Below are 114,909 nucleotides of genomic sequence, written 5' to 3'. Positions count from 1 at the left end.
CTCAATTTAGAAACCTCTTTATAGCCTGGGCCAGTGTGGTTCAGTTGTTTGGAGCCTTTTCCCATAAACAGAACATTGTAGGTTTGATTCCCTGGTCAGGGGCCTCCAGATCCATGTAGATGTTTCTCTCTCTCTCTCTTTCCCTTCCTCTTGCTCTAAATCAATAAACACATCCTTGGATAAGGATGTAAAAAAAAAAAAGCTTATTTATAAATCCAGTAATTTTTGTTAGTGTATATCATCATTTATTCTTTAATTGATATTCTATTAACTTATACAATAGATATAATCCATTTCTCTAAAGTATGTAAGACAGTCACAGATGTGACAAGCTTGATTAATTCGATTCCCTAGGTGTTTCAAATGCTAATCATAAATGGACAGATCTGATTTTTTCGAGTGCTCTCAACATGCAATATTGCAGCTCTCCTAACCCATCTTACTTAACCTCTGAGCATTTGTATGCTATCTAATCAGACCTTACACTGAAATTCTCTCATACACTCTGAAACTAAAACCCAAGTTTACTGAGGCAAAATTTAAACAATTTCAAATTAAAACCAAATCCCAGACGCTACATCCTCGTAAGAGTTTCACGGGCTTTCAGCAGCACACAACATGAATTTGAGAGACTCCCGCAACTTCTGCGTGAGCCTCCCCAGAGGCAGAGAGAGCAGAGCTCCACCCCTTCCTGATGCCTGTCACCTGCAGGAGGGCAGGCAGTGTCCCTGCTGGCGCCCTGACAGTCCTGAGTGTGAAGAGGGTGTGGGTATGACCAGGGTCAGAGTACAGGGTGGGCCCTGCCAAGCCCCCTGCAGTCAGAGTAGGACTCCAGTTTGCTACCTAGGGGTCCTTGCAGCCTCCGGGCATCCTTTACATTTTGTCCACACTCACATTTTACAGAAACTCTTGCAAAAACTCTTTCACAAGTTAGACGCCCTGGAGTGGAACCCTGAGCCAACTTTCATCAGGTGGCATGCAGGGGTGATGGGGATGACATGCCCCCACAGGACCCCAAGCCAGCTCAGCCACCTGCCTGCAGTCCTGTCTCAGGCTTCGCCCTCAGTGGAGTCAATGCTGAGACACTGCAGTTGGTCTCATCGGTGAGGTGTGTGACATGGTCTGGGGGACCTTGAGTCCAGCTCAGAGCCTAGAGGGGTCTCTTGAAGAAGGTATAAAAGCGGTAAGGCTTCGATAGTTTCAAATAAAATGTCAAAAGTTAAAAACACAATTCTTACACGTAGAGTGTCCTAGGTCCTTGGGCTCCCTAATGAAGGACCTGATGATGATGGTCACCGGTTCAAGGAGGATGTGAGAGATGTTATGTGCTCATCAGAGAAGAGACCCTGGACCCTCAGAGGCCAAGCTGGGGACAGTGGCACAGGGGGAACATGGCCTTGGGGTCATCCTTTTATGGGTCAGACCATGTGAAACATGTGGGTCTTTTTTTTTTTTTTAATTAAATATTTTTTCTTTATTGATTTTAGAGAGAGAGGGAGGGAGAGGAAGAAATAGAAACATTAACAAGAGAGAACATTGATTGGCCGCCTCCTGCATGCCCCTCACTGGGGATCAGGCCCGCAACCTGGGCATGTGCCCCAATTGGGAATCGAACCAGCGACCTCTTGGTGCATGGGTCGACGCTCAACCACTGAGCCACACCATCCGGGCAACATGTGGGTCTTTTAGGAGCTGACCTCACCCAGCCACCTCCCTCCTGTTCCGCTTCACCACTTCCTGTTGCGTCCTCCGCCTCTTCCCAGTAAATGATAATTGCAGCCCTCACACGTCTTCAAGGTCATTTCAATGTTAAACACCCTTCCCCATCAGGCAAATACTCACTAAGGGCCAGGCCTGGGGACACAAGGACAGGATCTAGGAGATAGAGACCTCTACTCAAGTCAGTCATCACAGCCCCTCCCCAAGGCTGCTGTCCCAGAGACAGACACATCAGCTCCTCAAGTCAGTCCCCAGCAGAGCAGGGTCTTCTGCCAGGTGCCTGGGAAGGAGCTCCAGGAAGAAAGAGGAGCCTGGGACTTGGGATGGGGGTCAGAAGGAGGCCAGTTCACGAGGTGACTCCATGCCTATGCTATGGTGCCCAGAATGGCAGGTTTCTGTGGGACTGGGCAGGTCACACTGTGGGTCACATGTCAGGGTCACACCAGGAGGCCACATGCCCAATCCCAAGGGAAGGTCGCTCACAGGGTCTCTGGGACGTTGTATGAGGAACCTACATTTGTCTGTGACTCTGCAGCCACTGTCTAGGCCTGTGCTGATGGGAGGGGGCAATGGTCAGTTTAGGGTGCTACAGGCCAAACACAATGGATGTGAGACAGTAAAACCACAGAGCCACTGAGCTACTCTCGCCAACACAGCACCTAGCCATGGCCCAAGGCTCTCCGGGGTGAACCTAACTTCCTCTGGCAGGACATTTCCTGTCAACTGCTCATTGGCAGGTTGGTAACCTGAAGCCCAAGGCAAAGCTCCAGGACTACTTCTTACCTACGAGCTCCAGCCTGAGCTTGGACTGGAGCTGAGGGGGTCTTTGGGAAGAGGTGTGAGGCATACATTCTGGGAGTCTTACTCTCCTGGGGGGCACAGAGTGATGGGGGCCATGCAGCTCAGGGCCAACTCAGCCTGATGCTGCTCCCTGCTGTCTCCAATATCCTGAACCAGTTCTCAGTGACCCCCCAGGGGTACCACCGCTGCACACCATCCCCCAGAAGGAGAGAATGGAAACAGGCTGAGGTCCTCCTTTCAGAACACGGGCCAGGGCAGAGCAGAAAGGCTGCACCAGTCTGAAGCCAACAGCCACAGATGCAGGTCTGATGGGGTGTCCATGCCAAGAACAACTCACGCATGTGCAGCCATGTACGGCTGTGGTTGGTACCCTGAAGACTTTTGGCATTGAAGGCAGGAGCTCAGCATACGTGTGTGTGTGTGTGTGTGTGTGTGTGTGTGTCCAAGTCCCTATGCGTGTCCCAGAATGAGGGGAAGGTGCCTGGAGGGGCTACATTCTGCACCGGCCTCTGGATACTGACCAGCCATGAAGAGAGGGGCAGTGACTGTCTCCTCCAAGGGGTGGCCAGTCATAAGGTTACTCCTTCTCTGTGTGGTCTCCACACAGGTAGTTTGTTTGTTTGTTTTTTATCCACACCCGAGGACTTTTTTTTTTTTTTGCATTTATCTTCAGATAGAGCAGGAGGGAGAGAGAGAGGAAGAGAGAGAGAGAGAAACATCAATGTGAGAGAGACACATTGAGTGGTTGCTACCCACACGACCCCAACCAGGCCAGGGACAAACTGCAACCGAGGTACGTGCCCTTAGCGGGAAGCGAACCCAGGACTCTTCGGTCCGCAGGCTGACTCTCTAACTGCAGACCCAAACTGGCCAGGGCCACACAGGTAGCTTGAACCTGTCAGGCTGGAGCAGGACACCAGGCCTGGTACGCTGACAGTAGTCACCTCTGCCCTCAGAGCAGGCAATGCAGGGGACCTCGGGCCACTTTGCATGGCACAACAGACCAGAGCTGAGAGGCTGCCCACCAGCTAGGCCTCACCATAACCATGTCCACAGGGGCACTGGATGTTCAACACAAGGCACTGCCCTGGGGCCCACCCACCGTCACAAGGACTTAGCCCCAAACCCCCTAACTCTCCAGCTGCACAGAGACATACTGGCAGAAACACAGGCCTGGCTCCAGGTGGCCCTGGGCTCCCTCAATGTCCCTATAGGGGGGAAAGTGTGCCTGAACCAGGCAGCAGGCATAGGCACAGGAAAAGCGCAGCAGGGCCTCCTGGAACAGGGTGTTGCCGTCGGGGAACTCGAGGAAGGCACGCCTGCAGTCCTCCAACTGCACAAACACGAAGGACAGCTGATTCAGGGTCTCGCAGCCCATCAGCACTGAGTGTGGTGCCAGCAGCAGGTTGGCCTCCCCCACCCTGAGGGCCAGCTCCTGCATCTTCCTCCTAGAAAACCTTCTGAACCAGCACAGGCTGTTAACTGCCAAGACCAGGAAGAGGAGGCATAAAGACACACCGGTGGTGATTAGCAGAAACCGTGGCCCTGGCTTTGTGTCCTGGGTCCAGAAAATCATAAGGACAGGGATTGAGGCACAGAAGAGAAGAATGAGGAAGATGCCAAGTGGGATCCTGCAGCCCAGGTACCGGAGGCAGGATCTGGGAGACTGCACCCCATTCAGGATGCCCACAGCATGCTTGTACACCTCGGGGTCCTGCAACACCTCCTTCAAGGGGTCTGGGACGCTCAGGGTGCTGAAGGTCCCCACCTTCCACGAGGGCAGGTTGTCCCTGTTGATGCAGTTCAGGGTCAGGAGGGTCTTCCCACTGTAGAGAGAAGGGAGTGGGCGTGGGCCAGGCAGGGATCGCGCCATGCGGTGGCTGGGTGTGCACAGGAGCCGCACCACCTTGCTGTAGAAGCGGCTGTCCGTGGCCTCCAGGTAGGTCAGGTGACTGAGGTGCAGCGGGACCTGGCAGGGTCGCAGCAGCACAGGGATGACCGGCTTCCTCTCCAGGCAGTAGCCGAAGAGCGACAGGTCAGCCTCGAGGAGGCACCACCTGCTCTGCACAAAGTCCTGGCTCAGCACCAGCAGCACCTTCTGGCTCTGAAGGATGCACTCGGCCATGTTCTCCAGGACATTCCTGCCCGGGGTGAAGTCCCGCTCGTGCAGGCAGACCCTCAGCCCAGCGTGGTCAGCTTCCAGGCGGCCGATGAGCTCGTGGGTCCACGTGGTGTCCACGCTGCTATAACTGACAAATAGGTGGAACTTCTCGCTGGCCCTCAGTGGGGGGATGGCCAGGGCTTCGCCTTCCTCCTTGAAGCTGGCATCCATGGTTGCTGCCCCTGAGCTGCTTCTGTTCTCCCACAGAGAAAACCACCCTCAGGCTGCAAGAGATCAGGACAGACGGACTGACTATGCACACAGACAAGACCAACCATCGTACAGGGAGAACGAGGCCCACAGCTTGCAGCAACCGGCTGGGAAGTCACAAACAACCCCTGCGATGACCTAACAGCTGGCCCAGCCCCAAGCAACTCTGAGGCGTCAGCCTCTGCTGTCCTCACCTGGGCTTCAATCATGTCCACAAGACATTTGACTTTGAAAGGCTTGGGGCACATAGAGGCCACACTTTGCAGTCCTTTCTATTTCTTCACAAGTGGCTCATGCCATCATGAGTGGGTTGCTATAGACTGAGTGTTTGTGTGTCCCCTCCGCACATTTGTATGTTGAGACCTAACCCTGATATAATGGTGGCAGGAGCTGGGCCTTTGGAAGTTTATTAGATCATGGAGTGGGGCCCTCGTGATGGGATCATTGTTCCTATAGAAGAGGCCTCGCCCCCTCCTTGTGAGGACACAGCCAGGACTAGGAAGCAGGACACTGGCTTCTCCAGAACCCGACCATGCGGGCACCCAGCGCTCAGGCCCACAGCCTCCAGACTGAGAGCAATGGATGTGTGCTGCTTAAGCCGCCCTGTCTCTGGTGGGTAAGGAGGCTGAGCGGATGGAGACGGGTCCCCCTCTGCAGCACTTGCTCTGGGAAGAGCCCGCACGCCTTCCAGAAACACAAGAACTTTCTCTATGTGGCTTAAGACCCTCAAATAGAGATTCTGCAGCTCAGACTTTGTGAGCAGAGGGCTGAGCTTGAACTGCCACAGTTGGGGTCTGTCTGCTTGTCTTCCCAGGACTCGTGACTGGGGGCTTGCTCATGTGCCCACAAGCAGCTGAGTGGACCCAGCAAGAGGTCCGGGATGCAGAGCCAGCTCTGTAGGCACCAAGCAGGCTGTGCCCTCACTCTGCCTGGTGGTCCCCAGCTGAGAGCCTTCCCCACTTCAGTGAGCGGCCAGCGGCAGTGGGGTCATGAGGAATGCTCAGTTAGCCCTGCAAGGTCCCCATGCCCTCCAGCCAGCTGCTTGGAAAATAAAGGAGGAGGAAGCCTATCTGCCACTCCCCAGTTCCACAGGCTCCCTGGTCCCCACCTTTACAGGCTCCCTGGTCCCCACCTTTACAGGGTCTCTGGTCCCCACTCCCACAGGGTCCCTGGTCCCCACCTCCACAGAGTCCCTGGTCCACACCTCCCCAGGGTCCCTGGTCTCCCCCTCCCCAGAGTCCCTGGTACCCCCCTCCGCAGGGTCCCTGGTCCCCACCTCCCCAGGGTCCCCCCCTCCCCAGAGTCCCTGCCCCCCCTCCCCAGAGTCCCTGCCCCCCCTCCACAGGGTCCCTGCCCCCCCCTCCACAGGGTCCCTGGTCCCCACCTCCACAGGGTCCCTGGTCCCCCCCCACACAGGGTCCCTGGTCTCCCCCTCCACAGGGTCCCTGGTCCCCACCTCCACAGGGTCCCTGGTCCCCCCCACACAGGGTCCCTGGTCCCCACCTCCACAGGGTCCCTGGTGCCCCCCCCACAGGGTCCCTGGTCTCCCCCTCCACAGGGTCCCTGGTCTCCCCCTCCACAGGGTCCCTGGTCCCCCCCTCCACAGGGTCCCTGGTCCCCACACACACAGGGTCCCTGGTCCCCACCTCCACAGGGTCCCTGGTCCCCCCTTCCACAGGGTCCCTGGTCCCCCCCCCACAGGGTTCTTGGTCTCCCCCTCCACAGGGTCCCTGGTCCCCCCCCACACAGGGTCCCTGGTCTCCCCCTCCACAGGGTCCCTGGTCCACCCCTCCACAGGGTCCCTGGTCCCCTCCACACAGGGTCCCTGGTCCCCCCCTCCACAGGGTCCCTGGTCCCCACCTCCACAGGGTCCCTGGTCCCCTCCACACAGGGTCCCTGGCCCCCCCTCCACAGGGTCCCTGGTCCCCCCCTCCACAGGGTCCCTGGTCCCCTCCACACAGGGTCCCTGGTCCCCCCCTCCACAGGGTCCCTGGTCCCCACCTCCACAGGGTCCCTGGTCCCCTCCACACAGGGTCCCTGGCCCCCCCCTCCACAGGGTCCCTGGTCCCCACCTCCACAGGATCCCTGGTCCCCACCTCCACAGGGTCCCTGGTCCCCCCTTCCACAGGGTCCCTGGTCCCCCCCCACAGGGTCCCTGGTCCCCACCTCCACAGGGTCCCTGGTCCCCCCTTCCACAGGGTCCCTGGTCCCCCCCCACAGGGTCCCTGGTCCCCACCTCCACAGGGTCCCTGGTCTCCCCCTCCACAGGGTCCCTGGTCTCCCCCTCCACAGGGTCCCTGGTCCCCACCTCCACAGGGTCCCTGGTCCCCACCTCCACAGGGTCCCTGGTCCCCACCTGCTCTACCAGGTAGCTGGGAGGAAGGCTCCTGCAGGCCTGGTGATAAGGAGGGAGCTTGTTCCCTTAGCCCACCCAGCAAAGCCCAGCAGAAGTCTTTGCAAGAGGCCACCAGGCCCACTCTCCCTGCCCAGCGAGCCCGCCTGCCTCAGTGCATCTCCTCCAAGAGGTGGCATGTGAGGGTCAGGGAGCAAGCCGCTGAGGGCCTCAGCTGGAAAGCCCTCCCTTTGCCCATTGTCTCACCCAACAGTCGAGAGGGTAGCGGCGGGTCCTCCCTCAGGTCCCGCCCTCCAGGACAAAGCAACCTGCAGCCCTGCACACAGGAATCCCACTGACAAGAGGTCATCTCACCGGTCAGGGGCAGTCTGGCACCAAGTGTCGAAATGTCACAGGCTCTCAGGTGGCTGCACTGACACCACGGATTCGGTCCTCAGAGGGTCTGCGGGGCAGCCAGCAACTCTACCCCAGATTTGTCTCCAGACAGGAAGTTTGTGAGCCACACTTTCTAGACGTGTCTCTGCTGAAACTAAAAAGAGAAACAAAAGAAGGAAGTGGACTGTGCAAGAGGCCAGCGTGTCACGTGGGACAATCACAGAAAAGATTGCTGGGGCCTCACAGCTGTGGCAGAAATCAGAGGCAAGCTGGCCGGGGAGTTCTCGAAATCGGTCTGCTGATGAAGCTGGGTGCTCTGGGGGCCATGCAGCTGGGGTCCCTCCAGTGGGAGGCAGTGACAGGAAGGGCCACCCGGGACAGGGAAGCTCCAGGTTGCTTGAGCGGAGCAGGTCCAGCCAGATTGGTGTGGGAGTCACACTCAGCGTCCCCAGGGATGGCAGCATCCAATAGGGGAAGATCCTGACTGCTGGGTAACTCTCTCCACACAGCCCCACTCTGGGCTCCGGCCCCCTTGAGCGAAGGGCGGGCAGCAGCCAGGGACCCGCCCCTCCTGGTGGCTCCCCCAAACGCACCCAGAGCTTGTAACTGGCCCCTCACCACTTCTGTTCCATAACCCAAGTGACTGACCATCTGTACCCCTCTCAGCCCTGCCTCAGTTTCCTCATCTGATCAGCAGAGACTGATGGGGTCAGGGAGGAAGGGAGGGACACAGGCAAGGTGGGAGGCTGGCAGGAGGGGATTCAGGGAAAGGCAGTACTGCTCTTTGCTCCTGTTACCTGTGCCCAAGAGTGCGGGGGCTGGGGCATAATGCACAGGCCCCAGGGTGGGTAGTGTCAGTGGTTCAGTGGGGCGGAAGGCTGTGCGTGGGCACATTGTGGGACATCTCCACTGTGAATCTGTCCAGAGGGGCAGGTAGACCCATCTGGTCTCAGGAACTGATTCTGGGGAAGCTCTGGGTCCTTGGCCCTGGTGGCATGGACGTGACGTGTCCTGGGAGCCCCTTACCCAGTGGCTATGTGGAGATGTGGGCCAGGCAGCTAGGTGTATGTGGCCGGGGTGTGGCAGGTGCTGAGGGAACGTGCAGTCAGAGAACCTGTGGTGGGGACCTCGCCCTTCTGTGTATGTGGCCGGAGTGTGGCAGGTGTATGTGGCCAGAGTGTGGCAGGTGCTGAGGGAACATGCAGTCAGAGAACCTGTGGTGGGGACCTCGCCCTTCTGTGCTTGGGTGCCAGGCTTAGCGGGTCCAGTGGTGGGAAGGTCCAGGACCCGGATGGAGCAGCAGCCCAAGGCCACGTTTTGAGATGAACAGGAAGCCCCAGTGGCAAGGCTGTTCCTTCTGACTCTGCTCCCTCATGGGTCCCATGACCTGAAGTCTGGATGCTGGGACAAGGCCCGTCCTGCCGTGGAGTGAGAGGGTGGGCATTGTTGGGTTAGGGCAACGTCTCCATCCAGCCCTAACATACACGAGTCTGTGTGCTTTTGTGCATGTTTCAAACTTTTTGTAATTAAAGCACCTTAACAGAAAACAGGAAGATGAGGAGGAGGAGGCAAACCTGAGGGTAGGGGGAGTGAGAAGGAGGCAATGATGAGCCAGGACGGGAGGGTGGTACCCGGGCCATGTGCTTGGGTGTAGGTGGGCATTGGAAAGTCTGGCTGGTTACTCGGGTGCACAGACATCTTCAACCCGACTGGACGTGAACCCGAAGCTGAAACCTGAATGAGGGTGCCAGGCTGCTTTGCTGTCTCAGCTGCCAAGAGCTACTTGCAGTGGTCCTGGAAGGTCAGGAGATCCCGTGACTGAAGCCATGCTTGGAAGCTGAGTTCCAAAAGGGTGGCACTTCCAGGGGGAGCTGGACTGGAAAGAAAATCCAGGTAGCAAAGGGAAATGGCAGAGTATCCTGTTGATCTCAGCCCTGTCTGGTGGCTGGAGGTCATGTCCAGCTGGAATCTGAGGGCACAGGGGGGCGTACAGGGATGGGTTGTAGTTTACTGTGTGGTTCAGCAAGCAAGTGGGCCTAGGTCGCTAACAGGAGCATCCCAAGTCCCTTCTGGAACAATGTGGCCCTCAAAGCACTGCGCAGGATCCCACAGCAAAACCAACACCACTAATACACAAGCAGGAAACCTCCCTGGTCGGAATTCAGCAGAAAGGGGAAACTCAACGATCTTCAGAAAGTGAAATTAGAGTTATCACAGATGAGATGCATGTGGTTACAATTTTGAGAAATAAAAGAATTGAAAATATGAAACAGGGTCCAATGCTTTAAAGAAAGAAAAAAAATTACAAGTTATGATAAAATCTTTCGAAATGAAAGTGGGCCCAGCCAGAGTGGCTCAGAGGTTGAGTGTTGACCCATGCACCAAGAGGTCGCTGGTTTGATTCCTGGTCAGGGCACATGCCCAGCTTGTGGACCCAATCCCCAGTGCGGGGCATGCAGGAGGCAGCCAACTGATGTTCTCTCTCATCGATGTTTCTTTTTTTTTTTTGGTGGTATGTGCCCCTAGTGGGAACCGAACCCAGGACTCTCTGGTCCACGAGCCAGTGCTCAACCACTGAGCCAAACTGGCCAGGGCCCTCATCGATGTTTCTAGTTCTCTCTCCCTCTAACTTCTTCTCTTTCTCTCTAATATCAATAAAGAAAAAAAATTGAAAAATAAATAAGAATTTCTAAATTAAATCAAAGGACGAGAAACAAAGAAGCAAAGACAAAGTGGAGCAAATGGCAAGCACAGAAAAGATCGTACAACTAAATGCACATATATCAGCAATTATATTAATATAAATGTATTTGATACATCAGTTAAAATATAGAGGTTTTTAGATTGGCTAACAAGTAAAATTCAGCGACATGCTGTTTACAAGAGACCTGCCTTGAACATGGAGACAGAAGAGTTAGAAGTAAAATGGACACTCGTCCGAGTCCAAGGGCCTGAGGGCTGGACGAGGAGCTGGGACCAGGCAAGGTGAAGCTGGAAGGGTGGGGGCATGGGAACCAGGCCACAGAATCTGGGAACCCCCTTCTTGTTGGGCACAGGAAGTGAGATCCCCCTCCACTCCCAGCTCCCTGGTCTCAAGAGGCAGGGTGGGGAGTCAGGGCCTGGCAGGGGGTGGGGCCTGGGAAGCCCCCTGGAGTGTTCGGGAGAAGGAAGAACTGGGACCGAGGGGTGTCCCTCGGCACACACTGTCCTACAGGGTCCTGAATACATTCCTTCCTACGACGCTGCTCACAAAATAAGATGGCATATGACCCACTATGGCCAGAAAGTGGAATCATCCAAAGGCCTAAAGGACACACAAAATGTGGGGCACCCACACAGCACAGCAGCCTTGAGGGCCCGGCAGCCCCTGCCACGCGCAGGAGCCCTGGACGCGCTGTCCTGAGTGAGGGCAGCCAGGCACAAAGCACCGCAGTCCGATTCCACCGACAGGACACGCCCAGAGCGGGCAGATCCCCGAGGACAGGAAGCGGCCTCGGATTCCTGGTTGCCAGAGGCTGGGGGAGGGGATGTGGAGTGACAGCTGCTGGGCATGAGGTTTCTCCTCTGGATGACAAAGATATTCTGCGATTCGGTCACTGCGACGGCTGCACAACTTTGTGGAGACACTAACAGCCACTCAAATGTGTACTTTCAGATGGTAATTGTTACAGTGGAGCCCACCGGGAACCAGAACCCTGAGCGCCACTCCTGGTCACATGCAGGGCCTCGGAGAAGCTGACTCTGCAGATGCTGCTGGAGTCCAGGGAGAGGAAGTGCCACTCTCTGGGGCTGAGCTGCCAGTCCCTTTGGGGCTTCCAGTGTTTTCTTAAAACAGAGCCAAGAGGGCTTCACCTCTGCTTAGCTGGGGCTTTCTGCTGGGTTGCAATTCTCCTCAGCCTCCAGTGACCCTCTGGACCTGGAAAAACACCCCCACGGGCTTGGCCAGCCACTGACCAGCCTGTCTGTCCTGCTCCACCCTGGCCTTGAATTTTGATTGACTCCCTCCTGAGGTTGGTGGTCACCTCTCCCTTCTCATGAAGGCTGGACTGGATGACCTCAGCCCACTGCTCTCTGAGTCCCTTTGAACACTGTCTGGACAGCCAGAGGCACTGCATGGTGGGGGGATAGTGAGACCTCACTGTCCTACAGGACCCAGAACTGACTCCTCCTGGCCTCCCGGAGTCCCATGGCCCTGTCCTTAGCACCCCTCACTTCCAGGGTAGCCGCCACCCCAAATGCTCTGTCCTCAGGTCCACCCACTCTGCCAAGCCTCCATTTCCTCTGCTGGTGCCCTTTCTCTCTTTGCTTCCAGGTCCCGGGTTCAGCCTCTGAGTTATGCCCACAGTATTGCACCCTATCCCCAGCATGGGTGCTGCATCCCAGCTCACTGGCCCTGCCTGGCTGGGCTCCGTGAGGTGGACACTGAGGCTGCGTGTCTGGCCCCAGCATGGCTTGACCCAGCCTGTCCACCCTCCTCACCCCAGCCCAGCCCCACTCAGTTTTTGTCTCTCACTTTTTGGCTCCTGGGGAGCTCTCACTTGGGGAGCCGGACACTCACTTCCTCTCTGTTTTCAAGGCCACAGTGGAATGCTGCCCCAACCCCAGGGCTGGCATTTCCTGGCAGGCAGCAGGAGTCAGCTTTCTGCCAAGCAGGAATGCTGGGCACTGGGCTCTCCCCAATGGCAGGTAGAGAGTGTGCTGTCCACAGCCCAGGCCAGCATGGCCGAGGCTGTCAGTGTCACTCAGGGAGCTAGATGTCCTTGCCAGCCACAGCCATGGGGGCACAGGAGGAGCTCTGGGCAACAGAGAGAAGCCCATGATTAGGGTGTCCCTCTCGGCACTGTCACCTGGTCTTTCCTCTTGGGGAAGCTCCTCCAAGGATTCAAGAACATCTATGGCCCTATCAGGGTGTCACGTGGACATCTGTGGTGCCGTGTCTAAATGTGGAACTGACAGAGGGACAGGCCAGGGCCGGCCCAGAGGTCAGAGGGCAGGTGAGGGGTTCCTTGTTAGTGGGCCCCAGCTCTCTCCTGACACACTCTTAGGCAGGTTGCTATTGACCAAGGAAGGATCTCATGAGTCTGAATGTGACTTTAGCAAAGCTGAAGGTAGAAGGCTGAGGTCCCATGAGCCAGGCTGGGGCGGCTGCTGGAGGGGAAACTGATACTGAAGCCTGGGGGCAGAATCCTGGCTGCAAACACCAAGTGCAGTCCTGCCGAGAACCTGGCCGGTCAGTGCCCTCTGTGAGGCCCAGTGCCCACCAACCTGTGATGTTCCTGCCCCTTTCCCAGTGCCAGTGACTCAAAACATGTCCACCACCATGATGTGGGCCCAGCTGGACACAAGAGTGGGGCTGGCTCTGGGGGCATCCCGTACCCCACCAGGGACAGCCTCTGCCCACTGCCCTGCAGAGTGCCACCATGCCAGGCCACCTGCTTGTTCCCCAGCCCAGAGTTGGTCCTTGATGTGCTCTCAGGAAGTCAAAGGCAGGCGTTTGTGCACCTTACCCCAGTGGCCAAGACCCGTGCCTCCTTGCTGGCCGCATTCACCATTCACTGCAGCGGGCAGCCCCGGGCTCTCAGGTCTCTTCCCTGAGGCAGAAGAGCATAAGTCAGAGTGAAAGCCCAGCTTGGGCTGCACAGGTCCTGACCCCAGGGCATCTCGCCAGCCTTCATGCATGTCTGAACCCAGAGGAAAAGCTCACATCTACTCTACGCTCAATATGTTTCTTTTTTTTTCTTCTTCTTCTTTTTTTTTTTGTTATCCTCACCCAAAAACATTCTTCCATCTTTTGTTCAGATAGAATGGGAGGGAGAGAGAGAGAGAGAGAGAGAGAGAGAGAGAGAGAGAGAGAGAAACATTGATGTGAAAGGGACACATCGAGTGGCTGCCACCCGCACAACCAACCAGGGCCGGGGACAAACTGCAACCGAGGTACGTGCCCTTAGTGGGAACCAAACCGCAGGTCTCTCTGGACCGCAGGCCGACGCTCCAACCGCTGAGCCAAACTGGCCAGGGCTCAATATGTTTCTTTATTTTTATTTTTTAAATCCTCACACAAGGATATTTTCCCATTTATCTTCAGATAGAGTGGGAGTGAGAGAGGAACATCCATGTGAGAGAGACACATTGATTGGTTGCCTCCCAAATGACCCTGACCAGGGCTGGGGACCAACTGCAACCGAGGTACGGGCCTTGGCTGGAATCAAACCCACAACTCTTTGGTCCGAGGGCTGATGCTCTAACTGCTGACCTATCCCCCACCCCCACCCCTACCCAGTGCTGCCTGCACACCTGGTCCTAGGTGCTGCCCACTGCTTGGCCACACAGCCTGGATGTGCTCCCAGGCAAGGACCTGGCCAGCAAGCAGTATCCCCTGTGCCTGACTATAGCTGCCCTGCCCAGAGAAGAGAGAGCAAGGTGGCGGGTCAGGATGGGACCTCACTAGGACAAGGCACAGGTTTGAGGAGCCAACCCTTGATCATCTTAATACAGCTCCTCCGGTAGCAGCACCTGCTCAGTCCTGCCCCACACCTGGGCCTCTTCAGGAGGTGGCCAGACCAGTCCTTCTCTGTGGACCCTACAGGGTTCCCACCCCGCCCACACATTGGGCCATCATCAGGCTCCTGTGACAAGCATGGCCCTTTTCGTAGAGGCCTCAGGACTCCTCCTCTCTGCAGGGAGGCCAAGCTTCCAAGTTTGAATGAAAAATTATCTTTGAAAGCAAACTTCACAGGTGTAGGGTGTGCAGGAATTCACAGAACTCCCTACTACCTTTATAACATCCTGTATATCTAAAACTAAAAATAAACTTTTATAAACAACCTTCAGGTGTACCTACAAACCAATGCTGTGGTTTCCTCTGACTCAGGAGGCTGAGTGGATACATTTCTGACAAGTGGCTACTGGGCTTACAACATCACTCTCTGAGCTGCCCACTCGGGGCCAGGGGGGCTGGTCTTCACTACAAGACCCAGTCCCTGAACAGTGACACCTGAGCTCGAAGAGCCCCTAAAACTGATCCTCCAACCCAGAACCCCAGGGCAGGAACCCCCCCCCCCCAGCTGGGGCTGAAGGCAAAGCCCCAAAGTGTTGCTCTCCTCCAGAGCCATTTCCAGGCTCCTGGAGGGCCAAGGCCAAGGTCTTTGTCCAGGGCTGCGGTCCAAGGCCTGGGCACACCCAGGCAGAGGCCCCACAGGTGTTTGTTGGCTAATGAATGAATGAGTGAACGGAAGACTTGAGTTTACACCATATGCTCACACACTTGGTGCACTTTGCAGGAAGAGCTGATTTGTTCCAGGTGAGCAGACTTCCCAAGAACATGTGTGCAGACAGCAAGTGCCACCCCTCTGACCTCCCCCCACCTCATCTCTGCTGACCAGGCCTTACCCCAGAGGACAGAGCTGGGAGCTGGGGGATAGAAGCTAAATCCCCCTGCAGCCACGGGCTCAAATCCCAGGGGCAGAAACTATGGGATCCTTCGCACCCACTCCCTTCAGGTGGGCCCAGCACAACCTCTGAGGCGTGAGCCCATCCAGGGCGACTGGGGTGGGGGGCATTGGTGGCACCGTCCCCAAACGCTCTCAGAATTTTCTTTCGCCTTCCCCTTCTCATTGTTTCAACAAACACTAAGAACATAACAAGCAAGAGGATCAGAGCACTGAGATCTCACGCTGCTTCTGGACTGTGAGTCCTGGGAGTGTCATCCGGTCTTACTGGGCCCCTGGACCGCGAGCCAACTTGCAGGCTAGGAGGGGCCCGGGTTGGGCGGGGCTTCCCCTGAGAGCTTCAGCCCGGCCCGCCCCTTCAGCGAGCGGCCCAGCTGAGACGAGCTCTGGCCCCGGACAACGGGCTGGTTTTAATAAAGTTGAAAAGGAAAGGATGAAAAGGAGCTGAAACCGAGCGGCCGGACGGCAGCCCAGCGCGCAGGGTGGGAGCGCTCCGGGCGCCGCGACGTCGGCTGGGCTTCAAAGGAGCAATTACCCGCGGCGGTCGGCGGGAGGCCGCGGAGGCCGGAGGGGCGGGGCGGCGGGGGGCGGGGCGCGGAGGAGAGCGGCCGGCCGGGGGGCGGGGGGAGACCCGCAGGAGGACGGGGAGGCCCGGCGCCTTCCCCCGCACTGCCGGCCCTCCCCACGGAAGCAGGCGGGCGGGGCGCGGAGGAGAGAGGCCGGCGGGGGGGGGTGTTGGGGGGAGACCCGCAGGAGGACGGGGAGGCCCGGCGCCTCCCCCGCACTGCCAGCCCTCCCCACGGAAGCACGCGGGCGGGGCGCGGAGGAGAGAGGCGGCCGGGGTGGGGGGAGACCCGCAGGAGGACGGGGAGGCCCGGCGCCTTCCCCCGCACTGCCGGCCCTCCCCACGGAAGCAGGCGGGCGGGGCGCGGAGGAGAGAGGCCGGCGGGGGGGGGTGTTGGGGGGAGACCCGCAGGAGGACGGGGAGGCCCGGCGCCTCCCCCGCACTGCCGGCCCTCCCCACGGAAGCACGCGGGCGGGGCGCCCGGCTCGCCCGTTGAGTGGCGCGGCCATTGTGCCCGCGCTGTGAGCGGCGACACGCTCAGAGCCTGCTCCCCGGTGACGTTTCAAAGAGCCTTTGACGGGGAGCCCCCTGGCAGGAGGGCTCACCTGCAGAGAGGCTCTATAGAGCCTTTGAAAGCCCAGCAGCTGCCAGGGGCTGTCGGCGGGGCACCTAGGGGGACACATGAATGAGAGGCCACTTGGAAACAGCAGGCTTGTGCCAAAGCCGCAGGCTGGGAAAGAAAAGTGCTCTTCAGTGGTGACTCGGTGTTTGAAGGGGACCCTTTCTCAGCCGCGGAGCCCTCATGTACATGATAAAGGGGCCGCGGGCGCGGGCCGCGGGGCGACAGTCCCAGCCGGGCGGCGGTGCGCTCAAGTGTGGCGGGTCCATGGCAAGGTGGAGCCCGGCCGTGACCCGGGACTGTCCGGTGCTTCTCCTAGCCCCCCACTCCAGGGCGCTCCTGCCGGGAAGCTGAGGGTCTCAGCTCCGAACTCCCTCGGAAAGTGGCGAAGAAAGCGGGGCGCTGCCCGGGCCACAGCCGGGCCAGTGCGGCTCCAGAGTCACCACCCCCGTCTTGGCCCCAACCAGAACTGCTTTTTCAGTAACCACAAAGGAGAATATGAAGTGAGGGAGCCCTGGTGACCACAACGCCCTGAAGCAGGGAGCCTGGTTTCCCTTTTGTTCCCTGAGACTGCCCTTGGGAGAGAAGGTCAGGCAGTGGCCTCTCCAGGCCCAAAGGGGTGAGGCTCTAGAACGACCTGATCCTGGGGGAGGGGAGAGCAACCCCTGTCCTCAACACATTTAATAGACCCTGGACCTGCCTCCCACAGTCCAGCACCACTTCCCCCTAACCCTAGCCCTCTGGAGGAGGAGCAGGAGGACTGGCCTGGGGGCTCTGGGGAGAGGCAGGGCAGTGGAAATGCTCCTCACCAGTGTTCTCACTGGGGACACAGGGGAGCCCCCTGGGGAGGGACACCTAAGCTGGTGCTCACCCCCCAGGGATCTGGCACCCAGCCTCAGCTTGCTGCCTGAGCTGGTCTCTGCCTCCCATACCCACCTCATCCTGTACAGGTGGCATGCCGTTTGGAGCCCCGTGAACATGGGTGCGCACAGGGCATGGCTGCCTGCCTCCTGGGGCTCAGCATACCTCCCAGGCAAGAACCTGGGTTCTTCTTTGGGTCAAGTGTGACTCCAGACCACGAAGCCCTGCCCTGGCAGGGGGAGAGGGACATGCTCCTCCTTGGTGACTGAGAGACACATGGCAGCAAGAACATTGGCCCTTGGAGCTTTCAGGCCTGGGACACTCCTCAGCTTAGGCCTCAGCCCCTTTTCGAGGGTCCTGCCACTGCCCCTCACCCCCAGCAAGTCCCCCCTACGCCCATCGGAGCACTGGAGCCCTTGGCCTTGGCTCTACAACCCCAGCATCCTGGGCTCCTTGCTGCCAGCTTCGGGTAGAATGAGCACCTCCAGGATTTCACACTTGCCCCAGAGTTGGTCCAGTGACTTGGTGCCAGGTCAAGGGGCAACAGCTTAACAGGAGCACAAGGAATGGGACCCCTGCTCAGACTTGGCCATCAAGGGAGTAAAGAATGATCCAGAACCTGGGCTCTAGACAGGGCCCAGTCCACGGTTGGTCTAACTTGCAAAGGTGTGGCCGGCTGCTGGGCACCAGCTGCACAGACACCACAGAAGTGGGTTAGGGGCCATGTGATGACAGGTGCCACCCTCTGTGCTAGCTGTGAACTTCCCCCACTAAGTGCCGTCACCCATCTGGGGTCTGGGTTCACCACAGTGTGCCTGTCCCCAGCTCCAGCCCAGACACCTGCCCAGCAGCCTTCTGCTCCCAGGAGTGGGCTGGAAACACAGTGGGTGGGTAGATCCACAGTTTGCTCAGCTGCTCCGTCTCAAGTGGTCTTTTAGACCAGGATTAAATTAGATATTCCATTGTTAATGTCCCTGTATCTTAGATTGTTTTCAAAGTAACAAGCCTTGGGCCATGAACCATCTGCAGACCACTGCCTGTTCGCTTTGATCAAGAGGAATTCTGCAGGCCCTAATTGGCCCCTACTCCCTGCAGAACTCCTAATTGCAGCCCCCTCCTCCCACCCACTGGGGGGGGGGGGGGGCTCTGGGTCAGGTCTCAGCATTCCCAAGGACAGGAGGACACTGTCAACTGCTGGAGTGATCTGTTAGGCAAGAGCAGATAACAGCCCTCTGCTCTGAGCACCAGACTGATGCTGACACCACCACTCCCTCCCAATTTAGAACAAAACTCAAAGTCACAACCATGGTTTTCTGACCCTGTGACCTTGTTTCCCCTCCAGCCTCATATCCTCCCACCGTGTGGTCTCCCTGGCCTTGCCCCTGTCCCCACACCACTCCTGATATTAGAGTCTCTGCTCAGATTTCACTCTTTGGGTTCCCCCACCCTAGTGTTTGCCCAAGTGTGGGGAGTGTGCTGGTGTGACCGTCTGCCCGTCGCTGCCCTGATTTATTCCATCCCTGTAGAGGTGGAGGCACTTACCCAGCAGCCACTGTAGAGGGTGGGCAGGGCCCAAGTGGCCTGAGCTCTCCTTCCTCCTGACCAGGCATGGGCCCAGGCAGTGCGGGGTGGGCTGGGGAGGCTCCCCTCTGGAGCTGGCCTGTTTGGTTCCCACACCAAGTTACTGCCTCCAACTCTGCCATTTTCAGGAACTAAGGCCATCAGCTCAGAGACACACCTCTTCATGTACTTCCCGAAGCAGGATCCGTGTCCAATGTGAACGAAACTCCAGGATAGCCCTAAGGTCCCCAAGGTGGTTGGTGGAGGCCCAGTTCTGGAGTCTGTAGGCCCTGACTCTCACCAAGGCTGAGCATGAGCCACAGAGAGCTGGCCTGCCAGCTTGATGCCTGTGTGCCGGGTCCTGGAGTGGGGGCCCCCGCCCTGGCCTGTGGCCATGGCCAGGCTCCATCATCCCGAGGCTACGTGTGTGGTCTTCCTCCAGCTTGCAGGGATCTGAGGCCCAATAGGATTAGGCAGGATTACAAGATTCCACAGAGGCTCAGCAATTTGAGTGGCCCTCTTGCCTGCCTGTCCTGGCTGGGTGCTATCCCTGCTGCCAGGTGGGTCAGGGAGGGCAGAGGGCACTTTTGCAGGACCCCCACTTCTCAGTGGGCAGACAGCCTGTTGTTGGTCTGCTGAGCCAGAGACTGACCCTCAGTACCCTCTCCACTTGAAACCCAGGGAGTCAGAGCCAGCACCATTGCCACAAGGTCCAAGAACGGGATGGCTACACCCTTCCCTCCTCTGAGCAGTAGGATCAAGTAGCACCTGCTTCTTCTCTGGGAGCCCACCTGCTGCTGTCTGTTTCTGGCTACCCATCCTCCTCAGGGCCTTTGGGCCTGGCTGGCTGGAGGGAGTGGGAGAAAAGTGGGTAGGGGCTTTGCTGACCAGACAAATGGATTGCTTTGTAAGTTTGCTTCTGCTTATGTGGGGGAGACTACACAGGAAACTGAGGGCCCAAGAGATTAAGATGGCAGGTCAGATACGGGGAAGAACTGAGTTGTTTGGCACTGGGGTGATAGCTGGAGAGGCAGCTTTCTCCTGGACAGATGTGCTGATGGATGCCTTTGTCCCTTTGGTGAGCCCTCCCCCCATGAGGCAGGCAGCCGGCCACCAAATCTGGGACTCCAGCAACCTGGCTCACACTGTTTGCCCTGCCCCACCCAAATTCTGCGCCCACCCAAGATGTTTCCAGTGCTTTACCATAGGATTGGCCCATTTTGGCTCCTGCTTCAGATTTTCCTAAATTGTCTCAAACAAGCAGCATCTGGTCACAGGGAGTCCCAAACCTCTCGTTAAGTGGCCCCAGGCCTGACACTAGAAGCAGCCAGCCTTGGTTCACAGCTGGTCTTTGCCTGGGCTCCTCCAAGCCCAGCACAAGTGGCAGCCATCAGAAGATTGCTTTGCAGCTTATGCCTCATGGCCCTGGGTAAAACACAGGCAGTGGCTGACCTTGCCCCAGATCCAGCACACCCAGTGGACAGCTTCAGACCACATTGAAGCACCACCACCCAACCACCTCCACAAGTGACACACTCAAGGAATGGACTCAGTGGGTACTAGAGCCCTGCTGAAGTAAGTCTTGCTCTGTGTGTTGGGCCCCTGCACAGTTGATCACCCAAGGTAGTCAGAGGTCAGTGGTCAGTGGGCACAGCCAGTCCTTGCAGCTGATAAGCCTCAGTAAAACCTTCCCATTGATGTGCCAACAGCAATCAAGACTCAATTACAACAGAAGGATATAAAGTCCACACTAGGGGTGCACCTCGAGGACCCAGCTGGGTGACCAGGGAGGCTATGCCACTGGACACTACAGGACACCTACTACAATAGGCCACCCTAGGAAGCCTAGGAGACATAGCAACTCTTCCTATACATAGAAACAAACACAGGGAGGCAGCCAAAATGAGACAAACATGCCCCAAATGAAAAAAACAGAACAAAACTTCAGGAAAAGAACCAAACAAAATGGAGATAAGAAATCTAACAGATGCAGAGTTCAAAACACTGCTTATAAGGATGCTCAATGAACTTAGTGAGAATTTCAAGGAACTTCGTGAGGACCTCAAGAGCATAATTCAGGACCAGTCAGAAATGAAGGATGCATAACTGAAATAAAGAATAATTTAGAGAATCAATAGTAGAGTAAGTGAAGCCAAGAAGCAAACCATCGATTTGGAATATAAGGAAGCAGAAAACACCCAACCAGAACAGCAATAAGAAAAAAAGAATCAAAAAAAAATGAGGATAGTATAAGGAGCCTGTGGGACAACTTCAAGCATGCCAACATTCACATTATGGGGGTGCCAGAAGGAGAAGAGAGAGAGCAAGAAATTAAAAACCTATTTGAAAAAATAATGACAGAAAACTTCCCTACTTGGCGAAGAAAACAGACATACAAATCCAGGAAGCACAAGGAGTCCCAAACAAGATGAACCCCGAAAGGCCCACACCAAGACACATCATCATCAAAATGCAAAAGGTTAAAGACAAAGAGAGAATCTTAAAAACAGCAAGAGAAAAGCAGTTCATTACCTACAAAGGAGTTCCCATAAGACTATCAGCCGATTTCTCAAAAGAAACTTAGCAGGCCAGGAGAGAGTGGCAAGAAATATTTAAAGTGATGAAAAGCAAGGACCTACAATGAAGATTACTCTATCCTGAAAAGCTGTCATTTAGAATCGATGGCCATATAAAGAGTTTCCCAGACAAGAGAAAGCTAAAGGAGTTCATTACCACCAAACCAGTGTTATATTAAATGTTGACAGGTCTTCTTGAAGAAGAAGACAAAAAAATATGAACAATGAAATGTCAATAAATACATATCTATCAACAATCGAATCTACAAACAAAATGAGCAAGCAGAACAGAAACAAACTCATAGATAGAACTTTTTGTTGGTTGCCAGATGGGAGGGAGGTTGGGTGAAAAACTGAAGGGATTAAGAGGTACAAATTGGTTATTAGAATGAGGAACCTCAAAGGGAAGCGGGGAGGTGGGGTGGGAAAAGAGAAACCGAAGAATTTATTTGCATAACCAATAGACATAGACAATAAATAGTGTGGGGAAGGCAGGAGGGGGGTGGGAGGAGGGAGGAGGGGGTTAAGGGGGAAAAAAAGGAGGGACATCTGTAATACATTCAACAATAAAGATAAGTTTAAAAAGAAAAAAAAAAAAAAAAAAGATGGCAGGTCAGGTGTCACAGCCCCTAAGCAGAGCCAGGACTAGAACCAGGAATGCAACTTGAGCTCTAGGTCTGCATGCACTACCCTGGGCCCCCCTTCTCACTCACTTTGATTCCCAGCTGCGACCACCCCTTGTGCTCAGCTCTGAGTTCCAGGAGGGTGGGAGAGACCAGAGATAGCACATGCTGGGTGATGCAGAGGAGTGGAGCTCCGGGCGGGTGAAGGTCTGAATCCTGGGCCCCCTCTCCAATGCCAATTCATGCCCACAGGCCTCAGCAGCTAGATCCTGCCACCTGTCCCAGTGTGCGGAGCTTGGCTGGCCAGGTGTCCTGCCCTTTGGCCCAGGCAGGTGGGCAGCTCTATGCAGGGGCTCCCAGGCATCTCTCCCGACCTCAGGCTTCTAATAGTCTGATGTTGCACATTACTGGGGAAAAGGAGATCTTCCCTTGAAATGGAGGGAGAAGGAAACAGAAAACCTTTAAAGGAAATGAAAGTGAGCAAAGTCGAGGCTGTACTTGTCAAAATGGTTGTTAGTCAAACCTCAAAGGGAAGGGGGATGGGAGGTAAGAAGAGATAAACCAAAGAACTTACATGTATATATGTATAACCAATGGACACAGACAACAGTGTGGGGAAAGGCAGGAGGGGGGCGGGAGTGGGGAGGAGGGAGTCAATAGGGAAAAAATGAGGAACATCTGTAATACATTCAACAATAAAGATAAATTAAAAAATAAAGTCAGTGTATTTGTAATAAGGAGAATTCAACAAGGGACGTGTCAGTCCTCAGACTGTAGGTTTTCTTCTCTTCCCGTAGCTTCAGATTTCTGAGGGGTGGCATTGTCATCCTGTGTCTTACTCCAGGGTTAACCCTGCTGAGAACAGAGCCCCTCCCAACCCCTCGGTCTTGAGACCTCTCTCCTGGGATTCTCAGGCCTTCCTGACACCACTTCTAGCTTCTCTGGGCTTCTGGAAACCACAGGAGTAAGGTTCTGGAACCTCCAGGCCCAACTAGAAAATGACCAACAGGTCTTCTGGACTCCACCTGCAGATCTAAGTTGACGACCTTTGGTGGCCTCTCTGTGTCACCATCCTGGCCAGGTACAGCAGAGAGAGGTGACATGCCGGTGGACCCCCCAGCACACCCCTCCTCCCCGGGCTCAGCTGGCTAGCCAGTGTCCACAGACCACCAGCAAGCCTGTGGCAAGAATTCTGAGGCCAGCTGCCCTGTCCAAGTCATGAGGATCGACTGTTTTCCAGAACATGTTCATGCACAGAAGCTGGCCCTCAAAAACTTCTTAAATGTCCGAAGTGGAGCGTTGGGTGAGCCTACAGGACAGAAAAAAATCATGACAAAAGTGTCAGGCACTTTCTGCTCAGAAATCTGTGACATGTCCGTGACCTTGCGACCCAGTAAGGATCGTTCCTGTGATCTGTCCAGAACAGCACCCCCCCCCCTCCCCCCCGCAACACACACACACACACACACAAGGGCCTGGGACATTCATCACATGAGTATGGTGGTTTGGGCAATCTAGGGTCAAGGTGGGAAGAGACCACCCTTTTCCTGGGGCCTTAGGTGGGGCTGGCCCAGCTGACCTGGGGAAGGGGCTAGGCCGCAGTATCCACCCCCAAGGGCTGAAACAGGGGCAGAGCCTTTTGGAGCCTGGTCCAGGGTCCCGAGGCTGTCCTCCCCACAGGAGAGGGAGGATATACCCCTTGAGGGGTATGTTACTCCAGGGGGTAGGGAAGGGAGTGTGGAAAATGGAGAGGCAGGAGAAAAGCATCTGCTGTTTTGTTTGTTTTCAGAGCCTTTTTGTTTGGGGGTTCGTGGCCAAGTCAGAGTTCTTCGAAGCCTGGGCTCTTTGGGGTCTTCCTGGAGGAGGCCCAGCCCCTGGCCCCAGTGTCTGCAGAGATGTGCTGGCCCTAGGGACAAAGGAAATGGGTTCTCCCAGCAGCTAAGTGATCCGCTGCCCCAAAGCGATTTTCACAGCCCGCATGCCCAATTGTATTTTCCAGCTCATTAACCCTTCGCACAAAGCACCGTGTCCCCAGGCCCCAGCCCAGGCGCCTCCACTCCACAGCCCGGGCAGACTCGGATTCCACAGGTCCCTCCCGCCTGGAGACGAAGCTGCCCATTGTCCCCAAAGGTACTGCCTGTTTATTCGGGTCCTTTGAACATTCCTCCCACATTGTGGGCAAGCCTGGGAGAACCCTGCCTGCCCCAGATGACACCCCCGGGCATGATTAAAGGGGCCAGGCTCCATGGCAGAAACTTGGATGCAAACTTCTCTAGTGAAGGTGCTTGGGCGCTGCAGGCGGGCTGGGAGAACATGGGGAGTACGTGGCCCAGGAAGACCCCTCTGTCTCTCCCTCAGGTGGGGTTTGGAGTGTCTGCCTCCCCAACCCATGCTACTGAGCTGGCACCCAACCATGGCCCATTCACCCATGGCCCTTGGGGGCTCATGAGAAGTCCCTTCAACAGCGAAACAGCTGGGGGGGGGGTTGCAAAAGGCTGCCTAGGGTGGGCCAGGGCAGCCCCCCCCCCCCCACATGGCTCCTTCCCCTCTCCAGAGAGGCAGCTGCCCATTGCCACCCAGACCAGGACCAGCCCTCACCACGGAGGTTGGCGGCGGGGGCTAAGCAGCGGGTCTGGGCCACTTCTTCCTGCCTAGGAGAGCAGTGGGGCCTCGGACCAGAGGTCTGCCTCTGCCTTCCCTCCTCCCAAAGGCGAAGGCTGCCGCAGGACTCCTGCTAGGACCTCAAGCCCAGGCTGCCACTTTCTCTACCCTTGATGTATGCTGTACCATCCCTCTGCCCAGGTGCCACACACATATGTCTATGGGCGCCCCAGAGTCCTCATAGTAGGCTTGCAGGTGACATGGAGGCGAGATGGACCCCAGGGCACGCCCGTCCCTCCATGTGCTTCCAGAATAACACCCTGACCCCGCAACCCAGGACCTGCCCTCTCGCCCCAGCTCCCATCTTCCCCAGGCCCCACACTCCAACAGAGGACCTCCTACTGCCTGGCAGCCCCACCTTTCCCGGCCATTCCTGCCGTCCCTTCTCTGCCAGAGGGCCCTGCAAACGGCTCTGCCCCAGAGAGACCTTCCATGTGCATTGCATTCTCCAAAAATAGCCAGAACAACACATGCGCTTTTGTCCCCTAGACCCTGGGTGGGCCTTTCTAACTCCCAGGAGAATGGTGACGGAGGGACTGCCAGCTTCTGAGGCTTCCTTCCACCTGGCTCGCCCTGCACACCACGACTTCTCCTCTTTGAGCACTGTGGACCCTCCCCTGTGAATCCTATGGCCCCACCTCTGAGCAGCCTGGCCCTGGCCTCCGCCCTCAACATGTCTCTTTGTTCCATCTTTCCCTTTCCTCCTCCCAAGCCGAGGCCTGTACAAAGACTGCTCTGCACGGCTTGCCCCCAGAATGCACCCTCAGCACTGCCTCGCTGGCCTCCCTGTGGTTTCTGTTCTGAGTAGTGCAAATGCACCAAAAATTGTAACTGCATGGAGAAACAGAAAATACTTTTTTCATATTATTTAAAGCTCTTTAAAAGATAACTGACCATTTAAACAAATGACATCAATCAGTATGGGATTTATAACACACTGAAGTAAAAGGGTCTAACAATAGCACCAGGTTCTGGAGGGAGAAATGGTGATACCAGATACTACTGTCAAGTTCTTGTACTATACACAAAGTGAGATGCTATCACTGGTAGGTATGTTGTGGTAAACTGAAGATGTATACTGTCAACACTAAAGCAGCCACTAGAATAATAAGAAAATAATTAAAGCTAGCCCTGGCTGGTTTGCTCAGTGGTTAGAGCATTGGCTTGTGCACTGAAGAGTTATGAGTTCAATTCCAAATCAAGGGCATGTACCTAGGTTTCAGGCTCAATCTCTGGCCCTGGTCAGGGTGCATGCGGAAGGCAACCAATCAATATGTCTCTCGCAAATCAATGTTTTTCTTTCACCCCCTCCCTCAATGGAAAAAATATCCTTGGGTGAGAATTAAAAAAAAAAAAGTTAAAGCTAAATAAATCAATAAAGGAGATATATTGGAATAATAAAAAATATTTAATTGATCAAAAAGAAAGAAAAAAACTGAACAAAGAACAGATGAGAATTTATAAAATAATTAGTAAGGTCGCAGATTTAAACCTAACCGTATCAATTAGTACACCAAATGTAAATGGTCTAAACACCCGATTAGGAGGCAGAGGCTGTCAGAGTGGATCAAGAAGCCATACCCAACTACATGCAACCTACACAAAGCACTCTTTTTATATTTATTTATTTTTTAAATATGTTTTTATTGATTTCTTTTCTTTCTTTTTTTTTTTTTTTGGTATGTGCCCCTAGCAGGAACCAAATCCGGGACTCGCTGGTCCGCAGGCCGATGCTCCAAACGCTGAGCCAAATGTGCCAGGGCTTTTTTTTTTGTTTGTTACAGATGTTTCTCCCTTTTCTCCCCACAGAGAGATAGAAACATCAATGTGAGAGAGAAACATTGATTGGCTGCCTCCTGCATGGCCCGCACTGGGGATCAAGCTCAAAATCCAGGTATGTGCCCTGACTGGAAATTGAACTGGGACTTCTGAGTCCATGGGACAATCCACTGAGCCACACCAGCCTGGCAGCACTCTTAAAAAAATATATATGTTTTTCTTAATTTGTTTTCTTAATTTTTAGAGAGATAAAAAATAAGAAGGGAGAGAAAGAAAAACATCAAGGTGAGAGAGAAACATCGATTGGTTGCCTCCTGAATGAACCCCACTGAGGGAAGAACCCACCACCTGGGGATGTGCCCTGACCAGGAATAGAACTGGTGACCTTTTGGTGCAAGAGACTCCATTCAATCAACTGAGCCACACCAGCCAGGGCATGAAGCACTCTTTAAAGATAAAGACACAACTATGTTTAAAGTAAAAACATTGAAAAGATATACCATGCTAACATGGTCAAAAGGAAGCTGGAGTCTCTATTCTAATATTAAGTTGACTTTAGAACCAAGAAATTACAGAAATGAAGGCTATTTCATGTTGATAAAGGAGTCAATTTGTCAAGAGGACATAACAATCTTAAACATTTATAAACCTAATAAGGTTTGTTTAAAATATGAAGTAAAAATGAATAGAACCATAAAGAAAAATAGTCAAACTCACAGTTACTACTAAAGATTTCAATACCCCTCTTTCAATAATTGATCAAACAAGTAGGCAGAAAATCAGCAATGATACAGCGACAGGTGCATATCAACCAACTTGACTCAACTAACACTGACCGCCCTACCTAGCAACAGAAGAATCCACATTTTTTTTCAAGGACAATAGAACATTCACCAAGACAGACCATATTTGGGGCCATAACACAATTCTCAATAAATGCAAAAGGACTTATGTAAGACAAAGTGTCTCCTCTGACATGAAAGTAAACTGAAAATCAATGCAGAAACATTCCTGGAAAATCTCAAGTACTTGGAGATTAAACACACTTTGATCCAGGGTCAAAGAGGAAATCAAAAGGAAAATTAGTATTTGGAACTGAGTGAAAATAAAAACATAACAAAACTGGGATACGCACTGGCCGGTTTGGCTCAGCGGATGGAGCATTGGCCTGCGGACCAGAGAGTCCCAGGTTCGGTTCCTGCGAGGGGCATGTACCAAAAAACAAACAAACTGTGGGATGCCACTAAAGCAGTACTTAGGAGAAATTCATAGTACTGAATGCTATATTAGAAAAGAAGAGCCCGGCCAGTGTGGCTCAGTGGTTGAGGGTTGTCTCATGCAACAAGAGTTTGCTGGTTTGATTCCTGATCAGGGCACTTGCCCAGGTTGTGGGCCCAATCCCCAGTGGGGGCATATAAAAGGTGGCCAATTGATGTTCTCTCTCATTGATGTTTCTGTCTCTCTCTCCCTCTCCCTTCCTGTCTCTCTAAAAATCAATTAAAAAAAAATTTTTTTTTTTTGAAAGAAAGAAGGTTAAGAAAACCAATGACTCAGCTTCCACATTAAGAAACCTGAAAAAGAGCCTGGCCGGTGTAGCTAAGTGCTTGAGCATTAACCCATGCCCCAAGAGGTCACCAGTTCAATTCCCGATGACAGCAACATGCCCAGGTTGTGGACCTGATCCCCAGTGAAGGGCATGAGGAGGTGGCTAGTCGATGTTCTCTCTCATTGATGTTTCTATCTCTCTCTCCCTCTCCCTTCCTCTGTCTCTAAACTCAATAAAGAAAAAAAATATTAAGCCCTGGCCGGTTTGGGTCAGCGGTTGGAGCGTCGGCCTGCAGTCCAGAGAGATCCGGGTTCAGTTCCCACTAAAGGTGCGTACCTCGGTTGCAGTTTGTCCCCAGCCCTGGTTGGGTTGTGTGGGTGGCAGCCAGTCAATGTGTCCCTTTCACTTCGATGCTTCTTTTTCTCTCTCTCTCCCTCCCACTCTATCTGAACACAAAAATGGATAAATGTCATCAGGTAAGGATTAAAAAAAAGATTAAAAAAAAAAAGCCCTGGCCAGTTTGGCTCAGCGGTTAGAGCGTCGGCCTGCGGACCAGAGAGAACCCGGGTTTGGTTCCCGCTAAGGGCACGTACCTGGGTTGTAGTTTGTCCCCGCCCCGGTTGGGGTTGTGTGGGTGGCAGCCAGTCAATGTGTCACTCACACATCGATGTTTCTCTCTCTCTCTCCTTCCCTCTCTCCCTCCTGCTCTATCTAAAGATGAATGCAAAAAAAAAAACAAAAAACAAAAAACAAAAAACCCACAGTGGAAATCAGTAAAATAGAAAGCAGGACACAACAGTTGATGAATCTGAGAGCTGGTCTCTTGAGAGCAATAGCATTGATAAGCCTCGGGCTGCCCACAGAGTGGGTGACAGCCAGCTCTTTCGGGTTGTCAGTTTACCGTCACACAACGGTCCTGTCCTGGAGCCCTGGGCCTGATTCTTTTTCCCTCTGGGGCCTTATTGCTGAGAAGCACCAACACTGGAGTGGCATCGTGGCCCTGTTTCCAAAACCATCCTGCACTCTTCGTGTCTTCTTTTTATTTTATTTTTTTATCCTCATCCAAGGAGATATATATATATCTTGGCATATATATATTGGCATTTATCTTCAGATGGAGTGGGAGGGAGAGAAGGAGGAAGAGAGAGAGAAACATTGACATGAGAGAGACACATTGACTGATTGCTTTAGGCTCAGCTCTCTGGGACAGGAGGCTGAGTGGGAGCGATGGAGCTCTAACATCTGAGACCAGCTTACCTGGGCCCCATGCAGGGCTGACCAGTTGCTGCATGGATGAAGAAGTGGCTGAGGAGCAGCACTGTCTCAGTCAGGAGACAGGCCCAAGCCCCGGCGATGTAAAGAGAAGATTAAGAGGACATGAGAGAAATTGGGGTTCTGGCCCAGATCCTGAAACTTTTTCTGAAAGTGAAAGGTGTGTACATACCCTACAAAGACAGCACCAAAAAGAGGCACAGGGAAGATAAATGTCGGGGCTTTGCTTGACCTTCTGTCCCCTCATGACTCAGAGCAAAGAGCAGGTCATTGTGGGAAATAATGCCACTCACACTGGGGCAGTATCTGCTAATGTGTGGGGTGAGCAGGGTAGTCTTCAGGGTTCTGCCATCATTTCAGGGGCACACCTGGGGTGGGGATGGGGAGTACTGGCTTCAGCATCTAACAATCTCAAGAAAAAACAGCTGCCCTGGCTGGTGTGGGTCAGTGGTGAGAGCGTTGGCCTATGCAATGAAGGGTTGTGGGTTTGATTCCCAGTCAAAGACATGTACCTGGGTTGCAGGTTGGATCCCTGGCCATGCGGGAGGCAACCAATTGATGTGTCTCTCTCACATCTCACCCTCTCTCTCTCTCCCCCTCCCTCCCTCCCTTCCACTCTCTCTATAAATCAATAGGAAAAATATCCTGCGGTGAGGATTAACAAAACAAAAAAGAAGGACCAGCTGTGCCCAGCCTCCTGTCCACCAACACACCTGGCTGGCCTGCTCTTGAGCCCCAAGGCCAAGTGCCTACAGGTATCTTCATCCCACCTGGTGGCCAGGGACAGTGTCTAGGCTCCCTTTACACACGGGACACAGATTTCTGAGCCCAAAGTCACCACATCACCATGTGACAGAAGTGAGACTGTGCTGAGCATTGGTCTGAGTTCTCATGGTCAACATCTCGTCCGCCGGGCTCACCTGCATCCTTCCTCTCTCCTCTGTCCCCCTGCTGGTGCCATGGTCAGCACTGGCCCAAGTTTACTCTCTGCAGGAGGGTCAGACACTAATTCAGACACCAAAAGGAAGGGCAAGAAAGGTTGGCACCCATGCCTTGCCCTGACACTCCATTCTTCCCCCTTGCCAGCCAGGCCACAGCTCAGGCTCCCAGACACCACCTTCCCAGGGTCCTGAGCGGATGTGGGGCAGGCTGGGGCAGCTGGCTGTCATCCTTATTAAAATTCTTCTTCAAACACTCCCGTGAGTGGCCTGCTGAAGATAAACTACCAGGAGAGAGACCTTCAAAGAAAATGCTTTAATGATGCAATTATCTTCAATCAACTCAGAACATCTTTATTACATTAGTAAGGGGCAATCCATCTTGGAATATAGAAAGAGCTGATCCCACAGCAGACACCAGGCCTGGCCCTGGAGCCAGTCGGAGGGCCCCTTTCAGCCTTGCTTCTAAATTTGAATAGAGAAAAAACTTTCTAATTAAATTTTTCTGGCTGAGCTGGACGGTTAAACTGTCCCCAAAAGCTGGATCTCATTAAAGCAACTTTAGTTGTTCAAAAATAAATATAAATCGATTTAGGTTTCTGTTTCTGTGTTCTGGGATATTAACAAGACCTTAAGTCGTTACCCGCAAACCAATCTCATGATTTATTCTAAAACTCAAGGAGAGCCTTCCGCGCGGCGCCTGGTCTGCTGCACCCAGGAAGGTTTTAAACCAAAGATTGGTCCAGTTTTGGAAAAAAGAATCCAAGTAAGCACAGGTCTCGGCTCTTTGGAGCCTGGGGTGGGGATCCCGCCTGAGTCCGCGGGTGCCTCCGGAACAAGCCCGCGCCACCCGAGGCCCCTGACGGCGGGGTTTTCCCAAGTCCCGGGTCCCACGACGGTTTTCCGCAACAAGTGCAGAGCGGTGAACCCTAACACCAGCGACAAACTCCGCATTTCTGGCCAGGAGCCACCTGAGTCGCCTCTCCTGTGTCCCAAGCCCTGCGTCTGAGGCGGCAAGGTGGCCGGAACCCGTTGCCTTCCCCGAAGCCCGGACTGGTTGCTCCTAGAACCCGGCCACGAGACACCCAGGCAGTGGGAGCGGCGGCCCCTGCCCCAGAGGACGCTCTGCAGCTACAGGTGCATGAAAAGCCACTCAGGGCCCAGGGCACCACGGCCCTACTTCAAGTTGTTGGAAGCCCAGTTTCCAGTGCGGGGTCCGTCAAATGGGCCCCCAGGGTTCAGAGAGAGCGCCTGGACCAAAGCAGGCATGTGCCGACGGTTCCGGCACGGGGTTGGGGCGCAGCAGGAAGAACAGCCGGCGAGCGACCAAGGGACAACAGGGCGGGAGGCTCCCGGCGTCGAGCTCCTCGCTGCGCAGATCCGCGCGCGCACGATCAGGGGCCGGTGCTCTGACCACGATGTCTCCAGGCCGCGCCCTACGTTGGCTCCTCGGTGTGGGGAGGCTGGGTCCAGCTCCGCCTGCTCCCGGGGTGTCCCAGCAGCCTCCCGGACAGGAGGAGCGTGGGCCAGGCCCGCAGCGCTCGGGGAGAGGGCGGCAAATGCTGGGCGCGCCAGGAGGGCTCCCGCACCGGATGGCTGCAGGGGTGCCCGGCGGCGGCCCCGCCCCTCCCCATCCATTCCGCCCCCGGGTCAGCAAAACCAATGGACGCCTGGGCCCCTGTAAGAGCGGTCGAGGCGATTGGACAGCGGCTCATGAAAGAGACACCGCCTTTTTATAGGGCACGGAGGGTGGGGTCGCGTCCAAGTCCCGGGCAGTCGCAAGACATTCTGTCCCTACATCGCGCCTGCCGGGCCCCGCAAGCCCCGCGCCCGCCGGCTCGCGCATGGCCCCGGCGTCTCTCGTCATGAACTCCTCTGGGCTCAGGACATGTGGCGGGGACCGCGTGGGGCCCGGCCCACTGCCCTTCAGTGTTGAATCGCTGTTGGAGGCGCAGCACCGGTTGGGCCCGGAGCCCGCGGAGCCCCGGGAGGAGTGGCCGCGGGGCGCCGCGGAGACCCGAGCCTGGTTCTCGCCGGCCGCCCGCTCGTCCTCCCCACGTAAGTGCCCCGTCGCATGGCCCCGGGCTGAGAGAGAGCCCGCCTGGTGCAAGCTCGGAGGACCAGGGCGGGAGGGGAACTGTCGCTCGTAACTTTGGAAAGTAACCAGCCACTAACCGCCCTGCCTTAATACGAAGAAAGAAGCCAGCCCACCCGAGCCCTAGGGCGCGCGCAAGCTTCGCAACCGCCCCGGTGTCCCACTCAACCAGGCTTCCGCTCTACCTGGGAGCCGAGTCGGCACCCCAAGGCCCCGCGGCTTCTTGGCGCGCCCCTGTCCCGGGGAACCTCCGCTTTGCCAAGTCCTCACCTCTGCACTTAGTGCTCAGTTCTTGCGGCGGCCTCCAGCCCAAGCTTCTCGATCCTCCAAGTGGGCAGAGTTCCCCTCCACCCTGGGGTGCGGGGCCGCGGATTTGGGAAGCAGAGCCGAGTCCCCAGCGGCCCGCCCCTACCCGCACCATCTCCCCGGTGCCTTGCTTCTCTTACCCCTTGTGGCATTTGGGGTTTCGTCTCCTCTGAGGGCGAGCACGGAGCCGGGAAGGGAATCCGGGAGTGTCGGAAAGGGGAGCGCACGGCTGGCGTCTGAATGCCCAACGTGTGCTTCTCTTTCCTCCCAGGCGCCCCCAGTCCTCCGCCCTGCACCCTCCGGAAACACAAGAACAACCGCAAGCCGAGGACGCCCTTCACCACCGCGCAGCTGCTGGCGCTGGAGCGCAAGTTCGGCCAGAAGCAGTACCTGTCCATCGCTGAGCGCGCCGAGTTCTCCAGCAGCCTGAGCCTCACCGAGACGCAGGTGAAGATCTGGTTTCAGAACCGCCGAGCCAAGGCCAAGCGGCTGCAGGAGGCCGAGCTGGAGAAGCTGAAGCTGGCGGCCAAGCCAATGCTGCCCGCGTTCGCCCTGCCCTTCCCCCTGGGCACCCACCTGCAAGGCTCCCCGAGCGCTTATGGCGGTGCCACGGGCACCCTGCCGCCGGTGCCGGGACTCCTCGCCGCGCCCATCACCGCCTACGGCGTGTATTACCTCTCCTAGAAGACTTGGACTCACGCTTTGCCAGGTGGTGGCCTGAGGGTCCGCCAGGGAGGGTGCCCGCAGGGCAGGGAGATGGGTCCTGCGGGCGAGCTTCGCCCGGGCCGCGCACCGATCCTCGCGCGGAAACTGATGCTCCGGTCAACTCCCTGAGTCCCGTCGGTCTTTTTTTTTTTTTTTTTTTCAGGATGTTTATTTTGGTTTTTGTTGTTGATACAATGTTATCATTGATGCGTCAAGCCTATTTGTGGGTATCTTACAGATATTTAAAAACTTTTTAAAAAATCATGGTCCTACTAGACAAACGTCTCTGAATAGTTTAATACAGTGTCCTCGAAATGGGCCGGGATAGAGCTTCCTATTTTGTACAAGGCAGCCAATAAAGTATTCTGAAGCTTACCTGTGGGACGTCCCTCTGACGCCCTTGCTTCGGTAACCGTCTTCAGTCAAAAGGATTTGCCAGACTGTCTGGGGCGGCAAGAAACTGATTCACGAACAAAGAAGTGAAAAGAGTTTGGTGCCAGGACTGCTGAAATGAAACACACCTGTTACTAACTAGGTGTTTACCGTCTGGCAGAATGGAAACTAACGCTTATTTTAGGGATTTCCCCCGCATTATTATTTTACTAGAGAATACCGGGGAGCCCGGGGCGAGATGCTGCCAGTGGGGGGGGGTGTCTGTGTGTGAGGATGTGGGATGTGTGTGGGGGGGTATCCACGCGGGGAGGCCGGATGGCCGCGGAGCCGCGGCTGGGCGTGGGGAGCAGGGTGGGCGGTGCCCATCGCGGGCCGCGCCAGCCCAGCTCCCGCGGGAACCCAGCTCGGTGCGGGGCTGGGGAACAGGAGGAGGAGTTGCTGGCGCGCCAGCAGGAGGCCAGAGCTCAGGCTCCGACCAAATGGAATTGTCTAACTTGGCCAGGATGGCCAGGAACCTGCTGGTCATCCTGCTCTGCTGCTTTGCAACACGCTGTCAATTCAGGAATCCAGTCTCCAGGCCCGGAGTGAGGAAGGCGACGGCCGCACCCTTCCCGAAGCTTCTCCCACTGGGCTCAGACTGCGACCGTCAAGGTGTCTGGGGCAGATGGAAGCCCCATTCAGCCTGATCCCGGCTGTGGGCAGCCCCCTCCCGGCCTTCACTCTGCCTCTGAGCTGCAACCAGGACCCGAAGGTGATCATAGCAAGGGGACTCCAAGACCCTCTTTCTCCACAGGCCGCAGGTCGGTGGCGCTGGCTGGGTCCGTCGCCCAGATTTTACTCGGGGCCGCTGAGGTGCTACCCCACAGGAAACAGCTATGGAGAATTCCCTGAAGTGATGATATTGCATTCAATTTCCTATTACTAGCCATCATTCTCCCTGTGTTTCCTGGAAAATGAAAATTCACGACGGATTTTAAATGGAAACTAATTCAATTCTTGAAGTAGAAGCTGTTGGAAATGAAAGGTGGTAATGAGAGGCATCCTCACATCTCAAGCTGCCCATCCCTCCCAGGTGTGTACCCACGGGGCCTGAACTATGCTGTTTAAATTCGGAGCCCAACTGCAGTCAGGGTCTTCAAGGGGACAGACCAGAGAAGGCAATGGGTCTGTGACACAAAGGGATCTCGAGAGAGGCTGAGCCATGACCCACAACCAAACCTGAACAGAGCGCAGCTGTTGCTTTTTAAGGCCACTCAGTACTTTGATCCTCTTCTTACATCTGAGGTTCTTGAAAGATGCCCATTGGAAAGTCAGGTCCAAGTTCTAGGCCAAGACAGTACTCACTTTGCGAATAGTTTGGGAATTGTCATGATCTATGAGACAATCCCAAGCAAAGGTGACACCAGCACAAGAGGAAAAGGAGCGCCCTGTGCAGCACCCCCTGGCTCCCCCTGCTCTGTACTGAGGCAATGGAGCAGGGGTCTGCACCCCTCAGGCCTCTTGTGTCCCTGCAGTGTTGCCTGGTCCCTACAGCACAGAGCAGCTAAGGCTGGTGGAGGAATTTGCTGAATCAACCGTTTCTGACCAACAGTGGGAAGCTCCATGTCCAGGTACCCTCAAGGAGCCAGTCTACCACCTAAGGGTGAGTGAGACCTGTGGCCCAGACATGTACGAGCCCCCAGCTGAGCACCCTTGTTGCTGGGCTGGGCTGAAGCAAACTTGTCAAGACCTGGACTCTCTTGCTGTTCCAAAGGGCTGCCTTTCTCCTGGACTTATACTGTCTGTCTCTCAGAGGACCTGGGTCCCTAAATGTCCTGGGCCAGACCCCGGGGCTGTGAAGCCTGCCAGACACCTCCTTTAGCGAGTGTGGAAGGTCTCTGAGGCCCTGAGGCTGCCGTGAGCCCTAAAGCCATTCACCTGTCACAACCCTGCAGAGCAGCCCAGGGCCTGTCACCCCTCATCAGAGGACTGACACCCTGAACCTGAGTCCTGGCCCCCCTTCCCTGTAAATGTCCTATCATCTGCTGCTGGTGGATTTGGAGACACCTGGACAAGGGGGACTGGAGAGAAGTTCAGGGCAGACCACACCTATGGGGGTACTGGCACCACTTGCTCTGGGGACTAGGAGTGGGCTGAGTTGTGCAATGGTGTGCAGTGTGGGTGACCCTGGGTAGAGTCAAAGTGGGGAGGGTGGGACCACGGAGGACCCCAGACTGACCCACTTGCAAAGATTGGGTATCTTAATCAGTCTCATTAAATGACAAATAGGCCTCACTGGTCTGGGTGACCAGAATTCCACTCAAGCCCTGGGAGACCTCCCTGAGGCTCCTACATCAGTGTCACCTCAGTGAAGGAAGTAGGGCTCATTCACTCTGGTTCCCTGGGGGAGGATCAGGTTGGGACCCTGGGTTCCTTCCTGGCACAGTCAGCTCTCAGAGCCCCTGCCAGCCACCTGCACCAGCCTTGCCTCCTGTGTCTGGGTGCTGTTTTTGGTCCATCCCAGGGTGGATCCCAGGCCATAGGTCCTTTGCCTGTGGACCACTCAGAGGATGGGGCCAGGTCAGTCCTGTTTCAGTATTTCTGGAGGGTCAGACTTCCAAAATCTGACTGTAGATCTTATTTTTGTTAATCTTCACCCAAGGATATTTTTTTCCATTCATTTTTAGATAGAGGGGAAGGGAGAAAGGGAGAAAGAGAAACATCCATGTGAGAGAGATACATTGATTGGTTGCCTCCTGCGCAACCCCAACCAGGGCCAGGGATCGAACCTGCAATCCAGGTATGTGCCCTTGACTGGGAATTGAACTGAGACCCTCTAGTCCACGGGCCAATGCGCTAACAGCTGACCCAAAGTGGCTAGGGCCTGACTGTAGATCTTGAATGATCACAAAGCAGCAGTTTCCTGGAAGGTAGAGAATTCCCAATGCAACTCCTAAAAATGCAACACTGGGGACTTCTTACACTGGGTGGTGGGACTGTGATACTCTCCCTACCAGGACATGTGATTCTGCAAATGTTTTTGTATGTGTGAAATACTTTATAACGAGAAAACTCTACAGGGCAGCACTTTGTCCCGATAGACTGAGTGGATGAACCCCATTCCCATGTCCCCGGTTCTCTCCTGGCCCCCATGTCCCCACACCACCAAGTCCCAAATCTGTGTGTGCTCTCAGAAAGTGTTTCTGGATTACTGGGCAACACTGTGCTTTCTTGGCATGATGATACATAACACTATCGAGATGCTTAAAGTTCTGGTACTTTCATTTTAACTTTTAGTATTGTCTAATTTACCAAAATACAGTTTTTGTTATTTCTGATATTCTGCACTGTATGCTGTATTTCCATCAATTAGACCATTAAGAAAAATAATCATGTGGTAAATTAAGCTGACATGGCCAGTCGTGTTAAGATGCTAAATTTCAGAGGTGATAAAATGTGGAAGGAAACAGAATCAGCATGTATGATGTGTGTGTGTGTGTGTGTGTGTGTATATTTAATTTTATCTATTGATTTTAGAGAGAGAGAGAGAGAGGAAGGGGGAGAGAGAAACACCAATTTGTTGTTCCACTTACTTATACATTCATTGGTTGTTTTCTTGTATGTGCCCTGACTGAAGATTGAACCTGCAACCTTAGCGTATCGGGACTACACTCTAACAAACCCAACAACCTGGCCAGACACAAAGCATGTGTTTTTAAAAACCACACCAAACAATACATTATTCCTTTAAACATTCAAGGAGTGTTTTTTTTCCAGGTTGTACTTTGAAATTTCTCATGCCTGACCCCAGTGAGCCCATTTTTACATCTTGGTTGGTGAGTGCCACACCCAGAGGTAGGGCCCTGGCTGCAGAAGGCTGCAGAGGCCTCATTAAGCCTTGTCTAGGTTTTCTGTTAAATAAAGCTGAAACTAAGCACAGTGGCACACACTTCTTATCTCTGGTTCTTGTCTTACTGGCCTGGCTAGAGCCTCCAGTGACACATTTGATCCAGCTGATAAGAAAATTAATGAACTGAAAAGAAGATCTGAAGAAATTATCTAAAATGTAGCAAAGACAGAGAAGGAATGGAAAATACAAAAGAGCTGCTAAGAAACATGGAGGATAGAGTAACAATGTCTAACACACATTTAGTTGGAGATTTAGAAGGAGGAACAGAATAGGGTAGAGGCAATATTTTAAGAGATAAAAACCCTAGGTTCAAAAAACTCAATGAAGAGCAACCAGATAGATATGTATCTTCATCAACATACTTGAGTGGAACACCAAAGACAAAGACTGTCTTCTAAATAGGGAATATAGTTAATAATATTCTAATAACTATGTATCGTGTCAGATGGTACTAGATTTATCAAAATGAACTTCAGTCAGTTATATAATGTCTAATCACTGGGGTATACATCTGAAACTAATATAATATTGTACGTGAACTGTAACTGAAAGCTAAAAAATGATTTTAAAAAATAGAATTCATGTGGGGAAAAAAAAATCCCAGAATGACAACTGAGTTCTCAGTGACAATTTGAAAGCCAGAGCAGTGGAATATGTTCAACATGCTTAGGGGGAAAAGCCAAGTACTGTATTCCCAGCAAAAACATCTTTCAAGAACAAGAGCCTGGCTGGTGTGGCTCAGTGGTTGAGCATCGACCCATGCACCAAGAGGTCACCGGTTCGATTCCTGCTGAGGGCACATGTCCAGGGTGTGGGCCCATTCCCAGTGGGGGGCATGTAGGAGGTGGCCAAACAATGCTCTCTCTCATCGATGTTTCTCTCTCTCCCTCTCCCTTCCTTCCTCTCTAAAATCAATAAAGAATAAATAAATAAATAAATAATCTCTCTGGAAATCATAGATGAAAAAAAAAAAAGCCCTGGCCGGTTTAGCTCAGCGGTTAGAGCGTCGGCCTGCGGTCCAGAGAGACCTGGGTTTGGTTCCCACTAAGGGCGCGTACCTCGGCTGCAGTTTGTCCCCGGCCCTGGTTGGTTGTGTGGGTGGCAGCCACTCGATGTGTCCCTTTCATGTCCATTTTTCTCTCTCTCTTTCTCTCCCCCTCGATCTCCCTCCCACTCTATCTGAACAAAAAATGGAAAAAAATGTCCTTGGGTGAGGATAAAAAATAAATTAAAAAAAGAACAAGAACATATGGCCCGCCCTGGCCAGTTTGGCTCAGCGTTTGGAGAGTTGGCCTGTGGTCCAGAGAGATGGGGGTTCGGTTCCCGCTAAGGGCACGTACCTCGGTTGCAGTTGGTCCCCGGCCCCGGTTGGGGTCCTGTGGGTGGCAACCAGTCAGTGGTCTCTCACATCGATGTTTCTGCACCCCACTCCCCCGGCTCTATCTGAGGATAAATGCAAAAACAAGAACCATAGCACGGATGTCCTGTGGGAGCACACAGGCCTAGAGGACAGTAGACGACTCTAATATAGTACATGGCACAGGAGGGTGAAGTTTGAGTGTCCACAATCCTTGTTCTGTTGGGGAAAGGGAAAAGATAGTGATTAATCTTAGACTGAGCAAATTAAGTATTTAAAAAAATTTTTTTATTGACTTTAGAGAAAAGAAAGGAGAGAGACAGAAACATCAATGAGAGAGAACATCGACTGGCCGCCTCCTGTATGCCCCAAACTGGGGATTTGGCCCACAACCTGGGCATTTGCCCTCAACAGGGAATCAAACTGCAACCTCTTGGTGCATGGGTCGACACTCAACCATTTAACCACACTAGCTGGGCACAAATTAAGTGTTTTAAAAAATATATATATATTTTTTAATCCTCACCCGAGGACATTTTCCCATTTTTTTGTTCAGGTAGAGTGGGAGAGAGAGAGAGAAACATCGATGTGAAAGGAACACATCGAGTGGCTGCCACCGCACAACCGACCAGGGCCGGGGACAAACTGCAACCGAGGTACGTGCCCTTAGCGGGAACCGAACCCAGGTCTCTCAGGACCGCAGGCCGACGCTCTAACTGCTGAGCCAAACCGGCCAGGGCTAAAAATATTTTTATTCATTTTTAGAGAAAGAAGGGAGAGGGAGAGACAGAAATATCAACGAGAGACATCAATCAGCTGCCTCCTGCATGCCCCCACTGAGGAGGATCCAGCCCGTAATCCGGGCAATGTGCTCTGAGTGGGAATCGAACCAGTGACCTTTCGGTACACAGGACGACATCCAAACAGCTAAGCCACACTGGCTAGGGCCAAATTAAGTATTTATATTAAAAAGTTTGCGGATAACTACTGAAGTATTATTATACTAGAGAATGTCTAACTTCCCAAGTAACAGAACAAGAAAAGCTCACTCCATCTGAAATAAGGCACAAAAAGGGAGAAACAAAGAGGCAAGACGAGGGGCACCGAGTTTGGAGGATGAGCAGGAACCAGCCTGGCGAGGTCTGAGTGTGACTGAGGGACGCAGACCTGCTGCTGGAATTGAGCACCTCACTGTGTGACAGAGAAGACTGACGCTGTGCTGTGCCCTGCTCCTGATGTGACTTCACACGCCAGTTAGAAAAAACTGGCCACCCCAACAGGTTCTGGTCACCTACATAATAAAATGCTGGATGTTTCATGTAAACCTAAGTGCCATCATTGCGTTTTCCACCCTAAGCAGACTGACGCAGACTCAGTGACCTGAGTGCTGTTGGCATTTGGCAGCCAGTCTTGAGCTCTGGCCCCTGTGCATCTGCAGATGAGCTCCTCTTCTTCTTGCAAATGCTGCCATTGCTTGTCTCCCCTTGACAGTGACCCAGAAACCACGCTCTGACTTTGCAGCAGAAATATAAGGGTCTCATCCTAGCTGGGTGGCTCAACTGGTTTAGGGTTGACCCCTTCAACAAAGGTTCCAGGTTTGATTCCCGGTCAGGGCATGTACCTCGGTTGCAGTTTATCCCCAGCCCGGGTTGAGGTTGTGTGGGTGGCAACCAGTTGATGTATCTCACTCACATCAATGTCTCTCTCTCTCTCTTCCTCTCTATCTCCCTCCAGCTCTATCTGAAGATTAATGTAAAAGTGTCCTCGGGTGAGGATTAAAAAAAAAATCAAAAATCAATAAAAACATCCTCGAATGAGAATGAAGAAAAAAAATACAGTCATGCCTCACCACTTCGCACTTCAACTTTCACTTCCCTCTATTGCGTTTTCAAATATATTCATTAAAAAGTTGATTGAGCCCTGGCCAGTTTGGCTCAGCGGTTAGAGCGTCGGCCTGCGGTCCGGAGAGACCCGGGTTAGGTTCCCGCTAAGGGCATGTACCTTGGTTGCAGTTTGTCCCAGGCCCTGGTTGGTCGTGCGGGTGGCAGCCACTCGATGTGTCCCTTCACGTCGATGTTTCTCTCTCTCTCTCCCATCCTCTCCCTCCCTCCCACTCTATCTGTACAAAAAATGGAAAAATATCCTCGGGTGAGGATAAAAAAAAAAAAAGTTGATTGAGACAGTGAAAATAATACAGTGTGTGCTCTGTTGTCTGAGTTATACACCCCTGTATTACAATTACAATTAAAATTACTGAACGTATGGACTGTAGGCCTATGTATTCGAGCACCCCAGGAATCCTTCAACACCAGGAGCAACCGCTAGAGTCTGGAACAGATTAACTGCAATAAACAAGGAATGATTGTATAAGCATTTCCTCAGAATTATGCTAATAGTCTTTTTTATTCCTCACACTGAAGTTTTATATTCCATTTTTCAGAAGGATAAAAATACAAAACAAAACAGGCAGCTTTTAGGTAGGGTGAAGCTAGGATTGGAACCTAGAACTGACAGCCCTATGTGGTGGCTACAGTGCGGACGAGAGAATTTTAGGAGAATGTGCTCTTGTAAGAAGGCCAGTGTGCTCAGGCAGGGAGCTTGTGTTGCACAGAATGCACAAGAGTTACAAGAGGAAAGGTCTCTGAGAGACAGACGAACAGGGTTTCTGCATGTTAGCCTCTTTATGACAGGACCCTGGACCCCCTCAGCAAAGACTGGCCGTTGTCTATCCAGAAAAGTGTTCATTAGGTCTCTCTTCAGCCTACTAGGACCTGTACTTCAGGTTTTAACTTTTTTGAGTACCTGGTGATTCACCAAGAGTGTCTAGTGCACGAAGCTTCTGTGTGATGTGAAACCATCAGAGACTCCCTCCAGGTCTCCAAGGGCTTTGGGTGTGGCTGTCAGAACTGGGCAGCAGCCTTTGCGCCAGGAGTCACAGGTAACAGCAGCCGCCTCCAGCCAAATCCTGAACCCAGGACAAGAGTGGTTGGAAGTGACCTGGGAGGGGGAATCCTCCTCCTGCTGGGGCAACGGGGCCCAGGCTGGCATAGCCAGCATGAAAGCTCCCCAGGCGCCCGCCTGCTAGAGACAAGGCCTCTGGAGGGAGGCCCTACAGATGGTCGGTCCCCACTCTCCCAGGCCTGGCCCAAAAGCCCTTATTTGATCCAAACAGAGCTGATCCATTGTTTTTGTCCACATTCTGCCTCCAGCATAGGTCTTGTGTCCACACACCTGCCCAAACCTGCTTCTCCCTGCCATGGCTCTGCATGCTTCTGCAGTGTGCTCGCTCCGTTAGCTACCTGGTGGCCATCGATGCGGACGGCAGACTCTGCTGTTTCTGCCAGAAGACACCAGCCAGGCACTCGAGCTCTGGTGCCAGCCCCTTACCTCGGCCTGTTGCTGTCCTTTTTTGGAGAGGCCGCCCCAGTTGGCACCCCTCGCCCCAGCACTGACTGCTCTGACCCAGGTGCTACCTGTGAGTCCTCTGTCACCACCCCCCAAGTGAAGTTTGCTCAGAGTTCAGGGGGAAATAACCCAGAATCTTTCAAACAGGCACGAGCTCTCACTGATAGCATCCTGCCCACTCACCCCACCACAGGTGCCAAGACTTCACATCTCTTCTTGAAATCACGGTGGCCAGGTGGCTCGGTTGGTTGGAACATCGTCCCCATACACCAAAAGGCTACAGGTTTAATCCCCAGTTGATGTTTCTTTCTCTTTCTCACTCTCTCTCTCCCTTCCTTTCTCTAATATCAATAAAAAGACACCCTCAGATGAGGATAAAAAAATAATAAAATAAGTAAGTCTTTCTGAAAACTGAACAATAAAAGCAAAATGCTCAAATGTAATTACCGCTCATTTCCCTGTTTAGTTCAACAATATGGAAATGACTAGAGACCATTAATGAAAACTATTTGCTTTATAAAGGACATTAGTAGGATGGCCCCTACAGAGGGAGGTGGGCTGGAGCACGTGTCAGGAACACTCCCTAAATCCGTGGTCCGAGACATGGAGGGTGGCAAAGGCCGGGTCCTGGGGTGTCCAAACGAGAAGGTGAGACAAAGCTCAACAGTGACACCATGTCCTCAGAAGGCACCTATGCCACCTTGGGGGCTGCTCACAGGCCCGAGTGTCTCTCTGGCTCAGTCGTTACTGGTGCTTACTTCTTTTCTTGGTGCTTTTAAATCCTCGAGATACACCTTGGCCAAAACAGATGGTGGAAGGTATTCTGAAATGGAAAAAAATCTTCATATTAAAGAATCATACCTTGTACCAACAAACAGTCCAATTCCTAAAAGCAGTCTTGGGCTGATTTTCTTCTTGTTCCAGAATGCTCCTTCACTCGTGGAACATTCCTGATGGCGGCTCTTCCTTCCTGCAGACTCTGCCCCGGGGCCCTGGGACAGCTCCCTTCTGCCCCTGGCCAGTGCCTCTGACCTGCTTCCTGTGGGGACTGGCTCCTGCCAAGCTCCCCAGAGCTGACTTCCTGTCACCCTCTCTGCACTGAAACCCTAACTGCCCACTGGCATCTAGACTCACTTGCTGGCCAAAGTCCAGACAGCTGCGCGAAGGCAGCTGAGGGACATGAGTCCTCTTTGCTGTCAGCTTGGATTCATTGGAAATTTTTTTCATTTGTCCAACATTTTTCCCAAAATTAGATTTGAACTCAAATTTAACTTAATAAAAATGCAGTTAATACTAGAAAGACATACTCAGATTGTAACTTAAGCAATTTCAACTGAGATTCTCTCTACCCAGAAAAAAGGAGGCAGTGCTCTGCATTTCAGAGCTGCAGGGCTTACAACAGCAGAGTGGGCGAGACACTAAATCATCCTTGTGAACTGCAACAACAGATTCCCATCTCTCGCTTAAGCCCACACGGAGCCAGCCAGCATCAGTTTTTCCCAGGGTCAAACCCAGAATTCTCCCCCTAAAGCACATGTTCTGAACCTCAGAGATGCCAACTACTGACCTGTGGCTGTAGGTCGGCCTCTCAGCCATGGGCTCTGTGCGGGGCGCCACGTGTTCAGAGCAGACTTCCATGGCGTCTCCTTCGGACTGCTCCCTGTCATCCCCCAGGGCATCTGCCGGCACTTGCAGGGTGGCTATAGGAGTGGCTGGGCTGTGGAAAGCAGAGGGGTGAGCAGGGTTCCACACAGTGATGGCTGCAGCCCCCTCTACTCCAGAAATGAACTCATCAGGAACAGACTTTTTTCCCTGCAAAAATATTTTATAACTATTTTGGCATTGTGTAATTTTTAGGCTGCCAGAATAAGAATGATTATGGCAAGGTCATAAGTGAATGTTATGATAAATGCCATGTTTTATAAATTTAGGTATAACAGTTACACTTTGCCTTTAGAAAATGTATTTTTATGGTGCCATGCAGTAAAAGCCAACAAAAAGTGTCAAACGTCTTTTCACAACAATCAAAGAAATATGTATTAAAATTAACTGTATAGTATCAAGAATCTCCTTCCAAATACCAGTGTCTTAACCCAGTATTGTAGAGTTTTTCTCTTACAATGACCCCATAGGAAGGAGGGAGTTCCTTCATACTCAAAGCCTTATAAAAATTTCCCACACTGCCCTGGCCGCTTTAGCTCAGCAGTTAGAGCGTCAGCCTGCAGTCCAGAGAGACCAGGGTTTGGTTCCCGCTAAGGGCATGTACTTCGGTTGCAGTTTGTTCCCAGCCCTGGTAGGGTCGTGTGGGTGGTGTGGGTGGCAGCCACTTGATGTGTCCCTTTCATGTCGATCTTTCTCTCTTTCTTCCTCCCTCCCCCTCCTGCTCTATCTGAATAAAAAATGGAAAAATGGCCTTGGCCAAACGGTTGAGCGTCAGCCTGTGGACCAGAGTCCCGGGTTTGGTTCCTGCTAGGGGCACATACCACAAAAAAGAAAAAAAAAAAAAGTCCTCGAGTGAGGATAAAAAATAATAATAATAAAAATAAAAAAAAATTTCCCACACTCCAGGGGATTCTCTCAATTATTTTAAACAGCAAAGTCCTGCCAAGGGAAAACAAATTTGTCTGAAAATACAACTTTCAACGCAAGTTTTAGATGGTTATGAAGAATCATCTGAAAGAATCATTAAAAAAAAAAAAAAAAAAAAAAAACAGGCAAAAAAATATAACACAAATTTAAGAATTTTTCCCAGAGATATCTTCCCACAGTGCATTCTAAACAATCATGTGTAATAAATGGCTGTTGTCAAATTTGTCAACATACCAAGAACTGAAAAGCCAGAGGACCCCACATGAGGGGAAGATCATGGGCTGGGACAAATTCCCAGAGGCCCACATAGCAGGTGATGTGTGAGTGGAGCTAAGATCAGGTACAACCTCGTTGAGATGTGAATACAGACAAATATGGTGATGTCTTAAACACCCCAGGAAAGACACTGTGATGGCACCCCAGTGATTCTCTGCAAAGGCTGTCCCTTCCTGTCCTCCCTCCAACAGGGTGGCTGCATGCAACAGGCCCTTATTTATTTAACCACTATGGTAAAAAGTCTGACTTGCCAGGGTTTCCTGCAGCTAAACATGACAGTTAAGTGACACGGGTGCTGACCTACAGTGTCTATATACTCAAAGGGCTTTTCTGAATTCCAGGGGTGGCCACACGTACCCTCTGCTTTTCTTTGGTTTATCAAACCGGAAGTCCGCAGGGTACAGGTGACATCTCACCAAGTGATCCTTCCTGTCTTTGCTGGTCTTGAACTTCTCTGTGCAGCCTTCCACCAAGCACTGATACTGAAATGGAAATGATGTCCCCTCCGTCCACAGGGCTGGGGGCCAGGGGAGGGAAGGTGCCCCTGGCCCTGCCCCACCTGAAGGCTGGGAGCTCTCTCTTAGGCAGACAACTCCAGTCCAAGCCCCGAAATGACTGTGTCACCCACCATGTCCTGCCTCTCAGACAGGATCTGGAACAAGGAATCGTGCCACTCCAGGATGTGGATGTCCAGCAGGTGTCCCGAGGGGAAGGCCCGCTTGCAAAACGAGCACATGTTTCTGTGTAGAGTGTGGTAGTGGTGCTCATAGTCCTCCAAGGTGTCGAATACCTGGCAGCAGCCTGCCACCTGACAGGTGAACTCGGGCACCCTGGCAAACGAAACCACTGCTGACAAAGAATGTTAGGCTGTCGACAACTTCCCTTTAAGTGGCCTGATAAATCTCTGGATGTTTCTTTTGCAATTCCAAATTTTACTGTTTTGTTTTTTTTTCCCCCCAAATTTTGATTGATTGATTTAGAGGAAGAGACAGAAACACTGATTTATTGTTGCGCTTAATCATGCATTCGTTGGATGATTCTTGTATGTGCCCTAACCAGGTTCCTCACAACCATGGCACATAGAGACAACACTCTAAACAAGTGAGCCAACCTGCCAGGGCCCAACCCTTACTTTTTATTTATTTTTTAACATGTTGGGGGATCAGGCCCACAACCTGGACATGTGTCCTTACTGGGAATCGAACCGGTAACCTCTTGGTGCATGGGTCGAAGCTCAACCACTGAACCACACTGGCTGGGCCCAGGTGGGGCCAACAAGCGGGTCTTGGACGGTTGTCCAAGGAGAGGGCGCTGCAACAGGTCACCAGGGAGGAACAGACCTGGAGGCCCGAGAATGGGGCGAGGTGGAGGACGAGAAGAGGCGGTGCTGGGCGCAAAGCAGCTCACCTGGGCTTCTCGGGCTCCACGGCCACCCGCGTAAACAGGTCCTGCAGGTACAGGTGCCGCTGCACGTCCCCGTCCTGCAAAACACGCACGCAGTGGGCACACTACAGGTCCCGCCTACCCGGGCTACGGCCCGCCCAGCGTTAGCCACGCCCCCGACTGCTGTAGGCCCCGCCCCAGACTCTGCCCTCCTCCCGCCGAGACGTAGGCCCCGCCCATAGCCGTAGACCCCCGAACAGGCTCCGGTCCCACGGCTGTGGGCCCCGCCCCTAGGCAACTCCCCTTTCCCTCGACTCACGCACCTCGAAGAACTCGTGCTCCCGCGGGAAGTGCACCAGGCGCGCCGCAAAGCGGAAGGGCGCGGCCCCGGCTGCGGGGTTTCGCTCTACGGGCAGCGGCTCAGCCGCCCCGGGCCCGGCCGCCAGGCGGGCGTGCAGCGCGGGCGGCAGCTGCATCGTCCTGCGAGCCGGGGTCGCTACAGCCTGTCGGCCACCGTCCAATAGCTGCAGGGCGGGACCGGACATGACGCAGAGCCGGATTTCCGCTTCCGGCGCGGGCTGTTCGGCGGGTTTCGGCGCGTTGGGCTGGCTCGGGCCGTGGCGCGGCGCTGGCGGTGAGTTCGCGCGGGCGCGGAGGGGCCAGGCGTGGCGGGCCTGCACTCGGCCTGACCTCGGCGGTGCTTTGGGGAGGCGCATTCCCGGAGCGGGCGTCGAGGTCCTTCCCAGACCCTAGTGGTGCACTGTCCCTCCGGCAGAGGCTCACAGCCTCCCTGCCGGCCGCCACCGGTACCCTCGCCCGCACGGCCTTTGTCTCCGGCTGCAGCGGCCTCTGGGTCATCTTCGTATCCTAGCCAGTCACCAAAGCGGTCCTCGGAAAGCTGGGGTTTTATTGGAAGCCTTTGCCTAAAGCCCTTCTGTGGCTTCCCCTTCACCTTGTCCCGTGTCCCGCTCCGCCTGCCTTTCCGTCTCCGTGCCCGGTGCTCACGGCGCAGAAATCGGAGGAGGCCACGCAGGCTCGAGACCGTGGAGGGTGGACAAGATGCTCTCGGACTCGGACTCTCAGAATGTTTTAGCATCGAGCACGATGTGTGCATGCATACGTGCATGGGCAAGGGGGGTGCTTTTCTTTAAGCAACTAAAAACATGTAATAAAAATTGTTTGGTCATTCTGGAAGTGAAGGTTGTGGCCACACTTCCAGGCAGTCGTTGACCTGTCTAAGAGGACAGACTCAAGACTCTTATCACTTAACCCTTTACCTTTCTGTCTGAAAAAGCATTAGGGCTCTTGATGTGTTTGGGTTTTGTTTTGTTTTTTTAACAAGTTTTCAGGTGTTTTTCAAACCAGTTTGAGTAATTAGCTTGAGCGCTCAACAGGGACTCTCACTTCCCTTTGTGTTTAGTTGCATGTGTGTGAAGTAAGGTCTTTGCCCATCAACATGATCACGGTTGTGAGGAGAATGTGGGTTTTGCTCTGGCATAGAAGTCTGTTTGTCCCCTTGTTGTGACTGATGGACAAAAGAACTCTGGAGTGTCACAGTTCAAGTGAGGTGCTGCAATTAAATGTTCCTCAAGAGTTGCATTTAGTGCCAATGCTGCGGATATTTAGCATCCTGGCCTCTTGCCCCTTTCAGTCACCATGACAACCAGAGGTGCCTCAGGGGTGCTGCCTGCATGTGAGAAGCTCCCATTCTTGCAGGAATTGTTTCCAAGTCCAAAGAGAGCAGTGGGCACTCACATGTCTGTGAGTTTCATGAAGATAGTTTTAAAATAAAGGTTCACTTAAATAATCATGATCTTCAGATCGCTCTCCACCTGCTTATGTCTGGGGGAGGTGTGTTTGCTTCAGTGGTAAAGGCAAAGTCCTTGCCCTACAGGACAGTCCGAATTTCTGTGTGGGATGTGGGGAAACTGGCCGCCAGGGGGAAGTTCTGTGTTGTCTTCTCTATTCCCTCTGGTTTGCAGCACCCTGTTCAGGGCCTTCTGGGAATAATAAGATGGCAGTGACTTAGTGCGTCAGTGAGTCAGATCCAATTGTCCTCCTGTAAAACCAGCCATTCTCAGGTAAAATGAACATTTCCAGTCGCTTGGCCTTTTGTGGTAACAGCAGCAACGTTTGACCTGCTTTTGTAATAACTTACTGTGTAGACTTTACAGGAGCTGTGGTATTTCATCTCCGCAGCAGCTCAGGGAGGGTTACTACTCACCCCTCCTTGGAGGGAGCTGGAAGAGGACACGCCCAGCTGGGCCCTGCAGGCTGCGCCCTGCACCCCCCATGCCTTGGTGTCGTTACTGTCAGCGCCTCTTGTAGCAGCTCCTGTGCTGGCAACCTAGGCACCAGCTCCTGCTTACTCATCTGGCCAGTTTTTGATGTTTATACATTGTGAACTGTAATTACATCCAGAGAACTTGTTTTCCATCCCCCAAAGATCACAGTTACAATGAATATTCATTAGTAATTAGTTGTGGAGTGTGTGCTGGGTCATCTCTGCTTGGTGTTTTCTTTGACTTGTGGTGTTTTTTTTGTTTTTTGTTTTTGGTGCGGGAACTGAACCCAGGACTCTCTGGTCCACAGGCCAACGCTCCAACCACTGAGCCAAACCGGCCAGGGCGGCTTGTGGTGTCTTCACTGCAACTGTCAGCACAGTGGCTCCTAACCTTTTTTAAGAATCTGTGGAAAAACCCTCTCAGGAAATTCACAGACAGAAATGACTGTCTTTGGTTTCAACAGTTCTTTTGTTGTTCATGGATCTGAAATTAAGAACTTTGTGTGGGTAGACTGAAATGTTTATGTGAAGCATGTCAGTTTGCTCATCTTTTTGTTTATTTGTTAATCCTCACCAGAGGATGTTTTTCCTTTTTTTTTTTTGTTTTTTAAGATAGAGTAGAATGGAGGGAAGAAGGCAGAGAGAGACAGACAGACAGACAGACATCGGTGTGAGAGAGACACATGAATTGGCTGCCTCCTGCATGACCCTGACAGGCTAGGGATTGAACCTGCAACCCAGGTTCCTGCCCTTGACTGGGAATTGAACCCACGACTTCTCGGTTCTCAGGCCAACACTCCAACCTTTGAGCCAAACCAACCAGGGCAAGTTTGCTCATCTTTATTTTTTGAATCTATATCTAACTGCCCTGTGTGTCTCTTCAATCCCTTTTATCAGTACTGTTGGTGATGGCTAACTGGACCAGTCATCAGTGGGAGAACAAGTCCCTGTGCAGGCCGCTAATATCCCCTTGGGGACATCTCAGTTGTGGCTTTGATGCCAGAGGGTTCTGTATCTAATGGTGCGACCCTGGGGCATCTAATTGATAGGGCAGACTGAGCTGAAGTGGAATCCCACCCAACTCATATGCACAGGAAATGTGTAGTAGTTTTACTAGAAGCATCTGCATATATAGCCAAGCTTGGGCAAGAGACAGAAATGTCCTAGGTACCAGAGTGCAGAGGGAACGCAGACCAGAACAGTGCAGGATTTGAGAACCAGGTGTGGTCCTCGTGGGCTGGAGCTGGGGTTTGAATACTGTGGCAGGGCAGTAGCTTAAGGCTGTATAGAGCTCCATGCATGGATACAGGACCCCCCATCAGGACCAATGTCTGCCCAGCTAAGATGAGAAAACTCTGCCAGCCACTGGCCCAGGGCCCTGAGTGGTTGAAGTCACCCAGGTTGAAGGAGGGCTCAGGCCTGCAAGTCTATGCTGTCTGTATCTGCAGGCTCCCAAGCTGAGCTGAGGCGTATGCCTAGAAACTGGCTGGAACTGTGAATTCCTAAGGGAGTGTGTCCACTGGAGAAATGACAAACCCTTCCAAGGAGCGCCACCTGCAGGGAGAGGAGGACTCACCCCAGGAATAGGCCCTACAGGGGGTGGATAGTTGGCAAGAGGTGATTATGGTGGTGTCCATGAGGGGCCCACATGGTGATTTGATTTTTCAAAGACCTGACATTGGCCAAAATTAATTACTTGAAAAGTTTTTTTATTAATAGGATTTTGTTTTTATAAATAGCTTTCCTCTTACCTTTAGGAGAACGTATTGTGATGTTGTCTCAGAACCAAAACTATGAGTGAATTTCGGATTCACCACGATGTCAATGAGCTGCTCAGCTTGCTGCGTGTGCATGGAGGGGATGGGGCCGAGGTGTACATTGATCTACTGCAGAAGAATAGGAACCCATATGTCACAACCACCGTGTCTGCACACAGTGCCAAGGTGAGTGCCTATCCCAGAGCTGTGCTGTCACTGGGCAAGACAGGCCCGTCCCTGTGCTATGTACAGAGTTCACCTTCCTGACTGGGTGGTCCTAGCAGTGCCAGTGACAACATCAGACAACCTTGGCAAGTACTTTCCATGGACCAAGTATCTGCTCAGCTCAGCTTCTCTTGACCCTGTGGTGGTTCTGGCCCCTCAGCCCAGACAGATGAATAGACAGAAGCTCAGGGAGCCCAGGCTGTCAGCCTAACCTCAGCCCCGGCTCTTTACCAGACCCTCCACATCCATGATGAGGGACATGCAGTGGTTTCTTTGATTTATAGTCACATCATGACACAGATACTCCCCTGGAAGCTCCTGGTAGTAGGTACACTGAAATCCCTTTAAGGTAGATTATTTTCCTTTATTCAAAAACTATATGTTTCATAATTATAGCTCTTTAGTAAAAGATACCTTTGAAATCTTTTTGAAAACACATTAGAAGCTTCAGTTAGCCTTGGCCTGTTTGGCTCAGTTGTTAGAGCATCAGCCTGTGGATCAGAGGGTCTTGGTTTTGATTCCTGGTCAAGGGCACATATCTAGGTTGCAGGTTCGATCCCTGGCCCTGGTCAAGGTCGTGTAGGAGGCAATCAATAGATGTATCTCTCTCATATCAATGTTTCTCTCTCTAGAAATTAGTGGAAAAATATCCTTGGGTGAGGATTTAAAAAAGAAGAGCCCAGCTGGTGTGGCTCAGTGGTTGAGCGTTGACCCATGCACCAAGAGGTCGCCAGTTCCATTCCCGGTTGGGGCACATGCCCAGGTTGTGGGCCCAATCCCTAGTGGGGGGCATGCAGGAGGCAACCCATCGATATTCTGTCTCATCGGTGTTTCTATTTCTCTCACTTCCTCTCTTTCTAAAATCAATACAGGAAAAAAAACTTTTTTAAAAAAGAAACTTTAGTTGTATAAGCAGCTTAGTAATGGTACAAGGATAATTAGAAAAATTCACTGAGCACAATAATTTGGGAACACACATTACATTTAATCTATTACAAGGGAAGCATTAAAAAGCAGTGAGAATCCCGGCCCCTGTGGCTCAGTGGATTGAGCGTCGTCCCATGGACAGAGGGGTCTCGGTTCAACTCCTGGTCAGGGCACATGCCCAGGTTGTGGGCTCGATCCCCAGTAGGAGGCGTTCAGGAGGAAGCTGATAGGTGTTTCTCACATCAATGTTTCTATACTCTCTAAAAAAAAAAAATCAATAAAAACCTATTTTTGAAATATATCAGTGAGGAAACTTAACCCCAGAGCCTATACATGGTAGTAAATTCAAGAGGAAACAGCGTGAAATGACATAAACTACCAGGAGGAAAACCATGTGGTTATTGTGTAAAGTGAGAGAAATCTTGGAGGAAAATATGATTTCACAAAATATTTAATGAGTCTTCTTAGTTTTATTTTAGTAACAAATGATTATTTAGCCTACCCAATTTTATTCTATTTGGGTTTTTTGTTTAATCTTCTGGAAGGTGTTTTTAAAGTTCTTAGTTATTGTCACTAAATCACTTGTGTTGTGTTTTTGAGGTTAAAATAGCAGAATTTTCTCGTACTCCGGAAGACTTTCTAAAGAAATATGATGAACTGAAATCTAAAAACACAAGGAACCTTGACCCACTGGTGTACCTGTTGTCAAAGCTCACGGAGGACAAAGAGGTAACTGCTGTCATGCCCAGGGTTGGGCATGTCAGGGGAGGCGAGTGTGATGTGCGTCCCTGGAGACCTTGCCTTGGGGGACAGTTCTAGTTGTAAGCGTGTGGGTTTGCACAGTAGCAGTAACATCTCGAGAGTCTGCTGTCACTGGTGCTACTTCTGTTGCTCTGCCCACTTCTCATCAGAATGAAAATACTCGTGATAAATATAAACACAGTAGTTTCCTTGGGGGAGATTTATTTCTTGTTGTCTTGTGCCATGCTTTTTGTTAGCTTTAAGTTGTGTACATGATATGCGTGATGCTAAGAAAAGCACGTGTCAAGCTGGAGGACCAGTGGCACCTGGGAGCGTCCAGGAATACATTAGGTCCTTCCTCCTGCTTCCCAAGTCCCAGGATCTATTCAGGGGTGGAGGTGCAACCAGACACATGTTGACAGTCACGTGTAGAGAAAAGGCAATGCTCGTGGGCACAGAGTTTGGGACTGGGCTGTTAAAACAGCTGTAGGGTTTTCCTCCTTGTGAGTAGAGGGCGTGGCACCTCGTGGCAGAAAGCATTGGAGACCAGACTCCAGCTTGAGGACTGGCAGGAGCTCCTACTCTCACCCTCCACATGGTCATTGGGAAAGAAAGAGGTGGGGTGGCCATGCCAGGCAGAGCACACACGTGTGCAGCCCTGTGTCATACAGCATTCTGTGTGTGCAGACTCTGCAGTATTTACAGCAGAATGCGAGAGAAAGAGCCGAGCTGGCAGCCATGGCTACAGCCAGCAGCACCACCAGCTTCAGCGCCCCTGCCGCAGCCTCTAGGATCTCCATGCAGGAGCTTGAGGAGCTGAGGAAGCAGCTTGGCAGTGTGACCACAGGCTCCACGTTGCAGCAGGTACTGTGACCCGCTGCCCACAGCCTACACTCACTGCAGCAGTGGGGCTGGGAGTACCAGCAGCGGGGTGCACATCTCACTGTCATCTGTTCAAGATGAATCTGAACGTGGAGACACTGATCAGGAACAGTGTGTGTGGATAAGGATCCTGGACGTGGGTGGACAAACGGGCAGGAAGGTTCTGTCCCACCCAGGGCAGTCAGCTTATCTGCTGCAAGGCATTTGTGTGGTTTAGCCAGTGCAAACTGCGATTCCCCATTTTTCTCCGTTAATTTTTGACACATTTTTTAAAAATTATACTTTATAGACCATTTCCTCTAGATCATTTTCTTTATCCTGTACTTGTTGCTTTTCCTTGCTTTTGAATTTATGTACTGCCCTGTTCTTTTGATGTATGTCTGTCTGTTCACAGCATTGCCTCTGGCCTTCAAGTCCCACAGAGCCATGTCCCTGTGAGGGCCTGAGCTTAGTATGTGCCGTTGAGCACAGCAGCTGTGACAGAGACAATGGCCAGCACTGTGTACATATCCCGAGTCCAGCACCTCATAGAGCCCTCACACCAGTACCCCATGTGACAGATGAGGAAACTGAGTTTGCACCTGCCTTTTTTACCACTGCTGGGCCGGTGCTTCTGAAAGCCGCTCCGCAGCCCGTCAGTCTATGGCAGCCCGTCCCTCCAGAGGACACTGCTCTGTGCATGTGCCTGTAGCCAGCCTTTCCCAGTGTGGCCCGCTCCATCCGTCCCTTGTCCCCAAGGGGCTTGGGTGGGGGCACCCCTTCTCTAGCCATCTGTCACTGGGACCGTGTCTTCACCAGCATGTCATATCTAGACTTTGAACCACCAGGAGAAAGCGTAGGTGTCCCCAAGAGTTGGCCTGCCCTGGTGAGGTGCCCTCTCTGCCAGTGCTTCTGCTTAATCTGTGGGCCCTGCCCAGACTGACACCTGTCGGGCCTGGGTCCCCATCTCTCTTGCCTCCAGCCACTTGCACTCACACTCTCACCGTGACGGGCTTGGAGTGATTTCATTTGTGTACGTATTTACTGAACCCTCGTGTGTTCAGTGAGCGGCTTCTTCAATGCGACTGGTTAGTTTTAACTGTACTAAAAGTATATCTTTGTTTTTTAAAAAAAATTTTTTCTCTAGTCTCTAGAACTTACAAGAAAGATGCTTCGAGATAAGCAGAACAAAAAAAATTCGGGCCAGCGCCTCCCCATCTTCCCTGCGTGGGTGTACGACAGGCCTACGCTCGTCGGGGATTTTCTGACAGGCTCAGGCTTAAGCACGGACACAGCTGTGCCTATAGGTATATGAAGTGTTTATTTCTAAGTGCCTCTGTGGTCACCCATGGACAGTGGCCGCTGTGCCCATCCTGCACCCACAAGGAGATGAGTGGGTGTGGTGTGTGTGCTGCTAGCAGTGTTTGTAACCTGCAGTGTGGTGCTATGCCATCCACTGCCAGGCCTGTCTCGGGTACCCCAGGGCAGCCTGTGCGTGGGCAGCAGGGGTGATTCTCAGAGACACCTTTCTCCTGGTGCTGCCTCTGGCTCCCCATCTGTCCCAGCAGGTGTTGGGGAGGACAGCGGGGGTTGTTCTAGGACTGAGAGCTGCTCGGACCATGAGGCATTTGGTACCAGCCCTACTCCAGTCCGTTGGGTGGTTATCTCACACTGAGTTTATGATAGAGGTTGTTAGCATTTTAAAGTCTTTTTTTAAAAAGCCCTGTAAGTGTCAAGCAGGTACCTGAGTGCAGAGGTTTCTACCTGCTTAGTGCTTTCAGGCTCCAACTGGTCCAGGCTCCCCAGCCTGCCAGGCAGTCAGCGCTGTTCCTCCTGGTGGTTTTGGAATCTCAGCCTTTGGTTCCCCGATGGGATCAGTCAATGCCAAATGAAAATTAGTTCTTATAACCGTAATTATTTGAGGAAATTACTCAGAAGACAATGAGTGAGAGTGACTTTTAGTGGCTAGATTATGTCAGGAGAGACGCCAGTGGGAACAGGGGAAATCTGAGTCAAGGCGAGTGGCCCCAGCTGGTGTCTGCGGCCCACAGGCTCACTGCCCCTGGCCTCCCAGGAGTCAGCCGTCGTGGAGGACCTGCTCTACGTGCTGGTGGGTGTGGACGGTAGATACATCACCGCCCAGCCCCTCACCGGGAGACAGAGCCGGACCTTCCTTGTGGACCCCAACCTAGACTTGTCTATCAGGGAGCTGGTGAACAGGATCCTCCCAGTAGCTGCCAGTTACTCCACCGTGACCAGGTAGGTGCTGGACACTAACCTCAGATACACTTAGTCCTGGAGCACGTGTCAACCCAGCTTCACTCCTGGCATGATGTGAAGGGCCTGAGGACAGGTGCAGGGAGCCCAGTCTGCACATGAGAGCACGTGTGGGGCATTTGTTCAGATGCAAAATGTCTAATCTCACCTGAAAACGTAGTCTGTAGCTTCTCAGGGGTGCTTGATAGTTCCTTGCCTTTTAGGTTCATTGAGGAGAAGTCTTCCTTCGAATATGGGCAGGTGAACCACGCATTGGCGGCTGCCATGAGGACCCTGGTGAAGGAGTACCTAATCCTGGTAACACAGCTAGAGCAGCTGCAGAGGCAAGGCCTCTTGTCACTGCAGAAGCTCTGGTTCTACGTGCAGCCGGCCATGCGCACTGTGGACATCCTGGCCTCCCTTGGTACGTCTCTGCTGGGCCAAGAGAGCCTGTAGGGGACAGGGCAGCACCCAGATTGTGATGGAGCAGTTTATGGTGTGAAGATTAGTTGGGTAGTGTCGTGGGAGGGACCACCTAGGCCAGCATGCTAGTCATTCATCTTTTGCTTTTGTTGCCATGGTTGTGAGACCAAAGCTGTGGTGCCTCGTGTTTTACTAATTTGCGGGAGGAAACTAGAATCTCTGGTGGCTAAACTTTATGAGCAACTACAATTTTGAGAGTATCCCCTAAAGAGACACCTGTCCCGTGAGGAGGCTGGAGGTGAGGCTCTGCGTGGCCTCTCCTTTCTTGGCACCAAGGGCCTCTTCCCCTCGCAGCCACCTCAGTGGATAAAGGTGAGTGTGTTGGGGGGTCCACGCTGAGCCTCCTCCACGACCGGAGCTTCAACTACACGGGTGACAGCCAGGCGCAGGAGCTGTGCCTGTACCTCACCAAGGCCGCCAGTGTGCCCTACTTCGAGATTCTGGAGAAGTGGATCTACAGAGGGATCATCAATGACCCGTACAGGTGGGGCTGGGGACGTGGAGGGTAGGCAGGTGGTTCTTCAGCTTATTCTATTGGTGGCAGTCGTGAAGGTCACCCAGATCGGCCACTTAGCCTCTTCTGTGTGGGCTCCTCAATGATGGATTTAAATGCATAAGACAAAATATGTCAGCTCACAAAGAATTCTGTTATGTTGAGATTATTTGTGAAAATATTTTACACTTGATTTTAGCTAAGAGACACAGAAGTGATATTTGTCTAAATATTTAAAAAATAGATCTGTGGTCTAGGAATAGTGTTTCTATACTAATGACCCAAATAACAAAAGCTGGCGTGACGGGATGTGTAAGGAATGCAGTGTCAAAGTCCTGGCGCATAGGGCTTTGATATTTGAAATAGGGTGCGAGGTGTATGGGCTCTGGTGGATGAGAATATGTCCCCCGTGTATCCTGTTACCCACACGTCTGGTGGAAGGAAGTGCTGGTTCCAGTGAGAGACAGCAGTAAAGATGAACCAGCCTCCTATCTTGCTCTCTGGCCCCAGGTCACCTCGATGCCCCAAGTGAAGTTGGCAGGTTTGATTAACTCACAGTAGAGAATTAATGGTAGTGAGATGGTGCTTGGACTCCACAGTCGGCCTCCATGGTTGTGACCCAAGATGCCTTTGTGCTTTCAGTGAGTTCATGGTCGAGGAGCACGAGCTGCGGAAAGAGAAGATCCAGGAAGACTACAACGACAGGTACTGGGACCAGCGGTACACCGTGGTGCAGCGGCAGATTCCGTCCTTCCTGCAGAAGATGGCGGGCAAGGTGCTCAGCACAGGTGATGCCCGGGGGTGGGGTAGGGGGAACAGCAGGCCGCAGGAGGGCCCCATCCTTCTGGACATGCATGGGTGTATCCTCTGTGATTGTTCCTGTGATAGGGAGTGGAGGGGCTGAGCTGTGCGGGCACTGGGTTGGGTTCCTGTGCTCTGGTTGATTGCATTTTGTTCCCTGAGACCTAGGAGGTTGTCTCAACAGATGCTTCTCATTCCTCTTGACTGTTAAATTTCTAGAACTCTTGCTACTTAAAGGAAAACTTTCTGTACTCACAACACTGACACCAGATTTCCACACCAACACCCAGGTCCCTAGTTCTCTGAGGACACCACTGGGTGTCCTGCAATCCAACTCAGTCCTGACACTACCCGGACGCAGCACACAGCCCCCACAGTGTAAGGGCTCAGTCCCTCAAGACTGTCCCACCTCAAATGCCAGCCATGAGTATCAGGTCTGTAGGCCACCAAGTTGACTACAAATCGGGGATGCCCATGACCCCTTCTCAGATTCGATAATTTGCTAGAGCGGCTCACAGAACTCAGGGAAACACTTTACAACTAGATTACTGGCTTATTACAAAGAATATGATAAAGGATTTAGGTAAAGGATATGATAAAAGATGAACAGCCCGGTGAAGAGGTCTGGCAGGGTCCCCAGCACAGGAGCTTCTGTCCCCGTGGAGCTGGGGTGCACCGCCCTCCTGGCAGGCAGATGTGATCACCAGCCTGGACGCTCTTCAAACCTCTTTGTTTAGGGTCTTTATGTAAGTTCCATCCTGTAGGCACAATTGGGTAAGTCAGTGGCTGCTGGTAATTAGCCCCTGGCTCCTCCCCAGACATTGGGGTTGGGCTGATGGTTCCAGAGTTCTCATCACCTGGTTGGTTCCTCTGGCCACCAGCCTCATCCTAAAGCTGACTGGGGGCTGCCAAGAGTCACCTCAGCATAAACTCAGGTGTGGGTGGAGGGGCTTTGGAATAACAGGATTCCAAGGATTTTAAGAGCTCAGTGCTGGAAACTGGGATGAAAACCAAATATATATTTGCTGTTATATTATAGTATAACACACAATACAGGAAAAACCATCACGGACACAGGCCCACTGGGCCGCAGTGTTCTTAGTCACCCTGCTGGGCCAGGAACCTGATTTAGAGATGCACATGGGGAGTTACTTGAAGATGGGCTGGCAGCAGGGTCTCAGCACTTTGGTGACAGTGGGGCTGTTTGGGATGGAGTCGGGAGATGATTTAGAACCTGGTTCTCGTAAGGCTTCTTGAGATTGTTTCTGTGATCTTAATTAGGGAAATCAGATATAAACAGTCATGCAAACCACAGCAGTTACCGCGGTTGGTGGCAGTGATGTCTCCACCATGGCTAGAGCAGGTTTCCAGAGCTGTTCTCACAGTCTGTTCTCTGTCCAATCCTCTAGCTTGTGTGTGGACCATGACTTACTGTATTTGCAACAGAATTTTAAATTTGCCCTCTATCTCTTTTCAGGAAAGTATCTAAATGTGGTCAGAGAATGTCGTCACGATGTCACCTGCCCAGTGGCCAAAGAGATCATCTACACGTTGAAGGAGCGGGCATACGTGGAGCAGATTGAGAAGGCATTTAACTACGCCAGCAAAGTCCTGCTGGACTTCCTAATGGAGGAGCAGGACTTTGTGGCGCACCTGAGGTGTGCGCTTCTGCAATGTTAGTGCGGGCAAGTAAAGTGCAGAGGGTTTGGCCGAGACCTGGAGCTCCCAGTAGTTCCATCTGTCATTTTACAAATGGGCACACGGTCAGGTCATCTCCTGCCTGACACCTGTGGACACGTCCTCCCCAGCCCTGTTCGGGGCCCTCAGGCCCCTCTGCAGGTCCTGGCATGGTGGTCCTGCCCAAGAGAGCTGTTCATTGCAGCTCATTGTAAGCTGACCATAGTCATGTTACCTGTTGTGGCTGGAGCCCTCTGCGTGCATGTGGCCTTTTCTTGTTTCTCCAGAATTTGGGCTGGTGTGCATGTAAGGTGGCCTCGCTGACATCTGCTTATCACTTCTCCAAGGTCCATCAAGCGCTACTTCCTGATGGACCAGGGGGACTTCTTTGTGCACTTCATGGACCTCACAGAGGAAGAGCTGAAGAAGCCAGTGGATGACATCACACCCACACGCCTGGAGGCACTGCTGGAGCTGGCCCTGCGCATGAGCACCGCCAACACGGACCCCTTCAAGGACGACCTCAAGGTGGGCTGCAAGCTGAGAAAGATGGTGAAGTAAAGCCCAGGAGAGACCAGTGCCTGACAAGGTTTCTTTCTGTCTCAGTTGATAGGATCCTGTGGGCTTATTTTCCCCTTCATTGTTTATTAAGTTGATTTTTACGTGTTGAGTCATTGTTGCATTTCAGGAATAAGTCCCACTTGGTCATGGTGTGCAATCCTTTTACTGTGCAGCTGAATTCCATTTGCTAGTGTTTGATGAGGATTTTTTTTTTAATCCTCACCTGAGGACATTTTTCGATATTTTGTTCAGATAGAGTGGGAGGGAGAGAGAGAGAAACATTGACATGAAAGGGACACATCAAGTGGTTGCCACCCACACAACCCAACCAGGGCCGGGGACAAACTGCAACCGAGGTACATGCCCTTAGCTGGAACCGAACTCGGGTCTCTCTGGCCCGCAGGCCGACGCTCTAACCGCTGATCCAAGCCGGCCAGGGCTGATGAGGGTTTTGTGTTCCTGTTCTCCAGGGACATTGGCATGTAGTGTTCCTGTGGTGTCTGTGGCTCACTTGGTTCCCAGGTTAACAGTGGCCTTGTGATTGAGCTGGGAAGTGTTCCCCCGTCTGTGCTGGGAGGTTTCAGTAGGACTGGTGTCAGTTCTTTAAACCCTCGGGAGACTCAGCAGTGACATCGTCTCGGTCCCCTTGCTGGCTGCAGGTCTGTGCAGAGTGTCTGTTGCTTCTTGGAGTCGGTTTGGCTGTTGTGTTCCTGAAATTGATGCTGGAATTGACTCTCATGATCCTTTTCTGTTTCTGTCAGGTTGACAGTAATGTCTCTGCTTTCGTTTCTGTTTCTCACTTGAGTCTTCCCGTTTTTTAGTTAATGTAGCTAAAAGTGTGTCGGTTTTGTTGATCTTTCAAAGAACCAACATTTGGGTTCATTTTCTCTCTCCCTTTTTTCTCCTTTTTTCTTTCCTCTCAGATGCTCTGTCTTCACGTCTGTAAAGCAGGGGTGAACAGCAGTCATTCAATAATTAAATATGAATTGAGCACAAACACTGGAGAAGGAGCAGTCAGTAACAACAAATAATGCCTCCGGCTCTTAGGACCTTATAGCGTGGCCAATGATACCATCAGATTACATTTCTTCAGGAAGTTTTTACAACTCTCCAATGACGCAGCAGGCAGAAAACTCTTAGCAGCGCACACAATACATAATAGTTTCTGGAAAGCATTCTGTTTTAATGTTGTGTTCTGATGTGAGTGTCATCAATATCATTATTTCCTTCACACTGCTATAAGTTAGCTACTTGCGTAACATTGTTGGTGGCAAAACGCTACCAGGTGTTAGATGGAGTCAGACCTGACCTTGGTTCAGCAACCTCAGTACTTGAGTTCTGGCTAATAATGAATTCAGAGATGAGATTCAAAGTATAAGAGAAAGTGTCTTTAGAAAGTCACAGAGATAGAAGGGAGCCATAGAAGAAATAGGCTCAGGCCCGGCCGATGTGGCTCAGTGGTTGAGCATCAACCCATGCACCAAGAGGTCACCAGTTCGATTTCCCGTCAGGGCACATGCCCAGGTTGTGGGCCAAATCCCCAGTGGTGGGCATGCAGGAGGCAGCTGGTTGGTGTTCTCTCTCATCAATGTTCTCTCTTGTTGATGTTTCTGTCTCTCTCTCCCTCACCCTTCCTCTCTCTTTAAAATCAATAAAGAAAAAAAAATTTAAAAACAAAAAGAGAAATGGGCTCAGGAAACAAGTTACAACAAAAGACCAGGGCCCTTGGAGCTTAGGGGAAAGAGAGAGGCAAGGAAAATGCACCTGGGGGAGGGGTGGGGAAAGGTGCAGGGGTGCTCCAGAGAGAGCGCTTGCTCTGTCTTTACCTCTGTCCTATTATTTTCTTTTTTCTGTTGCTTTGGGTTTAGTTTGTTATTGTTTTTTTAGTTTCTTATGGTGTAAAGTGAGGTTATCGACTTGAAATCTCTAAAAGGTCAACCCGCGGGAGATCACATCCACAACACAAGGCCAGTGTAGACCAAAATGGCTTTATTGCATGCGCTTGGGTGCAGGCGGGCTGAGCCGGAAAGGGGTCAGCCTCGAATAACAGTTGGTGTGTAGGTTATGTACTCTACTTGTAGCTTCCGGCAGTTCCTGCTGACGTACTCTGCCTGGCCCACTGTCCACTTCGCAGTTGGACAGGTCTGGTATCTCATCCTGCATCTGCTGGGTTAGTCATTGTTTTGTGGATAATCTGATAATCCATAGTCAACAAAAAGGGTGAGCAAAGGCCTTGCAAGCAATGCATTTTTCAGTTTCTGCCTTTTGCAAGCTTTTTCCTTTTCCCTTTAAAATGTTACTAAGCTTTCCGCCATCTTTCCGTGCCGCCACAATGGTGCGCATGAATGTCCTGGCCGCTGCTCTGAGGAGTGTCGACAGTGCCGAAAAGAGGCAAACGCCAGGTTCTTCGTAGGCCGAGCTCCAAAGTCATCGTCCGGTTTCTAACTGTGATGATGAAGCGTGGTTACATTGGCGACTTTGAAATTATTGATGACCACAGAGCTGGGAAAATTGTTGTGAACCTCACAGGCTGATTGAACAAGTGTGAAGTAATCAGCCCCAGATTTGATGTGCAACTTAAAGATCTAGAAAAATGGCAGAACAACCTGTTTTCATCCCATCAGTTTGGTTTCATTGTACTGACAACCTCAGCGGGCATCATGGACCATGAAGAACAAAACAAAAATACACAGGAGGGAAAATCCTGGGATTCTTTTTTTTAGGGATGTAATACACATGTGCAAATAAAATGCCTCAATGGAAAAAAAATAAAATAAAATGTTGCCCTTTTAGTCGACTTCTGAAACGGAGGTGGTTACGCTGTGAACTGCCCTCTTCGCACACCTGTCACCGCATTCCATGCATTTGGTTCCTTGTGTTTTCTAATCTCCATTGTGATCTCTTTGACCTGTTTTTAAGCGTGCTTAATTTTCACATGTTCGTGATTTTTTTCAGTTTTCTTTCTGTTGTTGATGTCTAGCTTTGTTTCATTATGGTCAGAGAATGCTTCATATGACTTGCATTTTGTAAAGTTTGAGGCTTGTTTGATGGTCTCACATGTGGTCCAGCCTGCAGTGTTGTGCGTGAACCTCAGAAGAACGTCCATCTGTTATTGAAAGTGGGGAGTGAGGTCTCTGTGATTGTGGAGCTGTTTCTCCTTTTAAATTTTTTTTCTTTATTGATTTTTTTTTTTTATCCTCACCCGAGAACATTTTTTTTGCATTTTTCTTCAGATAGAGTGGGAGGGAGAAAGGGAGGGAGAGAGAAAGAGAGAGAAACATTGACATGAGAGAGACACATCGAGTGGCTGCCACCCACATGACCCCAACCGGGGCCAGGGACAAACTACAACCGAGATAGGTGCCCTTAGCGGCAACTGAACCCGGGACTCTCCAGTCTGCGGGCTGATGCTTTAACCGCTGAGCCAAACTGGCCAGGGCTGATTTTTTTTTAGAGAGAGAGAAGAAGGGAGAGAGAACATCGATTGGCCACCTCCTGCATGCCCCTGAATGGGGATCAGGCCCACAACCTGGGCATGTGCCCTGACCAGGAATCGAACTGGCAACCTCTTGGTGCATGGGTCGACGCTCAACCAGAGCCACATCGCCCAGGCAAGCTATTTTTCCTTTTAATTCTTCAGTTCTTGCTTCGTGTATTTTGGGGTCTGTGCTTAGGTGCGAAAGTATTTTTGTAGGACAGATTCCTAGAAGTGAAATTACTGGATTGAAATGTATTCCCTTGTGCCCTGGCTGGTTTGGCTCAGTGGTTAGAGTGTCGACCTGTGGACCAATGAATCACGGGTTCAATTCCAGTCAAGGGCACGTACCTCAGTTGCAATTCGTCCCCAGCCCTGATTGGAGTTGTGTAGGGGGCAACCACTCAATGTGTCCCTCTCACATCGATGCTTCTCTCTCTCTCTCCCCCTCCCCCCACTCAATCTGAACAAAACTGGACAAACATCCTCAGGTGAGGATTGAAAAGAAGAAATGTGTGCCCTTGTTCACTAGGCTGAGCTTAGGCTCTAGCCTCTGCGCCTGGGTGCACAGCGGGGGGGCCTCGTCTGTGCACATGGCATCCCACCTACTTCTGCGCCTGGGTGCACAGCGGGGGGCCTTGTCTGTGCACATGACATCCCACCTACCTCTGCGCCTGGGTGCACAGCGGGGGGCCTCGTCTGTGCACATGGCATCCCACCTACCTCTGCTCCTGGATGCACAGCGGGGGGCCTCGTCTGTGCACATGGCATCCCACCTACCTCTGCGCCTGGGTGCACAGTGGGGGGCCTCGTCTGTGCACATGACATCCCACCTACCTCTGCGCTGGGTGCACAGCGGGAGGCCTCGTCTGTGCACATGACATCCCACCTACCTCTGCACCTGGGTGCACAGCGGGGGGCCTCGTCTGTGCACAGGACATCCCACCTACCTCTGCGCTGGGTGCACAGCAGGAGGCCTCATCTGTGCACGTGACATCCCACCTACCTCTGTCGGCCAGGTGACGCTGCTGCGTGGTCCAGCTCTTCTCTCACTGTCACTCTGTCAGCCTGTAGGAGCTCTCACACTGCCCCTGGCAGGTGGTTGACACTTAATAAATATTTGAATAAATTGACACTGGGAACAGTACTGTCTGTAGTAACTTCTATTTGGTCAGATGTGTCCCCTCTGACCTGGGCCTGTTGTGTATGGTGAAAGGTTGTCTTGTGAGGGGTTCAGATTTACTCAGTGCACCCTGTGGACCCTTTGTCTGTAGTTTTCTTTTTCTACTTTAGTGGAAAGTGGTTTCTTTCTTTCTTTCCTTCTTTCTTTCTTTCTTTCTTTTTTAATTGCTTTGAGGGGGACATGAATTCATTGTTCCACTTGTTCGTGCACTCGTTTGTTAATTCCTGGTATGTGTCCCAACCAAGGATTGAACCCACATCCTTGGTGTATCAGGGGGTGCGCTAACCAACTGCGCATCCTGGACAGGGTGAAAGCGGTTTCATTTTTGAAGCAGTATTTATCGAATTTTTTTTTAAGCCAGCATCCAAGATTTAGTCTGTAGTTAGAGGAACGTACCTCAGTCGTGGGTTTGCTTTTCTAGCTGGTATGCACAGGTTGGGGGGGACGGGGTCATGACTTGATGCTTTTTTTATGATAAATTATTTTAAATTAAAAAAGATTAAAACATCTTTTTTAGTTATAGTTATCACGTGATATTACACTACTTTTGGGTGAGAGTACAGTGATTGACACCTGTACACTTTACGAAGGGTTGTATTGATGTTCCTTTATTTCTCTACCCCAAGATTGACCTGATGCCTCATGACCTCATCACTCAGCTTCTGCGGGTTCTGGCCATTGAGACCAAGCAGGAGAAGGCGATGGTGCAGACCGACCCCACTGAGCTCTCGCTGAGCGGCCTGGAGGCCTTCTCTTTTGACTATGTGGTCAAGTGGCCCCTGTCACTGATCATTAACAGGTAAGTGCGGGTTCCCCAGGCACCAGCTTCAGTGAGGTTTTCAGGTTTGCAGGGAGAAGGATCAGACGTGCCTGCCCACTGCATCGTTCTGTAGCTGGTTGTGCCGGTCAGGGATTACTTGGCGGCCTGGTGGCCCAGACACAGAATGTGTGTCAGTGGCATCACCGCCTGGCTGTGGTCTCAGCCAGAGCCGTGTTTATAATGTCAGATGTCAGTGGGACTCCATGCCCTCTCCTCTGCAGGAAGGCCCTGACACGTTACCAGATGCTTTTCCGGCACATGTTCTACTGCAAGCATGTGGAGCGGCAGCTCTGCAGCGTCTGGATCAGCAACAAGGCTGCCAAGCAGCATGCGCTACACTCCGCCAAGTGGTGCGTTCTCTGTCCACACGGGGGGGTGGCCCTGGGATGCACACCCGGGTGTGCCGCACACAGCGCCAGGCTGTTGCCGACTACCAGGCACACCGGCTCTGTCCCCTGCTGCCTGCACAGACCTTTGGGGCAGACACCCGCTGTCTGGGTGGGAGCCCTTTGAGGACCGCAAGCCTCCTCCCGGGGTGGACCCTCGTGGTGTCAGCACTCCATCCCATGTAAGCTTGAGGCGGTCTGCTTGCTGGTCTGTGGCCCCAAGTGTTGTCTGTGTTCTTTGAGCCTTAGGAGCCATGTCATGGGTTGTGCTGAGAGCAGGTGCACCTGCTGACCACCTGCACACGCTGGGGCTGGGGCAGGGTGGGGGAGCAGAAGGTATGTAGGTGCCAGCTCCACAGCATCTCCTGGGTGTCTCTGCTCGCTCAGGTTCGCTGGCGCCTTCACGCTTCGACAGCGGATGCTGAACTTTGTTCAGAACATTCAGTACTACATGATGTTTGAGGTCATGGAGCCGACCTGGCACGTCCTCGAGAAAAACCTGAAGTCTGTGAGTTCTAACTTAATGTACTGTAACGTTTAAAAGACTGCGGCCACCAGGATGTCTCACAGTGTAGGTTCACAAATAGGAAGGTGCTGGTTGGGTATCAGGGCGAGGCCGTCAGCGAGGCCGTGCTCAGAGCCTCATCAGGAGAAGCCACACCTTCTGCACACGTTGTCATTTGTGTGATGCGGGGTATTGGCTCCCTCACGCTGCGTAGCCTCAGGACCAAGCTGTTTGCATAGCGTGGGTGTCTTGCCCTCTGTGGGAGCTCTGAGAGCCTCAGACCTGGGGGCAGCCCTGCGCTCCCACCAGCGTGTTCTGGGCCCTCTGGGGGTTCTCAGCCAGAAGAAACCAACTGTCACCAACTGTCAGGAGAAAGTGGCGAGTGGTAGTGTTTCCTTCCTGCTTCTTATCTTTAGGAATGAAAACCTTGGACTTTTAGGACATGTTCTGGGGGGACTAGGGGAGGGGGTTTGGTACATACGTGTGTGTGTGTGTGTGTGTGTGTGTGTGTGTGTGGTTTGTTTGGTTTTGGTATGTGCCCCTAGTGGGAACTCTCTGGCCCACAGGCCAATGCTCCAACCACTGAGCCAAACCAGCCAGGGCCAGTATTATTTATTTTTAGTGATAATTTGAGGTTGTCTCCCAAAAGACCACAGGATCATTTTAGAAATGGAAATAAAACAAGTGTGCAAAGCCAGAAAGGAAGCCCGGGGCGCAGTGTGGTCAGTCTGGGTGTGTTCCGTGCAGGCCTCCAACATCGATGACGTGCTGGGGCACCACACAAGCTTCTTGGACAACTGCCTGAAGGACTGCATGCTGACCAACCCTGAGCTCCTCAAGGTCTTCTCCAAGCTCATGTCTGTGTGCGTGATGTTCACTAACTGCATGCAGGTACGCTGCCGCAGCCCTGCCCACGCTGCCTCCCTCTCTGTCAGCCAGCAGGTGCCACCGAGTGTCCTTCCTGAGCCCCGCCTGGCCCGTGGGCAGGGGTACCGGCCGCAGGATCTCTGTCCTCGCCTGTTTCTGAACACCTTGAATCCTTTTGCCAGAATTTGACTTATTTGATGCAGTTTTTATTGGGCACCTGTCACAAGCAGTGGCTCAACAGCTATGGTACTGAACATCCATGTCAGGAAGCAGAAGGGGTGACGTGGGGGTTCCCCAGGGTCTCAAGGGCGCTGAGGTATCAGCCATCTGGGCCCGTGGGAGAGCGTGAAGGTGAGAGAGTCTGGGTCGTGGTGGCTAATGACGAAGCTGGAGCACATGAATGCGATCCCTGAGACATTTAGGAGCCATATTGGATTGTGAACCGGAAAACACCATGGAAAGCAAGTGTTTTCAGGAAAATTAGTCCATAAGCCCTGTGACAGGCAGACTAGAAATGGTGTTGGCCCATCTGCAGCCTTCTTGAGGGCCCACCCACTGTCCTTGAGTCTGCAGATGTCCAAGGAGCACAGGTGGGGTGTTTCACTGGAAGCAAATTGGTTATAATGAAAGCGTCTCTTTCTGGCCCCCAAGAGATTTACGCAGAGCATGAAATTGGACGATGAGCTGGGCCGCCTGACTCTGGAGCACGGCACGATGCTGGGGCCACCCACCGAGGCCGAGCGGGTGGAGGAGCGTACCCGGAAGGAGCTTGCCAGGAAGGTGCGTGGCCTCTTGGACTAGTCCAGCGGGCCCTCTGTTTTCCTAAGAGATTTGACAGTGTTAAGATTCTGACACTGAAGAACTACACTGTCTACCGCCCTTTCATTTCTGTCTGTCTGGTTTTTTTTTTACTCCTCACCTGAAGATATTCTTCCATTTATCTTCAGATAGAGTAGGAGAGAAAAAGAGAAACATCAATCGACCAGTTGCCTCCTGCACAACCCTGACCAAGGCTGGGGTCGAACTGCAACCGAGGTGCATGCCCTTGACCGGAATCGAACCCGAGACTCATTGGTCCGCAGGCCAACGCTCTTAACTTCTGAGCTAAACTGGCCAAGGCTCTTTCTTTTGCTTAAAAGATAACCATCTTGATTTTGTTATTTTAAAATGTTTTTATTGATTTTTTAGAGAGTGAGGAAGGGAGAGAGAGACAGAATCATCTATCTGTTGCCTCCTGGACACCCTATACTGGGGATCGAGCCTGCAACCCAGGCATGTGCCCTGACAGGGAATCGAATTGAGACCTCTCAGTCCATGGGACATCGCTCAGTCCACTGAGCCACACCAGCCGGGCAGAAAACAACTATCTTAAAATTAGGTTCCAAATGCAAGCCACAGAAACCTAACCCCGCCCAGCTATGTCCAGGGCAAGACCAGCGCATCCACAGAACAGGTGGGGCGGCCCACACAGCTGGGCGCTCAGCAGGCACAGCCTAGCGTCTGTCCTAAACTGAAGATCAAGCCGCTCTGACGTGCCAGCATGTGGGTCCTTGGGTGGGGGGCAGGCACCAAACGGGCCCAGGCACCAGCTCCCGTGGGCCGGTTTGTCCCCCTCACTGACCGGCAGCCAGGAGAGAAGTGGACCGTGCGGCAGTCTGAGCCGCACAGAGGAAACTCCGGTTCCCTGTGGCCAGGAAGAGAGGGCTCAGCTGCCCAGCGTGGCTCTGTCCTGTGCTTTCAGGAACTTCTGTGATGCCCCAACTATACCTTTTGTCACTTGAAAACCTTCTGAAATCCACTCTTCTATTGAAAGAATGAAAGGAAAGGGAAGGTCAGCTGGGCCCCTGTCTTTCAGCACCTGGCCGAGCACGTGGACACGCCTCAGCTGGCCTCCAGCTTCGAGGCCACCATCAGTAAGTTCGACAAGAACTTTTCAGCCCATCTACTTGACCTCCTGGCCCGACTGAGCATCTACAGTACCAGTGACTGTGAGCACGGCATGGCCAGCGTCATCTCCAGGTGGGTGTGGGAAGCTTTTCTGTCTCGAGCACTGTCCCTGTCTCCACGTGATGGCGAGGCCCAGGCCTCCCTGCTGGCTTCCTGCTGCCTTCCCTCACCTTCACCCGCCCTCGGGTCGCCACGGAGAACGGGAGGCCAGTGTGTGAGGGCATCTGTTCTTGACCTGTGCTTCTGCTGGTCCCGCATCACTCCCCGAGGTGACACCATGCGTCTGTTTCCTGGGTGTGCGTTCCCCAGTAGTGGCAGGCTGCCCGCAGTGCCCCCACCGTCAGTCTGTCTGCCTAGGTCAGCCTTGTTTACCACTGCTCCCTGGGCCAGGACCCAGGACATTGGAAGGACCCCTTTCATCTCCTGGGTGCCCAGCAGCAGTGTCACCCCAGGGTCAGATGAGCAATGAGGAGGTAGCTGGGGGAGGATAGGACCAGAGGGATGTCCCTGCCACCGAATGCAGCTCTGACAATGTCAGCCGGCCAGGAAATCACTGGAAGCAAAGTGTGGGTCAAGGCAGCACTCGGTATACTTGCCGTGTGTGGGCACTTGGGAGTGTGCCTCGTGATTCTGAGCGGCTAGTGTGCAGGTCCTGTGGGCTAGCAAGAGTTGACAGAACCGGGGAGGGCCCAGTGGGCAGGACAGACCTACATGGAGGCCACCGGGCAGGTGGGCCGGTAGGGGTTTGTGGTTCTGGGCTAGTGGTTCCTGCTACCCCACAGAGCCTGCCAGCACCCTGGTGCCCGACTCCCTGCAGCTTCCCACAAGGAGGGGGCTGTCCTTGTCCTGGGAAGGTGCCTGTTGTTTGATGACCTCAGGTTCGTCTGAATGTTAGGACCACCCAGTACCCTGTGCCACCCACAGGCATCCTGGCCATGGGGTGTGGAGGTGTTCTCAGCCTGTGGCACCCTTGGGCCCCTGCTTTTGGGCAAGACCAGGTGACTGGAGAGCCTAGTGTCCAGGAGCTGAGAGGGGACCGGCGCTCTGCTCGAGACGGTTCTGCTTAAACGTCTACTTAGAGATCTCAGTTGTCTTGCTTTTGGTTTTCACGTTTTTATTCCAATCTCAGTGTTACTTGAACTGGTGAAGGCTGTGTGGAACCTGGGGCCTGTGTTTGTGTATACATGTCTGTGTGTATGCACGTGTGTGTGTGCATGCTGGTGGCCACTGCAGGGTGGGTACCCCACACCCAGGCATCTGTAGAAGCAGCCCCAGCCCCATCCTCACCCCATAGGCTCGACTTCAACGGCTTCTACACAGAGCGCCTGGAGCGCCTGTCTGCAGAGAGGAGCCAGAAGGCAGCCCCCCAAGTGCCCATTCCACGGGGGCCCCCGGCACCAGCACCCAGGGTTGCTGTCACCGCACAGTGAGGCCCTCGGAGCCTGTACCCACCACAACTGAAGGAGGGGCGTATCGGGTTGGTGGGTGCTGTTGCAGATAAATGAGTTCAGGGTTTCTAATAAAATATTCCTGAAATACATGTGTCTTGTGTGCTGTTACCATAAGTATAAAGTCTGAATGTTGTCTGTGCTCAGCTTGTCTTATTTCTCAGGGCTCAGAGCAGCCTCCCAGACCAGAGCAACGTCTCCACAACGTGCTTACCTGTGAGCTCGCTAAAGTAGAGCAGGGCACTGTGGGAGTGTTGTTTCTTGGCCTCAAAGAAAGACAAAGTGCATTTGAGCAACATCAAGGTAATTGCCAAGATGCTTTGTAGGGGGTGAGGCTGGGGCTGGGCTCCCTGGAGTTGGCCAGAAACCTTCAAACCTGAGGGCTTGGGTTTGCTCCTGGCACTAGGGGGCAGCAGCTCCCTTGGCCTGTAGGGAGTTAGTCAGACCTATTGCCGCTGTGTCTGAGGCTTCTGTCCCCTTAGGACTGCCCATGCAGGACCACCAGAGGTGGGGGTGTGCCTGTCCCATCCCACTCCACAGACCTGTGGCCTCCCTGTCTGGCAGTCACCTGCCCTCCCTGTTCCTGTCTCCCCAGTTTGGCAGTGGGTGGCACGCCAGCCCTGGGTATAATGCTGCCGTGAACACCTCCAGGCCACTCAGCTGGATCGCATGCGTGTCATTTTTGAACCACCTCCTCCAGGTGAACCCCCTGGCAGATGAGGAATGAGACACAGAAGCAGTCTGGGTCCACAGACAAGGCCCCCTTGGGGTGTGGGTGTGAGGGGCTCAGCCTGGGCTGCTGCCCTACAGGGGTGGGCAAGCCACAGACTCCTGCAGGTGGTACAGCTGTGGTCTGTGAGCAAACAAGATTACTTGCCAACCCACAGTGCCAGTCACGGCTTTATGCAATGTGACTGAGCAGAGGAACCCCGGTTCTCTGTGTGGGGCCTACTGCCTAGCCCCGAGGTCCAGATACCCTGTCCCTGTCCTGGGCTGCACCTCCAGGCTACGGGGGTGACGCCTAGCAGCACCTGCCAGTGGTTGATGCGGACCAGGTAGGTGCATCCTGTGGGCTGGGTGGGGTTTGTGTCATAGGAGAGCTCTGGGCCCTTGTGGTCCTGGCTGCTAGTATGGAATCCCTGTCCGTGAGCTGCAAGCAGGTGTCTGGTAAGCTCCCTGTAGAGCCTCCTGGTCATGGCAGCTTTTGTCTGTACAGGACACGCTGCGTTTAGATGTTTGCTGTCAAACATGTGACTAAGGAACAAGTAAAACTGCTGGAGAACTTGGGGTTCACATGGCTTTTTAAATTTTATTTTTTCTTCATTGATTTTTAGAGAGAGGATGGGAGAGAGAGACATTGGCTGGCTGTCTCCTGCATCCCCCTCACTGGGGATCGGGCCCACAACCTGGGCATGTGCCCTGATCAGGAGCAAACTGGCGACCTCTCGGTGCATGGGTCGACGCTCAACCATTGAGTCACACTGAGCCACGCACATGCGGGCCACATGGCATTTATAACAGTCATGTGTAAGCTCAGGGACAGGAGCCCCACCCCAGGTGCAGGGCCCACGCCTTCCCTGTCATCTTCCAAGATGCCCCAAAGTCTATGCCAGCCTTCCTGCCCTTTCTGTGCATTCCCTTTGGGGGCAGTAATGGTCCAGTGAACTTTGGTCTGGAAGCTGTGGACACAACCTCTCACTTGTGTCCCTGGTGTGTTCTCAGGGAGTATGTCCAGAATGTGGGGCAAACCCACGAGGTTCAGCTGCAGGAGTCCTGGAGTTCTGGGTGACACCTGCCTGGAGAAGCCTGTGTCAGGCGGGAGTGGGGCAGCCCCATCTGGCAGGATAGGGAGGGCAGGAAGCAGGGGGAGGGACCGGCAGGCGGACTGCCTCCCAGAGCAGGCCTGGGTTGACCTCCATGGACAAGGCCACTGGGAGGCAGCCTCTGCACAGAGCAGGGTCTGTGCCCTTCACCCCAGTGAGACCTCTAACGCCAGTTCAAGCAGGACCAGGGCAAGGGTGGATTTCATGCTGCTGCAGAAACTCTGTTCAGGAAGTCAGGGTGTCCCCACCTTCCTCGCCCCCTCCCCCAGATGGTCTTTCACAAGTCACTTTCCCCACCAAGGCCCAGCCTTGCAGGGAGGGGATCAGATTAGTCTGTTCACCTCCCTCTCCCTTAATTAGGTCCACATTTATGAATCTTTTCCCATGTGCTGGACCGCAGGGACATGGTCCAGGAACCCCCAGGGGACCAGAAGTAGTCACAGGAACACCAAACAGAATCAGGTAGGAAGGACGCAAGGGAGGGGCAGGGTGCCCTTACCAAGGTGTCTCCGGCCCCGCCCCTCCTGTCTTCCAGAGGAGGGCGGGTCGCAGTGAGTGAGGCTGGTGCCAGGGCGGGGCCCCAGGGAAAGTCTTAGCCTCCACTGGGACCGGATGTGTCTGAGCGCAGAGCCACTCCTGCACCCACCGCTCCTTCCGACCCTGGATCCTGTTACAACCGGCGGCCCCTGGCTCCCCATCCGTGCGCTTGGACCCCAGACCCCTGGCTCCCTGTCTGCTTCCCAGATCTCTATCCGTGCTCCCCCATCCCCAGAACCCAGACCCCAGACCCCTGAATCTTCACTTCTGACCCTAGCCTCTGAACCACAGACCTCCATCCGTGTTCCCAGACCCCAGGGTTCTGGTCCGTGCCCCTGGTCATGCGCCACCTCGGGCTCTGGCTGCTCAGCGCGTTGTGGCTGCAGGGTGAGTGCTTGGGGGGTGGGGGGGCTCTGGCCAGGTGTGAGGGAGCTGCTGCCCCGCCAGAGGCCGGTCACCTGGCCTGTACCCCAACTGTGCTGGTCTTGGGCTCACTCAGCAGGAGGCAAACAGACTGAACTTCAAAAGGGAACTGTGGAAAATGGTGCCTGGGGTGTTCTCTGGGCTCCTAGTCGGAGGTGGGGCTGGGGTAGAGCAGGACCTCCTCTGGCCTTAGAGTGAGTGCCCATCTCCACGGGACCCCTAAGCCAGCAGGGAAGGGAGGACTGAGGAGCAGTGGCCTGGAGCTGGGGGGGGGGGGGCCCACCTCCCGCCTGGGGAGGACCCAGTGTGCTGCCAGTTCTGGCCCCTACCCCAGCTCCGGAACCTCCTGGACTAGGGTTCTGATGTGTCCCAGCCCCACCCGGGAGGCAGCCAAGAGAGCAGCCGGGGCCTCTCACACCTGGAGGTTTGCAAGGTGATGGCCACACAGACCCCATTAACACCTTAGGAGAGGGAGGATGGGTCTCCGGTGGCTGGTTGTCAGCACCCAACTCTGGGCCTGCCCTGATGTCTGTTGTCGGATTCGTGGGAGCTTCTAGATGCCAAGGAGGTTGGGCAGCTCCCTGGTGAGATGCGGTTTATGTGGTTAGTTATGCGGGAAAGTGCAGGGCAGGTGGCTGGCATCCTAGCACCCTCCAGAGGCCTCTGTGCACCCTTAGTCCTGGGACGGAGAGGGGCCGTCTGGGAGCAACTGGTAGGCTCCTGGCCCCACCCAGGAAGGGGGTCCTGTTTTTTGTTGTTGTTGTGTTGTCAATCCTCACCCGAGGATATTTTTTCATTGATTTTTAGAGAGAATGGAAGAGAGGGAGAGGGAGAGGGAGGGAGAGAGAGAGAGAAACATCCACGTGAGGGAGACACATTGATCGGTTGCCTACCTACAACCCAGGTACGTGCCTTTGACCTAGAACCAGAGACTCTTTAGTGCACAGGCCTATGCGCTATGCACTGAGCCACACTGGCCAGGGCATTCTATTGTGTTTTTAATGCCAGATCTGAGTCTGGTCCCCATACTGTCTCGCCAAGGAAGGGGACGCCCAGGGCAGGAGGGTGGGTGCCCTACACACCTGCTAACACCTCTCTCCCCCACAGTGCTCACCCCCAGCACCCCCCTGCCCCAGGTGGAGCAGTATGAGGTGGTGTGGCCCCAGCGTCTGCCAGGACTGCGTGCCCGCCGAGCCCTGCCCGCTGGCCTGGTGAGTCTTGGGGAGATCCCTCCCTCACCCCACAGAGCCCAGTTGTTAGAGGATCGCAGCTCCTGTGTGCCCCAGCTGGTTGTGAGGGGCCAACCTTGGTGCTGAAGGCCAGGTGGGCATCTGGGCTTTGGGGCAGACCCCTGAGGGGTCTCACTGCCCACCTGGGCTCCTCACACTGAACCCTTTCCCTGGCTCAGGGCCTGTACCCAGAAAGCGTGAGTTGTGTCCTCGGTGCCTGCCTGGCGTTCCTCCTTAGGCCTCACCTTCCTGCTTCCTGCCTCTCCCCGTGGGCGGGTCCACTGGTGGGCCCAGGCCACTCCCCACCACCCAGGGCCCTTCTCCAGTTAAGCTGAGGAGTGATAAGTCAAATTCCTCTTAGACTAGAGGAGGTGGGCCGCTCCCCGGGGGCCTGTTGCCACCCTTCTTAGGGTTCTGGGGCCAGGCTGAGGTCCCCAGGGCTGCCTGGGGTTAGTCCTGGAACGACGCGGTTGTGCGCTTTGAGAGTGGGGTGTTTGTTTGTGAATGGATATGCTTGCTCATGCACGGGGGGACAGCCCTGTCCTGTCTTTGGTGTCTGGGAAGAGCCCTGAGCCCCTGGACCCTCACCCTACCCTGAGGGCAAGGTACATACTGTTCCTGACAAGGGGTGGGGAGGGGCTGGGTCTCTTAGGGGGAGGGCACCTGAGGCTGGAGGGAACCCCCCACACTGCCTTTGCCACCTATAGGGCTCTATTCCACCACCCCCCCCAGCTTCCTGGGAAAGGGCATCGTCGTCATTGACCTTGTGTGGACGATGGGGAGACCACGGCCTGAGGCTTGGCCTGGGTCCCTGGAGTCCAGCCCAGCCTTGTCCAGCATCCTCTCTAGCCTAGTGCTGACCGACCCCCAGGGTCCTCTGAAGGGCTTCAGGCTGGGGGGCCCTGGCTTTGGGCGCTGTCCCCGTTAGCTGAGCTCCACCCCAGGTTTGAGGTGGGCGTGGCCTGAGGCGAGGCCTTCACCTGGACCCCTCCTATTTTCCTGGCTCAGGAACTGTACCCAGAGAGTGTGAGTTATGTCCTTGGTGCCCAAGAGCACACCTTCACCCTGCATCTTCGGAAGAACAGGTGAGCGGGCATCTGGTCCTGCCCCCAGCACACCTGTGTCCTGGGCATCCAGCTCCCTGGCAGTGTCTCCTCCACGGGGGAGGCAGGTGGGACCCCGGGAGCTACAGTGGTTCTTTTCTTAGGGACCTGGTGGGCTCGGGCTACACGGAGACCTACACGGCTGCCAATGGCTCCCAGGTGACTGAGCAGCTGCAGGGGCAGGTACGGCCCGGGTGCCCTCCACAGGGCGGGTGGGGGCTCTGGGAGTGAGGCCTGCAGAGCCCTCATGCCCACCTCCCGCAGGATCACTGCTTCTACCAGGGCCACGTGGAGGGGCACCCTCTCTCTGCCGCCAGCCTCAGCACCTGCGATGGCCTCAGGTGAGTGCTCTGACCTGGGCAAGGTCGGTCAGAATGTCAGGGTCCCAGCACACCCCTCACCTTCTAGAGAAGTGAACTGAAGCCGAGAAGAAAGGGGCCAGACTCGGGGACACCTTTTGGTACCCGGGTGTCTGGGCTTCTTACAAGTTACAGGTTCCCGACCCGAAGGCTTCTGTCCCTCCTGGGCAGCAGGCAGGGGAGGGCACTGATTCGGAGCCCCCTGCTCCCCTCCACAGGGGCTTCTTCCGGGCGGGCTCGGCTGTCCACCTGATCGAGCCCCTGGGCGGAGGCGGTGAAGAGGGGCAGCACGCACTCTACAAAGCACAGCACCTGTTGCAAAAGGCGGGGACCTGCGGGGTCAGCAACACCAGCCTGGAGAGCATCCTGGGCCCGCGCACCTCCGCCGCCTTCAGGCCCCGGGTGAGGAGGCCCCGCGCGGCTTCGTCCCTCTCCCCTTGGGCCTGTGTGTCCCCCAGGCTCCCCGTGTGCTCAGCCGTCCCCATGGCCAGTGAGCCTGACTGCTCAGCAGCTGTGGAGATGGCTCCTTAATCTGTGCTGGCACCGCCTGGACAGTCCCCCGACACTGAGCAGGAGCCCCGGGAAACGGTCCGTGTGCAGGCTGGGCCAAGGTCAGGAGGCTACGGCTGGGGCCACTGACCAGCTGCTCATTGCCGTTTCACAGAACTGGCCACCATCCCAAGAAACCCGCTATGTGGAGCTGTATGTGGTCACCGACAGCACAGAGGTGCATGGGCGGGGTGGGCAGGAGGGGGCGGGCCATCCATAGGCTGCTGGCTGACTGAGGGTCTGCTGTCATCCAGTTCCGGAAGTGGGGGAGCAGAGAGGCCGTGCGCAGGCGGGTGCTGGAGGTCGTGAACCACGTAGACAAGGTGGGAGCCGTTTCTACCCTGGGGGGTCTCCCAGGGGCTCCTCCCCCAGCAAGGGTTTCCAGGACCCCCAGCAACACAGGTCCATTCTAGACCAGGTGTCACCCGGCAGGACAGAAACCCTGGTTGTCAAGGTGGAGGGGGCACCAGGGAGGGAAGGGGGTAGCAGAGCCATCAGCAGGTGAGGAGGAAGCTCGGCCCTGTCCCACTCACAGTGCAGATGCCTCTGCAGCCCAGGCCCTGCCCCTCTGCGGTGGCGCCCGCCCTCACTGTCCTGGAGCCTGACCCTCGGGATCCTCTCTTCCCGTAGCTTTATCAGGAACTCAAGTTCCGTGTGGTCCTGGTGGGCCTGGACATCTGGAACTATATGGACAAGATTCAGATCAGCTCCCAGGCCAGCGCCACGCTGGACAACTTCCTCGAGTGGCGGGCACAGAACCTGGTGGGGCGGCACCCTCATGACAACGCACAACTCATCACGTGAGTGGGCAGCGGGTGCTGGGTGATGAGAACAGCCACGGCCAGGAAGGGCGGGGGATGGAGGGGGCCCTCAGGAGCATGGCCCTTCCTGGGGTGTCCACCTGCAGACACTGCTCTTGTTTCCAGCGGGGCCGACTTCGATGGGACCACTGTGGGACTGGCCAAGGTGTCTGCCATGTGCTCCCGGGACTCGGGGGCTGTGAACCAGGTGAGGAAGAGTGTGGCCCAGGTGGGGAGCCAGGCTTGGAGCTTGAGCTGAAAAGCATGCAGGGGAGACCTTAGGACCTAGGTCCACCTGCAGGTCCCCAGGCTGTCACCATAAACACCTGACAAGCTGCCTCTTCAGGAGGATGAATTGATGCTTTATGGTTTTTTGTTGTTGTTTTTTTTTATCCTCACCTGAGGATATTTTTCCATTTTTTGTACAGATAGAGTAGGAGGGAGAGAGAGGAAGGGGGAGAGAGAGAGAAACATCGACGTGAAGGGACACATTGAGTGGCTGCCACCTACACGACCAACCAGGGCCGGGGACAAACTGCAATCGAAGTACGTGCCCTTAGCGGGAACCGAACCCGGGTCTCTCCGGACCGCAGGCCGACGCTCTAACCACTGAGCCAAACTGGCCAGGGCACTTTATCCTCACCCGAGGATATTTTTCCATTAATTTTTAGATAGAGTGGAAGCGGGGCGGGGAGAGAAACATCAATGTGAGAGAGACACATCGACTGGTTGCCTCCCGCACGACCCCAGCTAGGGCCGGGGATTGAACCTGCAACTGAGGTACATGCCCTTGACCAGGAATTGAACCCACGACTCCTTGGTCCATGGGTGGATGCTCTAACTGCTGAACCAAATCAGCCAGGGCTTTATGGTTGTTTTTTTTTGGTTTTGTTTTTAATTCTCACCCGAGGATATTTTCTATTTATCTTCAGAATGAGTGGGAGGGAGAAAGAGGGAGAGAAAGGGAGGGAAAGAGAAACATCGATGTGAGAGGGACACATTGACTGGTTGCCTCCCGCACGACTCCAACCAGGGCCGGGGACAAACTGCAACTGAGGTACATACCCTTGGCCTTAATCGAACCTGTGTCTCATTGGTCCACGGGCCGATGCTCTACTGCTGGGCCAAACCGGCCAGGGCTGTTTTATATATTTTTTAATCCTCACCCAAGGTTATGTTTATCATTGATTTTTAGAGAGAGGGGGAAGGGGAGGTAGGGAAAGAGGAGGAGAGTGAGAAACATTGGTTGCCTCCCACATGCATCCCAACTGGGGATGGAACCCACAACCTGGGTGTGTGTCCTGATCAGGAATTGAACCCATGACCCTTCGGTATATGGGACAATGCTCCAACCAAATGAGCCACACCAGTCAGGGCTGTGCTTTCTGTTTAAAACGCATTAGCAGGCCTGGCTGGTGTGGCTCAGTGGTTGAGTGTTGACCCAGGCACCAAAAGGTTACTGGTTTGATTCCTGGTCAGGGCACATGCCCAGGTGTGGGCCTGATCCCCAGTGGGGGCCAGGCAGGAGGTAGCCAATCGATGTTCTCTCTCATCGATGTTTCTACCTCTCTCTCCCTCTCCCTTCCTCTCTCTCTAAAATCAATAAAAAGAAAAAATTTTTTAAAGAGGAGACAAATCTCTCAAAAATAAAAACAATTTTTTTAAAAGGTATTAGCAGGAAGTGCCGCCAGACTTGCTTAGGGCAGCAGGGCTGACAGGAAGGTGTCAGGGCCAAGTGGGTGGCACCGGCCAACACAGCCTCTCCCGTAGGACCACAGCGAGAACCCCATTGGCGTAGCGAGCACCATGGCCCACGAGATGGGCCACAACCTGGGCATGGACCACGACAACAACATCCAGGGCTGCTACTGCCCCGCCCCACGCAACAGCGGCGGCTGCATCATGGCACCCAGCCTCAGGTGAGGCCCGTCCCGATCCAGCATGACTGAGGGCACCAGCACAGTGGGGTGTCCTGAGATGCAGGTGGCCTGTCCACCACCGGCCCTCCTGAGAGACGCCCCTGCCCTCAGCTTCCCATTCCCCAGAACGTTCAGCCACTGCAGCCGGACCGACCTGGAGACGTTCGTGGAGAAGCCCCGTACCACCTGCCTGGCGAATTCTCCAGACGTTGACCGCCTGGTGGGCGGCCCTGTGTGCGGGAACGGGTTTGTGGAGCACGGGGAGCAGTGTGACTGCGGCAGCCCACAGGTACAGAGCCTGGCACTGCCACCCCCTGCCCTGCACCAGCGCCAGATTGGGACATCCATCCCTGACCCACCAGGTGCCCTGCATGCCCGCAGCCCCGATCAATACACTCCTGCCTTCTGACACCCACAGCAACCCATCGCGGGTCCATGGGAAGGCCCCAGCCCACCTGGGGGGGTCGTGGAGGGAGGTGGGGCTCTGGGGTTACTCCGGAGCCCAGAGCTCAGACCCTCAGCATTGCCCTGACCCGCAGGACTGTCAGAACCACTGCTGCAATGCCACCACCTGCCAGCTGGCCGAGGGGGCCGAGTGTGCCCAAGGTGCCTGCTGCCATGAGTGCAGGGTGAGCACAGGGCCCCGGCTGCCCCTCCTGCCCCTAACCAGCTGTACCCCAAGGTCGCTGAGTGGGAAGGGGCTCTGGGGATGGTGGGGATGGAGGGGCTGGAGCAGCGGGTGTGGGCCTGTCTGCTTGGGTCCCGCTGTTCCCATGGTGAACGTCACTGCTGGGCCAGGTGAAGCCAGTCGGCAAGCTGTGCCGCCCCCGCAAGGACACCTGTGACCTAGAGGAATATTGTGATGGCCAGCGGCCAGCCTGCCCAGAGGACGCCTTCCAGGAGAACGGCACGCCGTGCCCGGAGGGCTACTGCTACGACGGGACCTGCCCCACGCTGGCCCAGAGGTGCCAGGACTTGTGGGGGCCAGGTGAGGCAGGTGGCAGGTGACCCCCAGGCCGGAGGGTAGCTTTGGGTCCCGAGCTGGGGGACTGACCGTCTCCTGGCCTGCAGGCTCACGTGCCGCCGCGGAGGCGTGCTACACCTTCGGTGTCTCACCAGACTGCAGGAGCAGCGGCGGCCGTGGCTCCAGCAGGTGAGTGTCCAGCCAGCCCGACTGCCCCGGCTGCGGGGTGTCCTCATAGGTGGGGTCTCCTGAGAAAGTCCTCTGCAGGGCCATCAGGCCTGACCACACTACTCCCGTGGGAGGGGGGGTGGGTCACTCTGGCTGGGGATGTAGATGCCCCATCAGTGGAGCCCACAGCCCATCCAAGGTCCTGGAAGCTCCCTAGGTCCCCACTGAGCACATCAGAAAGCACGGAGCAGACCAGCAGAGCTGGCACCAGGCGAATCCCTCTGTCCACAGGGTCCAGTGTGGCATCTTGTTCTGTGAGGGTGGGCAGAAGCCTTCAGAGCGGGGCTCCTGCACCATCTCCCCCTACCGCTCAGTCGATTGCCAGGCTCTTCAGCTGGACGGTGGTTCTGGGTACGAGCGGGTGCTCGAAGGCACCAAGTGCGGCGATGAGAGGGTGAGTGACCAGACACGAGCCTGGACGTTGCCCCTGAGGCAGTCAGGCCAGTGGACCCCATGTCCTGGACGTACGTCTCACACACAAGCTAGCGTGGTCCAGAGCGAGGCGGTGGCAGCTGGAGGGCTGTGCAGATGGATGGACTCCTCTGTTCTCAGTAGAAGCTTGGTGCAGGGGGAGGCGCCAGGAAAGCCGTTCTCTGCAAGTCCCCCCAGGGAGCGGTGGGGCTGGTTCTCTGTGACCTTGGTGGCAGCTGTGGGCTGGCCGACTGGCCAGCAGGTGGGCTGCAGACAAGGCCTTCCGGGCTGTGGTGGCTGAGGCCTGCCCGCCTTGAAGCTCACCTGCAGGTTTCGGGTCAGCTTCGGCTGCTGGGGGAGAGTGGGGGCCAACGGTTGAGACTGGCTGCCTGACACCCCACCCCCGCCTTCCAGGTGTGCTGGAAAGGACTGTGCCAGGACCTCCAGGTTTACCGATCCAGAAACTGCTCCGCCCAGTGCAGTGGCCGTGGGGTGCGTGGGCCTTCGGGGTGAAGGAGACTGAAGCCGTGCTCAGGGCGAGCCCAGGTGGACAGAGGGCAGAGGCCTGGAGCTAGTGAGGGTCTGCGGGCCCTGTGTGCATCCTGAGCCTCGGCTGTCGTGGTGCCTGTGGACATGTGGGCTGGGCTGCTCTGTTCTGAGATGGGAGAGGGCTCAGCTATTAGTGACGTAAGGGACGTCAGGCTCTGTGATGTAAGGGACATCAGACTTCCGGGAGCTTGGAACGGGCTGGAGCATCCCTTCTGAGCCGCCTGGAGAGGGCAGGGAGCCACACCTTTGCCTTGCTTAGAAAGCCCTGTGGTGTTTGGTCCCCCAGGTGAGGCGAGGGGCTGCTGCTCTCCTGGACACTTGGGTGTAGGAGCCAGGCCTATGGATGAGCCCAGCCTGTCCCCGTCAGTAGGGGTCATGGCAGAGTCCCTCGCAGGCCTAGGCCGGGCCTGGTGATGCCTGTGTGGGCACCGGGTGATGCAGCACAGGCAGGGCCCAGGGGCCCATTTCTGATGCCTGGCTGTCCCCCAGGTGTGCAACCACAAGGGGAAGTGCCACTGCGACCCAGGCTGGGCCCCACCACACTGCACAGAGCTGCTGGCCGACGCACACACAGGTAGGACCTAGCTGTCCCCAGAGCCTGCGTACCCATACAGCCTGATGGGGTCTCGGGGAACCACTTGGGTAGTGAGAAGGAAGCCGCATGCCTCCAAACCATTGGTGCATCGTTAGAGATTCAGACTCAGCCCCGGGCATCCTGACCTCAGGTCTAGGGTAGGGTCCATGAGCCTGTGACTCCACCTCGACTCCACAGGTGATGGGTCCTCAGATGGGCACTTGGCTGCAGGGGAGGGGCCCCAGAAAGGCCCCTGGCTGCCCTTCCAGCCCCCATTGCCCTGTTGACACCTGGCTTCACGTGCCCCACAGCGTCCGGGAGCCTCCCGATGGGCGTGCTGGTGCCTGTGTTGCTCCTGGTGGCTGTGGCACTCACCTTGGTAGGCGTGGTCGTCTACCGCAAGGCTGGGAGTGGCATCCGCCGGAGGTGAGGGTTCCCCCGGGGCTGCAAAACATCCCTGTGCAATAAGCATGTCCCCTCCCGCACGATTGCAAAATGGCCCTGCTGCTGCTGGAGGAAGAAGAGCCTCTCACTGGGGTGGGAACATGAGATAAGCTTTGGTGACAGGTTGGAGATGTGGTGAGCCCAGAGAGATGGCCCATCCCCCACGCACCCCTGACCCTGGGAGGTGTCAGCACTCATGGAGTGCTGTGGGCTCAGAGAAGCTGCCCGCCCTGAAGGGAACTTGACCCTGTGCTGGGTGCATAACACACAGGAGGCCACCTCTCCTTTTCAAACCATGTGGGGGTTGGCAGGCACCGCAGCTGTGAGGTACCCTGGCCTGGCCATTGATAAAGTCTTACTTTCTCAGCAGGAACGTGGCGCCCAAGACCGCCGTGGGGCTCTCCAACCCTCTGTTCCACGAGGGGGGCATTGGGCCAGCGAAGGGCAGGGCTCCGGCCCCCACCGTGGGCTCCCCAGAGCCGGTCGCTGCCATGCATACCGTCCACCCTGGCCAGCTCCCCAAGCCCACTGCTGCTACAGTGACCCCTAAACGGCCGCCCCCTGCTGTAAGCACCAGCGAGCTCCCTGGGCCACCTGATCTAGTCCACCAGGGCCTTGGAGCAGCAGCCATGATCACCTGTTCAGAGGCAGGAGGAGACTTTAGGATGGGTGGTCTGAGGACCCACATGACAGAACTGTCAATTGAACTTGAATCTGAGTTCAAGGCCTCTGCAGGGTCTGAGGAGTTTTGAGGCCCAGAGTCCCTCTGCTGACCCAGCACCTCAGAGGATCCACATGGTTAAGAGAAGGAAACATGCAGGTCACATTCGGACTCTGGGCCCTGCTGGTGGTGGGACACAGCCCCATGCACACACCAGAGCTTCATCCCCTTCTGGGGGGCAGAGCCCCATGCACACACCAGAGCTTCATCCCTCTCTGGGGGGGACACAGCCCCATGCACACACCAGAGCTTCATCCCCCTCTGGGGGGACACAGCCCCATGCACACACCAGAGCTTCATCCCCCTCTGGGGGGGACACAGGCCCATGCACACACCGGAGCTTCATCCCCCTCTGGGGGGGGGGACACAGCTCCATGCACACACCAGAGCTTCATCCCTCTCTGGGGGGGACACAGCCCCATGCACACACCAGAGCTTCATCCCCCTCTGGGGGGGACACAGCCCCATGCACACACCAGAGCTTCATCCCCCTCTGGGGGGCAGAGCCCCTTGCACACACCAGAGCTTCATCCCCCTCTGGGGGGGACACAGCCCCATGCACACACCGGAGCTTCATCCCCCTCTGGGGGGCAGAGCCCCATGCACACACCGGAGCTTCATCCCCCTCTGGGGGACACAGCCCCATGCACACACCGGAGCTTCATACCCCTCTGGGGGGGACACAGCCCCATGCACACACTGGAGCTTCATCCCTCTCTGGGGGGACACAGCCCCATGCACACACCGGAGCTTCATACCCCTCTGGGGGGGACACAGCCCCATGCACACACTGGAGCTTCATCCCTCTCTGGGGGGACACAGCCCCATGCACACACCGGAGCTTCATCCCCCTCTGGGGGGCAGAGCCCCATGCACACACCGGAGCTTCATCCCCCTCTGGGAGGGGCAGAAACAGATCTTGAAGGGGGGGGGCAGCTCCTGGAGGCTGTGAGATCCAGGCTCATGGCCCTTTCCCTGCAGCCTCCGGCCGCCATGTCCAGCTCACCCTTCCCAGTTCCCATGTACACCCAGCAGGCCCCAGCCCAGGTGAGTGTGGTGGGAGCCTGAAGCCAGGCAATGTAGGTGTCGAAAATCAGGTCCCAGGAGGTGGAGGGTCCAAGGGCTGGATTTGATAGGCTAGGGGCCCCAGGGTGCAGCCACCACACTTTCAGAAGGCTGATCACTGGGCCCAGTGAGGATGTTGACCCAGGGGCCTGGGCTTCTGACTTTCCTCCCTCCTCCAGCTCAGACCTGCTCCTCCCACCAAGCCCCTCCCGGAGCTGAAGTCCAAACAGGTAGGAAGACCTGGCCGCTTGGCCATGCAGTAGGCTCCCTTGGCTATGCCTGTTCCCTCTTCTCTGGCCAGACCCAGAGCCTCCCCTGCAACCCAAACCCCAGAGGAGGGGGTGGGGTGCTCCCCTGCTGTCCTGACCACCTTTCGGCTTACCCCAGAGTCTCTTCTGTAGATCACAGAGGTCTGGCCCTGGCAGGCTCCTTATTGCTGGGGCCTGCTCACTGCCCACCTTGGACCAATACCAGCCTCCAGCAGGTGGCTGCCTCTGCTTCTGGCAAAGTCAGTGTGGAAGGAATGGTCAGACTTTCTCAACCAGTTGCCACCCCTCCTGGGGCAGGCTTCACCCACCAGGCATCCTGTGGGGCTCCTGGTGACCACCTGTATGTCTGTCACCAGTGATGTTGACTCATGCAAGTTTCTCCCTGTGGCCTTGGTGTCTTAGAGATACTTTGAGAGATTTGTCTCCTCTTATTTTAAAAAATAATTTTCTTTTTATTAATTTTAGAGAGAAAGGAAGGGAGGAGAGAGAGATAGAAACATCGATGACAGAGAACATCGATTGGCCGCCTCCTGCATGCCCCCCACTGGGGATTGGGGCCCACAACCTGGGCATGTGCCCTGACTGGAAATCGAACCAGCGACCTTTTGGTGCATAGGTCGAGGCTCATCCACTGAGCCACACCGGCTGGGCTCCTCTTACTTTTTAAACTGACCCACATGGATCTCCCTGCAACAACCTTTACTGTGGTGCTTGCCTAATAGACATTCTCTGTTGCTTTCCTTTCAAACTTTTTGTTTAGAACTAATTTTAGACTTACAGAAAGTTACAAAAGTGGTCTAAAGAGGGATTTTGAAAGGCCAGATGGGCAGGGTAGGGAGAGAGATTTCTGGACCAGGAGGTGGTGATAGCCAGGCAGAGGCTGTGAGAAACCGGATGTTCAGTAGGGTCCTGGGTTATCGAAAACTACAAATACTGGCCCCACCCAGGCGTCCTGGATGCTGGGGTGTGTGGCCAGGGCTGAGCATGGCTGGGCTAGGTCTGGTCAGCCTTTCACATCCATCCCAAGTCCTCTCTCCCTTCACCCTGGGAAAGCTGAAATGAACATTAATGCCAATTTTAGTCATTAATTCTTGGTTTTAAACTTCCCAAGACCCACATTCTGTAAGTTTAAAAGTTTTTTGTTTGTAAAGTTGGGGTGGTGTGGGGGTCTTGGGGAGAAGGCAACCATGTCTGGCTGGCTAGAGTTTCATTCTGCAGGTAGCCATGGGTAGAGGGAGGGTGTTGGGTGGGACTTTTTCTGTAGAGAACTCAGCAGAGAAGCCTGCAGGCTGGTCTGAGCAGAGCAGAGCACCTGGGAAGACAGTGCCCTGCCCTGGCCAGGATCATTAAGTGGTTTCCAGTGTCACTGTGTCTGCTTCCTCCCAGGTGGTCAAGCCAACCTTTGCGCCCCCGGTGCCACCAGCCAAGCCCAGAGCTGAAAGGACCAACCCTGGACCTGCTGAGGTGAGCCCCTCACCCAGGGCAGGAGCAGTGGAGCGAGCCTCCTTCCCCCAGCAGGCTGGCTGGGCACGGCCCGAGGGTTACGTTGTCGGCTGAAAGGAGAGATGTTAGCTGCAGGTGTATTCTAACCTGTGCTTTGCACTCTGCCAGAGGACTTTGCAGGGATTGCTGCTTCTACTGGCTGTGAATTTGTCTTCACCTACTAGTCTGAGTACAAAAGTCTGTCCTTCATAAAGTGTTAGCTATGAGCACTGTGGCTGTCACTGTTGTAGTGTGCACAGGGCCATCATATTGTTGGCTGAACTAAGAATCTAAATTTTTGTTTTTAAATCCTCATCTGAGGATATTTTTCCATTCATCTTCAGATAGAGTGGGAGGGAGAGAGAGAGGGGGGAAACATTGATGTGAGAGAGACCCATCAACTGGTTGCTTCCCGTATGACCCCAAGCAGGGCCAGGGACCGAACTGCAACCGAGGTACATGCCCTTGCCTGGAATCGAACCCGCGACTCTTTGGTCCAACGCTCTAACCGCTGAGCAAAACTGGCCAGGGCAAGAATCTAAATTTTTTTTTTTTTCATCCTCACCTGAGGACATTTTTCCTTTTTTTTTTTTGTACAGATAGAGTGGGAGGGAGAGAGAGGAAGAGAGAGAGAGAGAAACATCGATGTGAAAGGGACACATCGAGTGGCTGCCACCCGCACGACCAACCAGGGCCAGGGACAAACTGCAACCGAGGTACGTGCCCTTAGCGGGAACCGAACCCGGGTCTCTCCGGACCGCAGGCAGATGCTCTAACCGCTGAGCCAAACCAGCCAGGGCACAAGAATCTAAATTTTAATACATGTAAAAGGAAATAAGATTTAGTTGTACTCTTTGTAGCAGGAGTTTTTATTGTTTCTTTTTTTCCTCCTTCAAGGGAGTCGTTGGCCCAAAGGTTGCTCTGAAGCCCCCTGTCCAAAGGAGGTGATGGACTCGAGCTCACAGCACCCTTGGGGCTTCGGCACACCTGCCTGCAAGCTGTTGTTCATGTTGAAAGAGCCCTGTGCCAGCCGATGCAGCGCCTCTGCCCAGGCCCTGGGTGTCCCTCTGGGTTGGGTCCACTGTGAGAAGTCCCAGCAGAAGAGACACCTCCTCATGGCCAAGGTCTTGCTTCAGCCTCCCAGGGTCACAGCCAAGGGCCTCTCTGTCAGGACTCCGCTGGTGTTCCTGACCTCTCTCCCACCTTGGCCACATTTAGCTATGCCAGGCTACTGTGTGTGGCCTGTGTGTGCATGTCTCCAGATGGCTGCTGCCTTCCCCAGGGTGCTGAGGAGGCTCCCTCAGGCCGACTGCACTTGCTGTCAGGCCTGCTGCGCCCTCCTTGCTCCAGGCCCTCAAGGTGGAAGGCTGTGCGTGCTGTGCGTGCTGTGCGTCCCAGGAAGACCCCTCCTGCCAGTGTGCTGAACAGCAGGTTAGCACACCCAGACTGCAAGCCCCTCAATCTTCGGAGCCTGATATTTAAGGAAAAAAAGCCTATTTTTACCATTAAATTATTGCTTGACTTTTAAATGACTTGAGATTTTTATTAGATGGATGAAATACGGGGCAAACCAGAAACGATGTGCAATTCAATCTGTAATATTAAGGGTCCAGTGCTTGTTAAGATAAAACATCCAGCCTGGCAGGTGTGGCTCAGTGGCTGAACTTGTACCCATGCACCAAGAGGTTGCTGGTTCAATTCCGGGTCAGGGCACATGCCCGGGTTGCAGGCTTGATCCCCAGTGGGGGTCGTGCCGAGGGCAGCCCTTGGATGTTTCTCTCTCATCTACGTTTCTATTTCCCCTTCTCCCTTCCTCTCTTTCTAAAAATAAATAAATAAATAAAATGCACACTGTACAAGGGCAGCGACTTTTCACCTTCTTTGCTCTCTGACTTTCTCATAAGCTACCCCCCCCTCAAACTGAGCAGTCTGGCCCCCCCCCCCAGTAGAATTCAACCTGCACCTACAAAACCCCTGCCCTTCCGGCCCCGCCCCCTGTCTCCGCCCGACAACCCGCCCCTTCCGGCGCTGTCTCCTGGCAACGGCTCCAACAATCCGTCCCGCCGCCATGCTGGGGGTCGCCCCGCCGAGCGCCCCGGGCCAGTCGCCGCTGTCACCCTGCACGCTCCGCAGCCTCTACACCTGGCTGGACGGGCTCCCGCTCAGCCGCCCCAAGCGCCACCTGGCTCGGGACTTCAGCGACGGCGGTGAGGCCAGGCCCGGCCCCGAGCAGAGAGGGACGTGGCCGGCCAGGGCCAGTGCCTCGCGAGCTGACCCAGGTCCCCAGGCTCCCTGCAGAGTGCTGAAGACCCCAGAGAGGGCGTGAGGGGCGCCCCGGAAGGGATGCGCAGGACGCCAGAAAGGAGGGGAGGCGGGATGGGGCCTGACGCCCCGGGAGGAGGAGGACGGTGGCCCAGAGAGGGGCCGTTGCGCATACAGTTCCCTCCCCTGGCATTCCTGGGGGCGGGTGGCGCAAACTCAGGCTTCCCTCCAGCACCTCTGACCCAGCCCGGCTCTCACACCCCTGCCCCTGGGGCACCCACACCTTGGTCCCAGCTGTGGCTCGCCCAGGACGCCCGCTGTCTGTGCTCATCCACCTCGGGGCCATGGAGACTGATGATGGAAGGGAATAAGAGGTTCCTAAAATCGGGGGGCCAGGCTCACCTTGCACCCTCCACTCCACCCCTAGTGATGCTGGCGGAAATTGTGAAGCATTTCCACCCCCGCCTCGTGGACCTGCACAACTATGTGCCCACCTGCAACACGGACCAGAAGCTCAGCAACTGGAGCATTCTCAACAGGCAGGCTCTCCGCCTCCCTGCCTTTTGCCTTTTTTTTGTGGGAGCCCCCAGTCCTGCTCCCGGAGGGCCCCCCCCCCTAAGGCTGGTCTGGGTGGGCAGCCTCTCTCCCGCCCCACCTGGTCTCCAGGACAAGTTCTCAGGCTGATTCCTTGCTATGGGTTTCCCAGACACCCTGTCAGTGTTGTTCCTGTCATCAGAATCTCACAATGAACCTGGGGCTCCTGGGGGTTCCCAACAAGAAGACAGCACTAGTCAGCTTGAGACCTGCTCAGCTTACTAGGGTATCAGTCCTTCCCTCTGATTGTGTGTCCAGTCTTTGCTGACCACACCTCTCATTCTCTCACTCAACAATAATTCTGGGTGCGGGGCTCTGCTCCAAGCACAGCAGACACGGCAGTGAACAGCCTCTGCCTTCCTGGGGCTGAGTCTAGAGGAAAGACAGATAAAGGAGATGTGTCAGGTGTGATGAGTGCAATGGGGGATGAGGCAGGGCCCCTGAGCAAGTGACAGAACAGTGAAGTAGGTGATCTGTGGGTGCAACGGGGGCTGTAGTGGAGAGTAGGGTGCAGAGTCCCTTTGGTGAACCGAGGGGTTGGAGCTGGGTAAGGAGTGTTCTCAGAGCCGCTAAAGGTCCCTGGAGACCTTGCTGAGGACCCTGCTCCTAGCCTGGGGCTGAGGGGCACTGCAGGGTTGAGGCCTTATTGCAGGGGAGGGGAGGGGAGGTTGATACCGGGGGAGGCGGTGGTGAGAAGTCAGGTTCTGGGCATTGCAGGTGAGCCAGCAGGACTGACTCAGAGCGAAGGGTAACAGGCAGGAAGGTGACTTCTACCGTGCAGTGTCCCTGGGCCACTTACTAGGGAGATGGTAGCCCAGGCTGGAAACACCAGGCCTGAGCAGTATTCTGTGACCTTGACGAGATAGCTGGAAACAAGATAGCCACCAGGTCTCCGCAGCTGTGGAGCAAGAAGTAGCCCTGATCCCAAAGCCCCTCCAAGGAGAGCCAGGGTGCACTGCTCTGAGGGCTGCACCCCCTGCTTCCTTCGCAGAAAAGTCTTTCACAAGCTGCATTTCTGTGTCTCAGAGGTGGATATCCGAAAGGTGGTGGCCAACACGCCCGGGGCCATTGAGCCCATCTTGTGTGTGCTGAGGGAGAAGGTGGTGGATGCTGCTGTCCATGAAGACCCACCCAGGGCAGCTGTACTTGGTACAATTGTACGTACCGACTTTGAACCCGCTGTCTGTCATGTTTAAATGTGGTCTCATATCTGTCAATGACATGGTGAAACCAGGAAATAAGTGGTGATGAAAACTCACTTTTCGACGTTTGTTCCCAGGCCTGCACAGGCCACACCCCTTTCACCCACCCCCACCCCCTCTGTGACTGGGAAATGCTGGGAGGCAAGTTGGCTATGAGGTCTGGTGTGAGCCCTGCCGGACTGCATCTCACTGTCTAACCTCTGAAATCTTTGCAGAACCCAGGAGTCTCCCAGGCCGATGCTGATGGACTGTGGGTGGGGCTTGCAAGCACCCCCGACACTGGTAGTATCCAAACCGCTGATGTGGGAAACAGCCTCCTGTAAGGGGCAGCACCACAGAGACAGGCGTGTGGTGCCCTCGAGTTCACACACCTGCGAGGGAGGGCAGGTGTACTCAGGTGACACAGCCCAGTGGGGCTGGCAGCCTCCAGAAGGGCAGCTCCTCGCCCTGAGGGGCCTGAGAGGGGAGTCCTGATGCCATCGCCTTCGGGGCTGCAGCCTCCTGAGTGGGAGCCCATAGCTTCTGTCCAGGGGCCATGCAGGGCGGCGGTTGTTCAATGGACACATCTCCGAATGGAAGCCTTTTGGAGGCATCCAGGCTGCCCCTCAGGGTGGCATTAGGCCGGGCCATGCCCACATGGCATTGTCTGTGTGGGCTGTGCCCCCACCCTGTGTGCTGCTGCTGACTGGGCTCCTCTCTGAGCCGTGTCTACTTGTCTTGCAGGCCTGCTGAGCCCCCCAGTGCCCTCTGGAGTGAAGACCCTTCAGAGTGAGGGGGTTGCAGAGAAGATGGGACACTGTGGGTGCAGAGGGTAGGCCCCTGTTTCTCAAACCCTCTGCCATTGTACCCCAGCCACCCTTTCCTGCCAGCTGCCAGGTTAAAGGCCAGGTGTTTGCCTTTCAGCCAGCAGCCAGCTGGTGGGCTCTGGGAGCACTCGGACCCTGCAGTGCAGCAGCTGCTGGAGGAAAAGGAGCAGGCGCTGGCTGTGCTGCAGGAGACAGTCAAGGTATAGTGACCAGGGCCCTCCGTGCCCGCCTCCCTCAGGAAGCCCAGATTGCTTGTGGCATTATGGGGAGGCTCTGCCTTTCCTTCTGTGAAGCTCGGACCCAGTGTGGGGGGTATGGCGGTAGGTGAGGCAGGCAGGGTCTCTGACCAAGGACAATCCACATTTAATTTGATTATTTTATTTATTTATTTTTCTTTATTGATTTTAGAGAGGAAGGGAGAGGGAGAGAGAGAAACATTGACGAGAGAGAACATCGACTGGCCACCTCCTGCACGTGCCCACTGGGGATCAGGCCCACAGCCTGGGCATGTGCCCCGACCAGGAATAGAACCGGCGACCTCTTGGTGCCTGGGTCAACATTCAACCATTGAGCCATACCAACTGGGCTATTTTGATTATTTTTTATTAAAAAATTTTGTAATTGATTTTAGAGAGAGGAAGGGAGAGAAACATTTATGTGAAAGAGAAACTTTGATCGGTTGCCTCCCCACACACCTGGACTGAGGACTGAACCCAAAACCTGGATGTGCCCTGACTGGGATCGAACCCATCACCTTTTGGCGTAAGGGATGAGGCGTCAACCAACAGCAAAGGCTTGATTATTTATTATTATTATTATTAATATTATTATTATTTTATGTTATTTTTTGGGTATGTGCCCCTAGTGGGAACCGAACCTGGGATTCTGTGGTCCGCAGGCCGATGCTCCAACCGCTGAGCCAAACCGGCTAGGGCGGCTTGATTATTTTTAACTATGGAATATTCCCAATGTACTCAGAAGCATATAGAACAATATAGTGCACCCACCAAGAACTCACCATCTAGCCTCCCCAGTTATCAAACCCCAGGGCCCACATTCCAGGGGCTGCTGACAGTCACAGATGTCACCACCCAGATGTGCTGGACCATAGGCCCAAGGCTGTGGAGGCCAAGTCAGGGAGCAGAAGACAGTTCCCAAGGTGCAGGCCTAGTTCTGAGGGTACACACCTAGTTTTGAGGGCACAGATCGGATTCTGAAGTCACATACCTGGCTCTGAAGTCACACCTGGTTCTTTTGTGCACACCTGGTTCTGAGGACACACACCTGGTTCTCACGGATACCTGGTTCTAAGGGCGTGTGCCTGACCCTCGGCTCCTTCGCCAGGAGTCTGCAGTGGTCCTGAGTTAGAAAGTGCTCGGGTTCCTCACTGCCAGAGAACGGCCGCCCCTGGGAGCACAGGCTGCAGCTTCCGACCCGACAGTGGGGGTGGGGTGGGGGTGCTGGTCACACCAGTCTGCTCAGAGCCAAAGCGGCGCAGGAGCTGTGATGACGGTGGTTCCCGGGTGGGTATCGTGATCCTGGTGAGCCGTTTTCTTGAGAAAGCAGGAAAGTGATGTCATCGTGTGGTTTGCCTTTGCCGAGGGACAGCGGAGAGGAAGTGATGAGTAGACATGAAGCTGCTGCCTCAGCGAGGTCTCTCGTAGCACGGGGCTCTGGTCCATGGGCTAACAAGGTGGATTATAATGATTCCTTTTACAAAACCCAGAGGGGAAGGCAGCTCTACCTGCCATTCAGCGATTGTTGCTGGGGTGGATATCTCAGGTGGGGTGACAGATGCCCAGGGGCCATGGGGGCAGCAGCTGAGGGCCTGGGTGGGCATGTGGTGGGCGCCTCTGTGTTGGCAAGAGGAAGTTTGCAGAGTAGGCAGCCTTGGGCTGCCCCTGCTCTTCGAAGCTTGTTTCTGGGAAGTAGGCACTGGGGGGGTGTGTGGCCAGGATACGGGTAGTGTGGTTGGCCACTCGCTGGCCCATGCAGCCCAGGGTTCGCGGGGGGCCTCTGATTCACTGCCCTGGGCAGCTGGAGCTGTCTGTCCTCGGCTGGAGTGTGCGCTGTCACGCCGTTGACTTCACTTTGGACACGGTGTTGGGGGCAGATGACGTTTTCAAATCCCCCTCTTCCACTTTTCTTGCCTGGTGGTGTTGGCGGGTCTGCTTCCAGTAAGGGGAGGCTTGTGACATGGCTGTCCCTGATGGGGGAGGCTGGGCGGATCCTCATTCTTCATGGGAACGGTTTTTGTCTTTATTTTCTGATAAAACTAGATTCACTGGCAGATTTTTTTATTTTATTTATTTATTTATTTTAATCCTCACTCGAGGATATTTTTTCCATTTATCTTTAGGTAGAGTGGAAGGGAAGGAGTGGGCGGGGGGAGAGAGAGACGTCAATGTGAGAGAGACACATCAACTGGTTGCCTCCCGCATGACCCCGACCAGGGCTGGGGACGAACTGCAACCGAGGTACATGCCCTTGACTGGAATCGAACCTGCGACTCTTTGGTCTGCGGGCCGACGCCCTAACCGCTGAGCCAAATCGGCCAGGGCACGGGCAGATTTTTAAAATTGATTTTATTGGGGGCATGTTGGTCAATAAAATGATATAGGGTTCAAGTGTACAATTCTGTACATCATCTTCACACTAGTATTTTCTTGACTGTTAACGCTCAGAAGTACCCCTGGCACATCTGCAGTGACTGCGGAGCGCTCACTCGCGTCTGCTGGCTCGGCCTGCAGCGGCGCGGGCGGCAAGGCGGGAGGAAAGCCAGCCTCTCCCGTGACTTCCCTGTGGCACTCCCTCTGGGTTGTCCCACTCAACGGCCTTGGGTCTGTCAGCCTTGCGGCCTTGCAGAATGGCCGGCTGAACACGCGGCTCGGGAGCTGGAACTGCCCGGCTCTGGCAGGTGGGCGGGGCGTCAGGTCCTGCTGCAATGCTCAGATGTGTGTGTTTTCTCGAAGGTTCTGCAGATGAAGGTGCTCAGGCTGGAGCAGCTGGTGGAGCTGAAGGACTGGCGGATCAGGGAGCTGACCAGACACAGGGATGAGCCCCACTGAGTGCGAGACCGCAGAGAAAGGCTCCCAAGTCAACTAGACCCTGAACTCCAACCCACGTGGACCTCCCCAGACCAGGGACCTTCCAGATGTGCCCCAACACTGTCCAGCAGGCTGAGGGACATCTTGTACAAAGGGCGGGAGGTGGGCCTCAGTGCGCAGAGTTCTCGAGCGTGGAGGCCAGGCCTCAGGGCTGTACGTTTCCACCTGGCCTGTGTTGCCCGAGGTTTGCCTTGAGCCTTGAGGGGTCTTGTCATCACTGTGTCTGTGAACACTGAATGTTCCCCCACCCATGTGTCTACTGACTGGAGTCCTGTGGGGAAACCTATTCATGGGAAGTTGTGTCCCCGGTGGGCCCACTGTGCCTGAGGGGCCAGGAAGACGGGAGAGCCATCAGCCGGCCGTGCTGGCTGGTCCTAGGTACTGTGCTGCAATCCCTTGAGATGGACCAGGTCACCCTGCTTTACTCTGGGGCTTGGGGGTGTCAAGGTAAAGCTGGGCCTGCAGGATGGGCCCCACCCAGTTCTCAGGAGGTCCCTGGCCCTGCCCAGAGGGTGAGCAGGAAGGTCCAGGCAAGCAGCCCCTGGCCCTGAGATGGGGGCTTCAGGGTAGTGTGTTGGTGTGGCCAGGATGCTCCCAGATACTGAGGGTGGCTGGGGGATGGGCAAAGACTTCTCTGTCCTGACATCCAGGCTTCCCTTCTGCTCTGTACCCAGAGTGGGGGGCTGGGGGCTTGGTTCTGCTTCTGACTTCCACTCTCTCATTGCCGGGCGGAGAGCGCCCCGCCCCGCCCCGCCCGGCTGAGTGGAGCAGCGGCAGACTCAGAACCTAAAGCCTCCGTCAGGGTTTCAGCCTGAGTCAGACAGTCCACACGCTCTGAGTCAGATAGCATGTCAGCGGCACCGCAGCAGCCCCTGCCCCGACGGCACGGGTCAGAGCTGCAGGCTCCCGGGACGGTCCCAGCCCTTAAGAGGACTGGAGACGGAGGATCTGCTTGTCCATCCTCGAGATTCAAGGGTCAGGAAGGCTCCAATGGGCCTCAGTGAAGGGACCAGGTGCAAGACCCCTCAGGTTGTGGGAATCTGGGCTACAAGCCGTACCTGCTGGTCCTTGTGTCAGGAGTGGGAAGATCCACCCAGAGATGGGGGAGGGGGCTCCCACAGCTCACAGCTGCTAGGCAGGCTGGGGGGGGGGGGCAGGAAATAGCTTGGGAGGGCCTGGCCCAGAGTCTGAGTTGGGGCAGGCCCAGGCAGCTTCAGACCCCAGACCAGCCTACCTGCCTGGGAGGAGCCCAGGGGCCAGGACGTGGTGGGGGCAGCTTGTACCTTCCCTGCAGCTTCTGTGGTACCTCAAGGGGCTGCACTCTGCTCCCAGGCCCAGACATGCATGGACACACATGCACGTGTGTGGAAGCAGGAGGGCTCACATCTGTGTGCTCTCCGGGGGCGTGGTCTCCAGGTGTAGGTTGAGGCTGGGCAGGGAGGGCCCAAGGCTGCAGGGAGGAGGGGGAAGGGTGCCCTGAGCAGGGCAGCTCCAGGAGGACTCACATGCCCCTCCCCCATCCAGGACCTGCCTGTCATTCCCCAAGGGCTGGGCTTTGGGGTGGAGACAGGTTGGAATTTGGGGAAAGTCCCTGTAGCAATGGAAAGTCCCTGGCAGGGATCAGGCATCAGGTGCTGAGCATGAGGTGTCTTGAGGCCAGGGACTAAGCACTGCACCCCAAACCCACCCCAAACACAGGCCTGTCCTGCTCCACGTCAGCTTCAAGGGGGCTCAGCCTGGGGCTGGAGGCGGCTCAGACAGGCCTGGTTCTCCAACCACCAGGAGGCGGAGTTGAGGCTGCTGCCTAGCCCTCCGGTGCTCAGGAGACCTCAGGAGATGTCCCGTGTCAGCAGCGGTCCAAGAAGCCTGACTCCTGAGCGAGAAAGCAGCGGGGAAACAGGCACCATGTTTATCACCAAAGAACCTGGCCTCGAGGGCAGACTTAGGACAAAGGCAGAAGGCAGGCCAGTGCCGTCCTGTGGGGAGGAGGCACTGCCTGCTGGGCCCCAGACTTTGGTTCGGTGTCTACTTCATGTTGAGGCAAAGAAGTGCCCAGGCCTCAGAGGGAGCGGTGGTGAGGGCTGACCCCTTGGTGGGTCCTGCTTGGTGACAGAGGTACCATGGAAAATACTGGAACCCAGTGAGTGTCCACAAAAGTGATCCATAATGACAATGACCTTCGTCCCTGTTCCAAAGATGAAGGCAGTGAAAAGTGGGCAAATGTGCCTCAGAGTGCAGGAGCCGTATCTTCTCCCTCCTGGCCTGGGTCCCTTCCTCCTGCAGCACCGGGCTCCTGGGGAAGGAGTCAGGTCAGCAGGCCCCGGAGCAACGGGAGCCTCAGTGGTCCTCCCGCCTCCTGTCAGCCCCGCAGCTGCTGTGTGGGCCTTAGATTCAGGTCACTCCTGCTCACTTCCCCTTGCTGTAACCCACAGAGAGGAACCGAGTTTTAAGATAAAAATACCAGCCCTGGCCGGTTTGGCTCAGCGGTTAGAGCGTCGGCCTGCGGTCTGGAGAGACCCGGGTTCGGTTCCCGCTAAGGGCACGCACTTCGGTTGCAGTTTGTCCTCGGCCCTGGTTGGTCGTGCGGGTGGCAGCCACTCGATGTGTCCCTTTCACATCGATGTTTCTCTCTCTCTCCCTTCCTCTCTCTCCCTCCCACTCTATCTGTACAAAAAATGGAAAAATACCCTCGGGTGAAGATAAAAATACCAGCTCCCCACCCCGTCCCCCAGTCCAGATGGCGTGAGAGTAGGTATTTCTTCAGCTGGGAGGAGGGTCTTTTTGTATGTGTTAAATACTTCACAACCGAACAACCTTGGAAGGGGACATTAGGATGCACACAGGTGTGAATGTGAATGTGATCAGAGACCCACTTCCGCCTCGAGCTCCCACCCAGGGTCTCGGGTGAGCCTCGGCACCTGGAACCCACTTTTTTATTTGAGAAATGGGCAACAAAAGTACCCTAGGCGGCTGGTAATGCCTGGCAGCATCCACTGCCCTGGGAGCCCCATGGGCTGGCCCGAGGGTGACTCCACAGGGTGGGTGTATAGATCACCCCTTCTTGATCCTTTCACAGTTGACCCACCTGGAATTTTAATGACCAGCAGGCCTGATTTCACCTCTTTTCAGGACAGGACTGGAGATTCCCACTTCAGCCCAAATCCCATGAGGCCTGTGCCACCTGAGTGAGGCCCAGTGTGGGCACAAACATGGGACCCCTCGTGGTCTCTGCTCTCTGGGGTCCCCACCCGATGCCCCAGCTCCTGCGTTTGCAGGTCTTCATGATTCGTCTTGGTGTCTGTGCATCCATCTTTTCACCGCCAGATATGCTTCTGAGAGCAGAGGCCGGAGAGCCTGGGCCAGACAGTGCTGCTGGGGACACACCTGGAGGGCTCCAGGCGGGGCTGGGCCTGGGACTGCCTAATGGCTTCAGTGATGGCAGAAACGTCATTTCAAACGGGCCTTGTGGGGCCAGTGATGTGGAAACAGGACCCTCTCTCTGCCGCTTGATGGGCTTGGCATTCAGGAAGCCTAATGATAGTGTCCCGCTTGCGGCACGCGCCCTCCAGTGGCAGAGGGCGCAAAGGGCACGATAGGGAAGTGGAAAGGGTGCCCTGGTGGGGAGTGGGGTGGTGGAGGAGAGAAAATAGAGCCTGACACTTGAGTGGGTGACCAAGGTGCCCACCAAGATTGACTTAATGAGCGTATTGGAGGTTCAGACAGAGGAGCAACAGGTGCAAAGGGCCTGAGGCAGAGAGCCAGAAGTCAGGGGGCTCTCGGGGTGGTGTGTGGGCTGTGGTCGTGATGGGGGACTTTGCCCTGAAGAGGGTGAGAGCCTTGGATGGGGCTGGGCAGGTGAGAGGTCATGGCCACTGGGTGGAGGTGGCCTGGACACAGAGATGCGCAGACACCGAGTAGATGAGGACCAGGAAGGAGCATCTCTGTGGAACTCACACCCTGTACGTGGGCTCCCAGAAGTCACTGTCACAGGAGAGGGTGGCAAGCACATGCTGCGTAGACAGTCGGTACAATGATGCAGGAAAGGCTGACGGAAAACTAAAATGGGTAACAGGGTTCCCTCGGGCGGCAAAAATTCGTTTCTTCTCTGTGTTGTTTGCAATTTCCATAATAGCAACATGTTCTGTAACGGGACCATGGGAGTCGTGCTCCTTCAAGCCTGTGGGAGAGCCTGCTGCCTCCCCCAATCTCGAAACCGGCTCAGCTGTGCTCGTCTCTCAGGTGCTCTGAGGACACTCATGTCAAAAAGAGAAAAACTCCTCAGATTCCATCGAGCCAAGTGGCCACATGTGAACCTCCACCTCCGGAATCTTCGTCTCCCAAGGGAAACAGAACCGCTGGTCCCAGCAGCCCTGACTGGGCCTCACCCCAGGGGAGACTGGGGACCCCAGGCCCAGACCCCTCTGCCCCCACCCCCATGTTCTCAGGTGTCTCCTCTCCCTACCCCAGTGTCACCGACCACGTGGTGGGATGAAGTGATACCTGCTCTTTGGGACCCCACTGCACCCCTCGAGCTGGCCGAGTGGCCACCCAGGCAGAGGGCAGGGCTGGAGGCCAAGGACGATGGGCGGGGGCCTGCAGGTCAGAGTCGGGGCTGCGAGGCTGGGGTGGGGGTGAGTGTGAGGACTGCAGTGTGGACAGGGGCTGTGGCACCCATGGACACCCCACAGTGGCAGTCACCTGGATATGCCAACCTCATCCCCAGAGCCCCGGCCCTGGGTGGCATTGTGCCAGCCTGCACACCCTGCCCGTTTTGCAGCCGTGCAAGGCAGATGGCCAGTAGGTGCTGACCCCTCTCTGGCCTCCCTGAGGAAAGCCTAGCCTCTCAGGGAAGGTCTTACCCTCCCCAGACCCTGCCCCTGTGTCCCCAGCCGCACCCAGGCCAGGCCCTCTGTCTGCTCCTGAGCCCCCGTCCTGACTTGACAACCATCAGTGCCACTCAGCATGACCCCATCTCCGGGGGGGAGGAAGGAAGGGAGAGGCTCTGCCCACCCACGGTCCAGGCCCAGCGGCCTCAGCTTCAGTCCTCACGGTCCCTGCACGCCCTCTCCCTCCCCACTCCACTCAGGGCCCAGCTCAAGTCCGCCTTCCAAACCCAAGGGTCTTCACACACACAGGCTCACGCTCCCTCCCCCTGCCCATGGTCCCCGCTGCTCTGACCCTCCAGGCTGGACATGCAGGGGGCCTGCCCGTCCTCAGCCCTGGCAGCTGGGATGGACAGCCCACGCTCAGTCCCTGCCCCAGATCCTGGGTCCACTGAGCCTTCCCAGCCCCCACCCAACTCAGGGCAGCGAGCCCATGTGGTCCACCTGGCTGGGGCTTCCTGGGGTGATGGCACCCCACGGTCTCCACCAGCCTAACTGGGCCAGGTGGCTTCTCCGTCCACTAGAACAGTGGGAAAGGGTCGCCTCACAGGCACCTTGAGCCTGGAGGATGTTACCTCTGACCCTGGCTGGCTCTTGTCCTTGGGAATCAAGCTCACCCTGCCAGCCTGAGTCCCGGCTTCCTCATTAGCAAAGTTGGAGAGTTGAGACCAGGGCCCCCCAGGCCCGGCCAGCACTGATATGGGCAGGGGTTGGCCGGTCTCAGGCTGAGCCCCACGCCAGCATTCCCAACCGCTGATTGACTCCCCAGGTCATGGCCAGGGGGCCTGTGGCAGCTGTGGAAACTCCGGGGGACCTGAAGAAGACCATCGCCCTGTGGGTCAGCCAGCGGAGGACCTGGGCTAAGCCTGGGGCCCAGGGGAGTGGGTAGGAAAGAGGCAGGCTGAGCAAGCGCAAGCACGTGCGAGTGTGTGTGCACACGTGTGAGTGTGTGCACACGTGCGAGTGTGCGTGCACACCTGTGAGACCAGCCAGCGGCCCAGTGTGCACCCTGAGGGCCAGGGCCAGGCAGACAAAGTGGCTACAGTTCTTCCCCGGGGTTAGGGCTCCTGGAAAGGCCAAGGGTGCCCCGGGAAGGGCCGTCCGCACAACGGCCTTGGGGGGTAGAGGAAAGTTCCCAGGGCCGGGTGAGTGTTCCTGATATGGCCAGGGAGAGAGAAAGAAAATATCAAGAAGCCAATATTATCTCCCCCAGAGGGAGTCACACAGACCAGCCTTGAAGCCCTGACGCAGAGGCAGGGGCCTCCCAGGGCTCCGGCTTAACTCCTTGTCTTCCTGTCCCACCCCTTGCACGGGCCACCGTGTTCTACCGCAGAGCCCCTGGGCACGGGTTCCCACCCGACCAGTACCCCAAACAGCCCCACCTGGAGCTCAGGGTTCAGGGTCCTTGCACCCATAGGGGCTTCCCGTGGGTACCCAGGGCCACAGGCGCCTCTGACCCCCATCATGCTGGTTGTGTGCCCTCCTGAGACGGACTCAGCCCAGGCCCCTGGTCCCCCAGCTCAGGCCCCTGGTCCCCCAGCTCAGGCCCCTGGTCTCCTAGCTCAGGCCCCTGCACACCCCCAACTCAGGTCCTTACTCCCCCAGCTCAGGCCCCTGGTCTCCCAGATCAGGCCCCTGCGCACCCCCATCTCAGGTCCTTGCTCCCCCAGCTCAGGCCCCTGCACACCCCCAGCTCAGGCCCCTGCTCCCCCAGCTCAGGCCCCTGCACACCCCCAGCTCAGGCCCCTGGTCTCCCAGCTCAGGCCCCTGCACACCCCCAGCTCAGGTCCCTGCACACCCCCGACTCAGGCCCCTGGTCTCCCAGCTCAGGCCCCTGCACACCCCCAGTTCAGGCCCTTGCTCCCCAAGCTCAGGCCCCTGCATACCCCCAGCTCAGGTCCCTGCTCCCCCAGTTCAGGCCCTTGCTCCCCAAGCTCAGGCCCCTGGTCTCCCAGCTCAGGCCCCTGCTCCCCCAGCTCAGGCCCCTGCTCCCCCAGCTCAGGCCCCTGCATACCCCCAGCTCAGGCACCTGCACACCCCCAGCTCAGGCACCTGCACACCCCCAGCTCAGGTCCCTGCTCCCCAAGCTCAGGCCCCTGGTCTCCCAGCTCAGGCCCCTGCTCCCCCAGCTCAGGCCCCTGCACACCCCCAGCTCAGGCCCCTGCACACCCCCAGCTTAGGCCCCTGCACACCCCCAGCTCAGGCCCCTGCACACCCCCAGCTGAAGTCCCGGCTCCCCCAGGTCAGGCCCCTGCTCCCCCAGTTCAGACCCCTGCTCAGGAAGCCCAGGGCCCAGGTGGCCCAGGAGCCACAGGGGTCTCTGTCACCTCTCCTTTCTCCCAGCCCACAGGTCCCCTTCCACATGCTGAGGCCTGAGGCCCAGACCTGGTCTCCTGTCACTTCACCTCTTCAAGTCCATATCCCCTCCAGACTTAACAAATAAGCATTCAGGATACCCAGTTACATTCCAGCTTCAGATAAACAATACTTTATTACGAACATGTCTTCGTCGCTGAGCTGTGCTCCACCGCGGGGACGGCATCCACGCCTCTGACTGCGGGCCCTGGGGAGCTGTCTGGTCTGAGGACGTTCTTGTCCAGTCCGTTTGGGGCCAATGCTTCTGTTTCTCTTGGGAAGACACCTGGGAGTGGAATTACCAAGTCACAGAGCAGGCACACGCTTAAGCTAATGGCTCCAAAGGGGTTGGCCATTTTCAGCACCTGCTTTGCCTGACAGGTGGAGAAACTGAGGGCAGGAGAGGTCTGCACAGCACAGCTCTGGTGAGCTCCAATCCAGGCCTCAGCCGCTGCTCTGTGGAGGGCCAGTGACCCTGCCTGGACGGCCCCTCAGTGGAGAGAACAGTGGACAGTAACCTGGGATGCAGTGAACTCCAGGGGGTGCAGGGCAGGCGGGGTGCCGAGCAGATTGGGAGCCAGGGCAGAGACAGAGATCTCCATGTCCCACAGATCTGCAGACCACCCACTGGGAATGGGCCTGGAGAACCCACCAAGGGTTAACAGCAGGATACCTTGGGGCGGGGCAGGGGTGGGCTGGCAGCTGCTGCGGCCTGACCTAAGCAGACAGCTGTGGGAGCCCGCCACCCCCCAGGAATGGAGCAGGGAGGGAGTGCTGAGTCCTGAAGGTCACCCCTTATCGCCCGTCCACTGCAGCTCCGTGCCAAGCACGTCCTCCCAGTGCCCACAAGGATACTCTGTCTCATGGGCGAAGGGAGGGCCCTGCCTGGCATGTTTGATGTTGCAGGGGCCACTCTTGGGGTCCACAGTGCCCAGGGTTTGGCTAGACCCAGCGGGGAGCCTTGCCCCAGGTGATGGGGACAGGACATAGAGGCCTGGGGGTGGGGGTCTGTCTGGAGGACCCAGGAGTGATGGGCAGGACCCCGTGTGAGCTGCATCTGGTCTTCTGGAATCTGGCCTCAGTGTCCGTCCAGCAGAACCATCCTCATTACTTGGGGAGGTGGCTCTGCCCAGTGTTCCTGCTCCACGCTGCTCCTGGAAAAGTTTGGCTGGGTCCCTGGACAGGTGCGGCCAAGCTGTGTGGCCCAGTGTTGGTCTCACTCAGAGCACTGAGCTTGGAGTAGGGTGGGTGTGCAGGGGCACCTGTGGGGTGGTGAGTGGCCCGTGTCCACCCACTGGGGGCCTCCTGACCTCAGCTCTCCAGGGCTGAAGCTGTCCCTGCGTCCATCCTTCACCTTCCAGACATGCAGAACAGGCATGTGAGGGGCTCAGACCCTGAGGGTGAGGGCTCTCGGGGGCCACAGCCAGGCGGCGGTTGGGATTGGAGCCCCACACAGTGCCTGGCTCTGCAGCCCCTTCCTCCCTCTGACCAGTCCCACAGCGCAGCCAGGGGGAGGCTCCTGAACCCAGAATTTACCGTGTTATCTCCTGGCCTTGGGGAAACCCAGACAGCGGTCTGGTCCCCTCCTCTCAGGCCGGTGGGGAATCCCGTTACTGCACCCCGGGACAAGCCCTGGGCTTCTTAGTTTCAAAGGGAAAGGAGGTCAGGGGACAATGATTGAGGCAGCAACACCCTAGAGGGCAGGTTAACGGCCTGTCCTTGTCTTCACACCTCTGGATTTTAAAACCGCTTTATAACCAGCTGCATTGAGTTATAATCAGGAAAAGAAGTTTAAGAAAACAAAGTGAAGAACTCGGTCTTAGTGCAATAGAGGGCCTTCTCCCACTGTCTCCCTGTCCATCTGTCTCTGGTCTCCTGGCCTCCTTCCTTCCTGCAGAGGCTCAGCCAGGCCCCAGGAATCCAAGGTCAAGAACTACAGTGCTTTCCCAGAAGCCCTAGAGGCAGCTGTGAGCAGAGAGGGCTGATGGGAGTCAGAGGGGAACAGGTCTGCTGCACCCCAACCCCTGTGGGGGCTTCTCTATCAGCCTAAGACTCAGTAGGTGGTTCCCCTCTAGGGCCTCAATGAGTGTGAGGAGTGTCTGTGAATGTCAGTAGGTGAGTGTGCAAGCATGTGAGTGTGAGTACATGAATGTGAGAGTATAGAGAGTGTGTGAATGTGTTTGCGTGAGCGAGTGTGAGCTTGTCTGGGCTCTTGGAGAGCTTCCCCCTCCACCAAGGCCCCGCCCTGCCCCATCACCCTCCTGGCAGTGTGACACCCCTCTCTGTCTCCCACCCCCAGCCTCAGGGGGCATCCAGCTCAGAGGTCCCGCCTGGCCCAGGAGGTCCTGACCCACTGACCCTTTACTCTCTCTACTCCTCTGACTCCATCACCCACAGTGCAGTGGCCTGAAATCCCAGGCCAACCCCTCCCGGAGAACTTGGTCTGCACCTGTTGTCCTGCTCAGCCCAGGGTCTGCAGCTTCTCAGTCATATCCCTGGGCCCAACTGGGGTCCAGGCCATCGTGGGGTCATGTCAAGAGGGCCTGGGTGTGTCCGTCTCTCAGCTGACTTCCCTCCCCTGTGCCACCTGTACCTCCACCCAGGAGCCCCCAGCTCCATCAGATATATGGATGCAACAGCCCGACAAGCCCCCAACCCCACAGGTGTTGCTGTATGCACACCCAGACACAGGGACACATACTTCCACACACAACAGGAGCTGAGGTGCCTTGCCTGGGGGCATGTGTCTGGGAGAGGGGTGGTGTGTGTGTGTGTGTGTGGTATGGCCTCTCTTTCTGCAGCCTTGGGTCTTTGATCAGCTCTCCCCTAGGTGCGTCTCCCCAGCCTGTTCCTGTATTCTCGCCCCCAGAACTGCAGAGCTCCTGCCCTTCTCCACACAGCCCCAGGGATTCTGGGAGCAGAGCTGGGCACACATTCAGGTGCATGTACCCCTGAAAAACTACCCCTAATCCTCTGGGCACACTGGTGGGGAGTGGAGGTCTCGGGGCTCAGTGCTCTGAGCAGGGAGCAGGGAGGGAACGGGAAAGACGCCGTGTGCACTTTCCAGCCCTGACGCAGTTGCACGTTGGGAGATAAGTGCTGGAGGAGGGGGGCCGGGGCCTGGCCCCATCCCAGGTCCCAGCTAGCAGCCCCCAGGATCCGTGGGCTTCACCGCCCGCCCTCCTGCTCTGCGCAACTCAGCACTTTGCTCAGAGCGGGTCTTTGTGCCCTGGATCTCACAGGTGCGGGGGTGGCCAGGTCCTTGGCCGTGCAGCCTGCAACCACATGTGACAGCCACTGCCCTGTGCGCCCAGCCGCCAAGGTCTCCACCTCACATAAATGGGGCGCGCGGCCGGCAGCTGCAGAGCTCCGGTCAGACAGCTCTCCTCCATGCTCCAGGCCGTTTGCCTCGCTGGCCGCCCAGGACCTGAGATCGGAGCCTGGAGCAGGTAAGCTGGAAGCTCTCGGCCTCCCTGCCTCCCTGCCCGGCACAGCTCACACCCACCGGACTCAAGTTCCTGCAGCTCCTCCAGCTGGTCCCGCAGGAGCCTCACCAGGATGGCCGCCCCGGTGCCCAGCAGCCGCCCGACGTCTCTCGTGGTTCCTTTTTCCTATGCATATACTTCTTTGAGGGTCTGGCCTAAAGAGGTGTAAGGCATGGGAAAATGGGGTGACGAGGTTCTCCTTCCGCTGCACCGGCATCCTGACCTGCCTCCACTTCCCTCGGCGAATCATGGGAACCAGGGGGCTTCCTTGCCCTCCTCCTCTGGCGGGGGTGGGTCGAATATCCCTGATGAGAATTCGGGAAATGTTTTTGTGTCCTGGAGGTGTGGGGAGGATGGTCTAGGCCCCAAGGAGCTGGGTGAGCTGGCCCGAGAGCCCTTCTGTGACTAATCTCACTGGGTTCTAGGGCCACACAGGGTGACTGACTAGGGTGTGGCATGAATACCAGCAGGGGTTGTTATAATGAGCAGTTGATGTTCTGACCAGAAATGTCAATAAAGCTAATTCCAAGGGAAGTTCAGTGTGGTGTTGTTTTGACAATGAGTATAAAACAAAGCTGTGATGGCCTGTGGTCCAGAGAGACCCGGGTTCGGTTCCTGCTAAGGGCACACACCTCGGCTGCAGTTTGTCCCCGGCCCTGGTTGATGTGTCCCTTTCACGTTGATGTTTCTCTCTCTCTCTCCCCCTCTATCTGAACAAAATACGAAAAATGTCCTCGAGTGAGAATAAAAATGAATAAAAAAACAAAGCTGTGGCTGCTGTGTGCTGGCTTTCTCATCTGTCGGGGTGGGGGTCACATCGGTCAGGGTGGTCCTGTGGAGAGAAGGAATCAAGGCCACGCACATGGCTGGGGTGGTTCCTGGTGACCTGATGACCAGTCACTGGAAGTGGGCACTTCCAAGGTGTCTGAGCACAGAAGGCGGTGATGTCAGGAATGCTGGGGCCAGACTATGAGGGGACAGCACCTTCCCGCTCTGAGGCCTGGGCTCCCGTCTTAACCTCCTGGTGAGGAAAAGGCCAGAGGAGCCCTGTGAATTGAGAGCTTAAACAACTGTCAGCCTCTGTCCAGCAAATGGAATGATTAGCTCTTCTATCAGCCAGTGTCCTGCCCAGGCGGCCTCTCCCCTAATCTCACTGATTGGAGTTGGCTCCTCCCTCAGAGGACCAGTCTCTGGGTGGGAGGGGTCAGCGCAGCAGGGACGACAGGCAGAACAACTCCCTCCCATCCCACCCTTCCTCCCCAGGGTGCTGGCGGTTGGCTCTGCTGCTGAGCCCTGAGACTCCAGTGGGACCCCAATGCATAAACTGCACTGATCCAGACACCTGTGTTCCCTGTGTGGGGACAACTGTGGGACGTAGGCATGGCTGAACCTAGGATGCCAAAAGACTCTGCTTTGCCCTCCACTATTGTTTTTTAAGCCTCACCTGGAGATATTTTTCTATTATCAGATAGAGTGTGGGGGGGGGAACATCGATGTGAGAGACACATCGACTGGCTGCCTCTCGCACGACCTGACCAGAGCTGGGGATAACACGCAACCAAGGTATATGCCCTTGACCGGAATCAAACCCGCAACTCATTAATCTGCGGGCCAATGCTCTAACCGCTGAGCAAACCAGCCAGGGCTGCTCTCCACTTTTATCCTGACAGTGGCTGCAGCTTAGCTCCTGGGCCCAGGAAAAGACAGAGCTCCCCTGCGCCCCTGTGGGTCACATGCTGCACCCCAGCTGCGGGGAGTGGTGTCCCCCCCTCCCCCGTCAACAGCTTCCTGGGCAGGGACAAAGGCACCAGAGTCCCAACCAGGAGGTTGGGCAGAGCAGTCCAGTGTCCTGGAGAGCCCAATTTAAAAAATAGTGTAGCAGGGGGTATGCAGGGTCACTGCAAATGCCCTAAGGACAAGTCCACCATATCCACTTTCTTCGTGAGGTTTATGGGGTCCTAAAGGGACTCATACTCCCTGAGCAATTTCCCCTGCCCACCCCCGAGATCACAGCCTGGGTGCCAAAAACTGGGGGGCTCAGGATAGGGCCATGTGCCTGGCCCTGGAAAAGAAAAGCGTCCACCTTTATTTTTTCCAACGGAAAAGCCATTTTTCCAAGACCTTAGATTGAACAGATTACCCTTTATCAGATGCTAACAGCCTATCACAGAACAAGTCCACTCTGGCTTTCGATTCTGTTCACGGAGCCGTCACAAACCCTTCAACAGCTTTCAGTGAAGGGGCAGCTTTACAATGTCTCCAACTGCAAACCCTCCAGAATCTTAAGGTGGGCCAGGGTTCCAGGTCCCCTCTGTACAGGAGCACAAGGTCCAGGCCAGGGCGTTAGTGTGACATAAACAGACATGCAGACTATCTCTCCAGCTAGATGCCAGGCATGCTCTGCACACACCCGGTGTGTGGGAGGGATGGCTTAGCTTCTGACATGCCCCAGCTGCAGGCTACTGGACTGCTATGCTTCTTCAAAAGGCATCCCCGGTCTCTGGCAGAATACACGGGCCCCAGGTTCCCCTGGACAAGGCTGGGCCCAGTGTGTGCGCCTGGTTCCCAGGATCTGGGAGGCAGCACATCAGAGGCGGTCTGCTGCTTGGGGCCCACACCGAGGCCAGGGAGGCTTGTTCCACTTGGCAGGGGCCCCAGAAGGAGCCAGGGGGCTGTGCCAGAGCCGAGGGCCCAGGCAGGGATGCCCAAGGGTGCAGCAACTGCAGGCAGCTGCCCAGGGCAGAGGGTGGTGGGCAGAAAGCCAAGGGTGTGTAGACTGCTCCAGAGAAGGGGACGTTCAGTTGTGAGTCCTGCAGTTGGCGTTTGTGTTTCATTCGGCGATTCTGAAACCAGGTTTTTATCTGCGGGGAAAACAAGATCAGAGGGGCGAACAGGCCACCCCCCTAGCCCTGCGTGGCCAGCTGAGCCCAGGGACCTCACCTGCACCTCTGAAAGCCGCATCTTCTGGGCCAGCCTCCTGCGCTCCAGGGGGCCCAGGTAGCGGTGGTGCTGGAATGAGCTCTCCAAGGTGCTGACCTGCTCCTCCGTAAAGGCTGTGCGGACTCGGGGAGGCCTGGTGCTGTCTGCCTCCTTGCTCAACCCTGGGGGAGGATGGAAGGGCACGGAGTCCATTTGGCTACAAGAAACATTGGCCCATAAAAGACACACTCCTCTTTCTCAGCAGGTGCCACAAACTCTGTGGCTGAAGACAGACACAGTGATAAATATGACAGGGGCCTGAAGGAGGGCAGACTGCCCTCCCTAGCCTCACTTTTTATGACACCCCTCCAGTGTTCTGCTGTCCCATTCGGCCCCCTGCCCAGCCAAGTGTGCAACAGGATCCAGAGGCTGTGCTCAGGACAGCATAGAAACGTAGACACTGAAGAAATATTACTATGGATGGAGCAGTAGTTCTGACTAAGACCCTCACCCACCACCCCAGGGCACACGGTTCCTTCCAGAAGAATGACTCCCACCCACCCCACCTCCTTCCAGAAAGCAGTTTCTTTTGCCTGCAGACAAGGAACTCCTGTTCACCAGGTGAGAGGGGCAGGTGGGGGTAGGGCGGGTAGAAACCATAGTATGCAAGGCCTATGAGGGACTGGGAAGGTAGCCTTCATCACCAACCACGTGTCTGGAAGTCTGTCTTCTAATTTCTAAATTAGGAGGTGGGAGATGGCACCCAGAACCCCCCACAAGGTAGTCAGCCACTGTGATGGAGATCCTTTACACGGTCTTTATTGAACACAAGTCTGACCAGCATACCAATCGGTTATTTTGGGAGAAGCAGATTTTACAAGATTTTAACACTTTCCTGCAGTGTCCACCAGAGGAGCACACAGCCATTCTGGAGGGGCTGTGGGGGTGGCGGGGATGACTAGCCAGCAGCAAGGATTCTGATGCAGGGCAATTGGCTGGGTTTTTTTTCTGGTTGCAGAGAATACATTTAAAATTTCACCTTATCAAAGTATAAAATTACTCCATAAGGATTACTTATACTAAAACTTACAGATAATATCAACCCCTACTTTCAACCATGTAGGACTTTAAACTTAAAAGCAATGACTAAGTCACAAACTGAGAAAGTGATGTCAGCAAATGACAAATGGTGAGATAAGGCTCAGGAGTCACGGAGCCTTCCCAGAGCTGAATGGGTTGAAGGCAGCGAATTCACACGTATAATTTACACGTACGGAAAAGCAGAGGTTTCCCTAAACCAAACCTGCAGGATTCCAGGGGCACTGTGGCCGTCTAGATGCCAAACTGGGCTCCTGGCTTTGGGTGCGTGAGGGGACCACAAGCACCCTCTGACCTGGGCCAGGGTGGCAAGCTTCAAGATGTACTTATGGCCGACATGTGACTCTTGTAAAAATGGGTCCGGGACTATTATGACTAGAAAACCACATGCACAAATGGCTAATGTCAGCGTGATGGCTCACAGTGAGGACCTGGGCAAGGGTAGTGACTCCTGGACGGTCTGGGCAGCCAGGCCTGGGTGAGAGCAAGGGCCAGCCCTCCAGAAGAAGGTGAAGAAGAGGAGCACCAAGGGGCCTGAGGAGAGAAAATCCCCCCATGTGGCTTTTGCTTCAAAGGGGAAGTGTTCACTTGCCAGAGGGATGAGGCAGAACTGCAGACCCTAGCCCTTGTAAAAATGCCCCTCCTCCCACCGAGCACACAGGAGGCGGCAGGGTATGTTTGGCCCTTTCCCCCTGAGCCCTCCCCAGCTCCCAGCCTGGGAAGGAAGGAGGCCGCTCCCCACCCCCAGACCTACCATTCGTGGATGTCCCTGGTGCAGACACTGCTGAAGCCTTCACCTCTTCCAGGCCCACAGTCTGAGGGGGTTCCCCACTGCTGGACACCCAGGTTGGGGCAGAGGGGTTCCCCCAGGAGACTTCAGCGGGTGTGGCGGTGTGCGACGGCCCCGCATGGCTGCTTTGGGAGAGCCAGTCCACAGAGCCAAAGCTGGAGGTCGGCTTTTGGTCACCAGGCAGGTTCGAGGAGGGAGGCATGCCAGGACAGTGGGGGCAGCCCAGGATTCGCCTCGGAATAGAAGGTGGGGGCCGGGCTTGGGGTCCTCTGCAGGACAGACGATGGGGGTTGGCGCCGTTTGGGTGGGGCGGGGCCAGGCTGGGCGGGGAGCACAGGGTCGGCCTCAGGTTTAGCAGGGCTGGGCTGCATTTATAGCTCAGGAGGAGGGGGTGGGAAGTGGATTTGCATGGATGGCTCAAATCCCCCCCAGATAAGTAGCATCTAATTGCCTTCAATTCAGAGGCACAAAGGAGGCCATTCACACCTCTCCCGGCTCCAAGATGTCTGGGGGAGGGGTGGGGCTGTGTGGCTGGGGACTTGTCACATCCTTTTATCTCCCCACCCCCACCCTGCTGGCCTAGGCTGTAGGGAGGTGAGGATGGCCCCCTCCAATGTCAGCACCCATACTGGGGGCTTGTCCTGTGGGGTTCCAGGGCCACCTTCTCTCCCCTGGTTTGTTCTCCAACCTGCTGCGTAGGTCTGCAGTGCCAGAGGTGACAGGTGAGCAACAGAGAGGCTGCTTGGAGTTAGGAGTCAAAATCCTGCTTCCAGGACAGGGTGGGCGCGGCCAGTGAGAACGAGGTTGCATCCAGGCTGTCTGGCTGGGTAGGAATGTAAGGCAGGCCAGACAGAGCAGGGAGGGGCTGCCCAGAGAGGGAGGGCACTGCTCCCCTGGCCCGTTTGTCTTGCCATTCCCAGCCCCCACCAGCCCCTTGGCTGGGGTTCTTTAAGGTGCCCTAAGAGTTGCCTCCAGGTTGCAGTGACACAAAGGAGGAGGGGGTCTGCCGGCTCAGGACGTGGGCACCTCCCTCCTCTGCTCCAGGGAGGAACTGGGCTGGACGGGCTGAAGAGCCACCCTCTGCTGAGGGTCATGATTCCGCGGCTGCCCCTTTTGTGGCTGGTGGGGGGGGGAGGGGAGTGCAACGAAAACTTCAAGAGTGTGCCCTAAGGATGGTCACTCTGTCCCCAATGCTGCTTCACTCCTGAACTGGCCAGGTCCGCTTCCAGGGCGCCGTGGTCTGGGGGAGATGGCGGGCGCAGTCAGGTGGGCCCAGCGCAGTGGATTCCCACCGACCACGCGCCCCACCCCGAGACGGCACTGCACCTGGACCTCTCCTACCTTGGCCGGACCGCCTGTTTCCTGGACGCCACGCGGCAGACGCATGCGTGCTGGGTCCAGGGCCGAAACCCACCGCCCCGCCCCGCGCGCCCCTGGAGCTCCGGCTCGGGTCGTGTGCAGGTACTGGTCCGGCCTCTGAGCCACAGGCAGGGCTTCCATGCTGACCATGAGGTCAGCGGCCTGGGCTCCTGGGGCGCCGGCGCCAGTCTGGGCCGGGCACCGACGGCCGCCCCGCGTCCCCAACCCCCGCCGGAGGAATCAAAGGCCCGCGGGCCAGGACCCGGGATTAACACCCCAGCCCCGCCTCCACAGCCTCTCGGGCCGCACGGGGCCCGGGAGCCCGACCCCCACGGGCACAGCGGGAACCGACCGTCCTGACCCAGGTCTTCCTCCCAACCCTGCACGGGCCGTGTCTGGTCACCAGACCCCGTGGGGTGAGGCTGGGAATCTGAACACTCGCCTGTGTCCCGAGGAGTGTGGGGCTGGAGGCCGAGCCGGCGGGGGTCTGCGCAGAGATTCTCCAGGGCAGACTGGGTGGGGTGCCTCACAAACCCCGCCAAGGGAAGCCCCCAGACGCCCCCATGACTGCTCCGCGGGCACAGACAGGCCTCCGGACACAGAGCGACGCTTGCAGGGAATCACCGCACTGGGCCCAAAGCTCGGATCCATGAAACGTCAGCTGTCCAAAGCCGCTCTTAGCACCCCCTCGCTTCTCAACTTTCAGGGCCGGCCCCTGGGCCTCCTAACACCGCACCCGCACCTTCTCCGGTCCTCCACCTCTGCTGGGCGATTTCCTCCCAGCCGGGACCCTCCGGGACCCTGCCCCCATCCCATCGCCCGCCTTCCCTTTCCCGGCTGGCTGCTCCCTGGCCTGGCTCTCGCCCTGCCCAGCGGCCCCTCCATCATTTCCTCCAGCACAGCCTTGGGCGCCGGCGCGCTGTCCCCACACCTGCCTGGCTCTGGTCCATTGGGGTCTCCCCTCCCCTGCTGCAATCCGGGCCCCTCCCACTAACCCCAGCTTCTTCAGCCGGTGACAGCCGTGTCACCCGTGCCTGGCAGCAGCTTCCTCACTTTGCTTTGGCGGAGAGCTTGGGGATGCCCGTCCCCCACCCCCCGTTCCGTACCCCAACCCTGGGGTGGCTGCCCTTCCTCCAAGACCCAGTGATTGCGGGTGTGGCCTCGGCTCTCCACCGCTGGCCCTGCTCCCACGCCTGCACTCAGCGGAGTGGCCTCCTGCCTGTCCTGCGAGGGTGACTACCCTGAAGGTGAGTGTGGACGTGCGCCTCACGCTCAGGTTCCCTGTCTGTCGCTCCGAGGCCTAGCAGTTCCGCCCCCACGAGCATTCCCACGCCCCAGCCCTGCGCTCCGCCCGTCCGGGGGCCTGCTGCCTCGGACCTGCCGGGTTCTCGCCCACGCACGCAGTGGCCCGCCAGCTCCTCCCGCACCGTCACTCACAGGGTCGTTCCTCCCCCTCTGCCGCAGCCATGCCCCCCTCTGAGCCTCCCAGCCTACCCTCCCTGCTGCCTTGCCCTTCACACTCCCCTTGGGCCCCTCCACCTGGTGGCCCTCTGCTTGTTTGTGGAAAGAACCAAGGAATAAGTGGGGGCGAGGTGGGCATGACCCTACCCCAGCTGAGTGAGAGTCTCTGGAGAGAGCACCTCGTGGGTGGATGGGGTGGAGGTGGCCGATTCCCAGGTTGTGGGTGTGATGAGATGATCTCCCCTCTCTGGAAGGAGCTGCTGGTGGGGGACGGGCTCATTTTTGTGTTTGTCTGGGTCTCTCTGTCCTTGGCTGGGCCCCTCTCCCACAGCCCCCCTTTCCTAGGAGGCTCCGGCAGAGTTCCCCCTGCAGCTGACAGGAAACATGGTGAGTGGGCCCTGCCTCCATCCTGCCCTCAGGAGTGTGGGTGACTGGAAGGAACCAGTGTGAACTCAAAAGTCCCAGGACCCAGTGCTGCCACACGCAACCCAGGGCTCTGGGGGCCAAACCCGACTCCCACCCCCCATCCACATGTGGGTTCTGTGAAGCTGTGAGAAGTCCGGGGTCCAGGACCCATGTAGGCCCCTTATGCCAGCACAGTGCATGTGAGCTCTGTGCTCAGGCCAGCGCTGGCCCCACACCCGCAGTGGGCACCAAAGACATGGCCCTCTGTAAAGGTGAGGAGCATGGAGAACATGGTAGTGGTCTGCATGAGGTGGGTTAAAGATACAGTAATGGAATGTGGGATTTTAAAAAATGGTGATGAGCCCTGGTCAGTTTGGCTCAGCGGTTAGAGCACTGGCCCACGGACCAAAGAGTCTCGGGTTCAATTCCTGACAAAGGCACATACCTCAGTTGTGGTTTGTTCCAGCCCTGGTCGGGGTTGTGTGGGAGGCAACCAGTTGATATGTCTCTCTCTCTCTCGTTCTCTCTCTCTCCTCCCACTCTATCTAAAGATGAATGGAAAAATATCCTCAGGTGAGGATTATTAAAAAAAAAAAAAAAAAGGGGGGTGATGAGCCCAGCTGGTGTGGCTCAGTGGTTGAGCATCAACCCATGCATGGACCAAGAAGTTACCAGTTTGATTCCTGGTCAGGACACATGCCCAGGTTTCGGGGTGGATCCCCAGTAAGGGGCATACAGGAGGCGGCCAATTGATATATATATATATTTTTTTTATCCTCACCAGAGGACATTTTTCCATCTTTTGTTCAGATAGAATGGGAGAGAGAGACATCGATGTGAAAGGGACACATCGAGTGGTTGCCACCCGCATGACCCAACCAGGGCCGGGGGCAAACTGCAACAGAGGTACATGCCCTTAGCGGGAACCGAACCCGGGTCTCTCTGGACCGCAGGCCAACACCCTAACTGCTGAGCCAAACTGGCCAGGGCCCAATTGATGCTTTTATCACTCCTCCCTCTCTCTAAAAATTAATCATACGATTAAAGGGAGAAAGAGTGATAAAAGCATCAATATATGAAGGGTGATGAGATAGAGGGATGAAGACTCAAGCATCCTGCACAATGGTGGCTGACAGTGGTCCATGAAGAGAATCTCCACCGAAGTGCTCCGTCAAAGCATGGATGGTCTCAGGCTCCAGGCCTTTGACTTTAGTGAAAGAAAGGGGATTTGGTGTTTGAATTAAATGTAAATGTAAAGGCAGTGCTCTGAAGATATGACCTTAAACAAAGGACAGATAACACTACACTAGAATTTGATGTAAGGACTGAATGTGGAATCTGAGGCATATGTGGGGATTTAAATTAATTTAGATGAAACCGTTTAGTGTTTCGGTCTCACGAGCCACGTTTTGAGGGCTCAGAGACCACACGTGGCTGGTGCTTGTTGTAATGGGCAGTGCAGTTCTAAAACGTTCCCACCCGTCATGCTGCAGTGTTGTTCCAGGGACACAGGAAACAGCCGTGCACCAGACAGCAGAAGGAGCAGGGCTGCCTCTGGATAACCTAGGCGGGGCCTTCAGGAAGGGATGTCCTTCTGGGAGATTCCTGTGACAAAGATGACAGTTCAGATGGCAGCAGCCAGGGGAAGAGATCTGTGGTGACAGGGAAACGGGACAGGCTCACGCAGAGTTATGTGTGAGTACTAGACTGAATCACAGCACAGGCAGGAATGACGTGGACAGAGAGGACGGATCCACACAGTGCTGACAGCCTTGGTGGGCCTGCCCCTAGGAAGGCAGAGCTGCCCGCACAGGAGGCTGTGGGGAGAAACAAAGCTGGTGGCTTGGGCATGAAACGGGACCTTCGGCTATTTGCAAAGGCCAGAGCTGGTTCCAGCCCACTGGCTGCCCATCCAGGTGGCCCCTGAAAGTATGCCATTGCCATGGCCCTGCATGATGGACAGACGGTGACAAAGATCCACGTTAAGTCCTGGCATGGGCCCGACTCAGTCCTGAACACACAGTGGGGTGGCACTAAGAAGGCATGGGATATAGGGAAAAAGCAAAGCCAGCCCCATGTTCCTGAAGCTGTACCCTCTCATGGTCACTGCTGGTCATGAGCTGAGGGATACAGGTGACGTGCACACTTTAGGGGCCTCAGCACACCACAGAAGAGAAAGAGAATGCAGGTAATTTCACTAGGAATTGACACCATCTGGTAGAAACACTAGCCAGAGGGGCCACCAAACAACTGGAGGGAGGGTGTCAAGTCATCAAGTGTGGCACTGCTGTAATTGGCATGTTCTGTAAAGGTCACTGAAGGTGCCAATCACACCCACTGGAACAACCGTTGTCAAAAACCAGAAAAATACCCTGGTGGGTGTGGCTTGGTCAAACATTGTACCATGCATGCAGAGGTCAAAGGCTGGATTCCCTGTCAGGGCATATGCCCAGGTTTGGGGCTCAGTTCCTGGTTGGAGGCATGTTGGTGGCAGCTGATGTATGTGTCTCATCAATATTTTCTCCCTCTCCCTTTTTCTCTAAAATCAATAAAAACGTATTAAGTAACCCAG

At 55.2% G+C, this 114,909-nt stretch overlaps 7 protein-coding genes and 1 pseudogene across 14 annotated transcripts; 5 read left to right on the top strand and 3 right to left on the bottom strand.

The window, feature by feature from the left end:
• Positions 1 to 3,373: 3,373 nt before the first annotated feature.
• On the bottom strand, positions 3,374 to 7,755 carry LOC118632461. Of its 2 annotated transcripts, none has more exons than XM_036265592.1 (2): positions 7,491 to 7,755; positions 3,374 to 4,905 (listed from the first exon to the last, which is right to left on the bottom strand). In XM_036265592.1, exon 2 carries the CDS (start codon positions 4,850 to 4,852, stop codon positions 3,650 to 3,652), a length of 1,203 nt encoding a protein of 400 aa, XP_036121485.1. In that variant the 5' UTR covers positions 4,853 to 4,905; positions 7,491 to 7,755; the 3' UTR covers positions 3,374 to 3,649. The 2 variants fall into 2 exon arrangements, with proteins under 2 accessions (XP_036121485.1, XP_036121484.1); XM_036265591.1 differs by having other exon boundaries at positions 7,599 to 7,755.
• Positions 7,756 to 31,890: 24,135 nt separating this feature from the next.
• On the top strand, positions 31,891 to 33,152 carry LOC118631986 (homeobox protein MSX-3-like). The gene is made up of 2 exons (XM_036264508.1): positions 31,891 to 32,125; positions 32,740 to 33,152. Exons 1-2 carry the CDS (start codon positions 31,912 to 31,914, stop codon positions 33,150 to 33,152), a joined length of 627 nt encoding a protein of 208 aa, XP_036120401.1. The 5' UTR covers positions 31,891 to 31,911.
• Positions 33,153 to 42,701: 9,549 nt separating this feature from the next.
• Positions 42,702 to 46,941, bottom strand: ZNF511 (zinc finger protein 511). Its single transcript, XM_036265480.1, has 6 exons — positions 46,789 to 46,941; positions 46,490 to 46,563; positions 45,711 to 45,912; positions 45,440 to 45,564; positions 43,785 to 43,934; positions 42,702 to 43,040 (listed from the first exon to the last, which is right to left on the bottom strand). Exons 1-6 carry the CDS (start codon positions 46,939 to 46,941, stop codon positions 42,962 to 42,964), a joined length of 783 nt encoding a protein of 260 aa, XP_036121373.1. The 3' UTR covers positions 42,702 to 42,961.
• Positions 46,942 to 50,195: 3,254 nt separating this feature from the next.
• Positions 50,196 to 70,240, top strand: TUBGCP2 (tubulin gamma complex associated protein 2). Of its 2 annotated transcripts, XM_036265113.1 has the most exons (18): positions 50,196 to 50,366; positions 50,507 to 50,692; positions 52,259 to 52,387; positions 53,087 to 53,263; positions 54,408 to 54,567; positions 55,312 to 55,519; positions 55,741 to 55,940; positions 56,294 to 56,483; positions 57,135 to 57,280; positions 58,771 to 58,951; positions 59,318 to 59,498; positions 64,816 to 64,988; positions 65,231 to 65,359; positions 65,783 to 65,903; positions 66,648 to 66,791; positions 67,419 to 67,547; positions 68,623 to 68,786; positions 70,009 to 70,240. In XM_036265113.1, the coding sequence occupies exons 2-18, from the start codon at positions 50,543 to 50,545 to the stop codon at positions 70,142 to 70,144; spliced, it is 2,718 nt and encodes a 905-aa protein (XP_036121006.1). In that variant the 5' UTR covers positions 50,196 to 50,366; positions 50,507 to 50,542; the 3' UTR covers positions 70,145 to 70,240. The 2 variants fall into 2 exon arrangements, with proteins under 2 accessions (XP_036121006.1, XP_036121007.1); XM_036265114.1 differs by lacking the exon at positions 53,087 to 53,263 and having other exon boundaries at positions 70,009 to 70,225.
• LOC118632222 lies at positions 61,861 to 62,367 on the top strand (annotated as a pseudogene).
• Positions 70,241 to 72,308: 2,068 nt separating the features above from the next.
• On the top strand, positions 72,309 to 87,184 carry ADAM8 (ADAM metallopeptidase domain 8). Of its 6 annotated transcripts, none has more exons than XM_036265641.1 (25): positions 72,309 to 72,447; positions 72,800 to 72,909; positions 74,053 to 74,156; positions 75,183 to 75,259; positions 75,382 to 75,460; positions 75,542 to 75,618; positions 75,855 to 76,038; positions 76,301 to 76,363; positions 76,440 to 76,508; positions 76,816 to 76,985; positions 77,112 to 77,193; positions 78,756 to 78,904; positions 79,016 to 79,193; positions 79,444 to 79,533; positions 79,703 to 79,892; positions 79,976 to 80,057; positions 80,328 to 80,490; positions 80,922 to 80,999; positions 81,546 to 81,630; positions 81,942 to 82,056; positions 82,445 to 82,640; positions 83,777 to 83,842; positions 84,040 to 84,090; positions 85,516 to 85,593; positions 86,509 to 87,182. In XM_036265641.1, the coding sequence occupies exons 2-25, from the start codon at positions 72,864 to 72,866 to the stop codon at positions 86,557 to 86,559; spliced, it is 2,523 nt and encodes an 840-aa protein (XP_036121534.1). In that variant the 5' UTR covers positions 72,309 to 72,447; positions 72,800 to 72,863; the 3' UTR covers positions 86,560 to 87,182. The 6 variants fall into 6 exon arrangements, with proteins under 6 accessions (XP_036121534.1, XP_036121532.1, XP_036121533.1 ...); XM_036265639.1 differs by having other exon boundaries at positions 82,442 to 82,640; XM_036265640.1 differs by lacking the exon at positions 72,309 to 72,447 and having other exon boundaries at positions 72,607 to 72,909; positions 82,442 to 82,640.
• Positions 87,185 to 87,679: 495 nt separating this feature from the next.
• Positions 87,680 to 94,183, top strand: LOC118632794 (sperm flagellar protein 1-like). Its single transcript, XM_036266034.1, has 7 exons — positions 87,680 to 87,818; positions 88,301 to 88,412; positions 89,459 to 89,624; positions 89,885 to 89,951; positions 90,393 to 90,480; positions 90,573 to 90,675; positions 93,448 to 94,183. Exons 1-7 carry the CDS (start codon positions 87,680 to 87,682, stop codon positions 93,541 to 93,543), a joined length of 771 nt encoding a protein of 256 aa, XP_036121927.1. The 3' UTR covers positions 93,544 to 94,183.
• A 12,602-nt stretch (positions 94,184 to 106,785) lies between these two features.
• Positions 106,786 to 109,314, bottom strand: VENTX (VENT homeobox). The gene is made up of 3 exons (XM_036265914.1): positions 109,077 to 109,314; positions 107,246 to 107,406; positions 106,786 to 107,166 (listed from the first exon to the last, which is right to left on the bottom strand). The coding sequence occupies exons 1-3, from the start codon at positions 109,312 to 109,314 to the stop codon at positions 106,786 to 106,788; spliced, it is 780 nt and encodes a 259-aa protein (XP_036121807.1).
• Between the last annotated feature and the right edge of the window lie 5,595 nt (positions 109,315 to 114,909).

Source organism: Molossus molossus, unplaced genomic scaffold, assembly GCF_014108415.1.
Source record: "Molossus molossus isolate mMolMol1 unplaced genomic scaffold, mMolMol1.p scaffold_m16_p_17, whole genome shotgun sequence".
NCBI lineage: Eukaryota > Metazoa > Chordata > Mammalia > Chiroptera > Molossidae > Molossus > Molossus molossus.
Note: the sequence above shows the minus strand (reverse complement) of the source record. Positions and strands in the feature narration are given on the sequence as shown.

Bases quoted from the DNA above. Each gene is read 5' to 3' on its own strand.
- LOC118632794 (XM_036266034.1), top strand. From the start codon at position 87,680: ATGCTGGGGGTCGCCCCGCCGAGCGCCCCGGGCCAGTCGCCGCTGTCA. The intron at 88,413-89,458 runs GCAGGCTCTCCG...CTTCCTTCGCAG, and splicing joins AACTGGAGCATTCTCAACAG to AAAAGTCTTTCACAAGCTGC. The intron at 89,625-89,884 runs GTACGTACCGAC...AAATCTTTGCAG, and splicing joins CAGCTGTACTTGGTACAATT to AACCCAGGAGTCTCCCAGGC.
- LOC118631986 (XM_036264508.1), top strand. From the start codon at position 31,912: ATGGCCCCGGCGTCTCTCGTCATGAACTCCTCTGGGCTCAGGACATGT. The intron at 32,126-32,739 runs GTAAGTGCCCCG...CTTTCCTCCCAG, and splicing joins CGCCCGCTCGTCCTCCCCAC to GCGCCCCCAGTCCTCCGCCC.
- ADAM8 (XM_036265636.1), top strand. From the start codon at position 73,947: ATGCCAGATCTGAGTCTGGTCCCCATACTGTCTCGCCAAGGAAGGGGA. The intron at 79,194-79,443 runs GTACAGAGCCTG...CCTGACCCGCAG, and splicing joins GTGACTGCGGCAGCCCACAG to GACTGTCAGAACCACTGCTG. The intron at 84,091-85,515 runs GTAGGAAGACCT...GCTTCCTCCCAG, and splicing joins CGGAGCTGAAGTCCAAACAG to GTGGTCAAGCCAACCTTTGC.
- LOC118632461 (XM_036265592.1), bottom strand. From the start codon at position 4,852: ATGGATGCCAGCTTCAAGGAGGAAGGCGAAGCCCTGGCCATCCCCCCA.
- TUBGCP2 (XM_036265113.1), top strand. From the start codon at position 50,543: ATGAGTGAATTTCGGATTCACCACGATGTCAATGAGCTGCTCAGCTTG. The intron at 50,693-52,258 runs GTGAGTGCCTAT...TGTGTTTTTGAG, and splicing joins TGTCTGCACACAGTGCCAAG to GTTAAAATAGCAGAATTTTC. The intron at 64,989-65,230 runs GTAAGTGCGGGT...TCTCCTCTGCAG, and splicing joins CTGTCACTGATCATTAACAG to GAAGGCCCTGACACGTTACC.
- ZNF511 (XM_036265480.1), bottom strand. From the start codon at position 46,941: ATGCAGCTGCCGCCCGCGCTGCACGCCCGCCTGGCGGCCGGGCCCGGG. The intron at 45,913-46,489 runs GTGAGCTGCTTT...TTCGTTTGCCAG, and splicing joins GTGGAGCCCGAGAAGCCCAG to GGTGCCCGAGTTCACCTGTC. The intron at 43,935-45,439 runs GTACGTGTGGCC...TGCTTTCCACAG, and splicing joins AAACCAAAGAAAAGCAGAGG to CCCAGCCACTCCTATAGCCA.
- VENTX (XM_036265914.1), bottom strand. From the start codon at position 109,314: ATGCCTCCCTCCTCGAACCTGCCTGGTGACCAAAAGCCGACCTCCAGC. The intron at 107,407-109,076 runs GTAGGTCTGGGG...ATCCTCCCCCAG, and splicing joins ACCAGGGACATCCACGAATG to GGTTGAGCAAGGAGGCAGAC. The intron at 107,167-107,245 runs GTGAGGTCCCTG...TTTTCCCCGCAG, and splicing joins TGCGGCTTTCAGAGGTGCAG to ATAAAAACCTGGTTTCAGAA.